This window comes from Ischnura elegans, chromosome 7, assembly GCF_921293095.1.
Source record: "Ischnura elegans chromosome 7, ioIscEleg1.1, whole genome shotgun sequence".
NCBI lineage: Eukaryota > Metazoa > Arthropoda > Insecta > Odonata > Coenagrionidae > Ischnura > Ischnura elegans.
The window spans coordinates 104,684,754-104,806,649 of NC_060252.1; the positions used below are offsets into that span (position 1 = coordinate 104,684,754).

General features: G+C 40.3%; 2 protein-coding genes and 1 long non-coding RNA gene across 3 annotated transcripts; all 3 read right to left on the reverse strand.

Annotated features, from left to right (window-relative positions):
- Positions 1-27,763: 27,763 nt before the first annotated feature.
- LOC124162431 lies at positions 27,764-39,012 on the reverse strand. Its single transcript, XR_006865559.1, has 3 exons — positions 38,958-39,012; positions 38,267-38,524; positions 27,764-28,825 (listed from the first exon to the last, which is right to left on the reverse strand). It is a non-coding gene; the product is annotated as an uncharacterized LOC124162431 (long non-coding RNA).
- A 14,455-nt stretch (positions 39,013-53,467) lies between these two features.
- On the reverse strand, positions 53,468-81,496 carry LOC124162331 (probable cytochrome P450 301a1, mitochondrial). Its single transcript, XM_046538836.1, has 11 exons — positions 81,388-81,496; positions 74,502-74,738; positions 73,494-73,740; positions 70,794-70,910; positions 68,855-68,931; positions 67,729-67,930; positions 61,880-62,048; positions 58,503-58,672; positions 57,901-57,979; positions 55,466-55,717; positions 53,468-53,792 (listed from the first exon to the last, which is right to left on the reverse strand). The coding sequence occupies exons 2-11, from the start codon at positions 74,674-74,676 to the stop codon at positions 53,679-53,681; spliced, it is 1,602 nt and encodes a 533-aa protein (XP_046394792.1). The 5' UTR covers positions 74,677-74,738; positions 81,388-81,496; the 3' UTR covers positions 53,468-53,678.
- A 20,208-nt stretch (positions 81,497-101,704) lies between these two features.
- LOC124163060 lies at positions 101,705-102,664 on the reverse strand. Its single transcript, XM_046539845.1, has one exon. The coding sequence runs from the start codon at positions 102,662-102,664 to the stop codon at positions 101,705-101,707; it is 960 nt and encodes a 319-aa protein (XP_046395801.1).
- Between the last annotated feature and the right edge of the window lie 19,232 nt (positions 102,665-121,896).

Consider the following 121,896-nt stretch of genomic DNA (forward strand, 5'->3'; position numbering starts at 1 on the left):
GAGATTGCAATAATCGGCAGATTCAACCTCTGCGCAAAATACTGTTGTCAATTCATCGAGCTGTTACAGCTAAGCAGGAGAAGATACAAATAGAAGACTCAATGATACGCCTTGCCCCGTTGATTGGCACCCCCTGGTAGATTCACAGCGGACGCCAGTCCCAAAACCCGATCGAGATGGTTTCCGGCAAAAAACATATCGAACTAGATAATATCGTCCAGTATACTGGCTTGCAGGTTCGGTGAAGATGTCCTGAAGGACGCTACCAGCAAGTCTAGCTATCATATGCTGGATATGTTGGGAATGACGACTGGAAGAGGATGTCTCGCTGTAGTGAGGCAATAGAGAAGCTGAGACTGTCAAGTTACACCAAAACTGCCAGATATGACCACAATGCTCACCAGCAGGGGAGATGGATTTTGACCCCGATGCATCTCAATGCCGGAACAGTTACCAGTAGAACTACCTCGGATATGAGACTGCTCACAGATTTATGATGTTACCTATCCCGAGCTACTTAGACGCTGACTATATACTTCACCACTCGTCAATGATTCAAATCCAGTTGATATCTAGGGCTTGGAACAGGACATATGCTTATGCATCCTCTTACGGAATATGTTGCTACCCTGACATGACCCAAGGGGACTTTCTGAGTGAACTTAAGTCATCGACCAAGTGGCTGGTTGATGCAATGAGAGAAAGTTAGTGAAGTACATACATCGTTGAAGCAGTGGGTTGCATTACTCAAAAATGAGCTGCGAAGTTTTGCTGAGCCTTCGCAGAAAAATTCGACGGAGGAGACCGCCAGGCTTGCCGAAGCAATCACTGAAATCCTCCACATGAAATAGATTTGGCACCAACACATCCTTAACCTCCCCCTTCAATCGGTAAAGGATGGACACCTATACTACAATCTTACGGCGCCCGATGCTGATGTCCTGCATTACTGGAATAAGGGTGTCAAGATTATACGCATTGCTTCAGTTGCTGCTCACACATCAAGGGGAACTTCCTTGCATACCGTAGGTTAATAGACTTATGTAAGATGGTAACGCACGACAAGGCGACTCCTAACAACACGGGGCAGTAGGGATATGAATTAGAAGAGCCGTCATGGTAGAGGGTGTGCTTGACAGGGAACTTCAGATTGCCCCAACATGACGAGATGGGAAAAGTATGGATATACCAACACTTCGACTCCCAAACACCGCCAATGAGTGCTATTGGGAAACATCAGATGTTACACATGTCTATGCTGATCCTAGTGTTTACAAGGACCAGAGGAGTTTCACCGCCGAGATCCGAGTCGATTGGTGTGAGCTATTGGATGCACCGAATCACGCCTTCAAGATTAGCATGAAATTCCTCCCATATGAGTTTATGTCAATGGCATCTGCTGGTCGAAAAAATGGGATCCTCTGGCTCCAACGGCAGCAAAGAGCGAGAATACCAAGCCCGGGGACGAGGTGCGCGAGATATGGTCAGGCGACGATATAACCAGAGTTAACAAGCTGCTATGACAGTGCCGGTTTCCAACTTCACTTTTCCCTGGAATAGTTCCCAAGAAGCCTCTCTTCAGTAATGTGTCAGCTTGGAGCCCGCGAAGTGATTGGTTTGCTTCGGCCATGACCCCACCCCCAATTTTATCAAAATATTCCTTATTCTAGTTAGTTTCGTATTTGATATAGGAGTTATTGCAACATCGTAAATGATTAAAGGAAGAGTATATGCAAATGCATGGCTATAAATCCCAAATATGAGAAAAAGTTTAGTTTTTCCTAAGGTATAACTTATCAGTAAGACGTCAAACGCCTCTTCTGGTGAGCGGTTTCCATACTTCCCGGACCGAGGTCAAGACCCCCCAAATAAGTTTATGGAACCATCACCGATTAGACGATAGTTATAAGATGGTAACAAATAAATCCATTTTTAGGATGTGGTTTAAGCAAGGCCAGTTTTTCCTTTGACCGAAATGAAAGTAGTTCTGCTCATGATGCTATGAGAGCAATTCAAGTTAAAGTTTAAGAAATACTTATGTAAATAAGTAATAAATTGAAGGCGAAAACTGTATTAGTACTGAATTAACAACTAGGCAGCTTTCTAATGTGCAATATTGGAGTCGGACAACTCACGTGTAATAACAGGTATTGTTATACTGTGTACAAGTATACATTGCTTTTACGAGCAATGAGTGCATTTGCAAACAATTTGCGGAGCGTTCCTACTTCTTAGGCGAAACCAACCATCCAATGCGATTTCGCGCGTAATTTGCCACGAAGATATAACAATGAGATTTATTATCTACGGCGTTGGATACGGTTCGTGTTCACCTGACCTACAGGAGGTTATGACTACTTATAAGGAACAATGAAGAAGTACGTGTTTTATGTACATCTCACAGAGCAATTACGATCAGTGCCCATTCTTTCCTTGAGGAAGAATCGCAACACTGCTTTGTCTAATCAATGGCCTACATTACTTGTCGTGCCGTCCGAATATCCGACAATCCAACGTTATTTATTTCGTCTTACCATTGATTTTGGAGACGGCGAATGTGTTTTATCATAACTAAAACTATTCGAGGTGAAATTTTAGTCGAAAAGTGTTGTCGGGCAAATTCACTGTCACGGTAAGGGTCCACTCCACAGCCTCTAAAGGTCATGGGTGATAAAACGGAATGAAATAAGGAGCTGAGGCCAAATACAGAGAGTAATCCGTACGAACAATGGCAGAAAATATGAATGTGGATCCAAAGATACAGTAATCAGTAAAAAAAAAAGCGTAGAGGAGAAATTGGAAGTTATCCATTGTTTTTAAATAGATACCGAAAAGACTACATAGCGCATTAGTCTAAGCTCACGCCGCTCACAGTCCTCACTATTCTGAATAAATGCAAAGTGAAAACGATAGTGACCTCATCCACTCTATCTTCAGCCAAGAAGTTAATACCTACGAAGTAAATGGCTGGAAAAAATACGATTTTTAAGTACACCACATGAATTTCACCTGTTAAGTTGACCAGAGCTTAATTCGCACTGTGGGGAATATACACGTTGGCCTTCAGGTACCAGCAACAGCAGCTGAGGCAGGGGCAAGTTCACACACGACTTAAACCCGCGTAGAGTTGAGCAAACTTGAAGGACATACGAGAGCATGAGTTTGCTAGAGAATTCCGGAGGCTGGAACAGATCGATTATGCTGTCAACCCAGTCATTGTAGAAGGTCTAGGTTTTGTGGTCGCCAGGAATGTTCGGGGCGTCTACCAGTCGAGGGTAAAGACTACCGATCTTATGAACTCCAACTCGCCTCCAGAAGGTGTTAATCTCACGAAATGGACATCTGCCATTTTAGAGCAGAGCGACATTTCTACAAATATCATCAAATGTCGTCGCTTATGTTTGGGATCAACGTGCTCCCAAGCCTGAGAGCCATAGAGGATGTTCTAAATCCCACTTGGCGGGCCGAGATTAATGCCCCGCAGGCTATCGCCGGAGAGGTGGTAGCGGGTCCATACTCTGGATTGGTCAGAAAGATACCGACCGACACATTAGCAAGTTAGTCAGTACCCTCGAGTCGTCACCAACTGACTTCAATACCACCAAGAAAATCTAGAAGGTGAGAAAGCCAAGCCCGACTTCCAGGCATTTAAAGTGAATGTGTTATATTATAATTAACACCATTCGAGGTGTAACTTAAGTCGAAATTTGTTGTCAGGCAAATTCACGGTCACGGTAAGGGTCCACTCCACAGCCACGAAGGTCATGGGGTGATCACCGAAATGAAATAAGGTGCGGCGGCCGAGTTGCGTCTGACTAGCACCATCACGTGGAGGAGTTTGAGAGAGGTCATCTTCCCACCCTGGCCTAGGAGGGTCCCTTCCCTACTAATATAGCATGCAACGCCTCCTGACAAGAGAGATTCTGTTTGAAAAACAAATAAAGAGATTCACCAAGCTACTGTACCTCAGGACCCCAGCTGTGCTGGCCCTGTGTTCTACGCACGACGTAGTGTGCGTTAGTGTAGCCACGTGCTCCTCAAGGACTATTGATCCCTTGGTTCAACACCATAGCCAGAGGGCAATCCGCTATCAACTTCGTTCACGACCAGTTGTGAACACTCAGTTGTCTCCTAGCGTATTTCCATCGGATTACTACACCCCGTCTGTGAAACTTCATTGCATGAACGTCAGTCATGGCGACTTCAGCACCGGTTCCAGCTCCATCAGAGCCTTCAGCTCCGACAGCATCTGCGACCGCACAGGCAGTCCCGTCCCAACCCCAGCGTCCACGCCCGACACCAAGACCCCCTTCATTAAGTCAGGCTCTATCGATCCCATATCTCAGCGGTACCACGCTCCTGGAATGTCGGCTAGACAGCAATTACAGCGTCCGAAGCTTCCACCTTCAAATAGACGCCCAAGACACTTTACTTACTGCATTGTATGCTCACCTCGAGCAGCTGGTCAATACAGTGCTCCCCATGGAACACGCTCCCTTCATCAGAATGTGCAAGACCCTCTTACTCAAGAGAGCACAAGATGTACACGAGCAAGAGATGGGCCAACGCGCCCCAAACTTCGTTCGTCTAACAAGGAACCTTCCCATCCCCGCCCCCTTAAGTGATCTCCTGTATAGCATAGGTTAGTGGCATTCCTCAGCCACTGGTCATCGATACCCCACCAGCCCTCCTCCACGTCCAGCTGTCCCCAGAATTGGTGGGAAGTTGACGCAGACGTCCTTGCCAATTGTCAAGTGATGATGGGAAGGATGAAGCATCTGTACTCAATGAGAGTTTCCCTCCTTCTCCGACTACCATGATAGACCACTCGTACTTGCAAAAATGCATGACGACGGCCCTCTACGTAGCGTTAGGGCTTTTACCAATGAGATCAAGCCACCTGACGCATTACTATGCGCCATGTGGGATCCTCTATTTAATGATGCTCACACCGTTGCATACGACAACTGCGCTCTCCGCGCTGTTGAAGGCCTGCACCGTGCGTCATTAGTCCACGAGTACGTATTAAGTTACGTCGTGGGAACAAATTCATAAAGGTTACCGTCTCGGGCCCCTCTTTAACATTACAGTACGTACCACTCACGCTGTGCTGGAGTCATCTGCCTCAGTAATTCAGTAGGGCAGTTGATCCACAGTAGATTACGTTGACAGAACCATGCAGAGTAAAAACTATACGAACAATGGCAGAAAATAGGAATGCGGATCCAAAGATAGTTGTCTGGAAAAATCATTAGCGTAGAGGAGGAATTGGAAGTGATCCATTGCTTTTGAAATGGATAGCGTCAAAACAACATAGCGCGCGTGTCTAAGCTCATGACGTTGACAGTTGCACTGTTCTGAATGAAGACGAAGTGAAAATGATTGTGACATCGTCCACTCTATCTTCATCTAAGCAGTTAATACCTACGAAGTTCATTCCTGGAAAAGAATAAGATTTTTAAATACCAGGATCCATAATAAACGGTCAAATAGTGGTCCTCTTTTACAGACAGAAATTTCTTTGAAACCGTAACTTCAATTAACTCTATAAATGTAGTTGAGGGTGATGGATCCTTCGAGGCATTTGGTGAAACACCGGGTTGGTTCCATAATTTCAAACGAGCATGTATTATCGGTGCTTCGATCAGGCAAAACTGCTGGTGACGATAGCGCGGTCGCTGCAGCATGTCCTGGTGAACTCCAAGGATGATTGGGAGTGTTTCCTATCCCCACAACTACATATTTATATTTATGTTGATGAGAGAGGATGGTTTGGAAGGAGAATACAATCTCGTTCATTAATTATCAGGGAAAAAAGAACGTGAATACAACTCCAGCTTTATTGTTGCTCCTTCTATATCACGCACGCAGGTGCTTTTTAGCGTTTATATTCAAAGTAATGAACATGGGCGAAATTCAACTCCTGCTTGATGGCATTTCTTCTTACATTACGTTCTTTGATAATGACGATTCGTCAAATGCCGGCATTGCAATGAGATCCCCTGAGATGGCATGAAATTTATCCTTGATGTTATCCAACCGGCATGTCAGGAGGTAATTACAGAAGTACGTACGCAGTTTTTCATTTGAGAAAAAAAAACGTTTGAATGCACGTGTAATCTTTTAAGACATTTTTAACTGTTGTAGTTTAAATGATCGAGATTTTCCTCGGCTATGTATTGGATTATATGTGGTAATAAGAATATGAAAGCAATGGACGCGATAAGGTTATCTCTTATGTGTGGTGTCAAGGTTTTTTTCCATGGGTTCAAATTGCGGCGGTGACAGACATTTTTCATATAGTCCCAGATCTCCGCTTCAATATTTAGTGAAAGACACTTCAAGCGTTACAATCCGACCGTCGGGTGTGACGTGAAGCTCCCGGAAGCCTTTCGCTAAGAGTATGCCAAATCGACGCAAGGTTTCTCTGCACCCTTCCTCCCTTATCCTTCCCTCGTACCGCAAATGAACTCCAAATACTACACCACATACGTGATATGACTGCTGGCGGCTCTCGCTGCAGGACGGAGAATGATAACCAGCTATCTGGTGGCATACTTTGACCCGATGCAGGATGTGTGGGAACTGGTCAACAGGTTTAAAATAAGCATGGCAAATCTTGCCGGCTTTCACGCGGGGAAGTCATAATTGTCGGAACCTTCCGAGATAATGTTTGATTTTTGTGTAGCCGAAACACTCTTGGTTCGTCTGGGCAGATATGTGAATACCGTTGTATGATCAAAGATCACACCTACCATATATTTTCACCCACAGTAGAAAAGGGTGCCTCTCTAATGCGACTTATGCAGTGTTTGCCGAGGCATGTGCTCAATTCGTGCTAAATATTGCTTAAGTGTATCAGGGGGAGTATCCGACAAAAATCTTGACGCCCGAACAGGTAACTGTGGCTTATTAGTAAGTCTCCAGGACCACGCAAGAGCCACATTCCAGAGAAACAATAGGTGGCCCATATGGTGCCCCCATCGCCAGCCTAGGCAGACAACCAGCAACTACTCCATCCAGTTAACGGCCACCACGACAGCGCAGGAGTTCTAGGGGGTGATTAATTTCATTAGTCTGAATTATACAATAAGCAAAGTTGGTGTGATTATTCGTCCATCTCTGAAAATTACGAGTGCATATAACAAATAACAACCTGTCCCACAGCGTCAGTGATTAGCCTGGATACATCAATTAGCGTCCACGCAGATGGGGAGAACATCACGGCCTCCCACATGCGAGCCCCATACACCCGCGGCCGCTTACCTTCGTCGCCACCATTGGCTAGACGGACGCTGACTGAGTAGACATTAAAGTGTCAGCTTGGGAAATAGTAATGGGTTTTGGGTTTACGGTTGCGCCGGAGATAAGGTCATTAGCACCACGCACAACCTTCTATAATATTTCTACTGTATCAATACCTTTTTCTCAACGTATACATAACCAAACTCTACAAATGAGGATGAGGTACCAAAATGGATAGAATTTATCAGAGATCATGCGACGGGATATCTTACTTCCTAAACATTGCTATTGTTTCCTAAAATTAGTTTTTCAATTATAAAGAAAACGAAAAAGGAGTGAAAGAAAAAAAAAGTGAAAAAGGAAAAAAATTCCTGACGTAAACGGCGCACAAACTGATACATTTGTTCATTTTAAACAATATCTCTCATTCTTTAAATAACTTTTACCTAGATGCGGCTGATTCCACACTCAAGTCTCCTGCGGTGCGTAAGCATGAGTCATCATGTGCGTTTAACAGAGGATAGTGTAATTACTTCCAATGTTGTGTTTAAATAGGTCCTCCGACCGCAATTTGTACATTAACATTCTAATTAAATTTTACATAAGACCCTGTCTTTTTCTCTGCATTTTAAAATTAGAAACGCGCCTATCCTTCTGTGGACCTGCATTGAAAGGATCGGGGGAAGCCCGCTGGGAGCGGGCGCAGCACGCTCGTCTAATTCAATTATGATAAAAAATAATATTTCCAATTTAGTGCGTCATAGGTGATAATATTGATTTATGTATTAACAATTTCAATTGCATTTTTAAGGCGTATTATTTTCAGAATTTGTGTGACACGAGATCACCCAGATTACATTCTTGGTTGCCCTTTACGACTATCCTGTCACGAATAAGCCGGTTCTCGTCACACTTTGTAAGGAGGTACCTCAAAGTTAGAGGCCAGTACCAAAGTCCACATCGAGATGCAAGTACATACATAGTTGGAAGAGTGAAGCAGTGTGTTGCATTACTCCAAAATGAGCTGCACAGGTTTGCTGAGACTTCGCAGACAAATTCGACGGAGGAGACCGCCAGGCTTTCGGAAGCAATCACTAAAATCCTCCACATGAACAAGACTTGGCACCAATACATCCTTCACCTCCCCCTCCGATTGGTAAAGGATGGACACCTGTATTACAATCTTATGGCGCCCGATGCTGATGTCCTGCATAACTGGAATAAGGGTGTCAAGATTATGAGCATCGCTTCAGTTGCTGCTCATACATCAAGAGGAACTTCCTTGCATACCGTAGGTTAATACACTTATGTAAAATGATAACGCACGACAAGGCGCTTCCTAACAACACGGGGTATTATTGATATGAATTAGAAGAGAATTGATATTGAATTGAGATGTCATGGTAGAAAAATAGAAGGGCTGAAGGGCTTAAAAGGGAACTTCAGATTGCACCAACATGACGACATGGAAAAAGTACGGATATACCAACACTTCGACTCCCAAACACCGCCAATGAGTGCTATTGGGAAACATCAGATATTACACATGTCTATGCTGATGCTGGTGTTTACAAGGACCAGAGGAGTTTCACCGCCGAGATCCGAGTCGATTGGTGTGAGCTATTGGATTCACTGAATCACGCCTTCAAGATTAGCATGAAATTCCTCCATATAAGTTTATGACAATGGCATCTGCTGGTCGTAAGAAATGGGATCCTCTGGCTCCAACGGCAGCAAAGAGCGAGAACACAAAGCCCGGGGACGAGGTGCGCGAGACATGGTCAGGCGACGATATAACCAGAGTTTACAAGCTGCTATGACAGTGCCGGTTTCCAACTCGGTTCACTTTTCCCTGGAATAGTTTCCAGGAAGCCTCTCTTCAATAATGTGTCAGCTTGGGGCCCGCAAGGTGATCGGTTTGCATCGGTCATGACCCCTACCCCCAATTTTGTCAAAATATTCCTCATTCTAGTTCGTTTCGTATTTGGTGTAGGAGTTATTGCAACATCGTAATTGAGTAAAGGAAGGGTATATGCAAATGCATGGGTATAAATCCCAAATATGAGAAAACGTTTAGTTTAACCCAAGGTATAACTTAGCACTAAGACGTCAAACTCCTCTTCTGGTGAGCGGTTTCCATACTTCCCGGACCCAGGTCATGACCCCCCAAATTAGTTTATGGAACCATCGCCGATTAGTCGATAGTTATAAGATGGTAACAAATGAATCTATTTTTAGGATGTGGCTTAAGCAATGCAAGTTTTTCCCTTGACCGTAATTAAAGTAGTTCTGCTCATGATGCTATGAGAGCAATTCAAGTGAAAGGTTAAGAAATACTTATGTAAATAAGTAATAAATTGAAGGCGAAAATTGTATTAGTAATTAATGAACAACTAGGTAGCTTTCTAATGTGTAATATTGCAGTCCGACCACTCACGTGTAATAACAGGTATTGTTATGCAGTGTACAAGTATACATTGCATTTACGAGCAATGAGTGCATTTGCGAACAATTTGCGGAGCTTTCCCACTTCTTAGGCGTAAGCCAACCATCCAACACGATTTCGCACTTAATTTACCACGAAGATATTACAATGACGTTTACTTTCTACGGCGTTGGATACGGTGCGTGTTCACCCGACCTAGGGAGGTTATGACTACTTATAAGGAACAATGAAGAAGTACGTGTTTTATGTACTTCTCTCAGAGCAATTACGATCAGTGCCCATTCTTTCCTTGAGGAAGAATCGCAACACTGCTTCCCCAACAACACACATTTGGATATACATATGCATTTATATTGTATTTTCATGGGTCACATACATATGTATTTTTGTTATGTATTACATCTGTAGTACACTTGTATTATTGAATGTATTTCCTTTGTATTCATACATATGTAAAAGTGGTACGTGTTACACGATAAATACATTTGTATTTTTTGTGTATTTTTGAAATTTGGATACTTATGTAAATGTGGTCAAAAATACACAAAAAATACAAATTTATTTATCGTGTAACACGTACCACTTTTACATATGTATGAATACAGAGGAAATACATATGTAAATGTGGTCAAAAATACACAAAATATACATTATGTATATTTCCTGTAATACTTGGGAGGTAGATTTTCGTGGCGTCTTGCGAAATGTTCATAAACATTTTTTCCCGAAATAATATATTCACATCAAACGCCAGATTTCCTTATTTTAATGATAATTCATCCATTCGAATTTATACCCAGAAAGCTTAAAAATAAATCATACACTGGTCGATGTGAGCAAGGGTTGTAAATATGGCGGCCATTTATGTTAATTTGTAAATGCACGCGAAATACAGACGTATTTCATATGTAAAATTCGGTTCCATCCGCGAAATATACACATGGATAAATGGTTCACAATACATGAAAAATACAAAACATAGTACTTGCACAGAGCAAAAGTAAAAGCGAAGTTTAATTTTTTAAACAATATTTTAATGTTACTGTTTAAACAAAAAAATTAAATTCTCAATTCCGCGGCTCCACTGTCGCTAGGGAAGTGAGTGGGAGTGATACAGTTATAATCTCGTTGACAGTTAACCTCGGCATTTCGTTCGAGACTACGAGAACGTGCTGTAGGAGGAACTCCGGCATCTACGCTAATAACCAAAAGGAAATCCGTACTTAATTAGCTCCTGATGTATAGTTAATTTTATATTTGTTTGTATTATTTTACGTATTGGCAGAATTGACATAGTGTTTTAATCCTCGATAACCGGTGCATGTGGATGGTGTGCTCAACCCGAAGCTATGTTTTGCTGGAAATGTGCTTCAATCCCGCACGTTATTGCGATTCGTGCAAGCCAGCTCCAACAGTTTCCTGTCACTGGATAATTAAGGTAAGGTATGATTTATCTTTTATTATATTGTACGCCTACATAGACTACATTAATTATGTTATTTGAGTATATTTGGATACAACTAATGGCGCAATGTGTTGACCACATTGCGCCAATAGAGGTAATTATTTTGTTTATGTTTGGCTATTGTTTTCCTTTTTTGTTGAGTTATGTATCGAGGAGACTGACCTCCGTTGAAGTTATATGGTAAAACATTGTTATGTCAATCTTGTACGTATAAATTAATAGATTACGCGTCGTATAGTAATTCCGTGCTTCGCGGCTGAAGTTATATGCAATGTATACATTTTTTCTTCTCTTAATTAAGAGCAGAAAAAATTGTTTAAAGGAATGTTTTCGTTCACGTAAGTTGTTTTATCGCCATTTATTACCACAACCTACTGTATTGTAGTTCTTGCATTCCTAGTTATCCTATGCTTTAGTCATAATATCTTTGACCGTAGACTTATCAGCGTAGCCTTGTCACTAATAGATTCCCCGAGGTTCCGAGCCGTTTTGCCCACTACTTCTAATTATTTAACGAACAAGAAGTATTGGTCGTGTAATATCGGTTCCCTTAAAGCAAAATGTAATATTTCTTTCATCTTGAAATGTAGTCAATCAAGGAGCATTTCGTCATTATTACTAACACAAGATAAATACGTAATTTTCATGCGAAAGTTTGTCATTATATGTAAGAAAAAGGTGCGTACGGGCCAAATTAATTAATTCTAATTTTCTTTTCATGCTCTTTCGCGCATACCCAGCAGGCGACGATGTAAATAGCTTGGCCTGGACAAGAGGAGAATGGATTACGAAAAAAACGACGAAGCAAAGCCAGAAGACCATGTGGAATTGTTAATACCGAGGTAAGGTTTGAGGGGAAATTTTTTTTATCCATAATGGAGAGGTTTCTTTAAGTTAAGCCTGAAATTATCGGTTGTATGAAATTTATTTGTTTGAAAATTTGATATCACAAGTTTATATTTTTTCTGTGCGAATCATCCGTTACTAAACCATGGTACTAATATATTAGTATCATGTATTAAATAAGCATACCTATGGATACACTTTTTCCTTGTTAATTTATTTAAAAGTAGTCATATGATCTTTTCTCATATTTCTCATCCTTCTTAAGAGAAAGGCTATTAATTTTGTAAAATGAAAGCATATCCCCAAAATATATGATTTCTCAAAGGACAAGGTCAAATCTGTGCTAGCTGGGACCTCGATATAATTGGTAAATGAAAAAATTTAAAACTTATGTCTGGAATCTAGCAGAGAAGCCAAACTTTCATTTGCATTCAGAACACAGAATTAGTATTAAAATTACAGACTTCACAGAATACTGACTGCCTATATGAATTGAAAAAAATTAAAATTGAAAGGCCTTGAGCTCCTATTCAGATCTTACAAAAAGATATATTTTTGCATGACTTTTAAACTTGACTTCTTCTTTTCTCCTTTCAGGAAGAGGCTAATGGTGCAGAGTTGGTTTCCTGAATCCAGGTTTCATCTTGTGCAATGGGTTACAACGCTTGTTCCGTGCTAACATTTTTTTCTATTTTCCAACTCAAACCATTGTTAGTACTTGATTTATCTTTGTGCCATTTTTTTAAAACTAAGTTTCACCTACTGTTTGCTGGCCCTTAATGCTTGTTAACATTATTCATTGCCACACTTGTTCTTTGTGTGTATTCTTTTATTTTCTCTTTGAATAAATGTTTTATTATCTGTATGTTCTGGTTTCCTTATATTTATTCATCCGTTTGATCCATATTGATATTTAGTGGATGTGGATCAGAAAATCAATATGTATAATTCATGTACGAGGGCCTGCAGATACATATGTATATTGCATGTAAGGGTATTCAGATTTCCAATTCGTAATAAGCATGTATACATACATCCTGAGGGACTTTTGAGTCACTTTTACGTGAAATATACCGATGTAATACGATTGTATTCCATCGTATACATATGTATAATTCATGTATGGGTATTCAGATTTCCAATTTGTAATACGCACGTATACATACATCCATAGGGACTTTTGAACCACTTTTACGTGAAATATACCGATGTAATACGATCGTATTCCATCTTATACATATGTATTTGGTCACGTATTTTTTGTGTATTATTGATGTAATACAGATGTAATACAAATGCCGTGTTATCTGGGTTTGTCTAATCAATGGCCTGAAACATTACTCGTCGCTCCGTGAAAAGTGAAAACGATATTGACCTCATCCACTCTACCTTCAGCCAAGCCGCTTATACCTACGAGAATACCTGTAGCGATCTCCCATGACCCGCTCCCGGCTATATTATTGTACCCTTACGACGACCCTTTGGTCGTTGAATTATCCATTCTCGGGGCCTATCTGCCCAAGCCTGACGTTGCCCCTTACGTGTTCCACGACTCTGGTCATGATCCTGACCTGACCCGGGCCCCTGAAGCCCTAGTTCGCCAAGGTGTTTTATTTAGGCGTCGCCCTGTATGTGCCTTCAGAAAATTTCTTATCCCAAAGGCCTCCGGAGGCCACCGACTTCTCCACGACCTGTCCCCGTGGACCGTCCATTACCGGAAACCCAAGTTCCGACTTAAAGACGTAGCCTTAGCTTTAGGTTCAATTCCCCAGGGCTCCTATCTCTGCAAGTAAGACTTAAAGGACGCGTTTCATCAGCTTCCCATTCAACGAGAACACGTTAAATATTATGGTGTGTATTCCGGTGGCAGATATTATTCCTTATAGCGCTTGCCCATGGGGCACTGCCTCGCGCCTGCAAGAATGCAGCGGCGGGCCCGCGCAGTGTCTCGTGAGATTTATCGCAAATTTAATTTGTGTATGATTCCTTACCACGACGACTGGCTGATTTTATTCAACAGCGATTTTAATGCAGCCCAAAAGTGTGTGTTAGAAATAGTGCAATTTGTGAGTCTCTCTCGGTGTCTCCTTTAATATTAGGATTTGTGTTTTACCCCTTAGCAGTGTCTTACTTATCGTGGTGTCACCATTAATACTACCAACTCTACACTCAAGGCCCTCTGCGCTGACTAGGCTACACCTAGCTATCACTATTCTCCCTCGTCTTCGTTCCTTGGACATCCCCAAGTCAGCGGTGTACATCGCCTGGGTGTGTAACATTCTTCGACTTCCATATTTCTTAATTAATCACACCTACACCAGGCGGGCTGAATGGCTCGTCCGCTGCTTGGACGACGATCTCTTCCGAAATATTCGGAAATGCTCTGGCTACGAAGTGACCTCAATCGCCTATACTGATGCTACATCCTTTCAGGGCACTGTCGTGCGCCCCATGTTGGATTTTGAATGTGTTATCGAGTTTTCCAACCAGTTACCTATCTACTACGCCGAGGGCGATGCCGCGCTGCGCGATACCCTTCCTCTTTTACCCAAGCATGCAGGATTTGTCAATCCCTTTGTGTACGTTGACAACCAGGCCATATTGTCATGCCTGCGTAAAGGCTCCGGCCTTCTTTTTACCATTGACATGTATTGTGAACTGCTTATGTTGATAATAAAGGATCCGACACGCAATGTGTCCTGGAGGTTCGTCCCGTCCGCGGCCAATCTCGCCGACCGTCCATCCCGGACTTCACTCCGCTAATATGCCTAGGCCGGCCATCTTGGCGGACTCGGGGTATATATCCGCGGGGTATTGTAAGGGACGCGGTCGATTCAACGGAGTTGGCTGTGACCGGGACGAGCACCCAGTCTCTCCGACTCCGAAATTATAAAATTCACGGTTTTTATCCAGGTTTTAACGATTTAAATGTCGTCAAATTCACGGTCTGTGAATGAGGCATTTTCGATAGAAATATTGATTACGTAACAATCGTCGGGCGCACATTAACTACAAATTTAACAAACTTAATAAACGGGACAGACGCCGTGAGTGCAAACGCAGTAGTGAAAGTGCTATCTCCAATGACGTCACCTGTCGTTAGCAAAATGCAGGGCCTGGTTGTGAGTGGGGAAATGCATGGAGCAGGGAAGATACGTAGTGTCTGTTTTTCGCCAGGGATAATGAACATTTTGGTTATCATTCTTCCATTCACGTTCAAAATGATTTCTGAAAGTACACATTCATTGATTTTTAAATAAATGTTCTTTTATGATTGAATTATGGACAGTCAATTTAAAACAATCATCATTTGCCATTCCATTTTCCTATAATTTCATTTCTCTTATTGTTTTCTTACAAAAATTTCATTTTTTGCTGTTTTTATTTGCTGGTTATGTCAAATGAGAAGTGTTTTTGGTAGCAATGAAGTATTACAATCATTGAAAAAAATTTTTATAGAATAGGCTAGCATAGTAATTCACTTGTTGACACCTTTATTAACATTCTGCTACCACTACGTAGACAATGTAGTTAGCATTCATTCTACGCCAACGTATTCCTCACTCACACGAATTAAGTTAATTGTTCTCTTTTTAACTCTTTTGATCGATTAACGTTGATCATTTAAATAAAATTTTTAACCACAAATTTAAAACATCTCAAATTAATATTGAAAATATTGATTTTACAGCGAAATAATGAAATGCTGGTGCTTAATTTTCCTGCAACAAAAATAGAAATTGGGCTCAGTGAAAGTTAAATACCCACCACGGGTTGGGCATGGAAAAATTAAATTCCCAGATGAGTGATTAAGGTCAATGTATCGTCATGGTTCGCAGAGGAATTACTGCGCTTTGAGTTTACGAGTGCAGATGAATGGGTGGAGAGCGAGTGTTTTTGACTCGTCCTCGAATCATGATCGAAATATCGATTTTTCTTTCGAGAGCCGTAGGTCTACAACCACATTTGTGAGATTTTTAAGGTTCATTGACGAAATCCACGGCTATTCCCAGGTTTTTTCACGGTAGACGAAATTTACGGCTTATTCACGGTTGAGTGGGAACCCAATGGTTCAACGTTCACTTGATAGCGCTAGTTTAGTGTATTTGACATTTGTATTTTAGTGAATAATAGAAAAATTGCATCAACCCAAATAACTTACGTACACTTGCATCAAGAATATGGCTACACGATGGACATTATGAGCCAGATTGCCGTGGGATGAGAGTTTAAGTTGGAAACGAGACTATCACAGTGATTTTCGGCCTACCGGCTGACATATGCAACGTGTTCTGACGACACACCAGTTCAAATGGCTTGGGTTACACCCAAAAATCTTCGAGACCGGGGCCTGGGCGGCACAAATTACCGCCGTGCATGCATGTTTTGTTCCCAATTTCTTCTGCCGTGCTATAGTTCACAGAACCAGCATGTCTGTTGCGCATTTTTACGAAGGGAATAAGGTCTATTATTTTGTTTCCGAATTTCTACGGTTGTAACTTGAGTAAATCAAGGATTTGTTACGAAGTTTTACCTCGCGTTGTCCCGGCTGCCTCCAATCCGACCGACGCGACGGTCCTGTCGCCTTAAGCCCGCTCGGGAGGGATGGCAACGATTTATCGTTCGATAGAAAAATTGATTTTTGTCTTTCGATTAATGATAGCAACCGAGATCCTGCGCTAACCCACAGGCTTCCAGTTAACTGTAAGTCAACCACAGGTGCAGGGTCCCTGGAAAGGAGCGCCACCGAGGACACCCAAGGTTCCCACTCTAACAAAATTATAAAATTCACGGTTTTTTACAGGTTTTCACAGTCAAATTCACGGTCTGTTGATAAGCCATTTTAGGCAGAAACATTGATGACGTAACAATCACCGCCGACACGTAAACTAAAAATATATCAACCGCGACAGGCGCAGTGAATTCAAACGTAACGATGAAAGTGCTATTTCTCAAGACGTCACCTATGGATATCAAAATTTAGGTGAAACTTAAGGTTGTGAGTGGCAAAATGGAGGGAGCAGTGAGGTAGGGAAGTATAGAAGTGCCTGATTTTTCCCCAGGGTTAATGAATACTTTGTTTGCCGGTCTTCCACAGCCTCAAGATCAATGTGTCGATATGGCACAAGCCACCAATAATTGCACTTCGAATATACGTGTGCAGGTAAATGGGTGGACAGTGTCTGTACATGGCTCAGCCTTGAAACATGATTGAAATATCTTTTTTCTTTTGATCTGTCAATTGTAAGTTTTCAATTCTGTAAGTTTGGGAGATTTTTAAGCTTTATTAATTGCCAGAAGTTCCAGCGGACATACTGCGGCTACCAAAAGGCTTTCAACCCAGCCTGTCGCAGGCACCTCCCGCTCCTCCTCCGCCAGGCCCCTGGAAGGGAGGACCACCGCGAGCACAAGTGCAGACACAGCAGCCCTTTCGAGGCCCGCCCCGACGAGTTCGGGGCCGTGGACGCCGAACGACCTACTAGCTGCCCCATCTTGTCACTCCCAGAAGGCCCTGTCTCAGTGGATGGGGAAGCCCTGCTGCGCTGGGTGTACTCCAGGGAGCCGGAGGACACCGTCTCCCTCCCGGACTCCACCCAGGAATCAGACTCTGAAACCGAGTCCCAAGGTGAGGCCCCGGACAAAGAGCAACCAGATCCAGATGGCGGCCATTATTCTGAGGACTGCCCGGACGAGGAGGATACCGACGACAGCCCGTTCCGGTGGAGGATCGTCCCACAGCCCCTGCCGGCAGGATCAGCCATCCATGACAGCCTCCCACAAGAGGAAGAGATCGACCTCGCGGTCCTCGAGGCCCCCGAGGAAGAGGAGAGCTACTGTAATGCGTGCGGTTTCTTGCCCTTGGTGTCGGGAAGCGAATAATCACACACAAGTATTTGAAGTTTTTAACCCAAAGTTTATTTCTATTCAAAAAACCCAATATCCAAATCAATTAAAAAAAGGCATGAAATAATGATGAATTTGTGCGTCTAGAATAGCCAAAATTTAGAATATTACCTCTCGTCTCGGGAAGGAGAGGAGCTGCTGGTGATGGCACGGGTGGATAGCGAGGCGCTTCGGTCGCACGGGCCCTACGGCCCCCGCTTCGACTCCAACTGACGGCTACATAGTTGACAGACCAGTGACTGAGTAGATTTACCGAGTGCGTGAGTACCTGAGTGCCCGAGTGCCAATTGCATCTACACCGTGCCATTATATAAGGAAGTGGAACCAGGATGTTTTCGTCCAAGAGGAAAGGAAAAGAGGAAGGTTACGCGTTCTAGAAAGTGAAAAGGTGCAAATCCCGAGGCATAGTTTGTCATAGCTGGCTATTCTGAGACGTCACACAACAACATATTTATACATATTTTGGAAATGGAAATCTTCCATTTCCGGGTCACTACACTACCTCGAGGAACAGTATATCCCGGCGGTAAGCGCGATAAAACCATATAATTACCATCTTAAAGTGAATTCAAATATCTCTAGTATCGGTGCATCTATGCTTAAGCCAAGGGAGGCCAAGGGAGAGCCAAACCTAAGTTTCACCACGAAACCAAAGCCTGTATTAACCAAATACATTGAAGGCCTCCTCAAAGCCGGAATCTTAGTTAAATGGACAACAAAGAGTAATTTTCGTGTTTTTCTCATACCAAAAGCTGATAAGGGTTTTAGAATGATTTATGACTTGTCTCCATGGACTCCCTATTACAAAACGCCCAAGTTCCCCCTCATGGGAAATTAAAAGGGGAATGGAAAGAAGGAAAATGGGAAATTTAAAGTCTGGTTTTATGATGAAATTATATTTTTATATTTCCCAGTTTTTTCGTGGTAGACGAAATTCACGGCTCATTCACGGTTTTAAGCTTTTCTCCGTTGAGTGGGAACCCTGACACCAGAATACCAACAGCCCTTTCAAGGACAGCCCCGGCGAGGACGGGGCAGGGCACGAGCCAGGAACTACTAATGGCCTCCTTTTGCCACAACTACGGGAGCCTCCCGCCCTGGATGGCGAGATACTATTGCGCTGGAAGGACTCAGGTGAGCCAGAAGAAACAGAATCTCTCCCCGACGACCAAAGCTGGGTCACCACCGAGCCCGAGACGGAGCCTAACGATCCAGATAGCGGCCACAGTACAGAGAAGGACAACGCGGAGGATAGCACCCCGTTCCGGTGGCGTTATCAACCCCCGATTGACGACCTCGTCTCCCTCGACGAGATCGCCGCCCCGGAAGCGGAGGTGCACCTCCTCCAGCCGGAAGACATCCTGGCAGTGAGTCCTATTAAGCCATACAATTATCCTAATCAGTCCAGTATACACCCTAATTTCCAGAACTGGCGCTTCAATGCCTGAGCCCAAAGGTGCTCCGTACCTAAGTTTTAGCACCAAGTCATCCCCTTTTCTCTTTTAAGTTTATTATTGGCTTAGTGGCATCTGGAATCCTAGTGTTGTGGCAAACCAAACGTAACTTCAGAGAGTTTCCTATTCTAAAGTCTCCATCTGGCTTCCGCATTATTTACAACCTATCTCCATGGCCCAAATACTGCAAAACGCCAAAATTTTCACTGTTAGGCCCTGGTCAGGCCTTGTCTAAGATACCTTTAAATGCATGGTTATCAAAACTTGGTCTTTAAAGTGCCTTTTATCAAGTACAAATTCACCATCGCCATTGGTGATTTTTCGGTATAAAAATAGACAATTAAACATATGCACTTACAAGATTACCAATGCGACATTGTCTTAGCCCAGCTATGTTACAAAGATGGACAGAAGACGTTAAAATATTGATTGAAACTAAATTTAATATTCATGTTGTGTGTTATTCAGAAGATTGGCTTTTCCACAGTGTAAAAAAATTGTATGAATTAAATATAAGTTTTTGAATGATGAACTAGGTGTTGACATTAACGTGGGTAAATCAGCTTTAATCAATGTTAAAACTCTGAAATATCTTGGTAACAATTGAAACACGTGATGGTACAGTGTAACTAACTTCTTCAAGAAAGAGAGTATTATCAGTGGTCCCAATAGTGCCCAAATTGCGAAGTGTGGATATTCCCAGGGCAGCGGGTTTTCTCGCATGGGTAGTATATATATTACATTAGCCAATTTTCTTTTATCTCATATATATCTGAGAAACATCGAGTGGTGGCTTGTGCTACAAGAATCTGAAATCTTTAACAGAAAAGTGACATACGTGAGAGCCACAGAAGAAATATCTGGGTACACACCCAGCTAGCACATTATAAGTCATTGAGTTAAGGTGAAAGGAAGAAATTAAGAAGGCGCTTATCAAGTAAGCTTGCTATGGGTTTCTTACGGCCAGGCCGACAAACATCCAGAGTAATGAGAAAATTGATGCCAAACTTTCAGCACTTCCGTAGATGTTGTATTTATTCCATCGATGTAGAGTATTCATAAAGGGATTTATGCATGAGAATAATTTTTCCATTCTTGGCATTTCTATAATATGAGTAGAAATTACTTAATTCCCTAGAATCTTACCGTAGGCTTATATAAGTCCCTTAGCTTACGATAAGCTGCTTATCAATTTTTTCCATATGAAAACATTAAGAAACGGATAACTCTCTTACTTTGTGCTATCTGGGCAGATGCGACGATCACACGAAGGAGGGGTAGTGATGCTTGTGTGGGGGCTGTCGCAGTTTTTTCCTATTTAAAATTGTAGCTCTAGTAACTCAGCGGAGATTTACGCTGTCCTTGAGGGTCTCGATAGGACAATGGACCTTCTAAGTGCATTCAAGTTGTTCAATGTTGTAATAAATATGTATCTGGACCCACGAGTTGCCTTATACTCGCTCCGTAAGGTGCAGGGAATTGTTTTTAATCTTAATGAAATGTTGATCTCTATGCATATGAAAATCTTAATTAAAAATGAACAGTCACACACAGTGACCTGGGCCTGGGTACCCTCCGCCGCCAATCCGGCTGACGAGCCCTCGCGGGCCGTGCGCTGACCGTATATGCTTCGTCGTCCATCTTGGTGGGCGGCGGAGTATATTACGTGATGCGCACGCGTCTGCGGGGTTCGTTTAGCTTGATTGGTGAATAGGGTACAGAGGCCCAGCAGCTCCACGTTCGTGGTGTGTTATTCCGGCTTCACCCGTTTTAAGCCCTTATGAGTTACAATTTGAGTAATAGGGACCCTCAGTCTCAAGATTTATTTCACGAGGACATCCAGGTACAAGCTACTTTGCAGACCCTAGAGGAATAAGAAGAAGGCGGCAATATGGACGCTCAACTACAACAGATGGCGCAACAACTTCAGACGCTAACGCAGGCCATCACAGTACTTCAAACGCAGCAAACGAACCCACCTGAGCCCACTACGTGGGATTCGCTGAGACAGCCGCCACCACTACAGCACCTGGAGCTCCCCACCGACGAGGAGGTACTTAAATTATTCACGCTCCTTAAAAGTAACTCGAATTCCATTAAATTTAAGGCAAGAGACCACCACGAGGTCGCCTTTCTCCTGGGGTTGGCAGCGAACTGGGAGTCGCACCCTGACACTACAAAGAGGCTTCTCCATAACAGGGGAAGGATTCTCCTGGCAGTGGCAACTATGGGGTGGCCGGAGACGCTAAGAATAGCACCCAGCATTCCCACCGAAATCCTCCGGGCTTTCGACCATCTCAGCCGGCTCCAGCACCACCAGGGCCATGGAAAGGAGCTCCACCGCGGCAACAACAGTACCAGCCGCCCTTTCGAGGTCAGCCCCGGGGTCGCCGGGGCAGGGGACGTCGAGAGACCTACTAATGGCGCCCTCGTGCCACAACGCCGCAGCCCTATCACCCTGGATGGCCAGGTCCTACTACATTGGCGTGACTCCGGGGAACCGGAGGAGACGGAGTCCCTCCCCGACACCGAGGAGGACTCCAGCAGCGATGAAAACAACAACGGAGATAAGAGCGACAATCCGGAGGACGGCGAGACAGACGAAGAAGACGACAGCACCCCGTTCCGGTGGCGCGTCGTGCAGCCAGATCACCATCCCAGACGTCGCGGAAGAGGACGCTGTCTCACTCGAGGACTTCACGGCCCCTGAAGCGGAAATGCTGACTGACGAAGAGATACCAGATGTGAGTCCGATTTTTCCATATAATTACCCTAGCCAAATTAATACGGACATTTCAAGAACTGGGGCTTCGTTACCCAAGCCAAAAGGGGCTCCCTATCTAAGTTTTGCCACAAAATCAACTCCTGTAGTATTAAAATATGTTAAGGGTCTTGTGAAATCAGGCATTTTAGTTTTATGGCGTACGAAGTGCAATTTCAGATGCTTTCTCATTCCTAAATCACCGAGAGGGTATCGGATGATATATGACTTATCACCCTGGACCCAGTACTTTAGTACCCCAAAATATTCCTTGTTGGGACCGGGCCAGGCATTAGCAAACATACCTTTGAACTCTGTGTTATGTAAACTAGACTTAAGGAGTGCCTTTTATCAAATTCAGATTCATCACCGCCACTGGCGCTTTTATGGAATTAAAATAGAAAATAAAACGTATGCGTTCACACGCTTACCAATGGGTCACAGCCTCAGCCCGGCCATTTTGCAGAGATGGGCTGAAGATGTTAAAATTCTGGTAGAAAGAAAATTTCCCCATGTTAAAATGATTTGCTATTTAGACGATTGGTTATTTTATTCAACAAAAGTCTTTTGTATGTATGATATATGTGAATTTCAGACAAGTGTTTTAGGTATAGACATTAATATGACCAAATCTGTGCTTCGTAATGTTAAAGTGCTGAAATATTTAGGGGTGACAATCAATACTGAAGAGGGAACGGTTCAATTAACACCTCAGTCACGAAAGTGTGTGCATACTGTGATTCCATTAATCCCGAAGTTGAGGAAAAGTGACATCCCTAAGGTCGCCAGCTATCTTGCCTGGGTAGCATACGTGTTAAGACTCCCAAATTTCCTGATTTCGCATGTCTATCAGCGAAAAATACAGTGGTGGCTAATCCTCCAAGAGTCCGAGGTGTTTGATAGAAAGGTAACCTATGTGCGAGCAAAAGAAGAGCTCAGTGTATACACCGACGCTACTCCAACGCAAGGAGGAGTAGTTATTCCCATCTGGGAGCTGTCACAAAGCTTCCCGATACCTGAAGGGTATTCTATAAACGCAGCGGAAGTGTACGCAGCGTTAGAAGGATTGCGACGCACTATGGACTTGTTACAAGCATTCAAGTTATTTAATGTTGCCCTTACAATGTATGTAGACTCTCAAGTTGCATTGTTTTCCTTAAGAAAAGGTCAAGGTATTGTTTTCCGTGTAAATGAAAGATTGATTGAAATGTATATGTCTATACTAATAAATTTTGAACAGTCACACTCCGTGACCTGGGCCTGGGTACCCTCCGCCGCCAATCCGGCTGACGAGCCCTCGCGGGCCGTATATGCATCGTCGTCCATCTTGGTTGGCGGCGGAGTATATTACGCGATGCGCACGCGTCTGCGGGGTTCGTTTAGCTTGATTTGTGAATAGGGGGGGTTCCGAGGCCCAGCAGCAGACAGTATGAAATGAACAGTCACACACAGTGACCTGGGCCTGGGTACCCTCCGCCGCCAACCCGGCTGACGAGCCCTCTCCGGCCGTGCGCTGAAGCTCATCATGCTTGGCGGGCGGCGGAGCATAGAAGCGGCCGCGCGCGCGCTTGCGGGGCTCGATCAGTCAGTTGGAATAGCTGGGAGCAGAGTTCCCTCTCTAACTACATTATAAAATTCACGGTTTTTTCTAGGTTTTCACGGTCTAAATATCATAAAATTCATGTTTTTTTCAGGCTTTCACGGTCTCAATATCATAAAATTCACGGCTTGTAGATAAGCCATTGTATGCAGAAATACTATAGTTAGCAAAATCCAGGTCCGGCTAAAGGCTGTGAGTGGGAAAATGAAGAGAGCAGGGAGTCAGGGAAGTGAATAAGTGCCTGATTTTTTGCCAGGGTTAATGTCTTCCAATCGCAGGGCTTAAGGTCAATGTGCTGCCATGTCACACGGACCAATTAATATTTGCGCTTCGAATACACGTGAGCAGATAAATGCGTGGACATTATCTGCACATGACTCGGCCCTGAAACATGATCGAAATATCGATTTTTCTTTTGATACGTCTATCGTTGTTCTGCAATCAAGTTTGATAGATTTCTAAGGTTTTAAGACGAAATTCACGGCTATTTCCAGGTTTTTTCACGGTAGACGAAATTCACGGCTTATTCACGGTTTTAAGGTTTTCACGGTTGAGTGGGAACCCTGTGGGAGGGTGTCAGGGTCCAGCAGCATTAATGCTACGATAATATGTAACAAATTAATGCAATTATTAATCGACTTTGATAAAATTAATTGAAATAATCAAGAATCGGAATGAATAGCTACTTATTTTTTAAACTGTGGCTTCATATCACGTACTTCATTTGTAACGAGTGAGCCTGGAACAGCATACGAATTTCTTAAGGAGACAGTGCTTCAGGAATTAGACCGACGATTTGTCAAAGCTGAAAAAAATATGTTTCAGCCGGCTGTGGCAACTATTCTCGATCCCGGATTTAAAAAGATACATTTTTCCAATTCCTCAAGCTGTAGCGCCGGCCCTCAAAAAGGTCAGAACAGAAATAGCGGATTGCAAAACTGCTATTGCAGAAAGTTCAAGTGATGCATCAGAATCTGGAGCCGAGGACTTCGATTTATGGGCAACACACAAGGCTCTCGTTCACAAAATGAAGAGTTTGGACAGCAATGCAAATACTCATCCTAAATACGAGGTTGCGATTTATTTTAATTCGTCAGTTATAGGAAAATACAATCGAATCTCGGGAAGAAATGAAGTTAGTTTATCCGGGGCTTAATGAAATTAGCAACAACATTGCCACCTTATAGGTATACCACCTTATATATAAAGTATACATTCGTAACAGCTGAACTATTATTCTGAAAGGCTGGAACGACGACTAATGAAAAACAAACAGAATGACTACAAAAATGCTGTTAAAAATATTGTTTCTGAACTCTTTGATAGGCGTTTTTTTAAGTGGAGATTTCAAATGATCAAGAATAAAGAATGTTAGTATTTTTCACCTAGTAAAAATATAAATAATTTCATGACTTACTTTGTAGTTGTTTTTTAAAAGTATCAAGTTTTTCATTGTTTGTCAATTAAAAATCATGCGGGTTTACCCTTACCGAATTATATCTACTATAATCAACTTTTTTATAATCGATCCACCAATTAATCGAATGACTGGGAGCACCTTTCCGATTAATCGAATAATACTATCTTTTAACCATCCCTACCGCTCGGCCACTCACTCGTCGGTGACCCGGCATATACATAGGTACGCGGAATGACGCATGATTTGGAGAGTTGAGCGGATGAAGCGCGTGACATGCCTGTTCTGTCGTCCTGAATATTACCTGATAGTACGGCGCCATCGGCCAGTGGTTGATCAGGTAGCACGCAAGACACACTACTCGGGAACTGGGAACGAAACATCAAATCCGAATTATTATGTGCACATTTCTGTTGCCTTTATGTTACTGAATTTAACGATCAGTAAAAAGTTCGATTAAATTAATATTATTATTGATAGGAGAGGTTAAATAAAATAATATTTTCGAACAGACGAATGAACTACACAATTAGCTCATGGGACGAGCGTTCTCTCGCGTTGGGCCAGTTATCCAAGAGAGATAACAAAAACAACCCTTTACAGGAAAGACCGACGACGGGTAATGTATCTTAGTGCGCCAAGACTAGATTGGCTAATCGAATGGTTTTTATTTGAAGTCTTCTAGTAGGACATCTCTTGACAAGGCTCAATTTCGCAGAAAATAACTAAGAAGGGTTATACGTGTACAAAATTTAATTTTCCCTCTATAGAGATTAAAGACTTATAAAGATTAAACGCTGGGGCGGATTTACAGGAGCCACATGGATCACGAAACCCCTTCCATTTTTATCAAAAACTTCCTTATCCAAATTTGAGTTTACCAGGTGAAGCCACGGTGATTAAGGGAGTCACCCGCTATGCAGCAATACTGCGAAAAATCCAGAGAAAAAGTCATTCCAGTATACAAATTTTCTTAAGGGAGAGTAAGTAAGTAGCCTACGTGACTAAATCACTCGGCCGGGTTTGAAGGGATTCGGGTTCGAATCCCGGTCAAGGCCAATGATTTTTTCCCCTCTGGATTCTTCGCGCAATCCTCATCCAAGTTAACGTTTATTATATTTAACAGTTTTTGTATCCTTGTAAATGAGTAAAGGAAGTGTATCTGCAATTGCATGACTAGAAGTCCCAAACGTGAGAAGCGTTCGAGTTGCAATTATCGCGAGCTTCGCACCACCCACTATGAAAACGCCTCTCTCTCAAGTAAGGGGAGGATATGTCATACTTCCCGGACCCAGGTCATGACCCCTCCCTCCACCTAATTCACATGATAAAACCATCCCTGATCATACGATAAATACGAAATGGAAAGAAAAGAATCAATATTTAAGCAGTGGTGCAGTGGCGTAACTATGGGGGAATGAGGGGATAGGGGTGAATAACATCAGGCCGATGTTCGCGGGGCCACATATGGTGGGAGATAACCTCATTGCGGGTAGACACTACCAGCTCAAGTTCGACTCCTTCCCCGCAGGGACCCGACGACACGCTGTGGCTATAAGGGCCTAATTCCAGAGATATGTATTCTTCCCGCAAGTCTTATCGTCCCACTGTTGACGTTTTAACTTAATGTTAATTCGATTAGCGCATTAAGGATTGCATCCCTTGCGCATCACGAAGTATCAGTACATTTTGATTCTGAAGTATCCATTTGTCGCAAAAATTCCCGAATTTGCAAGCTGCCATTAGAGTTTATACAATGGAGGGTTATGAATAATTCAGATCCCGGACTGAACTGATTTAATTTAATCCCTCCTCCCAATTTAGGTTCAGCCCTGTCCTATACCTCGGGGATTTATTCATTGTATCACTTGAGCTTACATTTGTCCTGCTCAAGAGTATGTGTTTCACATTGCACTTCCAGAACTGACGATGAAGCAAATCATTATTCCCCAGGTGTTCATCGATGAACTCCATACCTGTCCCCAGCAGGGGCACAGCTAGGAATTGAGGCTAGGGGAGTTTTAGGCAAATCGCATACTGGGGAGTTGGGGAAACTAATACTGGGGAAAGGGGGTATGGACTACCCACCAGGGGAAGCGGGAGGTGCAGGGGTCCTCCCTCGGGAAAATTTAAGATATATAGTTCAAAATGTTAAGTTTTACATCCTTCTGAGGGATATTTTTATAATCCTTACTTAATTCAATAAGTATTATTGGTCAAATAAAGTAAAATGGATTAAACTTTTAAAAATCTTGGAGGTCTTGGGGGGGATTTAACCCCTACCCCCCCCCTCGCTGCGCCACTGGTCCCCAGCATGATTGGGTATCTTGACAGTAAGTCATCCGAGGTTCAACCTCAACCCTTTTAGTCGCCTCTTACGACAAGCAGGGATACTGTGGGAGTATTCTTAATCCCCAAACCCACAGGGGAACAGAAGTGGGCAGAACATATAATAAGTAACAATACATTACACTTTCGGGTCGGCCCGCATGAATCATTACAGCAAGGAAATTGAGTGAAGGGCTTTGACAAGTAAAGGCACAAAGTTGAACTAGAGAGGGAGGGGATTCTCCTAATCCCTTTGTCCTGAAGGAAATGTTTTTGGAGGAGATCCATCACTTGGATATAAAGTGCTACCTTTACATGATGTACAGACTTAACTTACAATTACACCTACTATTACGAAACTAAAAGAATAATTAAGCAAATTTAGTTATGATGCTCAGGGGACTTAACATTTAACCATCATCTCAACTTTTCCACATTTAATTATCTAAGATCACGAGTCAAATTCCCAATAAAGAATTTCCTTGAAACTTCCAAGCCTTTCAAGTCAACAGAATCACATGTCCTATCTCCAGGAGCTTAGTGAAATTCTGAGTCAAGTCTTAGGTACATCCGAAACAATACATTTAGCCCTACACGGGAGCCAAAGGAAGGATCTGGCCCTCTCAACCTATGTGAAAATCCCATCATTGTGACAGTCCCTGCTGAGGTGCTCTATCATCTATCCGAACTAACATATTGGGTGAAAGCACTAATGCAGTGTTGGGACCCTGAAACTTGTAATAACTCAAAACATACCTCCATGTCACTGGCATTGCGATTGACTCGTGGACGGATTCACCTTGCACGAGAATTAATTCACTTGGGTGAAAAAGTGCACAATGGTTGGATTACATTTATTTTGTAGTATAAAAATGGGGCAGAATTAAACTTCAACAAAAGATAAAAATGATGAACATTCCCATGGAAGATTTAAGTACAATAACATTCATACCAGCATTTCAAGGGTTAAAATTACATTGATCAATAAGGAGAATTGCCTTATCACATGGGTACCTAATTTAAGAGAAATATGTAAATACAGAACTATATTTCTTTTGAAATTGCTATCAATAAGAAATAAAAATAATGCTTGAGAAGAACATATTCAGTACCAGCTAAGAAGCTATCCGATAACATGACAATATGAGGAAAAATTACAAATTAAAAAGGAATGGTATAATCAACATGCTTTAGTAAGCAGTAGGGATAATGAGGTGAGACTCTGCAGGGCAAGCTTGTGGGCTGATATCTTGACAGAATTTCACAGAGAAAGGGACATCAGCTCTTCTTGAGGGTAGGAGAACTTTCCGAACGCCAGTCCACGCAGAATAAGACATTCTGTATTCTTCAGATACTCAACTGCAAATAAAAAAAAACAGGTGGATTTAAAAATATGTACATTGACCTGTAATGATTACAAAGTTAAAATAAAATAACCAGTAAATCCCTGGCTCAGAAATATTAAAAATGTGTCATTGGAGTTCCTTTCATGTAGGAAAAAGATTACATTAAATATTGAACTGTGAGCCAATTTCTTCATATTTACACTAAATTTCTGGTGTTACAATAAAATTTATCCACAAATTTTAACTATTAGGGGCTGGTAAATATGTTCAACTGTCAAATAATACACAAGAATATGACATCAAATGCATTCCAAAATTCAAGACAAGCATCACTTGCTGCATTTTTCTTCATTCAAAAAGACATAAGTTGGCACATTTTATTCTGGCAGACATTACCTACTTCCGTAGCAGAAATAGTGATAACAATGCTCTTGAGTTGGCTGACTATTATGGAAAGCATTCACTCAGTTGGGTAGAAGTCTACCACTGAGCAAAAATGAAGGAATGGCACCAGATGGCACCAGCAACACAGAATATAGTCAACGCACTGCGACACCACTGTAGGCTTAACTGGGAATGAGACACTCAACTCCCATATTTATATACTCATTGCAAGAGCAAATACTCACCTTTCGAATTGCACCTCTTAATAATGGGACCTCATTTTATAATCACAAATACAGGGAAAAAATCCAAGAATTTACTTGCAGGAGAAAAGAGTAAAAATAATTGCCATAAAGAAATTCGTTAACTCATTGCTAACTTTGTGGTATTCCATAATAAGTTTTCTTGGATCTTACACCATTACTTAAACTTAGACATCTGTGAAATTTGCGAGACGCGATATCGCAAAATAACATGAAATGTCGCAAAATTGGTAAATAAATATGAAATTTTGCATTTTTTCGCGATTTTAGGCGATTTAACAAAAGAATCAGATATAACGAGTCATAACTATCAAAGCGTAAGCCTTCATTGTTTAACACTACCGACGTTCATTTGCTCCATCTCATTACGTAAAAATTGTTAGGATTTCTATGGAAAAAATTAGCTTGTTTAGTCTAGCCTGGTGCATCCGCACAATCCGCGACGCATTAGATAGCGTTGGATAACTTGTTGCAGGAAAACCTTGAGTGTGGGTCTTATGTAACAATTCTGTTGACTTAACCCATTAAATCCCAAGCATGGTAATAACTTAAAAATTCCAAATATTTTGATGAATTAGCAATAAAACAGACTCAAATAAGGCAAATTATCGATTTTTATACTTTTATTGTTTTTAGTTTGCGGTTGGTGAAACGTTGCGTATACGCAACGTTGGGAGTTCCCCGGGTCAAATGAGCCGTTTTGCTTTTTTTTTTTCGGAACTCTTTTATTTTTGCAAATAATTCGCTTTTATTGTAACCCAAATATATAATTAACCCAAAATATTGATTAAAATTGGTATTGTTCATGAAATTAAGAGGACCAATCAGTATGTTAATGAATATTGCACTTTTGGTAATCACTAAACATCTGGCTGCTACAAACTCGGCATCTTCGTCGTGAATTTTTTCGTCACGAACAATAATGTAGCCAACCTTGTCTTTCCTTACTGTATTTCGCAAACTATTTATTCAGTTAGGTCCCATATTATGGCAAGTTTAGTGACTAAAAGTGTAGTTGCTCAAATCGAAACTTGAAGCTTGTACGTGGTAGAAGGTCCATATTATCAATAACAGACCATTTGTGACTTGCACAAAGTATTTATAAAAATTTATACTATTTGACCGGTTTCGGCTATTACACCATTATAAAGTACAGAAAATATAATGAAACCGGTCAAATAATACGAATTTCTATATCGCGGAGATAACAAAGTGTCTTATATTGATAATGAGTAATTGCTCCTTCACTTTCGCCAAAATATGGCATCATCTTCTCATCAAAAGATAATTTATGAGAAATTGCATCAAACCGTAGAAATATTTGGTTGAGCTCGCTAAGTATGGACCTATCTTAGAAAACTTATCCTCCTGGTCCAAACTTCTGTTACCAGTCAGGCGTAAGAACATTTTAGGTTCAACAAAACGCCTCCGGGACATCGTTTGACGCATATTAGGAACGCGTCCTTACACCAGTAATATTTTTTGTCATGGTGTAATAACCACTAAACATCAGAACGGAAGAAATACCACGCTATTGGAATATTTTCTGAGAATTTCACGCACTATGATCACTGGCGATAGTGAACAACTTAAGCTGCAAATGTGAGTTCAGGTTATCTGGAGGGAACGATTGTTCAACAATCGTTCTACCTGAGTCAATATACCAAGAAATATTTTTCTTGGAATACCTGTGCATTCATAGTCACTCATAGTTCTCAAAAGATTTCTTTCGAAATGACCTGCACCCTCTTTTGGAGCCTTACCAGCTCATTATCGTCAGCGGCCAGTGGGCATGAATTTCTCAGAAAATACTGCGATAATGTGATCCCTCTTATCTCTCCATTCATTTTGCTCACTCGCCAACCCCCGCTGTGCACGGAGACCCATTGGTGCCGGGATATCCCCGCCCAGCCTAACTATGCTTTTTACCCTCCCACTACCTTCCCTTTGGATCCTAGTCAACTACACCACGTAAATACGAATTTACGATCTATTAGCTAACCCTCACATACTCACTTGCTTTTTGCATACTTGTCAACTGTGGTAAGCAGATCATTCTTACCTTAGGATGCCAGTATATCTTGAAATTGCAGACGCCTACAGAAATCATTATATTTTCTGGATAACTCTATAGCAAAGTTTTTATGCACCTTTTAGTGTAGATCACAGTAAATTCCCACTATAGCGCAAGTAAACGCTGATTTAATCTTGCTCGATACGTGAAGTTAAAAATATCAAAGTCACAACTCGGTGAAAACTCACCACCTGCCAAACATCCTAGTGAAGACCCTTCAACACTTATGTAGATGTATATTTCGGACTAAAATACTGTACAATTGCCTGAAACTAAAGTTTCACCTTAAAAAGGTAACATATTCTTCATAAGCATTTCATTTTTCAGTCCAAAAAGAAATGCTCTACACGACTACTGCAGCGGCACGCCGTTTCCCTAGATTACTGGGGTCCTCCCAACGTTGCGTGAACGCAACACTTGCTTTATTCTTAAATAATTTGAAAACCACTTAGTAAAATTCACCCAATTTGTTGCAATGGCCTATAATACAAATGCATCAATGTATTTGCAAAGAGATATAATCATCGAGAGTCTCAGATTTAACATAATATGTAAACTTAGAAGATAACCTAAAATAACGACTCACGTATAAATGAAAAGGCCATTGTAAAAACAAAAGTTATTAAATTTCTTCCGTGAAAAAATTCATAACATTTAAAAAAGCAATGAACTACCTATGTTAAAAATATTAACTACTTATCTATAACAAATACGGAGAAAAAAAATCATAAAGTTTGCGTTGCGTTCACGCAATGTTGGGAAGAAATGGGTTAAACACGGCCGCTGGCTGCAAATGGGCTGCCGGTCACGGCACAGCCAACAGCGTGGCAGAGTCGTCTCATCTGAAAGCGGCCAGATTTTAACGGCGTTGTGATGTGAGCGGCGGCAGGCGAAAAGTCGTTTAGTCAGAGAGCGGCCTCAACATAGCACTACCTGTATTTCACACTGTAGATGGCACACCGCCGGGCCGGATTGAAATGGGTGCCCTGGTGACCACGGCAGCCGTCAACTGTGCGATTCGATTCATTTAAAAACATCCATAGACAAGTATGATTATTTGAAAGCAGAAAGCGCTTGCAGTTGGTGGAAGGGAAGGAACAGAAAGGATAAGAGGAGAGGGGGTTCTCCTTATTAGCGGGCATATTGTCGGATATTCGGCTCTCCATTGACCTTCAATGCAAAAAAAAAATTATTTCGACATTGGCCAAATCTAATATCTAAATCTTCAGAAGAGAAAGCGTCTCATTCTGGATGTTTCAGGATCGATAAATGGGAAATAATTTTTCCCGTTTCTTTGAATCCGATTATGTTTAGTTATGTGTGCTTCTTTCACTGCCTTTCCTGACTGATTGGCAACAACTGTTATCAAAACTAAGCGATTTTGTTGCATCTAGCTGCTGTCCTACCTTCCCTCAACACCTGGTTGAGGGGTATCGAAAGGGAACTCACGACATGAAACATTTCGGCCAATCTGTAAGTTATACAGTACTATGGTTATACCGCAGCTACCCAGCACTCAGTTTGAAAACACCATCGTGATAGGTTGTGTTTTGTGGTTGAACTGTTTTTTAAATCGTGGTTCCAGCTTTAAATGTCAAACGAAGGAAAGGAACTTTAAAATGCCAAAAGCTAGTGATACCATTCATACCAGGGCAAGTGAATTCAGCTCAGAAGAATTTTATGTGAAAGACAGATAATTACTGTGCAAAGCTTGCGATAAAAGATTTGAAAAAAAATTTGTAAGACTTGACACGCTGTAGGCACGTCAGTAGCGATACACATAAACGTGCGAAAGAAAGGGGACCCGCAAAACGACAGCTATCATTTGAACACACAGTCACTCAGTCAAAGAAAGCGAAGGAGGAGCTAGTTGTTGCTACTGCTGAAGCATTTTTAGGAGCAAAGGCTTTATTTAGAGAAGAGAAACAATCCAAAAATTCTGAAATGGCATTCTAAGTATGCACATATAAGGTAGTGGGGATTTGCTGCATGCCGATCGAGTTCACCAAGACTACATACTTGAACTATTCATGTGCCTTGGACCAATATAACTTGAACCATTTCCTTCATTTAGTTTTATCAGAAATATTTGTACACTCGGTATTGTGTTCAATGTTATGGAAAATGCTTAGTCAAATCATAAGTATTCATGAAATGTACAGCCATAAAATAATAAAACACCTAAAAACTTGGAAAAGTTGTAGCATTATAATAGCGCTGCCAATATTTTCTGTAACACCGTAATCACATTAGTTAACACATAGAATTTTAGGAAAAAATAAAACCCCTTTCACAGAATAACATTTCTTTTTTATACAGCGCGACCCTGGGGTCGATAAATTATCATCATCTTCAGGTGCAAAGTATGATCATAACATAACATAACGGGGCATGGGAAGGGCTGCCGACTTATAAAAAATATTGGGGGGTCCATACTGGGGTCTTGCCCAGGAAATTTTATAAATAGTGAATTTTTAAGTTTTTTAAGCATTTTAGAAGTCACATCGTCAACATTAAGAACCCTGCAAACTAGACTCTCGATAACTCGACACTTAGGGGAAAATTGACAAGCGTGGCACGTATTTTCCTCCCCCCATACGAAATTTTTGAGAGGGCCTGGGCCCCCCATCAGGCCCCATGGAGTCGGCACCACTGGGCAGGTATAACCAGAAATTAGAATCAGGAGGTACGTGGGATGTATGTGGTTTCTTTTAATATGCATTTGCTTCCAATTAGCATGCATCAAAAACCATATGTTACATTGACTCTGTAACACTGCGAGTTAACACTTTAGAGTGCCAGCTCCTAATTTTAAAGCCCTACTGAAAAATCCAGCCATTTTCACTATATTTGAACATTTTTTAAAACATCAGCATCAAAAACATATTTATATTGATGTGTATTTCAGTAAAAATGGACTTAACTCTTCTTTATGAATGAGTTGAATAACATCTATTGCTATTCTTTAAATATGTCATTTAACAATGAAAAACTACTGTTTTCGAAAAATAGAAAAAGTTGCAACACATGATGTACTGCCATAACATGCATAATAATTTTTTATTGCGCTCAATTTGAAGTATTTAAAGCATGGAAATCATAAAAAGTATTGTTCCAAGCAAAGAATTATAAATCCTGGATGACAAATAGGGTCACTGCACCCTCAAGGAACTGTTCTTTCCGCAAAAGAATTTTCACACAAAGTGGCCCAAGTTAAGGATGCTGGTAGCTACAGAGGAATTCACATCCTCAAGACATAAAGTGAACTCTTTTTCCATCCAGCAGTTGATTTTTGAAATAACACAACCACTAAGCAGTAAACTGGAGAAGTACCACAGGCGAAATATTACGGCTTCACGCATACGAAGCCAATTAAATAGAAAGACATAATATTACGTCCATGGCAATCTTCAGAAAGATTAACAGGACGTAATATTACGTCTATGGCACGAAAAGTGTTAAATTCATCATTCATTATTGAAAGCAACTGTGAAATGTCATTATTTCAAATTATGGGGTTCAAGTGGAGAAAATATGTAATCAGGCTCAATTACAACAACACTTAAATTATAAATCAATTAATGTAAAAAATACTCCTTGAAAAATTATCAGAACGATTAAATTTAAAATTACTTACAAGTGTACAAGTACAAAATCAATTGCAGTACACCCATGCCTTGCTTAGCGAGACCATTTGAGACCATTATTTGAGACCATTTCAACATGGGGAAGATGATGATGCGTTCCTGGTAGCATAGATGTTAGGTATCAAATTTCATATAAACCAAACATATTCCCATCATTAGCCATAGAAAAATAGCCGTATTTATACAAACATTTATAGTATCTTTAAAGATCCTAGGTATGCATTCAGAGACGTTTTTTTCCTGTTAAAAAAAATTTGTAAATGCTTATGAAATTTCCTCCTTACGAGTCGGTGGGCTAATACCCGGAAACAAAATTAATTGCTCAGGGGTTCGCAATGCATTGCCGGCTGGTGACGAATTTTCAAACCAATCTTGAATCAATAGGGTGTTTTCATATTATTTTTTTATTGCCTAAATTGAAAGAATATTACTCCTGGAGTATAAATTTCACACTTTAAGATTTGTAAATGACGATATCTATTTTCGCGATTAAATGAAAAGTGAAAATTTTCAAGCATGCAAAAATGTGACGGCTAAGTATGAATGCTGGGAAAAGCCCATGTAACGTCATTCTAGTTCCCACTGCCGCAAAGTGAGGTGACCTTGGTGTGATGATGTATGTGCTGCTGCAATGCAGGCTGCTAGCAGGTAGTAGAGTACCCTGCTAGCAGGTAACACTTGGCTTAAATAAGGATTATTAATACCTTATCAAAGGAAGGAAAATTTCCGACTATAGGCAGTTTTAATTGGTGATTATTAAGAGATGTTTCCCTGAGCTCTGTGCCTCATGCATGCCTGCGGAATGCATGCATGCATGCATGGTAATCTCAGACGATGTAAAACTCCTATCTACTCATATAGAAACTAGGTCCCTCTGACGTCACGTGGAGTGGAATCGCATGGGTGCCGATCTGGCCTTTTTCAAATTCGGTTAAAATTGACCATTGTCATTCCTCTAAACTGGGATTTCTAAAACCAAATAATGTGTATAATATGAATACACTAATGGTGGGTACTGAATCGCAATCAACGCCTTTCGTTTTCTTCGATGAAGGAAACAACCCTATTCTCGAGTCACCCTGGCCCTTTTGTCTGAAGCTTCTCCTTGATGTGTCGGAGCAGCACCACCCTTATCTTCTTCTATAGATTCAAATAAAGCAACGCATGTTGCACAAATAACTGCCCGTGATAGAGGAAAATCATTTGACCATTTATGATTAATCCAGGCAGTTCAAAGTCTTTCTGTTTTTTATCCAGCAATGAACTTCGTTAATGTAATGACCGCTTGGCTGCAGTGTTGTGGCTGATGTTACAGACGTTTTGACTTAGTCCCTATACAGAAAAATACTGCGAACTGTCGACATCGTGAGCTTAAACTTACACAAAATGTCGCCTTGACGCCCTGCATTTTCAAAGCAATAGATCCTGTTTCAATTTCTCTTCTAGGTTTATACCTTTTCATCTTCTCTATTTTTCTATCCGCATTCCCATTTTTTGCCATTGTTCACTTGGTTTTCAATGCGATTGTCTCTATCGAAATCACCTTCTACTGCTGAACAACTGTACTCCTGCGATGCATACGGCTTACCACTACTGAACGGGAAAGAAGCCAACGTGTTTGAGAATCTCTCTCGGACCCTTTTACGTGTTGATGCTATTCATACCCAACTCGGTCCCCACTCCATTTCTCCCTATGACCTGAGTGCCTTTTAGATGGACCCTTAACGTGGAAGTCAATTCGCCTGATAATCTAGGAGGGGAAAAAATAAATCTCGAACCTATTGTTAGAAATTCTCATTTCCACTAGCTCCAACTTGATTAACGATCTTAATTGCCTGATATCATTCAGTAAAGGAGACAAGATGAATTACTTCCGTAGGTCGGATTCTCGGACTGCATGACGAGCAATGTCTATGACCATTAGAAGACAGCAGATTTCGACAAATATAAAAACAAAGAATATGATTTGAAGGAATAAATACTATTAATATGCAAAATATGAGAGTAATTTCGAATATATGTACTGCAGGTTCAAGTTTTATCAAGAGAATGTTTAGGTTATTTGATTAGGCAAAGCAGCATTGGAAAGTTTCCCCAATGAATGAATTTGCGCTATATTGAAATTCAGCAAATCGAAATTGCACTAAGTAAGGCATGGGTGTACTTCATACAAGCGTTGCCATTATTGTATCAAACAGACAGTAAAAGCATGCAAACTATCATCATAAAAATTATTTAATGCCATTACACAAAATAATAACTAAAATGGATGACATAGGGACTTAAGGCATACTTAAATACATCCCACCAAAAATTTTACACCTGTCGATGAGGTTATTGTAGTTGGCACTGCCTTTCTGCTGGATCAGCATGCGTTGAATTCAAGTTTTCACCTTTGATTACCAAGATATAATGATTACTTGAATGTAATGGGAACTAACACAAACTTTGGAGTAGATTAGAAGTAAAATTACTTCCTCAAAATGTAGAAAATACATGTATAAATTACTAGAGACATAACTTTTAATAGTATTTTCATTACTTATGATTTCCCAAATCACATTACTGGGTCGAGTTCATCCCATACGGAGCCACAGGCATTTAATAAACACAAATTCAGGGTGAGGAGACCAGTTCGAACTCTGGGCCACCTCTAACTTCACTGACTTTTTTTAGTATGTCCAATGGCTAGGGATTTGAACCATGACTTCTCAATCAGCTGATAAGTGCTCTACCCACTTGACTACAACCCAAATAGCACTAAGTAAGAGAGTTATCCCTTTCTTAGAGTTTTCTAAGGGAAAAAATTGATAAGCAGGTTATCGTAAGCTAAGGGGATTATATAAGGCAAGGGTAAGATTAGAGGGAAGGATAGGTAAGAAATGTCGTCAATTGTCATTAGGCAACGAAAGTCTCTTCTGTTGGAGCGCCAAAGGCAGCAGCTGAACAGCATACTACACATGCTACGTGACTCATTCCGACATGAACAGATAGATCCGAACGTACGACCTACGTATCCGCAGCTCCGTACAGTGTACACTAACTGCTTCACTATGGCAACTGTTGAGTACCAGGGAAGTAGTTACCAGTTTAAAATCCAATTATGTGGAAAAACTTTGCTGGTGTGTGCATGAAAAACTGAAATTAATCACGGTCCACACAATGGGTGCTTTCCATTCGTCGACGCAAGTTGACATACGTCAACACAAGTCTTGTTTTCTGCTTTCCATTCGTTGGAGTTGCCAACACAGGCGGACTCACACCGACTCTGACGAAAGGCTGAGTTTGAGACAGCGGACAGAGGAATTGCGCATGCATAGTTGTTTTGGTGCCTTTCACCTGCTCTGGAGATAACACTATTTTAATAAGAGATCAATTTTTGTACTGGAATTGAAACATTTTTTAAATAAGTTATTGGCAAGGGTGCGATATGTTCAAGGTGTGACATTTTAAATAAATAGGTTATATGCAGGGATAATAATGCATTTTTTTAATTTGCAGTAGTTATTATAGAATTGTGAGATGATTCTTATTGTTATTTTAAATTTTTGTGATTTTGAGTGATATTATTTTTAAATATACCTGCCATGCCTATAACTAAGTCGAATTAGATAGGATATGAACTGCTCTTCGTTCATCTAAAATGAAGGACAATTTTCAGCACAAGTTTTACTTTAAACGGTCAAGAGAACAATCCAAATGACCAATGATCAGAATCCAACATTGGTCAATAATATAAACAAAAAACATTCCAGATCTTCATTCTGAATCACTTACATTGTTCTCCTTGGATAAATTTCCTGGTATTCTAACCTTGTGTTCTACCAAGTTCTACGCGCATCAACTACTGCGCATACGATGCTTTCCATTCGTGGCTGGCTAGGAGTTGACTAAAGTTAACACAAGGTGGTGCGAGAGTCGCCTGAATCGAAAGCACCCAACATAACATTCATGAATTTTAATTTATGGCCTGATAACGAGATGAATACAATATGTATGTATATTAGGGATTCCTTCCAGCATTTTTATATTATTCTACGTCGCTATTCATGTGAAATAATGTATTTTTCATACGACCATTGTTTCGCCATCAGTTCGTAAATGTGAATGATTTTCAAATCATGGTCGTATGATGTTATTTACACTCAGATTATAGAAGTGCGCAGAATGGAAAAATTATTCTTATACCTAAATCCCTTCACGAATACTCTCAAACGATAGAATAAAAACAACATCTACCGAAGTGCTGAAAGCTTGGAATCCATATTGTCATTACTCTGGATGTTTGTCGGCCTGGCTGTAAGAAACCCATAACAAGCTTAATTGATAAGTGCCTTCCGTATTTCTTCCTTTCCCTTTATCTCAATGGTTCATAATGTCCTAGCTAGGAATGCTGCCAATGAAGCCTGAAGCAACATGAAGCTATCAAATGGTATGTAAGTGTTCTACCCCCATATTAGATTCAAAATCAACTTCCTGCCATGCAATTTCCTAGAGTTTTCCTGTGGAGCACCTCCGAATCACTCTGTACGGAGGCCCCCATCTTGAGGCCAACCAGAGGGCCCCCTATAACCCCAGACCACCCCTAATACAAAGACAAACCACGAGTAGCTAATCTATTACCATGAGGTTGTCTGGAAGTATTGTAACACGGTATATCAGCTCATACAAGTTGAGCCTGCATTACACGATCATTTTTTTATTCCTTCAGCGGCAGCGATCGCTCCATTGATGGTGGACAAATAAGTTACAAGCGATCAGGGGTAGATCCAGGATTTATGTCTCAGGGGGGGGGGCATAAGCAAGGCCGTAACCAGGATTGTATTATGGGGGGGGGGGGGGGCCCATGGATACTTCGTCATACAAAACGAACGCAATGATAATGGGACCATACTAAAAATCTTGCATATTTTTAAGGGTCTGAGGGGGGGGGGGGGCAGGTACCCCCGTGCCCCTCCCCCTAGATCCGCCTATGACCGTGTGATTCAGAAAATGATGGTTCGAGCGATCATTCTTTTTCTCCTTGAAAAACCCATCGCTCAGGCTACCATCAAAGGGATGAAAACGATGACCTTATGATACAGTCCATAAGTGTCTACATGAATGAACAATAGGGTGGTTTCCCATTATTTTTTATTGCCTAAATCGAAAAATTATTACCCCTAAATTATGTATTTCACGCTTTAACATTTTTAAATGACGATAACAATTTTTCGCGATTGAATGGAAAATGAAAATTTTCGAGCTCGCACAAATGCGACGGCTAAGCATGAATGATATGAAAAGTCCGTGTGACGTCATTCTGGTTCCAGCAGCTGCCAAGTGATGCCACCTCGGTGCGAAGCTTTGAGCGCCGCTACGATGCAGGCTGCTTGCAGGTAGCTGAGTACCAAGGTAGCGCTTGCCTTAAATAAGGATAATAATTAATACCCTATCAAACGAAGGAAACTTTCCCAACTAATAGGGAAATTGCATACTTTTTATAAACAGTATGCTGATATACTACAGTAAACACTTAGTACCGCAATATACTTTTTTCCGCTTAAAATTCAATTTATACACTAGAAAATGACTCCCAAAAGTCTCCCGAGTTTCGCGGGCTAAAAAATACCGCCCCCACTAATCTTTGGCCGTGACGTCATAGTTCAGTAGGAGTCCAAGATCCAAGCCCAAACTGCAGGTTTGGAAGACCCACGTTGCGTTTAAAGGAGAACATGGGTGAAGTAAGGAAAAATTACAAGTGGTGCATTGTTCCTCTGTGCAATAACACCCCAGAAAAAATTTTCGTCTGCATTCCCACGGAGGAAATTATAAGAAAAGCCTCGATGCTTGCCGTCTGTCGGGATGAGCATTACGGAAAAATAAGAGTATAATAAACGGAATGATAAACCCGTGTGCTATGTGAGATAAGATAACTAATATAAATTATATTTCCATATTTCATTGACTGAATAACTTGAAACTGAGATTTTTCGATAATTCGGCCGCCGTAGAATAATTAAAACTCAACTTCACAACAAAAATCGAGATAGGTGTTTCTCGATGGTTACGATGGACTCAAATTATTTATGGCACTTGTTCAATTTCAGTTACGGAAGGACATAGAAAATCCCATGATGTTTAAAATCAAGGGAGGAAATATGAAAATATAGAGCAACGTTGATCCTCATGCATTCGAGTGCCAGCCAAGAAGACAGCGTTTTATTCTACTTTCGGCGTCAAAATGATGTGCCGCTGTATTTTGTAAATTTATATCCTGGCATCACTGCATGCTATAATAATGAACTATATGTCATTTTAAAGGAAATTTTATCCTAAATTCTGATTTATTTTATCACAAAAAAATTGAAAAATGCAGACACGGCCAGTGCAATAAATGACTCAGCGCACCGAAAAATTAGCCGTTTTGTCAACTTCATGAACTTTGCAACTCAACCTAAGGAAAACTACTACGTCTACAGCATTCATCTTCCACATTAATTTACACTCATCAGTGCGGATTAATAAAATGGCTTTTGGGTATTTTTAGAACTTACCTATATTTTGTTATAAATTAATGAAAATATTTAAACATTATCTTGTCCTATAGTTTACCCCGAAAGATAAAGGAAGTTGTAGATGGAAAATAATGGAATCCAGAGGTGGTCACAAAAAATGAATCGCAGCGTTCTTTGATTTTATTTTACGCCGGCTTGCTTTTCAGAAAAAGTTGAGTCACAAGAGGAATGTTCCGCGGCCCTTGATTTGGAAACTGTGGAGATAGAGGAAGACGTGTGGATCAGCAATTTCCATTTAGTTGGTTGTCAGGATAAACCGAGGATCCATTTAAAGGTTGTCAGGCCATCGTATAAAGATAGGACTGATGTGCACCACAGGGGAAATGGGGTGTTTGAGGGAAAGTCAAACCCAAAGTTGCCCTAAGAATGTGCAGTCCTATGTTGCTCTTTCCCCAGTTAAAACCAAATAGAAATTGGATTGGGATTATTTTCACCACGGGTTCCAGTGATAGTGAGAGTGCAAGTAATCATGGTCATCGTCGAAGGTCATCCCTCTAAGATTTCCGATACGGAATTTTTAAGTGACAACCGATCGCAATGACGATGAGCTCGCCTGAGTAGGTTTCAGATATATCGTGAGAAAAGCTCCCAAAATGTATTAAAGACTCTGTTTGGAAAACATTCACATTTTAATGCTAATTTAGAAAGGATTTCATTACCAAAGTAACTTATTAACACCTGAAGACGTTGTGTTTATTATATTGATCGAAGTGCGATTGACCGATTCTTTCTGCAGAATAGGAAGTGGCTTCGGGGTTTGAGTCACAAGATGGTAGATTGTGTTGGAAGGTCGTCTATATTATCGCTACTAAATTGAAACATTAATAGTCTGGCTTCCTCAGAGCTTCCTGTCGCCCTCCAGGCAAGGTATTTTTAAGTTGAAAGTATCATCGACAGCTTCGAGGTGGAAATAAGTTCACCATAAGACTCTCTGCCGGACTGCCAAAAGAATACACATTTCACATGAGTATACGCTTTCGCCAATATTATACGCAAGTCTCACTTTGTGATGAACTATAAAACATTTCAGATGCACATCAGCTACCTTTCCATTTCTCGGCATCGACTTTCCGCACCGACGAAGACTACAGTTTCACTAAAATACCCTGATATCATGATGGAATCAGTAACATGAAGCTTGCTAGGATTAGCCTAAGAATAACCAAATTCCTTCATCTTTACGCAATCTATCGCTTTCAATGGAGGAAAAATAGATCAAATAATAGCCCTGAAGTCACAATGAACAACTCCGATACGTCTGCACTTCAATAAATGAATCATAACCACGCCGTCGCATGTATTCAATTCAAGTACTATGGCCGTGCCTCCTCGTACTGAACTATGACGTCACTTTTCTACCAGCCAATCATCGGGCGTTTTCGCTTCTCACTTGCATTTGAAAATTCTCGTGAACTTTGATGCATTAAATATCGCAAACCACCTCATAAAATAATAAAAAAAGTTTCACCGAGGTATGCAAACATATATTTTTATATAATTTTGGGGCTATTGATTATATCTGAAATATATGCAAGTTCCCTATTGTAAGGCAATTTTAACAGGTGATTATTAAGAGATGTTACCCTGAGCTCTGTGCCTCATGCATGCATTGGTAATCTCAAGACAATGTAAAACTCCTATCTACTCGAATAGAAACTAGGTCCCTATGACGTCACTTGGAGTGGCATCGCATGGGCGCCAATCTGGCCTTTTCAAATGAGGATAAAATTAACCTTTGCCATTCGTCTAAACCGGTATTTGTAAAACCAAATAATTTATATGTTATGAATACACTAATGGTGGGTAACGAATCGCAATCAATGACTTCCGTTTTCTTTGATGAAGGAAACTATCCTATTCTGATGGATGGGAATGAAAAATGAATGATTCCATGAACTAATTAGGAACTTGTTCCATTTTCAGTACATGAATAGGGTGGTTTCCTATTATTTTTTTATTGCCTAAATCGAAAGATTATTACTCCTGGAGTACGTATTTCACGCTTTTAGATTTTTAAATGACGATATCTATTTTTCGCGATTAAATGAAAAGTGAAAATTTTCAAGCGCGCGAAAACGCGACGCTTAAGTATGAATGTCGGGAATCACGACTGTGATGTGAAGCTTCGTTTCATTTGATCAAGTGGCGGATACATAAGGGGGCGCAGCCCCCCCCCCTTGCGTGTCCGTCCGTATTATCGACCATTGCAGAGTCACAATTGTAACTTTTTTAAATCAATATTTTGCCTTCAATATCCATTGGTTCAGAGCTAGAAACAAAAAAAAACAAAAAAAAAACGTTTTGGCCATTTTTTTAGTGTTAGGTCTCGAATTTTAGTTAACAAACTTCAAACCTCTGGTCTTGATACAGCTCTACTAAAGCCAATTAGAGAAAAAGGAAGCAAAGCTACTCGAATGCTTTAGAGCTAAAACTGCATTTTGACGGGGCTTCATACTCAGCAGAAAAAAGTATTGAAATTCTGAAGTACCTAAGTGACATCAATCACAGGTAATAAAATGCACCGATACAGCGGTTAAAAATCTATTTAAGGCGCTCGCATCCGGGAGAGTAGTTCAGAACGGTCAATTTATTCCCATCATACTCGCAACAGAGTATCTGCAATTGCCAGGAACAGCGTGGAAGGGAAATGAATTTGATCGATTATATAATCTCGAATATGAATTTAGATCAGGGGTGTACGCAGTATCAAAACTAGAAGGGGGTAAGCCGCAGTCGGTCAAGTCGTATCACAGAAAAGTTTAAGGAAACCAATATTTCAAGAAAATTATAACAGCGCTTCATTAGTTTTTAAAATTTTTTGCTCGAAAAAAATTTTTTATTATTTTAATTGCATGATTTATACTAATATCACTTTTATTGGATTCAAAGAAAATTTGTGCCAAAATTTGGTTTTAAACTAAATTTTCTTCTGCTACTAGCTGCCCCCGGCTGGCAGCTTTTTTCTTGTAATATTAGTGTCTCTTACATTAGAATTCGTCGAATCTTTCCTGTTCAAAATAAATGGGCCGAAGTCCTTCCCACGCATAGTGCATAGTCCCCTGGATGCAGGGGCGCAGCTAGGAATTAAGGTTGGGGGGGTTTAGGTTCAACTAATACCGGGGTGTGTAGTGGTATGGAATACCCACCAGGATAAGCGATAGGTACGAGATTAATAAATTGAGGAATTTTAAGATAAATGGTTCAAAATGGTGAATTTTACGGAATTCTGAGGGATATTTTATGAATCCTTACACTATTCTATCAGTAATATCAATCCAATTAAGTCAAATGGATTAAACTAAAAAATTTCTCTGAGCTGAGGGGGGTTTCTCTCCCAAAACCCCCCTCGCTGCGCCACTGTTTTCAATTGCTTCGAATTATACAATCAAAGCCATCAAATACGAATGCCGTGAAATACGAAAGATATTTTGTGAAAAGTTAGAAGTGAACTTTTTCAACCGTAAGCAGTTAAATGCTAAATCCTCCACGTCCAACTCGTCTCACGTCCTTATCTTTACAGGAGCATAGATCGTAGTATAGGCTTAACTAACTCAGGAAATTCGAGGAAGATATTTTCTCTGACGAGGTGAATCATATCCTTCGTTTACCATCGAACTATAGTTGACGTAATCATGAGAATAAAATAAAAGAAATTGACTGCAAAACAGAGAGACTAGCAACGTTGTCTCAATTGATAGGATTAATGGCGTCGCTCGCTAGGATCACTAATTGCATGCTTTTTCATAGTTCTAACCTTGCATGTATTTGCTAGGAATTACTAACCATTAGAATTTTTTTAAATGAATAAGCATGTATATTTTGCTAATGTACGTAATATTTCTATGACCGTGCGGTGTGCATGTAGCGGTCCTGTTGCATGCTGCATGTTGGTAATTTGTCACCCCCTGCCAAACACCCTAGAGGTGGCTCGCAGGGTATTATGTAGATGAAGATGAGTCCTCGTCTCATTATACTTTTAATTTTGAGTCGCATTTATCGTATGAGGGCTGGCGTTAAATCCCTCGCTCATTTATAAATTTGACGATGGGCTCCAAGGGAAGAATTACTCTGGATTCAGAACGAAGCCATCGTGAATAATGGCTTCCATTTCACACGAGCGGTTGACATGACGCATCACTCCAGCTCAACTGGCCGTAGTTGCTTTATTGCTTACGAACTAAAAATGCTGTGAACTGTGGTCACGTACTAGCCGTATGAATGGGCCGTGTATTTAGGCTTTCGACATGCCGCAATTCAGAGTTGAGGGTGGAGAAAATTTCGGATCGGTGCGAAGCCACTCAGAACATAGCTCAGTTCCTGGATAACCATGTGATGAGAGTGTTGAATTTTATTTCTGAGTGGTGTGCCTTTTCCGTCTTTGGAAGTAATTATTCCTACTTTCCAATAACACGAAGGACGTGATTAATGGTTCTAAAACACGTAATTTGTTCGTAACACATTGTGAAGAAGTGCATCGGTCTATGTGGAGTAAGAAAAAAGCCTGAACTGGGAAATCACTGGGTTAGCGCATGGCATGGTGTTAAGTGAGTCAATGGTATGTGGTAGGATCTTCTGGTGATCGTGATGCATTGTGTAGAAAGTTGTGCTACCATGAGAGTTACAGAAGAGGAATAAGATTTAAAAAACGATACTCGGACCTTAGGATTTGTCTTATTCTCCTGGAAAGAGTTCATTGGATACAAATACCAGGAGGCAACGAAGTAAGTATAATTATCACCTTTTAAAACTAATCTTTATCTAAAGGGTAGCTTGTGAGAAAACATTTAAATATTTAGGCTTAATTAAACACACTGTGTATTTTGAGTGATTTACTTTCACGGTGCAGCATTATCACATAACCGACAAATGAATCTGAAATAACGTAATTTTCTAGAATGATGCAGCAATGGGTTTTATCCCCCCCTCTCATTGAGGTTTGCACCAGATACGATCTCAATGAGTTATTTTAGTTGTAACTTGTTAGAAGACCCATGGGGAGATTCATGAGGAGCAGAACACAACAAATTCATGAAATTGTAGAATTCAGTGGAGTACATATTAATATAAAAAAATATTGAAAACTATTTTCTAGTTTTGAGATATAAAAACTGCATATCCTCAAAATTAAATTTTTAATGCCAAAATGATGATAAACGTATTTCCAGGCATGCCATTTATTAAATTTACCCATTTTTTCCCAAACTCCGTTGCCTGGGAGAGGGGGGTCGCCACCCCAGGTCGTCTCATCCCCCCTCCCCAAAAGCATATTCCTAGTTATGTCACTGCGCTACGTAACACCATGTGACGTAATAGCTAGGCTAGGCGATCGGCCGCGGGGGTCAAATGGCGCAGTGTTACAAAAATTCAACTACCTCGGTGCCAGGGCCCCGAAAATATTTTCGAAATTTTCTTTCGGCGAGATGAAGACGTGAAAACTCGATCACAATCGCTTTCAGCCAACGATGAGATAATTACATTTTTTAGCTGTACCCAAAACCTATGAGAAATCACCCGACTGACACATAAATGTGACCTTAGGGATTGACACACAACACTTACTTTGTGGGAAGCACTCCATTAACAATTCACAAATACATTAGGTACAGCTAAAATTTATTAGAGTCCACTTTAGTGAAACAATTATCACAATATGACCAACTTATCGCTGCAACAGAGAATTTACCATCCTACTATACGCAGTGCTGTAGTTGGGCCGGTACGGACCGGTACGGCGTACCCCCTAAAATCCAAACTCGTCATAAGCCTACCGGTTAAACTACCTTTTAAATCTGTAAAAATAGCCTAGTACTGTACATTTTCCAATGAATTTTAGAGAGAAAAATCGGAAATAATTATTTAAGAGTTATGTCGTGGCACAACTTGGAACTCATGTAAGAGTTAAGAGTTTAACATTTCAATCGCGGCCGGATGTATAAAGGCCGTTTTACACGGAACACGGAAGTGCGCAGGTTAGAGCTGCATTAATTTCTAAAATGGCGCGGAATTGCGCGAATGCATGAACGAAATTAGAACAGGGGCTATTTTGCCGTCTCGTATCCACCCATTCTCGCATGTGTTCTAGCAATTCGCCGCTTTACACGACGCAATTTTGATTGCGCCTTCGCACGTACGTCGGATTGCGCAATTCCGTGTACCGTGTAAAACGGCCTCAATACATGTTCAGCTGTTGGCAAATTTTGAGGAGTACCGCCTATATTTTTTCCCCCAATACAGCACTGACTATACGTGAGACATTGCGATGACATTTCTCGAAACTAGATAACTAGGAACCGCAACTAGTGATGAACGATTTAGACTTATCTCGTTTCACACGAGATATGTCTAAATCGTTCATACGGTATGTTTTTTTAACGGTTTTTAAAATCAAATTATTGTTTGAAGTAATAAGCAGGGCACTGCACATCGCATAAAGTTTCGCCTAAGAGTGTACTGAATTCTGCAAACCTATGATATCTTTGAGTTTTCCCTCATCGCTCTTCAATGACAAAGGCGAACCCAGGATTAAATTTGGGGGGGGGGGGGGGGAGCCAAGGTTTTTCAAATTGTAGGTAAGATTTGAGTATGGAAAAGGTGAATGAAACCAACATTTTCAGGAAACTTTAACAGCTCATTATTAGTTTTTAAAATTATTTGCTTGAAAAAAATAGTATTTTCCTTAAAGACATTTGCGATTTTTGCTTCTAGTATGTGGGAGGGGGCCAGCTGCCCCCTCCTGCCCCTCGCTGGGTACGCCCATGCTTCAATCAAATTGGGGTTTGAATAATGAGTTTCACGCAGCCATTTTGCATTTCTTATAACTTACAGATTTCTTCGATGCCATTAGTATGTTATATTTTCCTCGTGTGTCTTCAATCTAAGTGGGCTGTGCAATGATCGGAATGAAGATGTACATCGATCCCACTTTTTATTCTTTTATTTGGTATTTATTCTTTAATTTGGTAATTTGTGAAATGCTACGAATATGTCGTGTGTTCCCCCATGGATATTCAATTTAATTTGTGATAGAATGATGAGTAAGTCGCTGCAAATTGCCAATGGTTTATTTCCTTCTCAAAATTTAGTGATTTCTGTGTATTTCATGAATATTTTATGTTTTTTTTCCCATGGATCCTCGATATAATAGAGCTTTGCCGTGATGAGCATGTCGAAGAACGCCTCTGAGATTTTGGTATTCTTATGATAGGGCAGAGCCGGCCTTAGGGCGGGGCGACTGCCCCGGGCCCCGCGCTTTGGGGGGCCCCGCGTTCGTGAAAAAAAATAAAATATACGATAGTTTGAAAACGCAATTTCAACTATTACTGTATTGTTAAGTCCGTGCGAGACAAAACATTATATTATGAAAAAGGAATAATAATGCAGTAATTTAAAGTAAAAAGCGCGCTTTTTATGTTTATTTTACGTTATAATTTTATGAACAAATATAATTACAAATTTAATTTGTATTATACTATTTTGAACTCAAAGGCGTGATGGTATCATAACGGCGTAATTACGAAGTCTGAATTTGGGAGGGGAACACATACTTAGCCAGAGAGTGGTAGGGATTCAAAATGCTCGAGTTTGTAGATGGGGTATAGAGTTTAATATTTTAAGTGAAGGGCCCCGCACTGAAGGTTCGCCCCTAGCCCCGCACCTGCTAGCGCCGTCACTGTGATAGGGTACTTTCCTTCATCGAAGAAATCGATAGGCATTGATTGCGATTCGTTGCCCACCATTAGTGTATTAATAATATACAAATTATTTGGTTTTAGAAATCCAAGTTTAGACGAATGGCAACGGCCAATTTTAACTGCATTTGAAAAAGGCCAGATTGGCGCCCAAGCGATGCCACTCCACGTGACGTCACAGGAACCTAGTTTCTACACGAGAGGATAGGAGTTTTACATCGTCTGAGATTACCAATGCATGCATGAGGCACAGAGCTCAGGGAAACGTATCTTAATAATTGCCTATTAAAACTGGCTAAGGTCGGAGAGTTTTCTTCGTTTGATGAGGTATTAATAATCCTTATTTAAGCCCAGCGCTACCAGCTAGCAGGGTACTCTGCTACCTGCTAGCATCCTGCGTCGTATCAGCGCTCAAAGCCTCGCCCCAAGGTCACCTCACTTGCGGCAGCGGGAACCAGAATGACGTCACACGGAGTTTTCCCATCATTCATACTTAGCCTTGGCGCTTTCGCGCGCTTGAAAATTTTCACTTTTCATTTAATCGCGAAAAATAGATATCGTCATTTAAAAATCTAAAAGCGTGAAATACGTACTTCAGGAGTAATAATCTTTCGATTTAGGCAATAAAAAAATAGGAAACCACCCTATTCCGATATCACTGCAGTGCAATGAATTTGTGGTTTTTTTCCCGATCGGATCTTCGTTGAAATTGGGGTTTTAGGTGGTGAGCAGGACGCCGCCCATTGCTGAGTTTTTTTTCCTGATAATTCAGAGAATTTTCTCTGGCCAAGAATATTCTATAATTTTTCCCATGGATCTTCGATCGAATTGGGCTTTGAATGATTTGCAGGACGCTGACCACCTTTGAGTATTTACGTTATTTTTATTCCTTGATGCATGCAATGACATGCATATGCTATGCTTAAAGGAATGGATCTTCAATCTCATTGGAGCTTACAGTGATTAGAAATACGTATCGCTGAGTCTCTAATATTTTTCATAATTTATTGATTTCTCAAATGTAATGAATATTTTGTGCTTTTCCCCTGGGATCTTAAATCAATTTGTGTTATGAGAGATGATGAGGACGCCACCCATCGCAGCGAAGACAGATTTCCTAGTGGCCAACCCATAAATCATGCTCGAGGTTATGTATATTGTAACAGTATGCAGGAAAATTCAGAAGGGACATTGTGTATGAAATGCTGTCATTCGAATGAGAGAAAGAGGTCATTAGTCTGCAACACTTCTTTTCACACCTTCCACAGGCTTATACTCAGAACCCAGAAAACCGTCACTTTGAGACCACCTGCCACATTGGGAGAGGAATGGCAGTAGATATAGATCGTGTATAAACAGCAGCAGCGCCTCAGTGACATTCCTGGATTGTCTTTAGCCAGGGCTGCGAGGTGCTCATGCCAATGAAGGTGTTTCCAAGGGTGACGGGGAGTTAAATAAATGGTTTGCAACGGTCTTTGACCAAATGGACACTGTTCTCGAAGGGTATCATGCTGCATCAGAAATGGGGTCTGATCCTATTGGATGCAACATCATGGCTGCCTTATATAAGTTGTGGACCCCGCTGTACAATCTCCATTAGGGGTGATATATTCTGGTATAGATACTATGAATATCAGTAACGCGGCATTTGCTCTCAGAAGTATGGTTGGCTGGGACCTCCTTCATTAGACAAAATGGCACACCCAATATGCGCAGTACGACTTGACATTTTACCTTAGAGTAGCCTTCTCACTACATGAACATCTAGAGGCAAAAAAAGTTTCCCAAGACACCTCAGAGGGCATTCATTAACCCTTAAACCAGGGGATGACGGAGGCGACAGCCCAAACCCTGGCGGACAACACTCGTGCAGTACACATGGAGAGAATCTCGGAAACTTCCGGGGGGGGGGGGGTCATGCAGAGGGTCAAGAAAGCAATGTATCCTTGGAATTCCTTGACGTCATTAATAAAAGATTCTCTTCTTTATCCATTTTCAAAAATAGATATTTATTTATTACCTCGGAGAGGACTTACGTCAGTAATTAATATTTATTTTTAGAGGCAGGTACAGTATTTATAAGGTGTATATTTTATTTTACGTCTCTGAATTATATTTCTTTTTATGGTATGCATTAACAAGTTGTCTGGAGTTTTTTATGATCTCTCTCTTCCTCCTTTCAATTCTGTTTGCTCACATTGTTTACCTGAGGTTAGTATCAGATTTCGATGCGTTGTTTTCGCTTTTTGTTGCAAATTGTAATGTACCGGGTGAATTAATCTCTATGCAGTCACTTATCATTGTATGTTATAAATTAATTTTTATTTTTGTTGGTTGTGGATTAATTGTGGTATTTCGTATTTGCTCTTATAGGGAAACCCAGAGCATAAATAAACGTTCATTCGTTCATTCATAAAAAACGAGTTGAATTCCAGTCTACTTTACCGAGTTATGACCCACCTGTCCAGTCTATTATCATCCTCTCCCTGCATCAAAAATGAAAACAAAACTAGCGATGATAATGCACTTTGGGCAAATTTTAATATTTGCAATGTCAATGATGACACCGGTCGTCAATATATTCTATGAGAATTTTAATGGGATAGACTCAATTTTAAACGTGGATAGATGCCTCCGGACAATGTGTTCGTGGTGCGGAAGTCCACAGAGAAATAAGTCTCCACCAACAGAATCACTTCTGACGTGCCCAGTCCAAATTGCTTTGCGTCGGCGAAGGGAGAACTTACACATTTACAGACTTATGCAATTAAAATCTTAACTTGATTCATTCATATCGATTGGCATCGTAGGAAATTGTTTCTGGCGTAATTATTTTGATCTTGGAGAGTATAATATCCTGTTTCATTTTTTTATTTAGGTTTATAATAGAACAAATTGATTGGTTGGTATTTCTCAAGAGTAGGGGTAGCTTATTACAAGGAATAAAGGCACGTTAGCTCCTTTTGCACTTTGCGTGGCATGGGCGTAATATTACGTCCTGCTAATCCTTGTGAGGATTGCCATGGATATAATAATATGTCTTTCTATTTTATTGACTTGGTTTGCGTGAAGCTGTAATATTTCGCCCGTGGTACTTTTCCAGTTCACTGCTTAGTGGTTCTGTTATTTCAAAAATCAACTGCTCGATGGTAAAAGAGTTCTTTCAATGCCTTGAGGACGAAAAGTCCTCTGTAGCTACCGGCATCCTTATCTCAGCCTACTTTGTGAGAAAATTCTTTGGAGGAAAGAACCGTTCGTTGAGGGTGCAGTGACCCTTTTTGTCATCCAGAATTTTGAATGATTTGCTTGGAACAATGCTTTTGTATGATTTACATGGTTTTAATAGTTCAGATTGAGCGTAATAAAAACATATTATGCATTTTATGGCGATACATAAATTGTTGCAACTTTTTTATTTTTCAAAAACAGTAGGTTTTCATTATTAAAATATATATTTAAAAGTTAATAATAAATGTTATTCAACTCATTCATAAAGAAGAGCAAAGACCATTTTAATTGCAATATACATCGATATAAATATATTTTCGATGCTTATGTTTAAAAAAATTGCGGTTTTAGTAAAAATGGCACGATTTTTCAGTAGGGCTTAAAAATTAGCGGATGGCACTCAAATGTGTTAAGAAAAAATTTAATCACTCAAACAGTATTAGTGAAGCATACGAGATGTCGCGGAGTACAATAAAACGAGAGAGAAGTGTCATTGCTGCTCTACGGTTCAAGAGAGAGAAACAGGCGCTCCAGGCGCTCTCAGCATTTACCAGCATTTACTGAGATGCGCGGACAAGTTGCGCCGTTGTGTTTCCCTAGCGGCGAGAGCTTGGACTACTAAGTAAGCTAAGGCGGACATTTGAGCATCAAAAATCCGCAACAGTAGGTACTCCATAATATCGAACTAGCTCAACCAGAATATTCTCTCTGTTGTGACGATGTATCATGTTCTCATCCGATGGAAAATGGGTGATTACGTTCTGCTCGATTTTGTGGAAAGCAAATACTCAAATGTATAAAAGGAAATATCAAATTGAACGATAACACATTTTTTTCATTTTAATTATTTTTCATTGGTCCGATGTTAGAGGCAAAGTAAGAGAAATTCATCAAATGTACATGCTTTAGTTTTTCCGTCAGATATTCGACTCCGATTGTAGACACGTCCTAAAGTGAAATTTATTTGGCAGTCTTTGGCTAATGCTTTTGTTACTCTTCCGCGACGTTCAGAACTGAGATCTTTTTTACTCGTTCCTTTCCGTCAGTCTGAATTTCATGGGGTCCTTGACGGTGTTGATCAACTTGCTAGTCAGCTTCATCTCACCGTATCTGTAGTCCACGTGGAAGTTCCTCACCACCTGAACGGAAAGAGAAAAAACACTGAGCACATATATATGCTTTTGATCCCACCATAAGTTCACTGGAGCAGCATTTATTTTTTCCGATAACTGATAAGTGAAAGACTACAGCATCCATTTAATGATCGTGCGCTGCTGCTGTGATCAAACGGATCAATCGAAAGGAGTGAGTAAAGGCCTGTTTACTCGATAAATTAGCACGTACGAGTTAATGTCTGTTTGCATGAATGATTTTTGTGGACTGGAGCGGAACATGTACGAATGCATGAAGTTGGTGGTTTGAGGCGTCACTTTGTGGAATTTACTCATGATGAATGAAAATGAACTTCGTTTTCCCACATAAATATTTATGTAATCACGACCGCGGTTTCGACGCACTGCGTCATCCTCAGGCGAGGAGTACATTGAAAAATCGTCTTAAATACCTGACCATATAACCGGAAGTAGTGGGGGGGGGGAATCAAGAGGTAGGGGGTGGTTGGGAGGAAGGAGGGGGAGGGGTTAGGTCATTCCTTGGTTGTAAAAGCCAAGGGGATGTGGGAGGATGGGGAGGTAGGTAGGGTCGATGCACCCGACTAACTGCAGTGAAAGGTGGGCAAGGAGTGAGAGGTAGGGGAGAGAGGGAAGAATACAAAGGACATTAACCGAGTACAAAATTTTCCATGTTTGTGAGCATAGGCGGGGGTGGGGGTGGGTGACGGTGGAGGGAAAAGGAGAAGGGGAAAGGGAAACCACTAATGTGTGAGGGTATGGGGTTGATGGAAGAGGGAGAGGTTGAGGTCAGGTATGCATGGTCAGGTATCAGGTCAGGCTTTATGGTCAGGTATTTAAGACGATCTTTCATTGTACTCCTCGCCTGAGGATGACGCAGTGTGTCGAAACCGCGGACGTGATTGAATAAATATATATGTGGAAAAACAGAGTTCATTTTCATTCAGAATGCATGAACCAAATTAGATCAAGTTCTATTTTCTGTGCATGCATTCGCCCAAGTTGGATGGTTAAACGGTGCATTTTGGCGTTTATTCTCGCGTTCATACATTTAGACATTAACCCGTACGTGTTAATGTACCGTGTAAACAGGCCTTAAGTGAGGACGAGGGCCGCAGCTAGGGCATAATGCAAGGGGGCGGGAGGTTCAGGCCCAACTAATACTGTGAGGTATGGAATACCCGCCAGGGTAAGCGGGAGATGCAGGGGGCCCTCCACCTGAAAAATATGATCCAATGAAATGCTATATGATGCAACGAAAGAATGAATATCGATAGGCATTCAAGAAGAGTTGAGATGTTCTTCGGCAGGGTCGCAGCTAGAAATTAAGGCTGGGGGGGTGGTTTAGGTGCAACTAACACCGGGGTGTGTGGGGATATGGAATACCCACCAGGATAACGGTAGGTGCGAGATTAATAAATTGCGGAGTTTTAAAGATACAGTAGAACCTCGGATAACGACGACAATCCTTTCAAGAAAGCTGGTCGTTATCCGAAATGCTCGCTATCCGACACAATTTTCCCTATAAGAAATAAAGGCAATCACTTATTATATCCAAATTTCAGACCCTTACGAGAAATACATCAGTCAATACAACAGTTCAACCGTATTTTACTCTCAGAATACGGAATTCCAAGAGAAATGATGGCCTATGCCTCTTGAGTTATTCCTTTTATACGCACCTTGGCTAGCAGTATTTCCATCTCCATCTCCGCGAATCTCTTGCCCACGCAGCTTCGCGGTCCGAATCCAAATGGGAGGAATGCGAACGGGTGGTGTTTTCCGTGGCTGACGGCGTCGAAGTCTTCGGCGCTGCCCACCCTCCCCGCCCCCTCGGGCCTCACCTTCAACCACCGCTCCGGAAGGAACCGCTTCGCTTGCGGGTAGATGTCTTCATCGAATCTATATGTTATGTTCGGCATTAGGACCGACACCTGTTGGAAAATCAAGACATCATAGCAGCAGCTTAATAATATATATTTACCCTAATATATTGTCAATGTATTGAATCCAAAAAATGTTATATTCCTCATTTATTAGTTACAAGTTTCTGCTCACACAAACAGAACACTATCCCCACAACATAAAGAATTGCGCACAAAATCAATCAATTGTCATCTGGCTGGTTAGGGTGAACTAGTTCACCGGGACAGCGGGAACGCGCCTGCGGCGCATCAAGTAATGTGTTGAGAGCAAATTTAACCTTCTACCGGTGACGTGCGGTCTGAGAGACCTATCTGTGTTTTTAAAATTATGAATATTTTCAAATTGGCTTTGTTTAAAATCACCGTTGGCTTCAAATTTTTGTATGATAAGGATATAACACTGTTAAAATCAAACGTTTTTATTATTCGAATCTGTAAATTTACAAATTAATTCGATTAGCGGTCTGAGAGACCTCACGTCACGCCTGCAGAATGCGTCAAGAAAAGGAATATAGACGAGATAAATTCAATTGTTTCCTATTAGTTACTCATCTTTCTTTCACATATAAGGCGTTATTTTGTATAGTGGCGAGACATTGACTCTTAAAAACGATAACAATAATTCAAATGTGTTTGAAATCAGTTTTTGGATCCTGTTTTAAATTAATTTTTTTTACCGAAAAAATGATTCGTATCGGTGACGCATAAAATATAAAGTTTTGAATAGTTTATAAGATTAAGAAACATAAACTTAAGCAGTAAAAATGCAAGGTATGGTTGGATCGGATACGTCGGACCCATATATTCGCGGATATTGCCCTTCATCGGATACATCGGATCCAAAGTCGCGGAAGACATCGGATCTGGATCCGTAATTTTAAATAATAGCTTCAGTGAGTGCATCGGAAAGAGTTCCGATGCTATCTTCGAATGCGCCGTCGCATGCGATTCTTGTCCTACTCATGAACCGTCTTGTTTAAAAGCTCTCGCAGAGGTTACGTAGGAGAATTTCAGCCGCGGAAAATAATAAAGGCAAAATACGACTGGCACATGGTGTGACTCTTCCCAAGAGATTGAACAATCATCGGGGGAATCTCAGCGTCAGGAATTTGAAAATGCATTTGGATCCGACAATATCCGATCCGAAAGATCCGGCTCCGAAAATCAAGGATCCGATCCGAATCCGGATCCGAAAAAAATCCTGGATCCGTCCATCCCTAAAAAATGCCATCGCAACATTTTGTGTATATTTGATTTATTGCGGTCTCCTAGACCGCACGCCACTGGTAGTGTAACAAATGTTTCACGTCAGTGGTTAAGGTAACTCAGATGGATTCTGGCTATTATTATTACAGCATATTTAACTGCTCAGCTTGGAGGCTGGGCACATTCACCTCGGGTGTTTAGCACCAAAGCAAACAAGCTGATGTACGGTTTTATTTAACTTCCGTCCAAAAATAGGCTTAATGAGGATCAATTATTAATAGGGATGGACGGATCCAGGATATTTTTCGGATCCGGATTCGGATCGGATCCTTGATTTTCGGAGCCGGATCTTTCGGATCGGATATTTTCGGATCCAAATGCATTTTCAATTCCTGACGCTGAGATTCCCCCGATGATTGTTCAATCTCTTGGGAAGAGTCACACTATGTGTCAGTCGTATTTTGCCTTTTTTATTTTTCACGGCTGAAAATGTCCTACGTAACCTCTGCCGGAGCTTTCAAACAAAACGGTTCATGAATCGCATGCGACGGCGCATTCGAAGATGGAATCGGAACTCTTTCCACCCTATGAGGGAAATTTCGGATCCAGATCCGTTGTTTTCCGCGACTTTGGATCCGATGTATCCGATGAGGGACAATATCCGCGGATATTTGGATCCGAGGTATTCGATCCGACCATCCCTAAATATTTAAGTTTTTGAGTTATTGTATGAATATGATGATAACTTATTCCTATTTTTTTCGAAATATTTTCTCGTTATTACACCGCTCGCTGATGTTGTTATCGGTGAAATTTTAACAGAATTTTGATTTGTAATTTTTTTTAAATTCCAATGGGTTTTCTCCGAGTGGATGTGGGTCTCCATGGGTTTTGTTGCATATCCATGGTTACGTAGTGAGGTTCACCCCTTCCGTTGGCTCCTTGGGAGCCCAACCCAATGTTGAAGAGCGTAGATTCCCACTCACCCCTTCCGGGATACGGTAGTTGCAGAGGACGACGTCCTTAGTCGTGTTCCTCAAGTTGAGCGACACGATGGGCATCACCCTGAGGAATTGAGAAGAGCAGAAAAGCGAATGGATTTTCATCAATTAATGAGTCCCACTCACATCGCAAAGTATTATCGATGCGTAAAATCAGAACAACTATTTGGGCAGCACAGTAGAGTAGGCCCCTTGCACACACACACCGATTTTGGACGGCCGGTAAAATATAGGCCGATATTTTACCGGCGCAGCGATGCTTGCACACACGCCGGAGTTTTTTACCGGTCAAACGATGATTTGCTATGTTTTTGAGCCGGCGCCCAGTGATCCACAGTGACAATGGCCGGCAGCTGAGCGGCTGTTTACCGGTGCGAAAAATAGATATCGTCATTCGAAAATCTGAAGAGTGTGAAATGCGCACGCCAGGAGTAATAATCTTTCGATTTAGGCAATAAAACAATAATAGGAAACCACCCTATTATTATCCGATCAAGGTAAAGTTTTCCAATGAATTTTATTACAAAAGTTGCTTGTCCCTTGCTGTGTGGGTGGGTCGGGGTATAAGTGAATGAAGATGTTCTTACCTCATGGACTCCTTTATTACAGCTTTGAGGTACTTCATTTCCTCCAGCTTTTCATCCGTGAATGGCGTGTCTTTCCGCGGAAGTAATTGCTTCAGCTCCTTGAACAGAATTTCTTGCTTCTCTTTGTTCTTCGACAACAAGTACATAGCAATTGCTGTCGAGTACGACGTCTGAAAGTATTAAAAAGAAACACATTAATCTATTCTTACCAGGAATGTCCAACCAGTTAAAAAATTGTGGGCCGTCCTTTAATAACGGGCGAACTCTTGTAGGACCCAATGGAAAGTGCGTGCTTATCATCATGAATATTTCTGAATATGTATTTTGTACGCTGATTATATTAATTTAAAAATGTCCCGATGAAAAATTTTTAAGGTTGTATTTCATGATGCTGGGTTGGTCAACTTGGCAAAACGCAAGAAAGTTCATGACAAAACAGTCAATTTAAAAATGCCTATAATTCGGAAGATAGTAATTTTAGAATGTTTCTAATTGAATTGTTTCTGTCTGAATTGACGAAGAGAGGAAGCTGATTTCTCTTCACTCAGACCCTCTTCGAAAAGTCCTACTGGTCAATTGGTGGGACGGTTTCCTTCGTCGCCCAACCCTGACTGCCTCGACATAATCCTCAGAGAGCCACCTCAAAATGGATTGCCTTCAGTAATTGCCACCAATATGCTGGCAATGCACTTCATGGATATCAGGGGAAAAAAGAAATGGTGGTAAATGAACCCAATATGTGTTGGACCCGATGAGGGAATAGGAAATTTTCACCAACATATCGACGAGGGCAACGGTATAGTTTTAAAGAATCGCCAATTTTCGTCGGATCTTCACCGAAATTAGTATGTATTACTTATATCACATTCTAAACAATCCTAGGGGTGGGCAAAAGCGCTATGAGTACAAATAAAAATTTACTAATACTGTACTTATCTTGGTGTCGGATGGGTAACTTATATACAGCAGCAGTCATCATAGTCGAGAGAAAACGATCAAAAACAAACTGTGCTAAGGTGAACAAATTACACTCTGCTCATTTTATCTTTGCGGGTGAGCTGGTATAACCAAAGCAAGTGAATATGAGGAGAGGAAAAGTTTCTCGACACGTGACTTTGCCATTGCCAATCAGCAAACAGTAGGCGTGGCCTCAGTGAGTCGCTCTCAGACCTCCGCCGAGTGAACATCGTGAATCTGCCCGTGGAGCAGTGTTGCCAAACCTCACGCGTTCTCCTTGTATGTGACTAAGTATGCCTTCCACCAACGGTGCCTCATTCGGCGCGGTATCTGACAATGTCATGGGCTTATATGAAAGGATTATCCCCAATGCCTTCCAAATGAGTAGGTATATTGTCTCGGCGCCGGGACCAAAATATCTGGGGCCACCTATGCCTCATATGTTTTCAGTGACAAAGTAGGGCGGCTACGTACATTTGGCAACGTTATGTTCGCTCCTGCTCTCTCTCGGTACTACCCCTCCCCTATCAGCGAAGCCATCCGAGGGTGTTCGGGCTCCCACGAAAACTCACCTGCAGAAATAAAGTGAACAAACTATAGTTTAAAATAAATGGATCACTATGCACACTACTGAGAATGTAATAATCAGGAAAGTCATCAGAGCTCCAAGGTTCACAGGTAACGAGCACACAAGACGAGATTTAAAACATATTCCATTCTTGCGTCATCTCAAACCCGGTCTACATAAATTTGCTAAATCCTTGCAAAAACGGAAAACGTAATTCTCGCATCTCTCTGCGACTATGACCCCCAACCGAACCATAAACATAAAACTCCAAAATTGCCCTTAACCCCATCTATACGCTATGACTTTAATTTCCTTTATAGACTCCATGTCATGACCACGGACTTAAAATAATCAGGACTGGGGACTTTAAGCTTCATCTGTCGTCGCTATTGTAGCTGACGAGAAATTATTCTCATAGATGGCAGCACTGTAGCTCGCCCGAAACATCTAGGGAGTTTTAAGGTGATTGTACGGGAGTGATCTTTTTTTCAGCAAACTTTCGAGTATAGAAGTTACTTTAGAACGATCAATTTTCTTGAGATACCAAGTGCGATGTAAAAGGAAATTTTTCTCGATGAATTTTTTTTACTCTTTCAAGGGAAAGGATGAATTCCTTGCAGTAGAATTGACTTCGTTGACATTTTCATAACTATCCCTTAAGATTTTCAGCCTCAAACTTTTCGACCACAACACAGTGGAAATTTTCATTGGAAGCCGCTATTCTTGTTGAAATAGGGCACTTTAAGCTAGTATATTAGAAATGGCCTTATCATTTTATCCTGTTCCTTCCCCCTCGATTAGTAAAACAACTATGACGTGCAATTATTTCCAGTCCAGCATTCACTTTCGTGGCATCACATATGCTGTGAAACGGAGTTACCTGTTCACCACTTAGAAGCTGAATTTCACTGATAAACTGTTGAGATATGTATTAACTGTTTATCCATGCAATGTGTACAGTTTACTTTTTTTACATTGTTGATTGACCTAATGAAATCCTAGCAGATGATATTTAATGATACACTAAATGCGAAGTTCGGGGGCCTACACTTAGGTTTTTCCACATTTCTATCGCAGGAAAGAAATAAAGTGTGTTAAATATGCTATTCAGGGCTTGATTCGATATTTAAAGGATTTAAATTTGTTGTTCAGAACCTCTTTTATAACATACGTTGATAAAATACTACCACCTCTAGTCTGGGACTGATTCATAGCATGATATAATCTCCTTGAATCGGAATTACGTGCTTATAACTCAGGAAGTTGAATTCCACTGATAAGCTTTAGCGATAAGTATCAGCTATAATCCCATTCTGCAGAGTTTGTGCTTGATTGACACCGCTGATTGATCTGTTTGAAGCCTAGCGGACGGAATGCAATGAGGTAGAGAATGTCATGTTCGGGGGCTTATTTCATGGTTCTCCACGCATTTATTTCATAGAACAAAGATTTTTAATTGTGAAAATAAGTTTCAGTGCTTAAGTCAGCATTTAAAAGATATAAATTCATGTTGAGAGCCTTTTCCGCCAAGTCCTAACAAGGTAAATTAATAGGAGCACATGTGCTAGCTTTGGTACTGCCATCTACGTTTGAAACCATCACCGGGCGACAATAAGGACGACATTGATTGGCATTACCAGAGTTCGGGAGTTGCACTGGGCTGGTCATGACTATACTGATTTGACTTCACAGCAACCAGCATTTAAAGAAACCCTTATTAGACGCTTGTGAAAGTAGCTCACCCGCAGAAATTAATTGAATAGACTATAATTCGAACATAGTGGCTGGTTGATGGTAAAGAGAGGCATTTTCGCCTCCATCGTGAGTGAATGGGGGGATGAGCTTCCCTCACCGTGTCTATCCCTCCGAAGAGCATGTCCTGCGCCATGATGCTGGCCGCCTTCACGTCCATCCTCGCCAGCAGCCTCTCCAACACGCTCGGCTCGTAGTCCTCGTCCTGGCCGTCCCGCCTTCGACGCTCGACGCGGTCGATGGCCGCCTCCACGTACTTCACGGTAACTCTGGCCTCCGAAAGAAAATACGTCGAATGAGACTCACTCGCAAGCGGTGCGATACATGACGGAGAGGGACCCAGTAACCTCCATTCATTCATTCTTCAGTCATTTGGGGCGCGTTTTAATCAATGGGGTGGTTTCCTTCATCAAAGAAAACGAAAGGCATTTATAGCGATTCGTTAACCACCAATAGTGTATTCATAATATACAAATTATTTGGTTTTAGAATTCCAAGTTTAGACGAATGGCAATGGTCAATTTTAACCGCTTTTGAAAAAGGCCAGATTGGCGCCCATACGATGCCACTCCACGTGACGTCACAGGGACCTAGTTTCTATACGAGTAGATAGGAGTTGTACATTATCTGAGATTACTAATACATGCATGAGGCACAGAGCTCACGGAAACATCTCTTAATAATCACCTATTAAAATTGCCTAAGGTCGGAAAGTTTCCTTCGTGTGACAGGGTAATAATAATCCTTATTGAAGCCAAGCGCTACCTGCTAGCAGGGTACTCTGCTACTTGCTAGCAGCCTGCGTCGCAGCGGCGCACACATCCTCGCCCCGAGGTCACCTCACACGGCGCAGCGGGAACCAGAACGACGTCACACGGGGTTTTCCCAGCATTCACACGTAGCCGTCGCGTTTTCGCGCGCTCGAAAATTTTCACTTTTCAATTAATCGGTAAAAATAGATATCGTCATTTAAAATTCTAAAAGCGCGAAATGCGTACTCCGGGAGAAATAATCTTTCAATTTAGGCAATAAAACGTAATAGGAAAAAAAATCCTATTTCCAAAAATGCCCCCAGCGCAGTAATAAGAGCAGGGCTATTCATTTATTCTCAATATTGGTGATGTAATACAGTAGATTCCGTTTAATGGGTCCACCGGTTTCTTAGGGCAGCCGCTTAATTGGGGCAGATGTTGAAGAACAGAACCCAATAGAGGAAAGTCCCAGAGTATTGTCTGCTATTATTGGGACAGCATGCCGCTTTATTGGGCCATGAGTCGGCGACATAGACTATATACTCGCGACGAAATTTAAACTTGTTTTCAGAATACTATTTTTTTTTATTTTATCCTTTGATTTACTCTTTTTTCACAAATGTTCCTATTTTTGCCCTATTTTGAAAGCTCTTGTTGTTATACTATCCGCAAGAGGATAGGACTTTTCTTTAAAGGGACTTAGTAAAAGACATTCATTCAGCGTCGCCCGAGGCTGTGAAAAATATTTTTAACTAGATTATTATAGCTCTTAAAAATGATAATAAATTAACTTAATTCGATGATTTATAAATCAAATTGATAATTAAATAAATTTATGCTGCATTATAAACATTCTTTAGTCTTCTTTCTACCATTTCAACGTTTGTTTATGTCCATATACAGGATAGTTCGCATAATTGGGGCAGCCGCTTCATATAGGCCAAGTGCACAAGTCCCGAAATGTCCCAATTAACCGGAATCTACTGTAATTACAATCGTGAGGAATACTTGTGACCATAATGAATTTCAAGCATCAAACCATCATGAAGATAAATATTGGCTATTTCTAATTCCTAATTATATCTTATTTTTCCGTGCAATCACTACGTCCGTTCGCGGCGCGAGTTCCGACCATTGTAAAGAGTTTAAATGTGCGGTGTGTGACGTCACTCCCGAATGGAGAAATCTCTCCTCCATTGGAATTCCTACCGGCGGGAAGCGTAACTACTCATAGTTCTTCCAAACCAAATCGAAACCTATAATTTTGGCGAAAGTCGCCATTGGGCAACATCTCGTTGTTTTTTTTTACGGATCGAAGTTGAGAGAAGCTGATTTCTCTCCATTCAGAACCTCTTTGAAAAGCCCTATTGGGTGGGACGGTCTCCTTCGTCATCCAAACCTGATTGCCTCGACATAATCTTCAGAGAGATTTAGTTCAGCAATTGTCACCAATATGCACCAATGTTGCTGGCAATGCACTTCGCGTGCACTTCATGGGTTTCAGGGCTACGCTACGCTGAGTATGGTAACCTTTGCGGTTATAGCCGCGATGTTCAGCCGTTGCTGGTAATCGACGTTTGGCTTTTTATTTCATGTGTGGCGTTATCGTTCTAATTGTATACGTTTTTTATTTTACTGTATTGGACGTGTAATTGCGGTTTTTGATCTTGGATATTTAAAGCGTGGATTGTCTGTGTAACTTCAAAGCGGTGACAGTAGAGTGTTTTGGGTTTTGTGGAGTGAGTGTTGGAATGATTTTGCAATATCATTAAGGCATTGTGTCAGTGTTTTGATTTTTAGGTTTTCGTGAATGTACGTGTTGCGGACGAACCCGGGGGCGCCCGTGATTGTCCTTAGTGTCTTGTTCTGTATAACGATGAGTTCTTGTAAGTGTGTGTTTGTTATGGATCCCCAGGATGGGTAACCATATGTGAGGAATGGCCGGATCATGGATGTGTAAAGCAGTGGCGGCTCGTGAGTCAAATGCCTGGGGGGGCGCACTCCACCGGGGGGTCATAATTTTTTTCTATTTCGTGTATTTTATTAAGTTTTTACGGCAATCTAGGAATAAAATTTAGTAATGCCATATGTTCCGTTTTTTTCAACAAAAATACCTAGTTTTCCTAATAAAGCTTGATTAATAAATACTAAATGCGGTAGACTCTCGTTCATGCGGATCCGCTTAGTCCGGACTCTCGATTATACTGATCAATGATCTTGAAGAATAAAAATATAATTGCTGCGATATTTTGCAAGTACAAACGAAAATACGTAACTTGAGGTTTTAGCGCCTACATTCTTCGTGCGGATATGCCCGCAATACACTTATGTTGTTCGTTTTGCAATCATAATGCGTTATTTGTCAAATCTATTCGACATTTGCAAAGATTTAGGTAGCAATGACACTTGTAACACCTGAGGAGGGAGGGGAGTGTCACTGACTTCCACTAGGCAACAAACACTACTAGAATGCGCGCGCTTTGCTATTGTAGATGTAAACTTTGATTGCGGTGTTCGCGTTGCTTCTTGAATACAGTATGATTTAAAATCAATAATTAAATATTTCTCACACATTTGAACTGAAACTAACAAAATCTGAAATACTCACATGCCTTTAGTTATATTGCACAAGTCCATCCTTCTTTCCTTTTGTCCAGCAAAGTGATCAATTACACGTTCGTTGAAATCAGCGCCGGACAACAATTTCTTTCCGATTGAACACATAGCAAGGGCACTAGTCTATAAATAAATAAGGGACGACACAAAATGAGCCGACGAAAAATACGACCAAAAAGAACAAGGTGCCAGGACACAGATTTGGGGACAATTTTTCCCTATATTTCCCTAAAACAAAAACGAGCACTGTTGATTAATTCAAAATTGTCTTCTTGAATGTACACTTAGCACTAAGAAACTTCTTAATCGGCAATTAAGCACAGTTAACTCCTCAAAAATGATGTCTGAACTCATTTCACTCCGTTCTTAAGGAGAGTCTTGCGTTACTATAAGGAAGACTCAAGGGAGATAGATGTCGTGGTCCACTAATGATGATTCAGCTGAGGGACGAATTTAAGGTCAGCAAAGGCACTCAAGCAAACAAAAGACGTCACGCACCATCTCCTTGAGTCTAAGATTCATATGTGGCAAACACACGAAACGCCAACGGGTCGCACTTGGAATAACCATGTCTTCGAAATCATTGCCATGATATAATAGAAAATAAATTCTAGATCGTAAAAGAAGACGGCTCTGAACCACAGATAGGAGCTGTAAGGATCTCCGCACTGATATGAACTCTTCGAAGCCACTTAAATCAGACCCAAGTGGACATTTTCCGTCAGACAGCTACCGCTCTGCCGCTGAGGAATTAGGTGAACATGAACTAATACAACAAGGACGGCTAGAAAAATGATGAACCTACACACAAAAGGTGCATTGTACGCGAAACTTCTTGACATTCATTGAATGACTCTATTTAAAGTCACGTTTTACGGGTTAAATCATGTTTAATCCTTCACCCTATCACGCACGCACCTATTTCTTAAATTATAAATCAGTGGGGAATGTTAACTGATTTTTCCTAATACTGCAGGTCTTTTGATAAATTTATCTGAAAAATAGGTACCGCATTTCTAATCATCGGGAAGATATGAATACATTGTTCAGGCCTAAACATTATAACATTAGTTTCCCCAAGGTTCTTGAAATTCGTAATCATAATAGAACTGTGGCAAATACTCGAGAATAGTTTTCCTACGTCAATACGGCCTTTAACTGGTTGGATTTTATGTGTTCCGGAATTCAAACACCCAAAAACGCAAGCATAATGAGATAATTTATTTTCTGTAGCAATACCTACCAGTAATTAAAAATTAAAATCGTATAACTACACCCAGTACAGTGACCATTCTGATTCCGTACGTCCCTTTTCTGTGGCAGCACCAAGTAGACGCCAGTTTATACGCCCGCCGGCCTGCGCAGCGATGTCAACTCACACGTCGCTCTGCGCATTCTCGGACGACGTCCCAAGACCTCCATAAGACACAACGTTAGACGCGTCATAGCACCAGCGGCCCCCACCACTACCACTCTCCATATAACTGCATGGGGATGGATTGGGACGTTCTGGCCAGCGCCCCACGGCTACAAATACGAACTTCTCGCGCCATTTCTTTTCGTGTTTTTCCAATACTTTCGATGTATGGGACTGAAAAAACACTTTGATTAATTAGATGTTTAATTATAAATTAATGGATATTTATTTTTTTACTTTTTCAAATATTTGGGAGGGGCGGCGTCCGAGAGTCCTTATGGGCAAGCCGCCACTGGTGTAAAGTATCTTTTTTGTGTGTAGTCCTAGGTGAGAACTTTTGAGGAGTGGGAAAATGGCCGCAGATGCACTTTTTGCCTTTCGAACCTCCGCCGCCTTGGTGTTGTCACTCCAGGTGAGCTTCTCGTCCAAGATGACGCCCAGGAATTTGGCTGTTTTGCTGCGTGGTATTCGAGAATTGCCGTAATTTATGGTGGTTGAAAGTGAACGTTTTTTCTTTCTGGGAAATTGGATATCAGGGTAAAAAGGAAAGGTGGTACATGAACCCAATATGTGTTGGACCCGATGAGGGAATAGGAAATATCCACCATCACATCGACAAGAAAATGTGTTCGTCATAGGATAAAAATAAAGGCCTGAAACATGAGCTCGCAACCGCATATCTTTTAAGGCCTATTTACACGGTACATTAACACGTACGGGTTAATGTCTAAATGTATGAATGCGAGAATGAACGCCAAAAGGCACCGTGTAACCACCCAACTTGTGGTAATGGATGCTCAGAAAATAGAACCAGTTCTAATTTGGTTCATGCATTCGTACATGTTCCGTTCCGGTCCACAAAAATCATTCATGCCAACAGAAATTAACTCCTACGCGTTAATGTATCGTGTAGGCCTTTAGAGCTATTACCAATGAATGCTATTAATGAGGTCAAGTCACCAAGGTTGAAGGATCGTGGTTATGCTCGCCTCAAAATGCTTGAGAATGCGTCAGTTTAAAATTAAAGCATCGACTTTTCCACATTCTGTATACTGTTATTCGGCTTTCTGACACTAATTATTTGATAAATTATATCAGCAATATCCGCGCACAGTATTTGTAATTAGTTACGTATGGATCGTTAATTAGATTCTTCTGACTCACTCGAGGAAGACGTCAAGAGCATTGAAGACTTGTTTGGCTGCGGGCGTCGTGAAGATCCTCCAGTAGGGTGGCCCAATCTCAAGGTCAAATAATTTATCGAGGGCGATGTTGACGGCGTCTATGATGCGCTGTTGCTCTGACTCGGGCGCGAGATTGGTCGCCAGGCAACCCAGGCGGGTGTCGAGGGCAACGAAGGCGATGGCTATTGTAAGCAGAGAGAGACAGCGAAAGCATTGCATTAACAACCTAACACCCAAATAAGTTCATAAAATCAGCTATTTTCATTCGTCTCATCAAATCTGGAAAGCAATGAGGTAGTTTCCTTCATCAAAGAAAACGAAAGGCATTGTTTACGATTCGTTACACACCAGTAGAGTATTCATAATATAAAAATTATTTGGTTTTAAAAATCAAAGTTTAGACGAATGGCAATGGTCAATTTTAATTGCATTTGAAAAAGGCCAGATTGGCGCCCATGCGATGCCAATCCACGTGACGTCACAGGGACCTAGTTTCTATACGAATAGATAGGAGTTTACCTTCGTCTGAGATTACCAATGCACGCATGAGGCACAGAGCTCAGGGAATCATGTCTTTAAATCACCTATTAAAACTGGCTAAGGTCGGAAAGTTTTCTTCGTTTGATAGGGTAATAATTATTCTTATTTAAGCCAAGTGATACCTGCTAGCAGAGTACTCTGCTACCTGCTAGCAGCCTGCATCGCAGCGGCGCATACATCCTCGCCCCAAGTTCACCTCACACGGCGAAAGTTGGATCCAGAATGACGTCACACAGGCTTTTCCCAGCATTCCTACTTAGCCGTCGCGTTTTCGCGCGCTTGAAAATGTCCACTTTTCGTTTAATCACGAAAAATAGATATCGTCATTTTAAAATTTAAAAGCGCGAAATGCGTGCTCCTGGTTTAATAATCTTTCGATTTAGGCAGTAAAAAAATATTAGGAAACCACCCTTATTGCCGTGAGCACTCCAGCAGAAAAAGTAATGTTAAAATGATCAGTTGGAATGTGAGAACGACGGGTTAGATGAGCGATCACTATTTCGGTCCATCCCCGGAGCTCTACCTCTGGGATAGTGACGGTGTGGCTCAAATGAGCGAGCACTTACACTCCAAGGCCCACTTGTATAGTTCGTTGTTGAAATCTGCCGGAAGCTCCTCATTGGCGTCCCTCATCATCCTCATCCTGAAAATAAAAGCATCACTATTAGAAGATTTTGGCGCATTGGCGATTTAGGCGAAAATTGGCGATTCGATAAAACTATACTGTCACCTCGACGAGAAAATGTTTACGTCATTGGATAAAAATAATCTGATAATAACCAAAGGCATGAAACATGAGCTCGCAACTGCACCTCTTGTAGAGCTACGAGCTCGTATTACCAATGAATGCTGTTATTGAGGTCAAATCACCAAGGTTACAGGATCGGGGTTAGGGTGGCCTCAAAATGCTTGAATGCGTCAGTTTAAAATTTAAGCATCGACTTTTCCACATTCTGTATACCCTTTACCATTCCATATTCTGTATACCATTCTCTATACCATAGGTTTTCGCAGGTTTTTCACGCCTCCCTTCTTATGTCGGCGTTTTCCTACAGTGGGTTTTTTTCGCTGAAGGATATTACACCCTTGTCCTCATATTTTTTCCCACCAACAGAAATCTTTTTTACACAAAATTTTCACATATACTTGTTTATATTTTGTGACATTTCACTAATAGTGTACATATATTGTATTTCTTTGGTATTGTAAAGGTTTATGTACCATTTTTTAATATGTTTGCATTGACGCCTTCGAAAGGGTTTTATCTCGTTTGCGGACGAATTTATAATTTTTTGAATGGAAATTATGGAGTGCACCTGCTTTCTCCGATTTAAATGTGAATCATTCGTCTTTATTGGTAGCGTCATAGGCCCATTCCTATTCCTTCTTTATATAAACGACATTGGCGAAGTAGTACACAGTAAGTTACGATTATTTGCAGACGAGGCTGTAGTTAACAGAGAAATCCGTTCCAGCAAAGATAGAGATGAACTACCGAATGACCTTGCTGCTATTCAAGCGTGTTGCGATGGATGGCAATTAGAATTAAATTTGAAAAAATGCGTAGTAATGAATTTCTGGAAGAAGAATAACTCCATGTAACGTAGCTATATCATTCGGGGCACCCAATTAAAGGCAGTTGAATCCGTGAAATATGTAGGAGTTGACTCAATAATGATCTATCGCTGAATAAACATACTCGGTCATGCTAATCGTAAAATGGGTTTTGTTAGAAGAGTATTGGGAAAGTGCGACGACGAAGTGAGAGAAATTAGATACTTTTCTCTCAATAGACCACATTTAGAATACACTGCCAGTGATTTGGACCCTCATGAAAAAGGTTTAATAACAGAGTTAGAACGCGTGCAAAGAAGAGCTGCCAGGTACATGAAAGGCCGTTACGATAGTCTTGTTAGTGTAACTGACCTCTTAGATAAACTCGCATGAGAATCCCTGTCAGACCGTAGATTGAAAAATAGACTAAACCTTTCAGATAAATTCCAAAGCAGTGTCTTTTCTAACGAAGTTAGCCATATCTTACGGACGCCAGCATACTACGGAAGATCAGATCATTTAAATAAAATAAGAGAGATAGACTGTAGAAAAGACAGATTCAGAATGTCTTTTTTCCACGATCAATAAGAGATTATAACGGCAGCAATAGAACTCGCAAATAGAATAGATCACTTGTAGTGTAGCCCACTAACCTCTGTAAAACTTAATGCATGTTTCTTAATTTTATTATTATTTCTAACAGCATATGGTAATATAATTTGTTAGTATGCGTGACGTTCTTTGTACTGTGTGGTGTGCATGTGGGAGTCTAATTGCATGCTGCATGCTGGTGATTGATCACCCCCTGCCAAACACCCTAGAGGTGACTAGCAGGGTATTATGTAGATGTAGATCTATTGTCGTATCTCATGATTTGCGATTTGTAATGGGACACCTTTTGGGTGAGATTTGCTTTTAGGTAAATGTGCTGAAATTGATTTTCGTACTCACTTCTCCACAAACTCCTGCGCCACGTCCGCTATGGGAGGCACGTATCTCCTGGAGATCTTGGGCTGCATCATCGGTTGGTTCACTTTACTCCGCGAATCTGCCCATTTCTTGCCGTTTCTGTGATGATGAAAGGATTATCGATTTAAGCTTTCAAGGCAATTCACGATCTCGCCATTCCTTTGCGTGCAACCATGTTAAAAACCATGTGAATGGCTTGTACTCAGTCTTACAGTCCGGCCGCCGAGAGTTGTCCGTTGACAGCTAGAAGGGATAGGAGGCATTGTTGCCAGGTAAGAAAGGGAAACGCCCACATCACATGTACACAAAAGGGTTACGTGAAGAAAGCAGCCAGAAGGGACGACGAGCGTGAAGGATCCAAATGAAGAATCCTTTGTTTTGGCGATTCGCGGAAAGGGCTTGTTTTGGTGGTTCAGGATTGTTTCAGTGCTTCATATATGCATGTGACAATGTTGTATGACTAGGGGAGGGTGTGAGGTGCATTTGAGGGACAGCGATTGGTTGCAAACCATGTTGGCGCAGGGTTCTCCGCCCCTCCGTTTGAACTGTCATCGGACAAATCTCGCCGGCTGGACTGTGGACGAGTTAATTTCATGCTTTCAACCATGTAATAAATTTACATCCACAGGAACGATTAGAAATATATTTTATCTGATGAATTGGTTATGCAGTAAAGTCGTTACGCACAAACTACTCAAGCATTACAGTCAAATACACAGAGAATAATCGTCTAAAGACAGCTGAGGGAAGGGTTTCTGTACTTGCAAATTTTAGATCAGATTCTGATAAAGTAATTAGAATCATCCAAACGGTTGGCGGTTCAACAACCACCTGTGTGCCGATTGTGTAACTTTATGTTCGAACGTAAAGATCCGGTTCCCGTGGATTTTTGATCAACATCTCGAAATCAATTGAAGGAGCGATTGTGTTACTGTACGTTCGAAAGTTTTACGGCTCTCGATCGAAAGCATCTCTTCGTCAACACATCACTTGACGTTACGACCATCGTCAATCTTTCGCAGGTGAGGTTTGGGTTTGAATTTAAATTTTCATTACCTTTCATGGTCATTTTGTATGCCTTTTTTGGAAGTAAGTGAATTACATATTCTATTTAATTTAGGCATCAAAGTGTTATGTTGTTAATTATGTGAATTTGTGGTAAATTGACAGATAAATACAATTTATACGTGTTGGTTCACTATGATATAAAGGTGAGGAAGTTTACATTTGCTTCGCTATGTAATGTGTGTGCAATTGAAATGAAATTATCCTTTTTGGAATAACGAGAATTTTGCATTCAATTTAATTTATAAATCAGTGTTATGTTTTAATAACGTGAATGAGTAGTGAAATTACATAGATAAATACAATTTGTACGTATTAGTTTACTATACGATACAAAGATGAGGATGGTTACAATTGCTTCGATGTGTAATGTGTGTGCAATTCGTGTGTGCTATTGAAATGAAATTATGCTTTTTTGCATGCTTGATTTAAACGTGGTTGCACTAAAGTGTAGCAGCAATGTATTATAGCGCAGCTAAATTATAGCTGCGCTATAATACATTGAAAAATTATATTCTCTACAAGGTTTAATTTAATTGTGAACGTCGGGCAGTTACTGACGAGTAAAATTGTTTAATTGATGTACTCAAATAGTTTATTTTAACTTCTCAATGACGTCGTTAATTAAGTGGAATTTATATGTTTTACGTACTTCTATTAATGTCTCTGATGCGAAATGGTTTCCTAAAAAAGGGTGAATTTTTCGAACTGATATTCGGGCGAAAGAAAAACCAAAGATGACCATGCATATTTGCTTTTTCTTTCAAGTTATAGGTGAAAGGTTTGTAATGATGAGAATGTTTTTGATTGAGAATATTAAGGTACTTATTTATTTCATGAGTTACGAGTTTTTTAAACTGTTTACCTGACGACTATTATTAAAACATGTCGTGCTAATTCACACTCGCCAGTTTTTATTCCTGGCAAATATTCAATATGCTGCGGCATTGCTCTTTGCGGACACACAAAGGTGAAGGCGATAGCCCATCAATATCGAATTATCCGTTCATATATTTGATCTAAATGAATTAATTCAATTAAATATAATACAAGTTATTACTTAGCGATTTGCAAAAGTAACGAAACGGACACTTATCGCGGCATTGGCTGTTGACGATCTTCCATACACAATCGCACCTACAACTAACGTTCGAATACCGGGAACTCAATCGAGAGTGAACGGATCTCTAACGATCGAAAGGTAGCCAAGTTACACAATCGGCCCCCATATCACTTTCTTTGCTTTGAACGACTCATTCAATGGCTCGACTTGAGATTCAACAGCTCTCCGAAATGGTATATTTCATTCAGAAACACAGGACCCTCTAAGAGGAGCGTGCTTGACACTTTTCGGAAATATTGTGATTGGTTTTCATTACGATCGGATGATTCCGAATAGTTGGCGACGCGTTCGAGATTTGCAGTACTTGAATTGCATTGTCACTCGGAGGATTCATTTGGAGGGCCCATATAGACATCGGAGAGAAAGCGCAACAAATCCCGATCGCATCGCAACCAATCGGAGTCGACCGTTCGGAATGAAACTAATCGGAATAATTCCGAATGGGCATTCTCTCGAGTGAGATTGAACGTAAATTGTGAGACTGGTTGTGGTACTCTGTGAGGATGCCGCCGCCATCTTTGTAGAAGTCCTTCCTGATGACGTCCCGGAAGTAGTTGAGGGACTGCAGGGGCTCCCGGTCGGGCCACGGCCCCTCGTTCCTGAACGTCGTCTCCACGTCTTCGGGCCGGAAGGAGAACACCATGTCCCTCCGACCCGGGATCTTGGTGAGTTTGACGATGGGACCATATTTGTCGTGCAACGCCTTGTTCATCTGGTCCGCCTGCATGCCGCCGAACTCCCCTGCCGACGGAAACGAACGAACGCGTCAGACAATATGGTAGTTTTCTTCATCAAAGAAAACGAAATGCATTGATTGCGATTCGTTACCCACCATTAGTGTATTCATAATATACAAATCATTTGGTTATAGAAATCCCAGTTTAGACGAATGGCAATGGTCAATTTTAACTGCATCTGAAAAAGGCCAGATTGGCGCCCATGCGATGCCACTCCACGTGACGTCACAGGGACCTAGTTTCTATGAGAGTAGATAGGAGTTTTACATCGTCTGAGATTACCAATGCACGCATGAGGCACAGAGCTCAGGGAAACATGTCTTAATAATCACCAATTAAAACTGCATACGGTCGGAAAGTTTTCTTCGTTTGATAAGGTATTAATAATGATTATTTACGCCAAGGGCTACCATCTAGCATGTTACTCTACTACCTGCTAGCATCCTGCGTCGTATCAGCGCTCAAAGCCTCGCCCCAAGGTCACCTCACTTGCGGCAGCGGGAACCAGAACGACGTCACAAGGAGCTTTACCCAGCATTCATACTCAGCCGTCGCGTTTTCGCGCGCTTGAAAATTTTCACTTTTCATTTAATCGCGAAAAATAGATATCGTCATTTAAAAATCTAAAAGCGTGAAATGCGTACTCCACGAGTAATAATCTTTCGATTTAGTCAATAAAAAAATAATAGGAATCCATCCTATTGCACGTCACTGGTCAAGGGTTAAAGAGATCCGTTCTTAATTGCCGTGCGAAGAGTCACTCACCGATGAAAGGGAGGAATCGGAACGCGTTGCCGATGAGAGGGAGTGGTTTGGGTCCGGGGATCTCATTGTAAGACTTGATGGCCTCGTTGTGTGCGGTGGCCAAGGGGCGGCTCATCAGGGCCACCGACCTCCGGCAACAACCGCTGCTGCATCGAGGAACCAATGCGAGCGACATCTCTCTCCGCGGGATGCCTTTCAATTATAAGACACGACGCTCTTCTCATGAAGGGCTGGAAACTGAAAAATAAATGAAAAAATTGAGAATCGAGGATATATATATATACAAATCGATTGTCACTTGAATTCATCAAGCGGGTTTTGGAGGGGGGTTGGAACATGTTTGTGTCACGTGTGTTCGAGTCTTGGGTCCAAAAGTTGCTTAAAAAGCGAAAAAAAACTCTCAAAATGTCGTTTAAATGGGCCGAATAGACTGACAACACGCATATTCGCCCTCAACAATACTTACGGACGTTTGAGTAACCACGATGATATAAGCGTTAGGAGAACGTTTTGAATTGAATATTTACGTAACGTATGGAAGTATAAAATTAATGACGAAGGAGCTTGTGAAATATAGGCGATTTTTTTTATTTTAGCCCTTACTCCCGAATTGTAGCCCTCCCATTATGTGGTTTTTTATAGTAAATATTCAGACTGTCCCAAGGGTCGTCTGTCATTTTTGACCTCTAATTTTAGTAACTTTGAATCGAGCAATATTCATGAAAATTGGCTCGCTAATGGGGAAAGGTCCTAAGTTTTGTTGAGTGAAACCAAACTTTACAATTTTGACCTTTTGACCTCACAATGTGGGTCCAAACAAAAAATTTGAATTTGCCTTATGAGGTTTCAATGTTAAAAGAATCGAGATAGAAAAGATTCTGAATTTTATTGACAAAGGTGTCAATTCTTAGATTTTCGGACAATAGAAACCCAAAAATAGCACTTTTATTTACGAAAATTCGACCGTTGACCCAGTAAGATCACCGTCAAGGTCATAAGGGTGGCAAAAGGAATAGCATACCAACATAGGTGTCGCTCTATGGGTTTTATAGGGTGCCCAAGTCATTGGTATTGTTCAAATATCCTATTATTCACTAACTGACCTCCGAGGGTCACAATGGGAGTCAAAGATCATAGAGTTAGAATTTGGGCCATCATGACAACGAACGTGTCAAACCATAGGTTTTGAAGGGTGCCTAAGTCGGTTAGGCAGATCCGTATTGTTGATTTTTTTGACCTTCGAGGGTCACAATGGGGGTCAAAGGTCATAGAGTTAAACGTCGGGCCACGTATATAATGGTGCGTCTTGTGAAAATTCTTAACTTCCACGCCGATGTGGAAACAGATGGCAAATTTCCATGTTTTATTGTATAAATAAAAAGAGTGTAGCTCGAAATATTTTAATTGAATCTAAGTGAAAATGATTAGTATTTGAAGTAGTGTGGATTTATGGTTCCCCGTCCACAGTGCTATACAGTAACGTTGAAGACTAATTCAGAGTGTTGCTGAGGGAGGTTATCGCTGAATACAGCACCAGCAGGAGATAAGGCGTTTCGCCATCGAAAGATGAAGTGATAGATATGGTTACCACCGAGGCTTTGTTTTGGAGCATATCGTTGCCAAGCAATGCCTCTTTGATAACTTCAAGTGTAAGAACGGGTACGCAATTCGAAGGGCAAAAATCTTGAGGGACATTTTTAACAAAATTATGCGTTGCAGAATGTCTTATTTTGTACTTGTTGCGCTTTTGCCTATTTATGACCCAGAATGGAATAAAATATATGGGCTAATCTTATCTGAATTCAAACTTAATCCGTCTTGACAGTGAAGATATAGCTTGAAATTTGAGAAAAGACCGAGTATGTGTCTACGAAACTTTTTATCGTATTTTCTAACTTTAAAAGCATTTCAAACCGTTTTTATGGAAAGGGTCTAGCAGGTTAAGATGGTTAAAAGTGCCCCCTGATATTTTGAAAAATAAAAATAAATCCACTTAAAGTGCATCCAAAATTATGTGTTTCCTCAAAGTTTCAGGTCTCAACAATGGAAAAAAAACCTCAATAAAAATTGAAACACGATTTTTAGTTTTTTATTTAACCATATCTCCAGTTTTTATTTTTGTAGAATCGTTTTCTTGATTTTAAAGTGTATATACTATTACGTTCTATCATCCTGATTTTTTTCAAAATTTTTGAAACAAAAACTAAACTCATACATAAGTTGAAAATTTCGAAATTAAATTTTAAAAAATTAGGAAACGATAGACACTCCGAAAAAATATATGTTGTTACCCCTACTTTCAAGTATAATCCTAATTCAGATTTTTAAAATTGGTGGAACATGGTCAAAAACACGAATAACTGCTTTCCGCCATTTGTGTATAAAATATATGTATATAATAGGGATGTATTCCAGGAGGATATTTGATTTGATTGTTGAGACCAACCATTGTTCATCAGTTTGTAATATAAAATTAACATAAACAATGCCTATAACACTTATATTAATCGTAATTATTGTTTATAACCATAATTTTAAGCTTGAATTTCCTGTTTAATGTGCCAAAATGGCAGAAGCGGTCATAATTGGATCGTCTTTTCGAATATACATAAAGGCCGTTATACATGGAGCAAATCATTCCGCACGTTAGCATTAAAAATATTCGTCGAAACTGCAAGAATCCGAGTCTGCAATTAGAGCAGGGGCTATTCTTCAATCTCGCAACAGTGCATTCTCTCGTGCGTTGTAACAATTCACCGCTTTTTGCGACGCAATTGTATTGCGAATATACACTTAAAAATCAATAAAACGATTCTACAAAAATAAAAACTGGAGATTTGGTTAAAAAAACTAAAAATCGTGTTTCATTTTTTTTGGGGTTATTTTCCAAACCTAAAACTTTGGGGAAACACATAATTTTGGATGCACTTTAAGCGGATATTTATTATTTTTCAAAATATCAGGGGGCACTTTTCACCATTTTAACGTACTAGAACCTTTAGCATTAGTTTTGAACCGCGCAAGAAATTCTATAAACGTTCTTCCTCTGATACTTTGATTGCAAAGTCACTCTATAAACCAGTCCACGTCCACCGATGTCTCAACAGAGCGTTGATATCTCAAAACCCTAATCTATCATAGTGGAGTAGGGAATCGCCAATTATCCATTGTGGAGAGTCGAAAGCCGTTGTCATGCTATGTGTATAGAATAATTCAGCTTGGGTGCACGTATTTAAAATTTCTCTCCGTAGGAAACTAGCCATCTTCGGCAGCTAAGTTGCTGTCACAATAGGGTAGTTTCCTTCATCAAAGAAAACGAAATACATTGATTGCGATTCGTTACCCATCATTAGTGTATTCATAATATACATTTATTTGGTTTTAGAATTCCCAGTTTACACGAATGGCAACGGTCAATTTTAACTGAATTTGATTGGCGCCCATGCGATGCCACTTCCCGTGACGCCACAGGGACCTAGTTTCTATACGAGTAGTTAGGAGTTTTACATCGTCTGAGATTACCAATGCATAAATGAGGCACAGACCTCAGGGAAACATCTCTTAATAATCACCCATTAAAATTGCCTAAGGTCGGAAAGTTTCCTTCGTTTGATAGGGTAATAATAATCCTTATTTAAGCCAAGCGCTACCTGCTAGCAGTGTACTCTGCTACCTAGTAGCAGCCTGCATCGTATCAGCGCTCAAGACTCGCCCCAAGGTCACCTCACACGCCGACAGCTGGAACCAGAAATACGTCACACGGGAGTTTTCCCGTCATTCATACTTACCCGTCGCGTTTTCGCGCGCTCGAAAATTTTCACTTTTCATTTGATCGCGAAAAATAGATATCGTCATTTAAAAATCAAAACGCGTGAAATACGTACTCCAGGAGTAATAATCTTTTGATTTAGGCAATAAAAAAGTAATAGGAAACCACCCTTTACTAAACATGTATCATCTAAATATTCAATTTTCAGTATTGACTTAAAAGTGCCTATTTCCATTCCTCACTTTTAGCTGAGTTCACGTCTTACTTCGAAGCCATTATTTACGCGGACGCCTAAGAATAGAATACATCCGCAATCATGCAAATCAGTGATTAAATGCTAATTATTAATCGCACACATTCCTAGGCAAGTCAACACGTTTCGAAACGCCAGCGCTTCGGTAACTGTAATAATCGGCACATGCCAACATGAGATTCAAAGGCAACTGCATATGGGTGAAAAAATTGGGGGGTCTACCAATGACATCCCTCAGTGGCGTAGCCAAGAATTGCGTTCGGGGGGAGGGTCCAAAACCAGGGGGGAAATTTTTTTAAAAATAGGGTACTAAGTAATGGGTTTTAAAATAAATTTTAATACTTTTCACAATCGAAAAAGCTTCATTTGTTAAAAAAATGCTTTTTAAATTCATGATTTTTCAATAATTTGTTTTCTTTTATTCATCATCATCACTGGTCAACAATCCTAGGATTGGTTTGACGCAGCTCTACACTCATTGTCAGTTCTCCTATCAGCTAATCTTTTCACACCTACATATTTCTTCTCTTTCACATCTCTCTTTACTTGTTCCATATATTTTGTTCGGGGTCTTCCTTTTCCATTCTTGCCTTCCACTTGTCCTTCGACGATTGTCTTCATCAGGCCATCATCTCTCAAGATGTGGCCTTTAAGGTTGTTCCGTCTTCTAGTTAAGGTTTTCATGAGGCTTCTCTTCTCTCCCACTCTTCTTAGGACTTCCTCGTTACTAACTCGGTCGATCCATTTGATTTTCATCATTCTTCTGTAGCACCACATTTCGAAGGCCTCTATCCTTGCTTTCTCCGCTGCGGTCATTGTCCATGCCTCACTTTCGTATAGGAGCATACTCCAAATGTAGGTTCTTATAAATTGTTTCTTTACTTCTAATCGTTTCTTTTATTAAGGAAAATAATTGTGCCTTTATATTTCGGGGGGGGGTCCGGACCCCTAGCGACGCCACTGACCCCCCCCCCCTAGCTACGCCACTGACATCCCTCTACCCTCGCGATGACGTGTTTGAAGGGAAAAAAGAGCGTTCTTGTCTTACTGCCTACTGAAGTTTCTGTCCGGCAGAATGGAAAAGATAAAAGGCAGAAAAGAATGAAAGCGTTAGAGAAGTGTTAGCGGAGGAGGATGCTGAAGATCAAATGGAGGGATGATGAAGTGAGGAGCTGGACCAAAGGATTGGAGGGGAAATGTAGAGCACCGTAGGGCAGAGAAGGAATAGGTGCATAAGGGCCACGACAGTAGGAACAGCAGTTACGAGGGAAACATAACGAAAAGAAAAATTAAAATAAAATAAAAATACTTTGTTCTATTCCACACTTAATTTTAAATAGTACGACCCGGGTTTCTGCATCTCATGCTATCATTAGGTTGATCAGAGAAAACATTTAAAGATTAAAAAAAAAACATTTAAAAACATGAGGAAATTCATTTATCAGGAGATGCAGAAACCCGGGTTGTTTTATTTAAAATAATGCGTGGGAAGGAACAAAGTATTTTATGATGAAGCAGTTACACAAAGTAACGCGTGAGACCGTCTTATTTTAATAGAAAAATTTCTTTAAAAGTCCCAAGAAAGAGGAAGGGGACACAAGGAAGAGGATGAACTAGCAGAAATGGGGCCCTGTTTATTTATTTAAGTAAATTTTCGCATACAGCCGTGACGCCAATTTACAGTGAAATTTTTAACAATGGCATGAAATAGACACAATAGATTAACAACATAAAAACAAACAAAGAATTAACCTGTAGGGAAAGTATAAAATTCAATTGGCAGACATGTGGGTCAGAGCTTGTGCGGTGAATTTTTTGCGTGAAAAGGATCTATGGAAGGAGGGAGCGAATTTAGAAGGGAGGAGAGGCGATATAAAGGTGAGCGCTTGGTCAGGGAGATTCTGGGAATCGGAAGGTGGAGTAGGGAGAGCGAGCGGGTGGAACGAGTCGGTATTCTAAAATTCAACAGAGAGAGGAGTTCAGGGCAGTCAAAAGTCGAGTTTAAGATATTGTGTAGAAAGTTGAAGTCCGTTTTAAGCCTGAGATTCTGCAGATTAGACAAGGAAAGCGAAGAGAATACAGCATCAGAGGACATATTGCGTAAGTGAGGGACTCCATGCTTAACTATTTTGGCAAAGAAGTGGAGGATGCAATCAAGGGATTTTAGGTTAGTCGGGGCTCACATGGACCAAATTGGAGAGCAATACAAAAACTATGGGAAGGACAATGGTATTAAATATTGTACTCCGTTTCTTAGAATGGTTCCTCACTACTGTACAGGCCGCTTCCGCTTTCCCTTGTACGTCCCCGCATTTGTTCCTCATCCACGCTTCTCTAGCTTACGTTACTTTTTGACAAATCGCGTTCCTTATTCTCTTGCGACAAGCCTGTCTTTCCTCAGTATTCGTATTCTTATACTTTCTCATTTCTTCAATGAGGTCTTAAGGCCGTTTTACACGGTACACGGAATTCCGCAATCTGGCATACGTGCGAAGGCGCAATCTAAATTGCGTCGTGTAAAGCGGTGAATTGCTAGAACGCATGCGAGAATGCGTGGATGCGAGGCGGCAAAATAGCCCCTGTTCTAATTTCGTTCATGCATTCGCGCAATTCCACGCCATTTTAGAAATTAATGCAGCTCTAACCTCCGCAATTCCGTGCCCCGTGTAAAACGGCCTTAATTGCAAGACTTCATCCGTGATCTATGGCTTCTTCTTTTCGATTTCGGGGCTGACATGGACCAAATTGGAGAGCAGAAGTGTGTGTGCATACTAAACTTCGAAATTCAATGCCAAGAGTAAAGAACAGAAGTTTCTAAATGCTTGACAAACATAATAGCTAATCGAAAAACATGTTGACATTACCTTGAGGGCGTCTTCTGGTTGCGCGCGCCAATGTTGCCGCTGTTCGCCTTCTCGCCGCGGCGCCCAAGTCGCACTGCTTGGTTGTTCCGCGCGCGCGTGCGTCGCCACCTCTCAACGGACGCAGCGATAATGGGAGGGGCGGAGGCGGAGAACCATCAAAACAGCTCTGTCGCCACGCGCGAGATTGCTTTTACTCCTCACGCATATCGTCGCTCGCTTTCGTGTTTTCTTTTATTCAGGTCCAAGGTCTTTGTCGACTCGAGGTCAAGTTGTTTGAACTCTCACATAGGACCGTGAAAAAAATCTCGCCTACGATAGCTCACGCTCAAATCTAGCAAATTAGTTTCAAGTATACCGGGACTAGCCGCGGTGATAACTTTTTACGGGTCTACCGCAATGCGCAATCATGCGAAAGATCCACAGAGAAAAAAATCATCCGCCTTGACCGGGATTCGAACCCGGATCTCCCGATTTCCGGTCTAGTGCTTTAGCCAGTTAAGCTAAGTTAAGCTGTGCTCACGATTTGGACTGCTTGTGGCATCATATGCTCTGCAGTCCAGCAAACACCTTGCCCGGTAGTGTCCACAAATATCTAGAAGGAAGAAGGACGCCTCGGTAGATGAACTGGCTGAAGCACTCGACCGGAAATCGGGGGATCCGGATTTGAATCCCGGTCAAGGCGGATGATTTTTTCTCTGTGGATCTTTCGCATGATTGCGCATTGCGGTAGACCCGTAAAAAGTAATAAAAAGTACCACTAGCAAATTAGTAAGGGAACGTCAATCAACTTACCGTGGCCCATCATTAACAACAGTTCCGCGGACTTATGTAGCACCTAACGCTGATTACGTGCAGGATTGATGCCATCATATTTTACTGATAAGATCGAAAATTTAACCTCGTAATGTTTGCTGAAGCGCTTACTTATGTAGAGCTCCATCCGTCGACAGACAGCAGCGCAGATAACGAATGCCACATGTAATAAATTACTTAATGGAATAGGGTAGTTTCCTTCATCAACGAATACGAAAGGTATTGATTGCGATTCGTTACCCACCATTAGTGTATTCATAGTATACAAATTATTAGGTTTTGGAAATACCGGTTTAGACAAATGGCGACGGTCAATTTTATCCTCATTTGAAAAAGGCCACATTGGCGCCCATGCGATGCCACTCCAAGTGACGTCACAGGGACCTAGTTTCTATACGCGTAGATAGGAGTTTTACATCGTCTGAGATTACCAATGCATGCATGAGTCACAGAGCTCAGGGAAACATCTCTTAATAATCACTTATTAAATTTGTGTAAGGTCGGAAAGTTTTATTCGTTTGATAAGGTATTAATAATCCTTATTTAAGCCAAGCGCTACCAGCTAGCATGGTACTCTGCTACCTGCTAGCATCCTGCGTCGTATCAGCGCTCAAAGCCTCGCCCCAAGGTCACCTCACACGCGGCAGCGGGAACCAGAACGACGTCACACGGAGTTTTCCCGGCATTCATACGTAGCCGTCGCGTTTACTCGTGCTTGAAAATTTTCACTTTTCAATTAATCGCGAAAAATAGATATCGTCATTTAAAAATCTAAAAGCGTGAAATGCGTCCTCCAAGAGTAATAATCTTTCGATTTAGGCGATAAAAAATAATAGGAAAACAACCCATTTATAAAGGAAGGTGAAGATAAGAGTGTTAAGGAATGATACTTTATCTTCATTTTTCATTTCAGAAACACGAAGCTTTGTTGTTCACTTTTTTGTTGTTAATTTGTTCTCATGGTGTTATTACGCCGTATTTATAAAATAAACTGCATCTGCCAACGTAGTGTAACTTAATACTTCATTCATGATGGATTGGACTACATGGATATGAAAACAATTATGTATGGAATCATTGGAAAATAAAAATATTGTTGCAACATTCCACTCACAGCAAAAAATCAATGAAAAGAGTATAACCGGAAGAAAAATGCAGACTGAAAAATAGTATTTTAAAATCCAGATTTAAAAAAAGTTAGATTTAGGCTTAAAATTCAATACTAGTGAAATTGGACATTGCAATATTTCCACTGTGTTTTATTTTGACAATACATCTTTCGTTGTTACAAACAACATTATCAAATGCAACATAAGTCTTAATAGGTTTTGGTGCTTGAAAGGAGTGGTTAAGGTGAGGGATGGGGTTTGAGTGTCGAGATGTGTGGATATTGAGGGATGTGGGGTCGTTTTTTAGGGTTTCGGAAGAGGAGCAGGGTGGGAAAGGAGGGAAGAAAGTTTCCAGGGTGGGTAAGGATACCACGCTAGGCATGGGCGGCACTCAAAAAAGTACCGGTATTTTTGTGTTGATTATTAAAAATCAATAATAGTGCTACTCCGGTAGTACCAGCGAAAAAATACCGGAATACCGGTATTTTCATAATTGATAAAATACGTAAATAAGTTGAAAATAAGCATTCGTATTACCCTAATTATCCGGTATTTTGGAAAATTAGAATAACAGACAGAGAGTAAACGTTGAAAAAGTCCTTATGTGGCATTTTTAAGCCGTTAACACATTAAAAATATGTACATTGGAGGCCCAGTGATAGCGACGTAGTTGTCGAAGTAAACGTCATACAAACAATTTCGGTGCATTAGCTATAAGTTTTGGTGTTCTCCTGGCGTATTATGTGTGAAGTTCTCTCGGGAACTCCGTCAGGTGAGTGCTTTCCCTACAGCCAGCGATTTTTGTCAAACTTTGGCACCGTCATCAGAGCGTCTTCTGCCATTATCTAAATGAATAAATCTTCTTATTCAAAGACCTGACGGTTTCAGTCCGACAAACTTTATAAACTATAAAAAGCACTCACTTGGTGCCGGGAAATGCTCAAATTATTTGAATTTTGGTTCTATCTTCGTGGCTAAAAATATGTTTACACTCGCCTAATGTAAAAACAAACTATTTATCAATAAACTTGATTGTTTCTGGCTTTACTTTGTGAAAATCCATTCTCAATAATAAAACGTTACTGTACTTTTCCGCACGATTTAATTAATACGACCGGTTTCGTCGCAGAGGCGACATCATCAGGTACAGAATCCGTTATAATAACAGTTATTTTATTCTTGTTTATCTGGTTGCTATTACGTTGGTAGGGGAGGGTTGCGTTGGGGTTGGAGCGTCACTCAGCTTCAGGGGAATCTCCAAGAGCGGGGAATAGTTTACAAAAATATCTTCATTAGCTAAAATTCCATTTTTTATATGCTTCCTTATCTCCAACTCCACCAAGCAGTCCATCCTTCTTCCCTTTCCCTCAAGGTGGAGAATTTCCGGAACAAAATTGCTCCTGTGGTCACTCTCCCATAGATGTTTCGCAAAATTCGATTTTTCTAACTCCCCGTTAACTATTTATCGATTTTACATTACTAGAATCGGTGTTTTACTATTAGCTATTTAGCTTCAGCTATTGTAAAATTACTGTGCAAGTTTTATTTCATTTGAATTTTTATTATTTCTAATTGATACTAGAGAATGGGGTGGAATATTACATTCATAGAGAAAAAATCCTGGTCGTGTAATCAAATCCTCACGTATTATACATATGTACAGTATCAATTGCGAAGCGTTGGGGGGGGGGGGGGGGGTTTGGGGGATAAACCCCCCCCAGAACTCAGAGAAATTCTTAAGTTTAATCCATTTTACTTTTTTGGAGCAGTATTACTTACAGAATAGTGTTAGGATTAATCAAATATCCCTCAGGAAGCCATAAAACTCGCAATTATTAACCATTATTCTTAAAAATTTTCTGGAGGAGGGCCCCCGCAACTCCTATTTACCCTGGTTGGTATGTAATACCACCACATCCGTAAGTATTATTTGCGACTAAAACCCCCCCTAGCCATAATTCCTGGTTGCCCCACTGTACAGTATACTCACGGTCTTAGAAAAAGAGAGAATACTGCTACTCTTAAAAAAGAGAGTACTGTTAATTATTTCGTTTTTGTTAATATTACTGTTCATTAAGATTAGCTTGGCTTGAAATTTTATCAACACTCAATTCTATCAGTTGTTATTGTATTAATAAAACATAAAATAGCAGCACTGTCGAAGTACCGGCCATACAAGTAGCGGTATTTCTAGTACCGGCACGGTAGTACCGCCATTAAATAAACTGGCCGGTACTACCGGAGCAGAAAAACATAGTACTCGGTACTACCGAATACCGGTATTTTTTGCCCATCCCTTTACCACGCACGTCTTCTTTCGTGCTGTGGTCGTCCGGATGGAGTCCTCGTCCAGATGATCTTCTTCTCTCCTGGATGGTTGACCCCGTGTCCTTCTTCTATTGCTCTTCTATGGTGTTAAAAGGGGGTTGTACAGCGTTTGGGTGAGGTTGTGTGTAAAGGGTTGGTACAAAATGGGGTGGTTTCCTATTATTTTTTTATTGCCTAAATCGAAAGATTATTACTCCTAGAGTACGTATTTCACGCTTTTAGATTTTTAAACGACGATATCTATTTTTCGCGATTAAATGAAAAGTGAAAAATTTCAAGCGCGCGGAAACGCGACGGCTAAGTATGAATGCCGGGGAAACTCCGTGTGACGTATTTCTGGTTCCCGCTCCCGCAAGTGAGGTGACCTTGGGGCGAGGCTTTGAGCGCTGATACGACGCAGGCTGCTAGCAGGTAGCGCTTGGCTTAAATATGGATTATTACTACCTTATCAAACGAACGAAACTTTCCGACCTTAGACAATTTTAATAAGTGATTATTAGGAGATGTTTCCCTGAGCTCTGTGACTCATGCGTGCATTGGTAATCTCAGACGATGTAAAACTCCTATCTACTCGTATGGGAACTAGGTCCCTGTGACGTCACGTGGATTGGCATCGCATGGGCGCCAGTCTGGCCTTTTTCAAATGAGGTTTAAATTGGCCATTGCCATTCGTCTAAACTGGGAATTCTAAAACAAAATAATTAGTGTTTAATGAATAAACTAATGGTGGGTAACGAATCGCAATCAATGCCTTTCGTTTTCTTTGATGAAGGAAACTACCCTATTAGACCTCATTGAAGAAATGAAGAAGTATAAGAATACGAATACTAAGGAAGGACAGGCTTATCACAAGGCGATAAGGAACGCGATACGTCGAAAAGCATGGAAAGCTAGAGAAGCGTTGATGAGGAACATATGCGGGGATGTACAGTGGTTTCCAATAGTTTCTTAACAAATTGAGCGGCGCCATTTCTGCTCCTTCAGAGAAATTGAGCTTCACTTACTGCTATTATTGTCCTTGGTTACGCGCCACATATATTTCGTTTGTTTGTAAATAGATGTTATTCTCGAAGGTAAGAGGGTAGAATATACCGTGTTATTGCATATTTATCTTTATTTCGTTCATTTATTTAGTTAAAAATGATTTTTCGTGAGCTCCAATGACTTTCTGGCTCCCAGAGTTCCTGTCGGTTTTTATTTTGCGAATTTTAAACCTTGCACGGCATGGAACTATATGTGTTTAATAATTACGAATATTGTTTCAATTTAACCTCGTGTGTATGGGTACCATTTGTAAATTTAAGTTTATGATTACTTCTGTGAGTGAAATAGTGCATTGCGGTGTTTTCTTAAGAAGATACTTGAGGTTAGTGTGCACTACTTCGCTCGATTGCTAATTGCATTTTCGTGAGGTTGATGACATTTTCTGTATTGTGAAGTGCTCGTGCCAAACATCTTTGTCGTAACGGAGATTTACCTTGCTTACTGCGATTTTTTTCTATCCAAAATACGTAGAGAAAAATACTTAGGTGCATATTCAACATTTCAGTGTTGGTATTACGGTTGCCGTCGCCTCAGGCAGGCATTTGTTTCTCTCGAATGGGCATAAAAAGGTATACAATCGTGTGACGAATGGTATTACATGAGTTTTGATTCAGATTCGCAAGTAATGGCGCAATTATTCTAAGCTTTTCATGTGCGCTACGGCGATCTAAGAATAATATAAGTTATCGTTAGCCTCTACATTGCTAATTAAATGAACCTTTAAGTGTGGAGGCTGCTGAATTATTGGCGCTCCGGTATATATTCGCGTTTCTCTATTATGCCCAAGGGATGTAACTTCAACTTTTCTTTTGTATGATTTGATTGAGAAAATAATTTTCCCGGATGAACCGGAGTTTAAGCCCCTTGGCGTATTGGCGGCGGTTTCTAGAACTATTTTTTGGTTTGGGTTGGGTTGGTTTGGGTTGGGTTGGTTTGGGTTGGGTTGGTTTGGGTTGGGTTGGTTTGGATTGGGTTGAGTCGGTTTTTGCTATAATAACAAATAAAATTTGATAAAATTTATGATTTGTTGATAAAATTTTTGTAGCCACAGCGCACGGGAAAAATAGTTCTAGAAACCGCCGCCAATACGCCAATTGGCGAATAAGGGGCTTAAACTCCGGTCGCGCCATTTTCCCTTTAGGGTCATTATTATTGATTTACTTTCGACTGATAACATATTCTAATAGCGAATGAAATTTTCCTTGCTTGTATAATTTGAGAGTCAAATACTTATTTCTAGCGATCCCTGATTCGTACTCAAGTCGATTGCACGTATTTTGTGATGCATTTATCATCAATATTTTTTTATTTCGTCATCTGAGTGATTGTGTAATGTTATAGCCGTATTTTTAGCCTTCCCAACCTTCACATACCTCTCGTATTTGTTTTTATTTACTATTCGTGGGCCATATGTTTCTGGTTTCCAAGTCAATTGTTGCTAACACTTGCGAAGGTCCAAGTAATCTATCAGTGCTGATTCTTCCAGTTTGTCTGTGGGCCAAAAAAAAACAACCTGTTGATGTTGTGAGCTGTCGTTAACCCTGCCGTGACTGTGCCTTCCCCCACTGGGTTCAAATAATGTTTATGTTGTATAATTGTTTCATTTGTTGTTTTGTCCCCTTGATATTTTTTGTATTTGATCTCAACCACTTTTTCGTTATTTAGGCGACGAATGATTTTTTAAACATTTGATTTGTTTTCGAAAACTTCTAGTATTATTGGTTTGGGTTATTATTATTAGGAGAATTATTATTAAAACTCATTCGAGGAACATTTTCGAGTTCCGTTTCCATTACTGACTTACGATTATTTTTAAACCGCTTATACATTTTTATTGCATACGAGGGTCGTTTGATAAGTCAGTGACTTTTTCAATTTCCCTCTAAATAACAACAATATTTCCGTTAGTTAACATCTATTACTAACCAACTGTGAAATTTTAAGCAAGTTGCCCCGTTTAGTTTGCGTTTGACAGACATTGAAAGCAGACAACCCTGCGAATTTTAACAATAATGGAAATTAGGGAATTTCGCATGCTAAACAAATATTATTTTTGCGTAAAAAAGTCACTGAAGCCAAAGAAAGACTTTGTAAATACTTGGGAAACTCTGCGGTGTTAATTTCAAAGGTAAAGAAGTGGTTCACTGTATTACGTTGTGGTCGTACCAGTTCAATCGAAGTCGAACGTTCAGGACGCCCGAAAGACGTCGTCACGCTAGAAATCGTGAATAAAATCCATGGAATGGTAATGGGAGATTAAATAATCAGTGTGTGAGATCAATGATAATGTAGGTATCTCAAATGTGCGGGTAAATCACATTTTACATGAATATTTGGATAGGAAAAAGCTATTCGCGCGATGTGAGCCGCGATTGCTCACACTCGAGCATAAGCACAAGCGTATGACCACTTCAAAGGCAAATGCGATTGGCGATGTTAAGTTGCAATCCGAGTGAGTGTTTGTCCCGTTTCGTAACCGTTGATGAGACATGACTCCATTACAACACATCAATGTATCAAACGACATCAAAGTATTATAATATTCGATATTTAAAGTATCATTTCATATTGGAAACAAAAGCGATTATTCAGATCGATCAATTTAAAATGCTGACTATAGATGTATTGTGTATATTAACATGTGTCTCGGAAATGTTTTGGGCAGAGAGTGATTAACTTAACTAGTTGACTTGATAACTAGAAGCGGAAATATACTACTGTACAGAATGTTATGGGTTCAGTTATATCAATGAATTTGTATTTATTAGTTGAATCGTTCGCGTTCAGTGTTTTGCATCATCATCCGTGTACGTAAATAAGTACCATAATAAGTACACTATAGTAACTTTCCTTTGAAATGGTGATAATTCCTAGAAAGGCGTAATTAAATGGAATTTTTTCTTACATTTCCACTAATTAAAATGCTCGTTGACCTGTCTATTGTTTCATGTTCCGCTGCATTACAATCTGTTCTTGCCGTGCCGTTTTCCGTATTTTAATGCCTTAACATTGTTTATCGTTTGATATCTTATCACGGCGGTACATTTCTTGCGGAGGTCGTCCAAATATCCCCATGTATATAATGTAGATGGTTTAAATTAGGGATGAGTCGATTCCACTTTTTTTCGATTCCGATTCCAGTTCCGATTCCTTCAAATCGATTCCCGATTCTCGATTCCGATTCCATCGATTCTTATTCCTTCTAACAGGTGGTATTTTGATTTATCTGTAGCATTGCTGTCATTAAAATTTAAGAATTGAATGGAATAAAATAACTAGGGATGGACGGATCCAGGGTTTTTGGAACCAGATCTTTCGAATCGGATATTTTCGAATCCAAATGCATTTTCAAATTCCTGCCATTAAACAAATTCATTCATTCAAACAATTCAAACGGCGCGCCGTCGCATGCGATACGCCGCCGAAGAAGAGAATCGGAACTCTTTCCATCCTGATGGGGCGTTGCATTCACTGAAGCTATTATTTAAAATTTCGGTCCAGATCCGATGTCTTCCGCGACTTTGGATCCGATGTATCCGATGAAGGGCAATATCCACGGATATTTGTATCCGAGGTATCCGATCCGACCATCCCTAAAAATAGCAATAGCCGCGGTGGCTAAACAATAATGTAGCGTTCATTGCGTCCATACATACCAGAGCAGCCTGGCGGGTGCGCGGTGGCGGCCGAACGCAAACTGTCGAGTCCGCCCGGAGGCCGCGGCGGCTTATGCCAAGCAAGTATCAACTTTCTCAAGGGTTGCATTGATGAAACTGGGATATACAAACGCGAATGTGTCTAAATTTGTTATTATTGACGCAGACGCGTGTTAGTCTAAAAAAGATACATATATAAAAAAACCGTTCTCAGCGCGTATTTATAAGAAACTTTTTTTCACAGGAAAACTCGCTCTCTGCACGTTTTTATTATCATCAGACTTTAAATATCATTCGAAAATAAAAGAATATATTTCGATCTATTATACTTTAAAATTGGAGGTCCAGATGAATTCTCCGAATGTGATTCATAATCGCAATAATTTGATTTGCCGTGATCAGCGGTTAATAAAAGAACGGAAAACGCATGCATTGCTTCCCGATCCCGTGGTTTCCAATTTTTTTTCTCTGGAAGTTGCTCATGAACATGCGCCATTTCAGGGTTTGTCGCTCTTGCTGACATTTTCATGTTTCCGAGGCCTCTTAGGCATGTTCGTCGCAGCACCCGCGTGCCGGGCATATCCTCCGCACGGGCAAGGCTGACACCGCGGCCGCTTAGGTGTGTGGCAGCCTTTATGTCTCAAGCTTATCGTCTATGCTCAAAACATTTATCTTTCTGGAATCGATGGAATCGGAATCGACCTTAGGCGATCGATTCTCGATTCCGATTCCGTGCCCGAGAATCGGTGGAATCGAGAATCGACATTTGGAATCGACTCATCCCTAGTTTAAATATAAAGGCGACTGAAGAAGTTAAGTATATAAGAGTTGTGATAATTTAAAACGTATCGGGGGGAACACATATGAGAAATATTAGTGGCAGGACTTTGAAGAAGCTAGGATTCGTCCAGCATATTGTGGGAAGATTTTCGGATAATATAGTAAAAGACAAGTGCCTTTTTGCACTCGTCCGGCCACGCCTTGAATATGCATCGAATATATGGGATTCGTTGCAGGAAGGCTTAATCCGTGAAATCGATAAAATACAAAGAAGCTTTCCCTCTATACGATGCATGACTTTAATGTATGCCTCGCGAAATATCGTTGGAGCATTTCCTTTCTATGTGTAAACGGCTGGTGTCCTAGCACCGTCCCACACACGACTTATGTTGATGCATTAAAATTATGACAAAGCACAAATTACAAATTATTATACACTTATGAGCAAAAAAGATGTCACCCATACCTTTAAACGTATTTATTACGCTCACCAGTGATTTTTCAGTGACGTATAAGTGGGGTGAATGAGCCGTCCATCGTGTTTTCTATATTTAACTGGGGTAAAATCAGAAAGCGAGGCAATAGAATTACAAATAGATATATTTCGGTATGAGTATTCAAAAGATGTTTAAAACTTGAAGAAATGGTGGTACCCACTCGGTCAAATGTGCATAATTATCAGTGGCGGCGCGTGCTTATACGCATGTTAGCAACTGCGCACCCAAAGATGAACGAATTATATAAGAAAAGTATGTGTTCCTTTTCAAAGGGAAAGATAAAAAACCTGTCCACGCAGGGATGGGATATGAAGCTCCCAACGCTACAGCAATCTCCTTGGCGAATTCACGGCTCTATCAGTGTGCGATTCCGTGGAATCGCACCGGCCCACAGTGGTCCCAATCACTAATCTAGCGGGACAAATGTCAGTCAGTTCTGCAACTTTTAAAAATAAAGCAGCCGTAGGTGAAGCGATATCCGCAAGTGAATGCTTCATCATGATTGGTAACTTTTACAACTTTTATATAAGTTATAACAATGTTATGCAGCTGCAAAGTCACGCGTTGAGATTGCCTACCATCCGCCTACACCCAGACGGTGGCTGACTCGCTAGCAATAACACATACCTGCTAGGTAGCAATAACGCATGGAACGATAATTTCTAACGGGATCTTATAGCCATCGGTATATAGCATTATTAAGAGTGATTTTTCTTCAAATATAATTGCTTTAAAATACTAGATTTCAAATGGCAATCTCTCAGTCTTTAAAACCTCGCTTTTTTATCGACTTCAATTGTTTAACTTGACTTATAAAAAATATATGTCGAGGTAGGATTGCGAAACCTTCAAAGACATGTGGGAACGTCCTTATAGTTATAGATATTTTTATCACAATTTGCGCCTACTTGCGCTTTTTGACAATAATGCCCTTTTTGTTCTATGAAGTTAACAAACGAGAGCCGTCGAGACGCGGGAGTGGAGGTATTTCCTCGGAGGACGCCTGGAATATCGGGATATATTACGCTAAAGAAGAAATATTTTTAATTTTAACTACTGTAGTTTTGTACGGTATAAATTTTTATTATTATTTATGGTACAGTTATTACATGGCTTAAATTTTTTTCCATTTTTATATCGATAGGGAAAATCATGTCGCATTCAGAGAGATTCAAGGTACCGGCGGTAAATCGTATGGACTTTTTATAATTGCTGCGGAAGAAAAGACTATAGATGATTTATTAAATGCGTGGAGCATAAATTAGTATTTGAAAATTGTAATGAAGATACCTAAAAGGACATCAGGAAAATTGTTATGCTATTTAAAAGTAATTTTGATAAAAACTAGAAACAGTGGTCCTGAAAATTAAACCGATTTTGTTAGAATTGTACAGTCTCTTTTGAAGGATATATCGAAAGTAGAACTTTGTTTTGTAAGCCAGATTTCATTGCGGAGATCCGGAAAAGAAGATGCGGCTGTAATTATAAAAGACCGAAAACATACCAAATAGAGCTACCAACTTTAAGATGGCTTACTTGTCGTCACCTTTGGCTCCAATACCTATGGAAAAAACCTATTAAGCAACAGTACGTGAACATCAGAAGAGAGGCCAACCAGAGACGGCGCGATATTTATCCCTCCTGCAAGATAAATTTGAATTCAATGTTGTCTTGCTATCCCTCATCACGAGAACTTACCATTACTGATACTTCGGCCGAGGTCAAATTACTGGTTCTATTCTATAACACTATTTTGGCTCAGAAAGGTGTTATTGCCGCTTTCCTTCGGTCTGGTAATGAATTCAAACTTACGAAGATATTTAAGCGGGGTTAGAATGGAAGTAGTGGGCACAAGCAATATAAGCAAAGATTTATATTTCGGAAGGAATTAGGTCCAGTGGATGATTCCTATATATTTTCCATTTCTACGTTGCATCTTCAGCTAAAATCAAATGATAAAAAAAATCTTATGGCAGAATACCAGGCCATCCTCGATCAGGTATTGTAGACCCATTAAATTATTTCTGGAAGATGAATGTTGGGAGGTAACTGAGAAAGAAGTGCTAAATATAGAGACAGAGTTATCTCCATTGATGCCCTTGGTCATCGAAATAAACTGGAAGAAATTGTACACAGTATGAGAATTTTGCTTTTTAAAGAATCCTGATATTTCATCTGGCATTACTGGAGTAGAGGTGGAAGTATTTCCATGTTTTGGAGCAATTCTTAGCGCACTTTCCGGTGGTTGCTCCATAAGTACTAGTAAAATTGAGAAGTATGCTAAAAAACAGAAGAAATAGTATGCATGCGTCACAGTCATGGTATTGTATGCCTATCACGGTACATCAAATCTTATTCATTGGAAAAAAATGACTGATTGCCCCCATTGCATTATATTGCATTAGTTCCCATTGGAATGCTTTCCGAAGGGGCCCAATAAGCAAGGAATAAGCATATTGGGCCCTAAGGAATGAGCAAATTCAAAGAAAATCACGCGCTAAAATACTCAAGAAAGGTCACAATAAGAGATGTTTTGAACCTAGTATAAGTCTCATCTGATCCTTATGTTTTCAGTATTGCTTCGTTGCACACAAGGCATTGTTATTCCGTCTCGATGGATCTCAGACAGCTTCTCAGGTAACCAATATTACCTGTGCCTTATGAAATGAGTAATGTTAAAGATATGGAGGACATGGAGGCGGTAAATGTCGGAGATGAAGAGAGTTTGTAGAGTAATAATGATGAAAGTGACTAATATTCCGCAGTTTAATTTCTGTGAAAAACGATTTTATGTGTAAGTCCTGTGTTTAGGAGTGTATTTTTAGCGTAATTAGTCCATTAAATTAAGAAAAGCGCTTAACTATAGAATTGTTGATGATTTTCTGCATATTTTTCTAAGTGTTGAGTAAGATGAAATTATTTTGTAAATAAAATTTAATTTTTTTCATAAATACCATCTTGAAAATACCTATGATAGTGTTATTTTGTGCTTTTGTCAACAATTTGGTAATTCTGAACGACAAAAGTTCTAAGTTTTTTGGGAAAAATAATTTTGTTCCGCTAGATTCGCATTTGGAACCACTGTGCGACCGCATATTCGGTCTTCGCGATCGCTTGAGGGTGCTCGGGGGGACGAGGTAAGCGGGGGGGGGGGGGGCAAGCCATGCTCAAGTGGGCGCTTAGAGTAGACTCATCACGATGCGAGTGCGCACGCGCATATTTGGCGTTCAGGATACTGGTCCATCAATGCATTCAGTGCCATTTAGCAGCATTCATTTGAACTTCATGCACTTTTACATCCTCGTTATCTTCTCCAATGCACACTCTGGATATATAACCACCAGCCGCCGCTGATAATTATTGATAGTCGTCGGGTTAATAAAGGTGAAACAGTTCTTGTACCATTTTTTCTAACCTGGCCATTAGAGATAATTGTTAATCGCACACGCACTGGAACGAAATCGTTGGTTCTTTTCATCACGAGGAATAAATTTCCCACCTTTTTTTTTAAGGCCAAGTATAAAAAATTTGAACACTATGATTATCGATCCAATTAATATAATTTTTCTTAACCTAGGGTTATCAAAATGATTTCAAATAGAAATGTATCTGGTAATTAAATGAGAATTGTGATTACTATGAATAGGAATTTTACTCAACGCAGATTTGACAGTAATTAGCCAAAGGAGCACGAGGATACAAATACAGTCAGCCACCTTTCCTGCTTATTTTTTCCTCCGTGAATGGATCTGTTCAGAAATAAATGTGTAAATAGAGACATCATTTGAATGACTTTATTCTTTAAAAAAATTCAATATGAACTTTTTCTTTATTTATCTGCAAATATAATATTGAGAGTAAGAATGTCTCGTTTAAAAATGAAGGAGAGTGAGATTACTTCGGACTCGAAGCCTCCCTGATGTTCACCGCAAATACCGCACATAGACATGCTCGGCTAAGGAGCCACGTCTTTTTTTAATATAAACGGTGGGTCTTAATAAGAATCTACAGACGGGAAAACCTCGTCATGGAGCCCGAAAGAAAACCCTCCGAGTGCTCAACGTGTGCGTGGACGTGATTTTCCTCAGTTCTTTCTATTCACAAATCTTAATTCCGATCGGGCTTATGTTCCAAACGTTTGACTACAACTGCGGTTGCTCAGTCGCGTTGTAGTGCAATAGTCCTCGTCGGCTCTTGGTGCCGTGAGGGCAAAGGATGCAGGTGGCTTCATGTGCCAACCTTCCAAGTTTTTGCATGCTACTAAATCGGAAGTACCGACATAACTGTGGCGAAGAGGGATCGCGTTCGTGTGGAGGCTTGAGTGTCGGCTTCCCAACATGTGGGCTCGGGTTCAAAGGCTAGTGGTGTTGAAGAATTTTCAGATTCCTACTCGAGTATTGCGTGGAGGATATTTCAAGCGCAACACTACGTCCGTCGGACGGGACGTAACACCGTGGTCCTCTTGACGCCTTTCGTTAAGAGCATGCTGACGCCTGAATCCAATTTATCTAAATAGGCGGACGATGGACGAGTAAAATCATTTCCATATAGATTTGGAAATTGAACCGCCAAAGTTTTATTTGGTAATAGTGGAACACAGAGTAGAACGGGGGCCGGGGCAGAAGGGGGTTTGGGTTTTTCTTGCGACTAGGAGTTGCTGTCAACTATCATAGAGTATTCAAAATATATAAACCTGTTATTGCTCATCCTCTGCAGCCATGTCAGTTTAGTTATCTGAGCGTTAAAATGTGAACTAGAGTTGTGTGAATTTTAGCCGTTGTTTTCTAACTTCGGAAGATCTTGTATCGATGTTAGGTCATATTCAAGCGTTTAAATTATAGTAATTCTTGGTATGTGTTTGAGGTTAAAGTTAGTTTCGTATGACCAAACGTCTGAATAAATGTCATTTTCGGTCAGTCAGTCGGCGTCAATTCCTAGGTAAGCGTAAACGTGTTCTTGGGGCAGAACGGGGAAGGCGGAATGGGGAAGTAAGAAAAAATGGAAAAAAGAATATGGTAGTTTCCTTCATCAAAGAAAACGAAAGGCAATGAATACGATACGTTACCCACAGTTAGTGCATTCATTATATGCAAGTTATTTGGTTTAAGACATTTCAGTTTAGACAAATGTTAAAGGGCTGCTCGTTTCGTCAAAACTGCAAACCGAAATGCAACCTCAAAAATATCCACTTAATATAGAGAAATTTCACCTTTCTTAACAGCTTCCCTAACATAATTTAATTTTACAACAAAATGCTTACTTCTTTCCTTTACCATATCATTCTTACCAATATATATAGCACCTTGGTTGTCACAAAAAATCTTACAATTCTTAGGGATAAGCCTGTCTTGTTTCACCTCACAAAAGAAAGACTTCATCCACTGAATCTCACACAAGCATTCATAGGCGGCAATATACTCAGCATGAGTGCTTGAACTTGCAACACATTTCTGCTTCCTGCTTTTCCATGATATTGCACCTCCTCCCATGGGAATAACATACCCTGTGATGGATCTAGAATCAGATCCATCCCCGGCCCAGTCCGAATCACAATAGCATGAAAACCTTCCCCCCTTTCTAAAAGCAAGTTAGAAATGACATGTTTACTTCAAATACTTCATGACATGCTTCACTCCATTACAATTCTGGACTGTTGGGTAACTACTGCATTGACTTGACTTACACACAGCATTTGCTATATCAGGACGGGTATTCGTACTTAAATACAATAGGCTACCAATATCACTTTGAAATGGCTCCTTGCAGAAACTTTCACCATCCCCTTTCAACTCGAAATTTGCTCCTACTTACAATGGACAGGTCGCACCTTTACATTCAGGCAAAGAAAAATCATTTAGTAATGATTTTATAAAGCCCTTCTGGCTAATAATTATGGTGTCACCCTTTCGGTCTCTGAAACTGAATTGACAAGAAGGCATTAACAGCACCAAGGTCCTTCACTTGGACAAGTTTTGGAATTTGTTCTTTGAAGGTGGAAATTTCTTCCTTCTCACCAGTAATCATCTACATATGTACCGACAATGATTCCTTTCCTTACAAAAACACAAGGGTCACTCACACACTTCATAAACCCTAAAGATAACAGATTCCCAATGAGAAATTCATACCAATTTCTTCCCGACTGTTTTAGCACATAGAGGCTTTTATTTAATTTACAAACATATGTGCCTCTATCTACGTCAATACCTTCTGGTATAAACATGTACACAATTTCATCTAGTTTACTATTCAGGTAGGCGGTTAAGGTGCGTTTGGTGGGGCCATGGAGCAGGTAGCCCCAAAATGGGCGTGGCACACCCTCCATAGGGTCCCTAATCCCTAACCCTTTCCTCGACGCGATCACCCTCGCTGGCATATCTCTTGGACCCTCCCACCGGGGGCCTCCCTTCCGAAAAGTGACCGCTATGACTGCAATTGGAAATCAATCAATTCCCGACCATGGGCAATTTTAATAAGTGATTATTTAGAGATGTTTCCCTGAGCTCTGTGCCTCATGCATGCATTGGTAATCGCAGACGATGTAAAACTCCTATCCACTCGTATAGAAACTAGGTCCCTGTGACGTCACGTGGAGTGGCATCGCATGGGCGCCAATATGGCCTTTTTCAAATGTGGTTAAAATTGACCATTGCAATTCGTCTAAAATGGGATTTCTAAAACCAAAGGATTAGTACATAATGAATACAATGATGGTGGGTAACGAATCGCAATCCATGCCTTTATTTCGTTTTCTTTGATGAAGAAAATTACCCTATTGTTGGACGATGATTGAGTAAGTCAATTGGATGTCCTAATACCTCGACTATGACATCTACAAAGTGAACTGAAATTGAAAACTGCGTTCTAAATACTGAAGCTGATGAGTGCTAATAACTGATTTAAGTGACTGATACTCTGTATAATATCCGTGTAGCAGGGTAAGAGGGGTCCGGATAGTGGCCTTAGCTGGGCCAGGTAAAATAAACCATAAGTCAAGTAAAGACTATTAATTTTTTGCAACTTTTATGATGGTAGACTAGTTTCAGATCACCTTCATCATGGGACGATTTCCAAGATTTTGAGTAATAATCTTAGTTTCTTTCCCTTACCTCCATAATTCTGTCCATTAATATGTGTACTCCAGACGAAATTACTTACATTTATTGATAGCAACGACAGCTCCCTCGTTCACACTAAATAACAAATGCCATAATTCACACAAAAATAGTCACTTACTTACGCAAACTCATCCACACTTAATTATGGCGTTTCGTTCGTACTAAAAAGCACTCATGACATTAATTAAATACTCTCATTCAGACTTAATTATATACTCTCAGACACACAAAAAATTACTCCTATCACTTAAATACCACATACCATCAACCACAATAAACTACATCCTCACATCACACTAAATTAAGTACACTCTTTGAAACCAATAAATATATAATATCATCTTCCAAATTGCATTCACACTTTAATGTACACTATATATCATAATAAAAACAGTATCATCGCACTATATTACGTGCTCGCATTCACACTAAATATATATGTATACTCTGATCACACTAACCTACGTATACTCATTCACACATAATTTAATCTCATTCACACTAATTAATAGAACACTACGTATACTCATTCACACATAATTTAATCTCATTCACACTAATTAATAGAACACATCGCCCTAGATTACATACACTAAAATATAAAATATCATGTCAATCATTTAAATGCAGTGATTCACAATTAACCATACATTCTAATTCATACATAGCAACACTATCATCACCATAAATTAATTGCTCTACTTCGTAATAACAAATACAATGTCACGTTGAAAACTTTCATACATTCACATTCACACTACATTACATATTTAAATTCATAGCAAACCCTTAAGAAAAATCTACATTGGTTGAGGCTAATGTGCAAAATAAAAATACGAACTTTTGAAATTTATTTCAAAGAGAAACGCAAAACCATTTATTCGATAAAAAAGTAAAATACAATGAAATTTACAATGTCTAGAAATTAAACAATGAAAAAATGTTTCCGTAAATTATAAAATATAATGTGTACTGTAGAATTCTTATTTCTCACTCAAACAAATAAAATTGGCAGATTTTGAAAGTTATGCGTGGAAGAATATTTTATATATATTCTATTGGAAATAGCAAGACCTAGAAATTAAACAGAAAAATAAAAATACAATTTTTCTGCCGAGCAGATTTAGAAAAAAGATTTTAAAAATCATTGTCTCCCTTGCTATACATGCATAAATACAAATTTTGAAATCAGATATTGGCGCACCATTGATTCATATTGATAAAAACAAGGAAAAAACTGACTATTGAATGATACCAAGTCCATAGATTTTTGTCGACGAACATAATCAGTTAAAAGTAGACTATTTTTGATTATTTATTACTCAATTAAACCCATGATTTAAGTGGATGATTATTACAATAAATTATGGCTCTTTTATTATGTTTAATTGAAGATAATATGATGCAAAATCAAACAGAAAAATAACCAAGCAATGCTTCGGTAAGCCTTACATAGTATAAATGGTTAGTTTTAAATTTTTTTCGCCGAAGCGAATGAAGTAAAGAAACTCTCGAAGTGAAATGTTAAAGTAAATTACATAATTTTATTAGAATTTTCAAGGTTTACATAAAAAATTGGTTGGACATTGAATTGAAGTACATTAAGTGACGGGCTAATTTAACAAGTGGAATAAGAAATTATTAACAGAAAGAAATGAAATTGAAAAAAAAACTGAACCACTTACAATTGTGAACAATAGAAATAAATGCGTACACACTCCGATACAAAAGTCACCAACTGCATTAGCCAGCGGAAAGTCATGCGTATAAAAACTAGTTCACCGGTTTTACATTTTGAAACCATAAATGTAGTTTGCAAGAAATCAAAGAATTCGGCAAGTTTTGTGAAAGAAAAATTAGCTGGAAAAACTGCCGAGCAAAATTTCGAAAGTTTGTTTTGAATCACCATGGTAACCTCGTTGAAACATGACTTTCCGCTGTTACACCCCCTCTCCACGTTGAGGACGCAGTTGGATTTGAGGGGGACATGCACTACTCTACCATCTACTGTCTACGCTACCCAAGATCTACGATAAAAAAACAAGCACTACTTCAGCCATCCCATAACATGGCTTCCTCCAATGAAAAATAAATGGCACTTTCATTCACACCAAATATATTAAACCTTCATTCACACATTACGTAACACAAGGTCATTCGCAATATTAACATCACACCATCATTCACGCACACATATCGATAATAAACGCTTAATTATAATAAATAATCCCCTCTCATTCACACTCAATAACACAACCTCACTCACACTAAAGTTAAGAACTAAAATCGCACTTACATTAATATCTCATTCACACCAAATATCATACCAACATCCACACTAATAAAATACCTCATTCACTCTAAATATCGTACCATCATCCACACTAATAAAATACCTCATTCACTCTAAATATCATACCATCATCCACACGAATAAAATACCTCATTCACTCTAAATATCATACCATCATTCACACGAATAAAATACCTCATTCACTCTGGTTATTGCAGGAGTAAATTAAAATTTCCTGGCTTATCTTTGCTAATTGTGTATTGAAAATTGCAATAAGGACAAAGATACACAACTAAAAATATTCTGGATGAGGCGGGCTGCGCTCGTTGATAGTGCTCGGCTGATGCAGTTGGATGAGGTCCGCACGCCGTTGAGGTTGTAGTCAGAAGAGAGAATGTCAGTGCGCGGACGAGAATTTAGGCCGGAGCGGCGAGAGAGGGCGCCTGCCGAAGTATTCCCGCGCATGCGCGTTGGGCCGCAGCAGACGGCGTGAGGCGCTGGAATCGTAACCTTGCGTCCGTGCTTCAACATACCGCCCACCTTGAAAGCAGGCGCTTTCAATGACATGCAAAAATAAACAATTGGAATGAAAAAAAAGCATAATAAAAATCTAAAAATGAAACAGATTCTGCTTTGAAATAAATGATATCAAAATAATACATGAAAACACAAAACATTCTTAATTCTCAATTGGTAGAATGCACAGCTTGTTAATAGCTCTCTTAAAAACACCCGTGGAGGTTTTTACGGTAACGACACGGCATAAGCCATCTCCCCCTGGATGAAGCTCCAACACTCTTCCGGTCCTCCACTGAAGAGGGGGCTGGTTTTCCTCGACGAGCAGCACCAGAGTCCCAACTCTTAGATTCTCCGACTTAACCGTCCACTTGGTCCGCTGCTGAAGACTGGACAAATACTCCGTCGACCATCTCCTCCAGAAGGCCTGGAAGAGCTGCTGCACATGTTGCCACCGCGACAGTCGGTTGACCTGGAGAGCAATCAAATCTGGCTCTGGCATTGAGGTTAAGGGTTGGCCAATTAGGAAGTGGCCGGGAGTGAGAGGCATTAGGTCATTAGGATCGTTAGACATGGGGGTGATAGGGCGTGAGTTGATGCAAGCTTCAATTTGCGCTAACAGTGTAGTTAATTCTTCATACGTAAGGATAGCCTTGCCGATCACTCGTAGGAGATGGCGTTTTGCAGATTTGACGCCTGTTTCCCAGAGACCCCCGAAATGCGGAGACCTGGGTGGTATGAAATGCCACGCCACATTGTATTCTGATAAAGAGCGAGAGACCTCGTATTGATGCTGCTGTGATTGGAATAATCTGCGTAGTGCTATCAACTCGTTTCTTGCCCCCACGAAATTGGTAGCGTTGTCGCTGTAAAAGTCATGCGGTCTCCCTCTGCGTGCCATAAAGCGTCTCAAAGCTGCCAAAAAAGAAGCAGTAGTAAGATCGCTGACGAGCTCCAGATGGATAGCCTTTGTGGAAAGGCATATGAAAAGAGCCGCGTAGCCCTTAACGGGTGGACTGCGCCTCTGTTGCACCCGTCGAAACCACACAGGACCAAAATAATCGATGCCAGTGTGGCTAAAGGCTCTGCTGGGTGCCACTCTTGGAGGTGGAAGTTGTCCCATGAGTTGCTTAGAAGTGGAAGGGTACACTTTAAAGCAATTTAAACATTTGCTTACTACCTTGTGGGCTAGTTTTCTGCCATGAATAGGCCAGTAAAATTGTCGAACCTCACATAAGAGCGCTTGAGGTCCTGAATGTAAGGATAATATATGAAATTCTTTTACTATCAATTCAGTAAAATGCTCATTTTTTGGCAAAACAATTGGATGCTTCCGGTCATAATTTAGTCGCGAATTTTCAAGTCTGCCGCCCACCCTGATCATACCCTTGTCATCCAGAAAAGGGTTTAAGGATCTCAGGTTGCTTCTAGGGGGCACCTCCTTTTCCTTCCTCAAAGCTTCTAATTCTGGACCGAAATGCTGAGATTGAATGACCTTAATTGAATGAAACAGAGCATCTTGAATTTCGCCCAAAGTTAGTATTCCTATTTTTCGTTGACGTTTCGGTAGCCTACTGTTATTTACAAATCGGAGGCAACAGGCGATGACCCTCTTCAATTGGGAAAATGATGAAAATCTCTTGAAAATATCGCTGCTAACATGAACAGCAAGATGGACCTGGAGGTAATCAGAGTTTCTCTCAAGCTGCGCGTCGGAATAATCATCAGCATGGTGTTCATATGGAGGAATTGAGTTGAAATCACTTATCCAAGTTGGCCCGGACCACCATAAGTTGTAGTGAAGAAGTTGAAGCGGAAAAGAACCTCGGGATAATACATCGGCCGGATTCTCAGAAGAGGGAACGTGGCCCCACTCCATGTTATCAGTTAGCTCCTGTATCGCTGCAACCCGGTTAGCAATGAATGTTTTCCAAGTTTTAGATGGGGATGAAAGCCAAGCTAAAACTATCTTCGAGTCCGTCCAAAGAAAATAACGCTGACACTTGAGATGACTTGATACCTTTGAAGCTAATTGCGCTAATAATAATGCAGCACAAAGCTCCAGTCGCGGAATAGTCATTTGTTTTAATGGAGCGACTCGGGATTTTGCACACAATAATGTCACTTTTATTTTTCCCTTGTCGTTAACGGAACGTACGTAAATACAGGCGCCGTACGCAGCTTCGGAAGCATCACAGAATCCATGCAGCTGGTCATCGTTGTGGTTTCCACCGCCATTTATAATACTTCTGGGTATCTGTATCCGATGGATTTCTGCAAGCTGCCGTCGGAATTCCAACCATTCAGTGTGGATATGGGTAGGAATAGATTCGTCCCATTGCAGCTTGAGTTGCCAAAGTTTCTGCATTATTATTTTGGCCTTTGCGATTATTGGTCCTAAGAGCCCCAATGGATCGAATAATTTAGATATATCAGACAAAATGCTGCGTTTTGAAAATTGAACTTGATTATCGATGGGAGGAACAATAAAAGAAAAATGATCCATCATTGGTTGCCACTGCATCCCTAGAGTCCTGATGGTATTTTCAGATTCATTTGGGAGTTGATACAATGTTTCTTGATCTTCAATCGGGATCCTTTCTAGGATAGATGGATGGTTTGCGCACCATTTATGAAGTTTAAATTGAGCAGATTCAAGCAATTTCTTCAATTCTGCTTGCAATTCTAAGGCCTCCTCGAGTGTATTAGCTCCTGACATGATGTCATCCATGTAACAGTTGTTTTCCAAAGCTGCTGATGCCAAAGGAAATTCCGCTCGTCCCTCGATGGCTAGCTGCAAGAGGCATCTGGTGGCTAAAAAAGATGATGACGATAATCCATAGGTAACGGTGTTTAGGCGATAGGTCCTCATTTCCTCCTTCACGGAATCCCTCCACAAAATTAACTGCATGTCGGTGTCAGGTGATTGAAGCTTAATTTGCCGATACATGTGCTGAATGTCCGTGGTGACGGCAAAAGCGTATGACCTGAAGGTAAGAAGAATTGAGAACAAGTCCCTTTGGACCACTGGACCGACCATCAGAATATCGTTCAAAGAAATGCCAGTTGAACTCTTCGCTGAACCGTCGAATACAACTCTTAATTTTTTAGCGGCATTGGTATGTTTTATGACCGCATGATGGGGTAAATAAAACACTGTTTTTGATGTATGGTTCTCAGAATCAGATTCATCTAACAAATCCATGTGATCCAGTTCTAAATATTCATTAAGAAAATTGCCGTATTCCACTTTTAATTGTTGATCGGCAGTAAATCGCCTTTCAAATTTTTTAAATCGAAGAAGTGCATTGGTTTTTGAGTCACCTAACAGGTGTGGATCATGGCGAAACGGAAGTCTAACTGAAAATCTTCCTCCCAAACTGCGACTGAAGTGGCGTTTGAAATGTTCTTCGACAGCCTTTTCTTCTTCTGAGAGAAAATTTTCCCTCTTATTTACTTGTTCAATTTCCCAAAATCTCTGCATAGTATCCTCCAAGCTGTCCCCTAGTGTGCTAATATTACAGACACTTGGTGGTAATGAATGAGGTGAGCAAACGTTAGTTGTAATTTTTCCTGATACCACCCATCCTAAAATAGTTTTCTGTAGGGTAGGTAAGTTATCAGAAATTCGGATTTGGCCAACACACATCAGACGCCAGAATATCTCGGCACCAAGAAGTAAGTCTATTCTACTGGGGCGATAGAAGCAGGGATCAGCGAGTTGAATATTCTTGGGTGCATGAAATGACGAACGACGCACTGTTGTTGATGGTAAATCCCCGGTAATACGGGGCAGAACTATGAAATCTAGTTCCGATGTGAAAGCATTTATCCTTGATTTGATGCTAGTAGTAACATAATGAGATGCTCGGGATATATTTTGATTGATGCCCATAATAGGTTTGGAAGCCTTAATTCTTTTAAGTCCCAAGGATCGAGAAAGTGATTCTGTTATGAGATTCGATTGAGAACCAGAGTCCAACAATGCTCTGCAACTATGCAAATGGCCTCGTGAATCCGCGATGTTGATGATGGCAGTGGCCAAAATGATTTGTTGAGATTCATCGCTGTTGTGGAGGCAAAACTCGTTTCCGGCCGTTTGAGGCTGTTGAGTGGAGGAGGCGGGAGAATCGTGAATGGGTTGCTCCAAATGCAATAATGTGTTATGCCTCTTCCCACATTTCTTGCATGAAGTCGATTTGCAATTAATTGTCATGTGGCCCCGGCGCAGGCAATTCATACATAACTTTAGATTTCTGCATTTATTTATCTTATCAGAAGTCGGTAACTTCTGGAAAGCGCTGCATTGGAATAGCTGATGAGACTTCTCACAGAACGCACAAGAGGAGGGTTGCGCGGCAACATGAACGCTTGACTTGCGAGAATATTCCCCCGGTGGACGAGAATGCACTGTAGATTTTCCCGGGGATACATACTGAATGGACCTCTGGTGAGCGCACTGATCATTTTCAGATGCCTCCAAGATTTTGCAACGCTGGGATAAAAATGAAATTAAGTCCTCGAAAACTGGTAGTTCATTTGAACTCAATGTTAATTCCCATGCTCTCTTTGTTGTCGAGTCCAATTTATGGGAAACTATGTGAATTAATAGGGTATCCCATTGCTCTGTGGGTTGACCCAAAGCCTTCAAGGCTCTAACGTGCTTCAGAGTTTCGTCCAAGAGACGCCTTAACGCTGCCACCGATTCCTTGGCTATCGGAGGGAAATTCATAATTTCTTGTACGTGCTTGTTTATGATTATTCTTTTATTCTCATAGCGGTCCTTTAATAATTGCCAAGCCACTTGGTAGTTAGTGGCAGAAATCTCTAAACTATCCAGTAATTGAGAAGCCGCTCCCTTTAAAGATGATTTAAGATAATGGAGTTTTTGAATGGGAGAGAGCGATGCATTATCATGAATTAGAGACTGAAAAGTGTCATGAAATGGAACCCATTCCTCGTATGCTCCACTGAAAGATGGCAAATTTAACGCGGGCAGCTGGAGTCCGGCGATTGAGGCATTGACGTTTGGAGGCGAATTTGACGAAGTTGAAGTTCCACTTTTGATAAGCTTTTCAAAACGGGTCTCCAACTCAAAATAAGTATCTTCAAAAGCTTCTCTTTCGGCAAGAGCTTCGCTTACAGATTTAGATTCTGATGGTAATAATTCAATTTCTGTTTGAATAGAATTAAATTCCGACCAGCACTCTCGCAGCCTTGACAAACGGCTTGATAACTGAAACTCCGCGAGGTCTCGTTCTTCGTCGTCCAAGTACGCCTTAAACCTCGTGAGGCGAGATTTTATTAGACCCCGCTTATGAATTAATTTTTTAAGATCCTCACTCATGTTAGCTTGGTAACTTATTGCATCAAAGGATACTGAGGATTACAATGGGAGAAGGAAGAGCCAGAACCAAAAATGATTACACTCACCAGAGACGGCCATCGTCGACAGGAAAGGTAGAATCGGCAGAACAGCCGCTCGCTCCGTCGTTCCACCGGCGTGGTTTCCACAGGCGTGATGACGCTCGTCGGGAAAACTGCACATGCGGTCGCGCAGCAGTCGAAGTAAGCTCCTTCTCGTTGAAGACTGCTCTCTCGTGAAGAAATACGACTCGGAAGCCGATCGCAGCCACGTGGTTGATTCATGCAAAGAATCACGTCGGGGTCACCAAATGGTTATTGCAGGAGTAAATTAAAATTTCCTGGCTTATCTTTGCTAATTGTGTATTGAAAATTGCAATAAGGACAAAGATACACAACTAAAAATATTCTGGATGAGGCGGGCTGCGCTCGTTGATAGTGCTCGGCTGATGCAGTTGGATGAGGTCCGCACGCCGTTGAGGTTGTAGTCAGAAGAGAGAATGTCAGTGCGCGGACGAGAATTTAGGCCGGAGCGGCGAGAGAGGGCGCCTGCCGAAGTATTCCCGCGCATGCGCGTTGGGCCGCAGCAGACGGCGTGAGGCGCTGGAATCGTAACCTTGCGTCCGTGCTTCAACACACTCTAAATATCATACCATCATCCACACGAATAAAATACCTCATTCACTCTAAATATCATACCATCATCCACACGAATAAAATACCTCATTCACTCTAAATATCATACCATCATCCACACTAATAAAATACCTCATTCACTCTAAATATCATACCATCATCCACACGAATAAAATACCTCATTCACTCTAAATATCATACCATCATCAACACGAATAAAATACCTCATTCACTCTAAATATCATACCATCATCCACACGAATAAAATACCTCATTCACTCTAAATATCATACCATCATCTACACGAATAAAATACCGCATTCAGACTACATAATATAGCCTTATACACTAGGAAAAATATACATTATTCACACGAAACAACATATATCATTCACACTAAATCATATAATCTCATTCACACGAAATAGCATACACCATTCACATCATATAACATTCCACATTCACGCGAAAAACATACCTCATTCACACATATAATAAGATCCGTCATTCTCACGAAATAGCATACTCATTCAGACTAAATAATATACCCTCATTCACACGAAATAGCATACACCATTCACATCATATAGCATTCCACATTCACGCGAAAAACATACCTCATTCACACATATAATAAGATCCGTCATTCTCACAAAATAGCATACTCATTCAGACTAAATAATATACCCCCCATTCACACGAAATAGCATACACCATTCACATCATATATCAGTCCATATTCACGCGAAAAACATACTTCATTCACACAAAAAAACATGGCTCATTCACACGAAAAATATACCTCAATCACACGAATTAACATACGTCATTCACACGAAATAGCATACCTAATAAACATCATATAATATTTCACATTCACACATAATAACATGCCTCATTCACTAGAATTAGCATACCCCATTCATACGAAATAGCATTGGTATCTAATTCACTTCTCATCACATTCAACATTAACACGAAATAGCATACCTTAAATGCACTACATATAATATTCCACAATCACGCGAAAGAGCATACATCATTCACACAAAAATAGCATACCTCGAATTCACACGAAGTAATGCACTTCACACAAAGTAACAACGCCATTCACAATTAATAACACACACTCATTCTCCATTAAGCACGTTCTCTAACGAACACTGACTCAATTACTCTCATACAAATATACTAAATACCATTCTCACATTCACACTTGATCTCATTTTCACACACTAACTTAATCTCAATCACTCATTGAAACACAAATCAAATCAAATTCATCAATAAATACAAAAGGCACTTATACAATCGAAGTACGAAACAAAATATAATCTAAATCTTCAGGCTTCGGATCGCCATTCTTCGTCTCTTGAATCTTCAAATGGGTCATATGTTCCTATATTGTCTTCATCTCTTGACTCTTCAGTTCTTCAGTTCTTGATCTACACAATTCGTTTCCTTCTTCATAATTGCTGAGTTCCTGAATCACTTCAATTGGTCAGTGTAGAGGCGTTCCACGTTTATTTCAATCCTAAAGCTGCTTCTTCAATGTCCAACATTGCGAGCTGCCTCCCTTTCTCCCCCTGGTGATAAAACAAATTATCCAATGTACTCATCCATGAGAAAGAAAGGTCACCTAGTACGGCGCAAAAGTTATTATTCTTGAAATAACCAAATGGTAAAGATTAAGAACATAATTGTAAATAAAAAAGGATTTGACTCAAATGATTAAGTTCTATAAATAACGGAATTGGATGTCAAAATTGAAAAAAATTTATTCCGGGTAGTTGCTGAATTTTAGGTTCCTGCTTAAAGTTTATGATATATAAAAATATTAATTTTATGATTCTTGAAAACACAAGCAAAACGGAGACAAGGGTAAAAGAATTAACGAAAATCATTTGAAGAAACTAATTTTCATCTAATTGGGCTTGCAGGATATCTTTTAGGAAACGTAAAAGAAATATTCTCAGGATTAAATAGAAATGGATTGTACAATGATAGGGGAAAATTCAGCTATAATATTCATAGATTCGCCTAGACTTTAGGGTTCATATAGTGAAGTAGATAATAAAATTGACGCATGCAAGGATTAACTGACATCTTTAAAGTTTGAAAAAATAAATAATTTGATATTTTCAAAGTACAAAAACCAACAAAAATGTAGCGTACCGATTGGAAAAATTAAGATTCATTGATACACAGTGGTAAAATATGATAATCAATGCAATCTTATGATAATATTACAAAAAAATCAAAGTGCACCAAAAAACGTACAAAACAAAAGAATGCGAACATCACGATACTTCCAAATTCACCTATAGTAGTGTGTATAGCAGTAGTGTATATCACGTAGATTGCGCAGTAGTAAATTGAAGCAAATAAGATTTTGTGCACGAAAAAACTTTTGTTCCTTAGAACACAAGTCATAAATCATCATCTTGGATGAAACGGATATGAAAGATACGACTTTTATGGAAATTAATATTAATTTTTATTGTCCAACTACTGTGTAATTATTAATTTTATTAGTTAAAAATCTCTGAATACCATTATCAATGCAGGTAAAAATTTAGATTTTGCCAAAAATTAGATGGTGTGACAGGCGTTGTTAGATATTTTCCTGTCCAATATTTTGCGAGATAATATTAATTTTTTTAAGTTATTTAGAGTTACATCGTATCTGCTACCGTCATGTGATTTCAAAAATGTATAGACATCCCATTTTTATACATGAAAATAGGTCCATTTATTGCTACAACGAAATTTTTTCCCAACCACAGCAAAAATCTATCTATGAGCACCTTAAATTATCTTTTTACATAACTGCTACACTTTTCGGTCAGGTACTCCAAAGAATTCAATTCTCCAGATCAAATTACAATCACGTATACATACTTTGTCATTCTAATTTCACAAAGCTGGAAGTAATACTCGTACGACTGGACAACATTTGATAACGTTCTGCCGAAAACGGAGGAGGAACGGCTATAACATCACTTGCGACAATGTTTTTGTGAAAATTATTCTTTTTTTTATTTATGATACATCGAAGGGAAAATATAAAGAAATCAGAAGAGCATGCAGCGAACATGACGAACTATTTTTAAAGGCTGCCGATCTTATATTTTTTTTAAAGTATGGAAAAACACTGAGAAAAAATAGAGCATTTTAATGAAAATTCGTACGTTTCATGGTTCAATGCTAATTTTCATCAGCAATTGATTCAACTGACAGAGTTATTACCAAACTTATGTTGGGCTGAATTTCGGACATCCACCCTGGCTGAATGAAAAATACTGAAATTAACGGTAAGCGTAAGAGATACTGCAAAGGAGTTGGAGAGATCGGAATAATGACTTATTTTTTAAATATTGATGCTTCATTAATTAATTCTACTTTCCATGCACTCTAAAAGAAACGAAAAAAATTGAGGAAATGATTAAGTCTCCGAATAAAAATCCGTTATTGCCAGCAGCAGTTAAAGTCTTGTTCCAAAGGCAGCAGATCAATTGCAATATACCACCACGAGCAAGTGTAAGAAAAACAATATTACTGCATGCAACGAGAATAAAAGTATCTTATTTCACTTTGTTAAAGATATTCACATAACATACTTTTAAAATAATTAACGGACACACAGAAGTAGCGTAATAGAATGATTTTCTTACCTTTTGGCGTGATGTCAGTACAGTATAACATTCCAGATAAGCGCCATTTTTCCACCAGCTCACTCCATAATCAGCTGCGATGACTTGTAGCTGATGAGAGAGAAACGGGAATTGATTTAACATCCGTGAAAAAATTGAAAATTGAAAAGGTGTATGTAAAAGTGATTTAAAGTCATTTCCAATTAATAGTTAGTTTGAGTAGTCAACAGGATAAGTGTTATCTACAAATAAAAAGTATTCAAATATATATACAAAAATAAAAAAATTTATATCCTGAAAAATATAAACTTTTGGAATTTCTTAAGGAAAGAGTCGATTTCATAAATAAGGAATGGAACCAAATCACGAATATGAATAAATGATTGCACAGATTAATGCAGAGGTTGAGCATTCAAAAAAGGCTTCAAAAAATAAAAAAAAACTGATCATGACGTATACGTGTGACCCGAGGAAAAAAGATCTTTAAACAAAAGGCATTCATTTAAATTCATTATTAAGCTCAGAAAATATAAGATGTAGCATGTCATAGACGCAGCAATAGCTAGGGATGAATATGATATTCAGAATGGTATAATATGCATTATGAATTTAAAAAAATATATAAACTCAATTGCATATATCAAAAAAGCATAAAAATTGAAAATTGTAAAAAGGTTGTCGACAAATCATATTGAGTACATTTGCATAACATTTTGTAATGTTAGCGTCGATTTTCGGGTCAATCATGTTTAATTGGCACTCAATTGGGAAAATAGAGATAGATCACATGTGAATTGCTTAACAAATTGGGGATCTTAATAGTTCATGGGAGAAATTATAAATATTACTGATACACAAAACATTACAATATTAACCTGACGATGAGATAAAATATAAAACCAAATACCATCTAATAGAGAAATAGAGAATCATATTTTAAAATTTATTCTTACCGATTTCCATGAGAAGAAATTCCTGGTTAATTTATCCTCTAATCATTTTTCAGTTAACTGATTGTCTCAATCTTCAGCAGTCTTCATATATTCGGCCAAGGAAGTATTATCAGCCTATGAAGAGAGCGGGTTAGTACATAGAAGGATAATAAAAAAAACCTTCCCCCAAGAAATCACATACGCCCCACTACAATGCACGGGAAATCACCGCGGCAAAAGGAGGAAATGACCACTCTTCCATCCAAGTGACACAGTTTCATCCCCTCGTAATGCAATGGTTTACAGCGAATGCAAAACCATGGTTCGACACAAAAAAACTAAAATTAACGCAAGCTAAATATCCTAGCCTTACTCGACGCTATTATTCATAGCCATAATGGCCCAAAAGCTAACCTAGTTTTGAAGCTGGGGTCCTCTTCACGTGAAGTTCTGATGACCTAGACCCTGGGGAGAGAGGGAGAGAATACATACAAGGAAAATAAATGACACTTCCCCCAAGGAATCGCATACGCCCCACTACAATGCACGGGAAATCACCATGACACAAGGAGGAAATGACCACTTTTCCATCCAAGTGACACAGTTTCATCCCCTCGTAATGCAATGGTTTACAGCGAATGCAAAACCTTGGTTCGACACAAAAAAACTAAAATTAACGCAAGCTAAATATCCTAGCCTTACTCGACGCTATTATTCATAGCCATAATGGCCCAAAAGCTAACCTAGTTTTGAAGCTGGGGTCCTCTTCACGTGAAGTTCTGATGACCTAGACCCTGGGGAGAGAGGGAGAGAATACATACAAGGAAAATAAATGACCCTTCCCCCAAGGAATCGCATACGCCCCACTACAATGCACGGGAAATCACCATGACACAAGGAGGAAATGACCACTTATCCATCCAAGTGACACCGTTTCATCCCCTCGTAATGCAATGGCTTACAGCGAATGCAAAACCTTGGTTCGACACAAAAAAACTAAAATTAACGCAAGCTAAATATCCTAGCCTTACTCGACGCTATTATTCATAGCCATAATGGCCCAAAAGCTAACCTAGTTTTGAAGCTGGGGTCCTCTTCACGTGAAGTTCTGATGACCTAGACCCTGGGGAGAGAGGGAGAGAATACATACAAGGAAAATAAATGACCCTTCCCCCAAGGAATCGCATACGCCCCACTACAATGCACGGGAAATCACCGTGACACAAGGAGGAAATGACCACTTTTCATCCAAGTGACAAAGTTTCGTCCCCGTGTAATGCAATGGTTTACAGCGCATGCAAAACCTTGGTTCGATCCAAAAAAAATCCTAGCCTTACTCGACGCAATGATCACGGCCCTAAAGGCCCAAAATCCAATCTAATTCCTTCGTTTTCTTCTGAACGATGTCCTCTTCTTTTGTTGTCTTCTTTCTTCTCCTCCTTAATTTGGAGGACACACGAATCACTCCAATCCGTTCGCCGTTCGTTCGATCAAAACGCAATTTTCAGCTCAATCGCGCAACGCATTCGATAAAACGCAATGTACGCACGCATTTCGTATCGCTTTTTTTCTTCGAGATCTCATCGTTGTATTCTATCTTCCATCCTGTAATTAGCCGATTAGTGCACATCAACATGAAGTACAAGTATACTTGTCACCCAAAAATGCATCGTAAAACAAAAAAAAACATATTCACACACTAAAAATTACTCAAGAAGGTACCTTTATCCTTGCCAACATAAGTTTTGTATTTTAGGCCTCGTTTGTTTTACACTTTGGCACCTTTTCGTATTTTTGGCGCCTTTTGTAAATGTTAAATTCTTTCACTATTCCGTTTTGTGAACTTTCCGTTCACGAGAATTCTCATAAGAGGATCCATTTGCCTATATGGGTCTATAACCATATAATAACCTCATCGGTTCTGATTTTACGAAGAGCTGAAATTAACTCTTACCCCATAATACCAAGTCATTCCTCTTATAATAAATATCTGAGGGAGAGACTTCATTTTACCATCATACCGTGGTATATACCAACTATTTTATATTATACCATGTTATTATTTTTGCATTTAATGCCTTGTTTTTTTACACTTTGTACCTTTTGGTATTTGTTACGCCTTTTGTAATTGTGAATTTTTTTACCATGTCCATTTGCGATCTTTCTGTTCACGAGAATTCTCATGGCAAGACCCATTGTCTTTACGAGTCTACACCACATAACCTCATTTGATGCGATTTTACCAAGAGCTGAATTCAACTCATACCCTATTACACCAGTTCGCAACTCTTATTACAAATATTAAAGAGAGGCCATATTTGTAACCTTCATGTATTGATATGTACATCATTCTGTAATGGAGCTGGTTAGTGCACAGATATGTAAAAATCAAATTCAAAGTCACCCAAAAAATGCAACACAAAACAAATAAATCATAATCACACACAAAAATATGCTCAACATGGTACCTTTATCCGTCCCAACTTAAGTATTGTATTTTAGGCCTATTTTATTTACAACTTTTGATACCTTTTGTATTTATGGCGCCTTTTTAATATTCCACTCTTTTCACCATGTGGTTTTGTGAACTTTCCGTTCACGAGAATTCTCATAATAAGACCCATTCACAATATGGGTCTATAACCTTATGATAACCTCATCGGATCCGATTTCAATCAAGAGCTGAACTCAACTCATACCTCATAATACCAAGTCGTCCCTCTTGATTTACAACCATCAAAGAGAGAGACTTCATTTTACCATCATAGCGTGATATATATTAATTAGCTTTTCTTCCGATGAATGCTGTTGGGAAAGAAGCAACATATTAACAGCATGAATCAGAAATCACTGAATTGTAATAAAAACCTCAGCAATATGCAGCCTTCTGCTCATCACTGAAATCCATCTACTTCATACGAGATCCATCAGATGCAAACACGTCTTCCGTTGTCATAGAAACATCCTGTATCATCTTGATTGTGTCAGCTTTCTTATTGCTTAAGATAACCGCACGATCTCTTAACTCCTGGTAAACGGCTGTCTTTGTTCACCCTGAAATAAATAAAAAGTGATATTGTAATTTTGAAATTTATTTTTAACCTATCGGTGAATATCAAAATTAATCAATACATTTGAGTTATATGCCAAATTTTTATTGCCATTTCATGCTAGTTATTCACATATCAATTTGTTTTCAATATTTGTTATGCGTTCTCGTAATTTTAATCAACTAAATAGATTGCTGTAATCCATCAAACGACGGAAAAAGTCAGGACAATGAAGGATGTGTTCAACGCCCCCTTGCATAAATATTTCATCTGTTTCCGATTAAAATTAAATTTTCAACAAATTTTTAATGAAATGCGGTGATAAAAGATTAATAGCACACATATTTACTGTTGTTGTGAAAGGTTTCTTAGGGAAAATAAAGGTTTACCCTAGGATTTGTAAAAAGATATTACCGTAAGTATTTAAAGAGAGACATACGGGTGTATGCCGCGTGATGGAATGATAAATGGCCCAAACGCACAGTTGGCTAGAACCGATAAAAAATTTGGCCAAAACCTCAAAAATCGATTGTTTTGAAGTGAGTGCAAATTGAGTGTAAATATAGGTAAATCCATCCTCATGCAGTGGTTTCGTTAATAGTGTTATTGAAAAAAGCTGTTATACCATCTTAATTAACACTCCTTCACCTCCCATTTGAAGGGTTTCTAAAGATTTTTTCATCATTCGTCATTTCAATTAATTAATTTACTTAACATCTGAGTAACACTGTCAGTACACACGTAGCAGTTTTTTTGACTAACCGCGCAGCCTTCCTTTGTATGTTATTCAGTTCGTGGATTATATCTTTCTGCACCGGATCCCATGTGATATCGCTGCATATTCAAGGTGCGGTCGGACGAGAGCGAAATAGTACCTTCCTTTTACTTTCTCATCCGAAAATCTTCCCACAATACACTTGACGAAACCTGATTTCTTCAGGGCTGTGCCGCAAATATTCTTTCTATGTGTTCCCCACGAGAGGTTCGAGGTTATCTTAACTTCTAGGTACTTCATTTCGTCTGTTGCTTTTATGTCAATACCATCCACAGCATGCACATGGTTATCGTTGGACGAATTTCGCAAGAAATGTACCGCCATGCATTTGCTCAGATTAAGTTCGAGTCCCCACTCTTCACTCCACAAATAAACGTTGTTCGGAAAAATCTTCTACAGCAATTCTTCTAGAATTTAATAAATTAATTACAGTAATGTTACTGTATTGCTGACCATAGAAATAGCCTTAATTTTCCCTAAGAAATCTTCCAAAAACACAGTGAAAAAATTGTATTCCTTATTGTTACATAGCATACAAGATAGTATACTATTTATGTTTCAATTATTACGTGCCGTCAAAGCTTTGAAAATGGAATGATAATAAGGATTCATAATTTTTTGCAATGGGAAGATGAATTACACGTCGACTATTATAAATTGCCTCCGGTAATTTCTTGATTAAAAGCTTTCTTAGCTCACGGTGATTAAAGATGGACATACGGACGTGTATGCCGCGTGAAGTAAATGGTAAATGGCCCCCAGACGGACAGTGGCCTAGAATTGAAAAAAGCTGGCCCTAACCTCGAAATCGACGCAAAACCTTATTATGCAATCGCTGGGCACTGCAAGAGGTGCAATGAAAAGCTTTCTTTCTTTGAGTGCATTCCATACACTACTACGGATAATGGACGTGAATCGTGTGCTTCAAGTAGGGAAACGGATTCTTTTATTAACAAAAAAAAACTCAATTTCTAGGCAAGGGCCGTCGATGATCAATGGCCTCCACTTCCTAACCTCTCATACGTATTGAAAGGCCTGCTGACAACGGTCGTTTTTTAGTAATGTACCAAATACCAATTCAGGAGTAAATGCATTTGACATATTGTGCAGCTTAGGAATGATGACGGCACAACATATTGACCTAGTAAGTAACGAGGAGGTGTAAAGAAAAGTTGGAGAAAATAGAAATGTTCTAAAAAGCCCTCAGACACATCAATAGGTATGATGTCCTAGTGAAGACAAGTGTGGAATGGCAATCGGAAGGATTAAAAAGCAAAGGACGGCCCCGAATGAATTACAAAAGACAAGTAAGACTAATACGACACCCGAACACGCTCACCAAATACCAATTCGTTTAACATGTACAAACAACAAAGCATGATGAATCACCAACGAGGATATTACGCAGGGCGTAAAGAAATGTTGGGTCATTCATGGCTGCCTCCTTTGAGGAAGGTTAAACACATTGCAACGGTGGGAAGGAGGGCAAGTATGTAACTCTGTTTTCTCCGAAAATGGGAGAAAGGAGATTCGTGAAGCGCCTACGCGAGAAATGTCGCCCGTCCCAAGTCTCTAGCGCGTCCCGCCGGAGAAAGAAGACAATTTGTCGCCATCGGAGAATACTAGTCTCCCAACCCAAGTCTGTTAGCCCCCTAAAGCGCCTTCCGGCGCCCCAGACGGCAGTCAAAATCCTTGCAAAAGTTTAAGGTTTTAAACAGAGACTCGTCCGAGAAGCCATTGAAATATCCAAGGAAGAAAAGAACAATTTTAACAGGAATACCGGCATTAAAATTAGCCGTACTTGGCATCCCGTAGTGGGAAAAACAATCAGAAACCCCCCACCCCCAACCTCTCGCTCACCTCCCCCCACCAACTGGCACAGATACCTATATAAAAGATTTTAAATTCTCTCATCTCTTCATAATCCCTTGAAAAAGCGATCAGCATCTGTCGGGAAACGTTGGGGCCACCCAAAGAATTGACGCGGCGACATAGCCCATAAGTTTCTAATCATAATGACGAGCACCCGCGAAAGTTTTAACGAAGGATTACGACGCCTCTATGGGGAGGAATTCCGACAGCGATCGAAGGAATTCGACAAACTGCGAACCAAGAAGTCATCGCTTCCATGCCAACTGTCTTTTTTCTACTACGTTACCGAGACCAGCAGATCCTGCCAAATTTTCTGAGACTGCAGCACCACCTTCGCTCTCGACGCATACCCCGGATTCTTCACAATGCCAGCAACCAATTACTACGAGCAGCTATTCAAGAGACCCGCCGTGAACTGGACCACGTCGGCAAGGAGCTTTCCAATATACACATCATTCTCGCCAATGCCATGAAGAAGGAAGATTTCGAGAGGCTCGACAGGACAGGACGGCATCACACATGATCGCGGTGGCAGAGACTACGAGGGAGAAGCAGAAGAGGAAATTCACAAGATTACGAAATTCGCAGAAACCACACAATCCACAATGCGAGGCACAGGTCGTCGTCAACCTCTCAAAACACCCCCTGGACCCGGTCGCCCATTCGATCCTCCGAAAATGTTTCAATTACGCGCTGACGCCAAAGAAAATTCCAGTGGAAGAAATCATTAGCGGATTAGAGAGCGCGATTGGCCACTTACCTCCCAGCGAGGCTTACACAGTTCGACAAGACGCCTGCCGAATCCTCAGAATGAATAAGGAAAACCAGAAGCATAATACCGCCATGGCAGAGAGAAAAGCCCTTCGAAAATTGAAAGAAAATGACAACACCGTGATTTTACCAGCAGACAAAGGCAACGCGACGGTCGTCCTATAGAAAGAAGAATATGATAAGAAGATGGAAGAAGAGCTACTTGCGGAAGGACCTTATCAAAAGATCGACAGAGACCCAACCTCCCGATACAAAAGGATAGTGACAGAAATAATAAAGACTTGTGTACCGGACCCCGCCGAAAGTAGAAGAATCAGCCCACAGGATCAGAAAACTCCTTGTATGTACGGCCTGCCTAAAATTCATAAGGAAGGAATGCCCCTTAGGCCCATTGTCAGCGCCACTGACTCACCAACATATAAATTAGCGAAATACCTGGCACCGATTTTACAGCCCGTAACAGAAGATGCGAAATCATGCGTGAAAAACTCACAACATTTTCTCCCGATTATTAGTGGCATCAAGGTCAAAAAAGAAGACATCCTAGTCAGCTTTGACATGACATCGCTCTTCACAAATATTACTTGTGACGAGGCGATAAATGTCATCAAAGACAGATTCGGAGAAAACATCGCCAAGCAGGCAGAGATTTCCCTCAAGAGCACTTTCTTCCGTTGGAGGAATAATGTTTATCAACAGACGTCTGGAGCAGCGATGCGTTCCCCTCCTTCCCCAGCAATAGCAAACGTATTCATGGAACACACAGAAGAATCAGCAATTCAAAACGCCGCCCACAAGCCTTAAGGTTTGGGCCAGACATATCGAAGACACTTTTATAATTTGGACGCACGGCAAGGAAAAGCTTCAAGAATTTTATACCTACTTGAACGGGATTAACGACAACATAAGTTTACAGTGGAGGTTGAAGAAGACTTCCATTCTTGGACATTCTCGTGGAAAAGAAGTCGGATGGAACATTGGGGCATACAGTTTATCGAAAACCAACAGCAACAAATCGGTATTTGCACGCTTTATCTAACCATCACCCAGCCCAAATAAATGGAGTGGTCAACGCCTTGATTCACCGCTCCTACACGATAAGTGACCAGGACAACTTTGCCGAAGAGTGACGGAAGCTAGAGACCATTCTACGGGGAAATGGATTCGACGACAGAGGTATATCTCGCTCTGTATATAAAGTCACCAGAAAAAAAATAAATGAAAAACAACACCGCAGAAGCCGCGAACTCATCCACAAACGACCTCAGCGACCAGAAGAAAGCCTTCCTGCCATACATTAAGGGGACGACTGACGTAATAGGAAATATCCTACGAAAATTCCAGATGAGGACAATCTTCTCGCCTCACATACGGATAAAGCATCTCCTGAACACCGTTAAGGATAGAACTCCACTACAAGTGGAAGGGGTTTACCAAATTCCTTGCCAGACCTGCGGGAAGAACTATATCGGCGAAAGAGGCAGGTCGGTCAAAACACGCCTAGTAGATCACGCGAGAGCGATTCCACTGGGACAATCAACCAAGTCCGAGGTAGCCGAACACGCAGCGCTTGGCCACACCATCGACCTCAAGGAAGTCAAAATCCTCGCCAAAGTTAAAGGTTTTAAACAGAGACTCGTCCGAGAAGCCATTGAAATATCCAAAGAAGAAAAGAATAATTTTAACAGGAATACCGGCTTTAAAATTAGCCGTAGTTGGCAACCCGTAGTGAGAAAAACAAGTAGCAACCCACCCCCCCAACCTCCCGCTCCCCTTCCCCCACCACCTGACGCAGATACCTATATAAAAGATTTTAAATTCTCATCTCTTCATAATCCCTTGAAAAAGCGACCAGCATCAGTCGGGAAACGTTGGGGCCACCCAAAGAATTGACGGGGTGCAATAGGCCAAAAGTTTATAATCATAATGACGAGCACCCGCGAAAGTTTGAACGAAGAAGCAATATATGGTAATGAAACACAAGACATGCCCTTATTGTTAAAAGAAACTTATTTCATGACAATGCGACAGAGTTTCACCATTTCCTTTGTTTCACGAATACGACTGCTCAGCAAAACCGTCTGCACGCGACATGCGAGATCGCGAATCGGTTCCGCTGCCAACACAATACACAAGCTACAATGCTTTTCAATAATAAATGAATATCCACAAACTAAATACTAGCACACACAGTTATAAACCGTAAAGTGAGACATGGGCAAATTAAATTATCAAAAACTAGAAATCACTTCGTGACAGCTTGAAAAATCAAGGAAGGACACTTAAAATGCGTGGAAAAGAGTACATTATGCAAGAAACGAGCTATAATTTCAGATCAGTCAGAAACGAGACAATGCGAGAGATAATTCGCCCAAAAGATACGTATAGGAATTTTTATTTCCTGCGCACAATTAATTAGTTGTTAGATAAACTGGACAAGCGTCGTAACACCCACAACACACACTTAAATCTCTCCTCTAGGTTAATATCTATTAAAAGCCTTGTCATCCCCTGCCATAAGCCTATTGATGCATCTTGCGGAGTAAAATATATACGAAGGCTATCAAACAAACTATTAAATTAGATTTTGAGAACGCTCTAACCGCAATCTGTGTCGATTTCATCTACATCAACGTTATATCCCGCAATCCTCATATAAAGTGCGTGGCATGGGATGTTACGACAACAGCCGTTTACGTATAAAAAGCTAATCCTCAAACAACATTACGAATACCATTTTTTTATAACTTTTATGGTTCGGGGGGATATCCTGGGGTACTAATTGTTTTAAATTAATGGTATCATTCTGAAAATATCACAAAATGTAAGATTTCTTAAGTTTCTAGAGTGAATTTATTCAAAGTTAAAACAATGGAAGAAAAAAAACATGCAATGATACAACCAAGCGAGTGACGCCATTTGTTTAATTAATCGAGACACCGTTGCTACCCTCAATACCACGAGGAAAGAATGACACTTAAACATCTCTCCGTTTTCCATTATATTTATTTCTCTATTTCCTTTACTGTCGTCTTATGATGGCGTATACCTTAGTTCGACAGCAAACCAAGGATGTGTTTCACGTCCACTAACATAAGAAAAGAAAACTTCTCCCCATTTACTTATTGTTAGTGCATATTCCCATGGTAACTCGCCAAACATATTGAAAACGCTGCAATTTGTAACGAAATAAATTGACACGAATCTGGCCGCTCTGAGCCTGACTATAATGCGGGAAAATCAACTTCCCTTCTCACGGTATGTCTTTCTCAGGAACGAGACGGTAGAAATTCAATTGAGGT

What these genes read in the sequence shown, in the direction of transcription:
- LOC124162331 (XM_046538836.1), bottom strand. Translation starts at nt 74,676, where the DNA reads ATGTCGCTCGCATTGGTTCCTCGATGCAGCAGCGGTTGTTGCCGGAGG. An exon ending in GCGCAGGAGTTTGTGGAGAA is followed by an intron (nt 68,932 to 70,793) that starts GTGAGTACGAAA and finishes TTTTATTTTCAG; the next exon opens with GATGAGGATGATGAGGGACG. An exon ending in TGGAAATACTGCTAGCCAAG is followed by an intron (nt 53,793 to 55,465) that starts GTGCGTATAAAA and finishes CTTTCCGTTCAG; the next exon opens with GTGGTGAGGAACTTCCACGT.
- LOC124163060 (XM_046539845.1), bottom strand. Translation starts at nt 102,664, where the DNA reads ATGGGACAACTTCCACCTCCAAGAGTGGCACCCAGCAGAGCCTTTAGC.